Source organism: Melanostigma gelatinosum (assembly GCF_949748355.1).
Source record: "Melanostigma gelatinosum genome assembly, chromosome: 17".
NCBI lineage: Eukaryota > Metazoa > Chordata > Actinopteri > Perciformes > Zoarcidae > Melanostigma > Melanostigma gelatinosum.
In genome coordinates, this window is record NC_136650.1 from 1514445 (window position 1) to 1658623 (window position 144179).

A 144179-nucleotide genomic window follows, 5' to 3' on the forward strand; every position below is an offset into this window, starting at 1 on the left:
AGTATCCTCGTCACCAGAGTATCTACATCAACAGAGTATCCTCACCACAAGAGTATCCTCATCACCAGAGTATCCTCATCACGAGAGTATCTTCATCACCAGAGTATCCTTATCACCAGAGTATCTTCATCAACAGAGTATCCTCATCACCAGATGATCCTCATCACCAGAGTATCCTCATCACCAGAGTATCCTCATCACCAGAGAATCTTCATCAACAGAGTATCCTCATCAACAGAGTATCCTCTTCACCAGAGTATCCCCATCACCAGAGTATCCTCTTCACCAGAGTATCTTCATCACCAGATTATCCTCATCACCAGATTATCATCATCACCAGAGTATCCTCATCACCAGAGTATCTTCATCACCAGAGTATCCTCATCAACAGAGTATCTTCATCACCAGAGTATCCTCGTCACCAGAGTATCCTCACCACCAGAGTATCCTCTTCAGCAGAGTATCTTCATCACCAGAGTATCCTCGTCACCAGAGTATCCTCACCACCAGAGTATCCTCTTCAGCAGAGTATCCTCATCACCAGAGTATCCTCACCACCAGAGTATCCTCGCCACCAGAGTATCCTCACCACCAGAGTATCCTCACCACCAGAGTATCCTCTTCACCAGAGTATCCTCGCCACCAGAGTATCCTCTTCAGCAGAGTATCCTCTTCATCAGAGTATCCTCATCAACAGAATATCTTCATCACCAGAGTATCCTCGTCACCAGAGTATCCTCACCACCAGAGTATCCTCATCACCAGAGTATCTTCATCACCAGAGTATCCTCATCACCAGAGTATCTTCATCAACAGAGTATCTTCATCACCAGAGTATCCTCATCACCAGAGTATCTTCATCACCAGAGTATCCTCATCACCAGAGTATCTTCATCAACAGAGTATCTTCATCACCAGAGTATCCTCACCACCAGAGTATCCTCATCAACAGAGTATCTTCATCACCAGAGTATCCTCTTCACCAGAGTATCTTCACCAGCAGAGCATCCTCATCACCAGAGTATCTTCATCACTAGAGTATCCTCGTCACCAGAGTATCTTCATCACCAGAGTATCCTCACCACCAGAGTATCCTCATCACCAGAGTATCCTCATCACCAGAGTATCCTCATCACCAGAGTATCTTCATCAACAGAGTATCCTCATCAACAGAGTATCCTCTTCACCAGAGTATCCCCATCACCAGAGTATCTTCATCAACAGAGTATCCTCATCAACAGAGTATCCTCTTCACCAGAGTATCCCCATCACGAGAGTATCCTCTTCACCACAGTATCTTCATCACCAGAGTATCCTCGCCACCAGAGTATCCTCTTCAGCAGAGTATCCTCTTCACCAGAGTATCCTCATCAACAGAGTATCTTCATCACCAGAGTATCCTCATCACCAGAGTATCGTCATCACCAGAGTATCCTCATCAACAGAGTATCTTCATCACCAGAGTATCCTCTTCACCAGAGTATCTTCATCACCAGATTATCCTCATCACCAGATTATCATCTTCACCAGAGTATCCTCATCAACAGAGTATCCTCATCAACAGATTATCATCATCACCAGAGTATCCTCATCAACAGAGTATCTTCATCACCAGAGTATCCTCATCAACAGAGTATCTTCATCACCAGAGTATCGCCGTCACCAGAGTATCCTCACCACCAGAGTATCCTCTTCAGCAGAGTATCTTCATCACCAGAGTATCCTCGTCACCAGAGTATCCTCACCACCAGAGTATCCTCTTCAGCAGAGTATCCTCTTCAGCAGAGTATCCTCTTCACCAGAGTATCTTCATCACCAGAGTATCCTCATCAACAGAGTATCTTCAGCACCAGAGTATCCTCGTCACCAGAGTATCCTTACACCAGAGTATCCTCTTCAGCAGAGTATCCTCTTCACCAGAGTATCTTCATCACCAGAGTATCCTCATCACCAGAGTATCTTCATCAACAGAGTATCTTCATCACCAGAGTATCCTCACCACCAGAGTATCCTCATCACCAGAGTATCGTCATCACCAGAGTATCCTCATCAACAGAGTATCTTCATCACCAGACTATCCTCATCAACAGAGTATCTTCATCACCAGAGTATCGTCGTCACCAGAGTATCCTCACCACCAGAGTATCCTCTTCAGCAGAGTATCTTCATCACCAGAGTATCCTCGTCACCAGAGTATCCTCACCACCAGAGTATCCTCTTCAGCAGAGTATCCTCTTCACCAGAGTATCTTCATCACCAGAGTATCCTCATCAACAGAGTATCTTCAGCACCAGAGTATCCTCGTCACCAGAGTATCCTTACCACCAGAGTATCCTCATCACGAGAGTATCTTCATCACCAGAGTATCCTCGTCACCAGAGTATCCTCACCACCAGAGTATCCTCATCACCAGAGTATCCTCATCACCAGAGTATCTTCATCACCAGAGTATCTTCATCACCAGAGTATCCTCATCACCAGAGTATCTTCATCACCAGAGTATCCTCATCACCAGAGTATCTACATCACCAGAGTATCCTCATCAACAGAGTATCTTCATCAACAGAGTATCCTCACCACCAGAGTATCCTCTTCAGCAGAGTATCCTCTTCAGCAGAGTATCCTCTTCACCAGAGTATCCTCACCACCAGAGTATCCTCATCATCAGAGTATCCTCACCACCAGAGTATCCTCATCACCAGAGTATCCTCACCACCAGAGTATCCTCATCACCAGAGTATCCTCACCACCAGAGTATCCTCGCCACCAGAGTATCCTCAACACCAGAGTATCCTCGCCACCAGAGTATCATCATCACCAGAGTATCCTCATCACCAGAGTATCCTCATCAACAGAGTATCTTCAGCACCAGAGTATCCTGGTCACCAGTGTATCCTTACCACCAGAGTATCCTGGTCACCAGTGTATCCTTACCACCAGAGTATCCTCATCACGAGAGTATCTTCATCACCAGAGTATCCTCTTCAGCAGAGTATCCTCTTCACCAGAGTATCTTCATCACCAGAGTATCCTCATCAACAGAGTATCTTCAGCACCAGAGTATCCTCGTCACCAGAGTATCCTTACACCAGAGTATCCTCTTCAGCAGAGTATCCTCTTCACCAGAGTATCTTCATCACCAGAGTATCCTCATCACCAGAGTATCTTCATCAACAGAGTATCTTCATCACCAGAGTATCCTCACCACCAGAGTATCCTCATCACCAGAGTATCGTCATCACCAGAGTATCCTCATCAACAGAGTATCTTCATCACCAGACTATCCTCATCAACAGAGTATCTTCATCACCAGAGTATCGTCGTCACCAGAGTATCCTCACCACCAGAGTATCCTCTTCAGCAGAGTATCTTCATCACCAGAGTATCCTCGTCACCAGAGTATCCTCACCACCAGAGTATCCTCTTCAGCAGAGTATCCTCTTCACCAGAGTATCTTCATCACCAGAGTATCCTCATCAACAGAGTATCTTCAGCACCAGAGTATCCTCGTCACCAGAGTATCCTTACCACCAGAGTATCCTCATCACGAGAGTATCTTCATCACCAGAGTATCCTCGTCACCAGAGTATCCTCACCACCAGAGTATCCTCATCACCAGAGTATCCTTATCACCAGAGTATCTTCATCACCAGAGTATCTTCATCACCAGAGTATCCTCATCACCAGAGTATCTTCATCACCAGAGTATCCTCATCACCAGAGTATCTACATCACCAGAGTATCCTCATCAACAGAGTATCTTCATCAACAGAGTATCCTCACCACCAGAGTATCCTCTTTAGCAGAGTATCCTCTTCAGCAGAGTATCCTCTTCACCAGAGTATCCTCACCACCAGAGTATCCTCATCATCAGAGTATCCTCACCACCAGAGTATCCTCATCACCAGAGTATCCTCACCACCAGAGTATCCTCATCACCAGAGTATCCTCACCACCAGAGTATCCTCGCCACCAGAGTATCCTCAACACCAGAGTATCCTCGCCACCAGAGTATCCTCATCAACAGAGTATCTTCAGCACCAGAGTATCCTGGTCACCAGTGTATCCTTACCACCAGAGTATCCTGGTCACCAGTGTATCCTTACCACCAGAGTATCCTCATCACGAGAGTATCTTCATCACCAGAGTATCCTCGTCACCAGAGTATCCTCACCACCAGAGTATCCTCATCACCAGAGTATCCTCACCACCAGAGTATCCTCATCAACAGAGTATCTTCATCACCAGAGTATCGTCGTCACCAGAGTATCCTCACCACCAGAGTATCCTCTTCAGCAGAGTATCTTCATCACCAGAGTATCCTCGTCACCAGAGTATCCTCACCACCAGAGTATCCTCTTCAGCAGAGTATCCTCTTCACCAGAGTATCTTCATCACCAGAGTATCCTCATCAACAGAGTATCTTCAGCACCAGAGTATCCTCGTCACCAGAGTATCCTTACCACCAGAGTATCCTCATCACGAGAGTATCTTCATCACCAGAGTATCCTCGTCACCAGAGTATCCTCACCACCAGAGTATCCTCATCACCAGAGTATCTTTATCACCAGAGTATCCTCATCACCAGAGTATCCTCATCACCAGAGTATCTTCATCACCAGAGTATCTTCATCACCAGAGTATCCTCACCACCAGAGTATCCTCATCACCAGAGTATCTTCATCACCAGAGTATCCTCATCACCAGAGTATCTACATCACCAGAGTATCCTCATCAACAGAGTATCTTCATCAACAGAGTATCCTCACCACCAGAGTATCCTCTTCAGCAGAGTATCCTCTTCAGCAGAGTATCCTCTTCACCAGAGTATCCTCACCACCAGAGTATCCTCATCATCAGAGTATCCTCACCACCAGAGTATCCTCATCACCAGAGTATCCTCACCACCAGAGTATCCTCATCACCAGAGTACCCTCACCACCAGAGTATCCTCGCCACCAGAGTATCCTCAACACCAGAGTATCCTCGCCACCAGAGTATCATCATCACCAGAGTATCCTCATCACCAGAGTATCCTCATCAACAGAGTATCTTCAGCACCAGAGTATCCTGGTCACCAGTGTATCCTTACCACCAGAGTATCCTGGTCACCAGTGTATCCTTACCACCAGAGTATCCTCATCACGAGAGTATCTTCATCACCAGAGTATCCTCGTCACCAGAGTATCCTCACCACCAGAGTATCCTCATCACCAGAGTATCCTCACCACCAGAGTATCCTCATCACCAGAGTATCCTCACCACCAGAGTATCCTCGCCACCAGAGTATCCTCACCACCAGAGTATCCTCATCACCAGAGTATCTTCATCACCAGAGTGTCCTCATCACCAGAGTATCTTCATCATCAGAGTATCCTCACCACAAGAGTATCTTCATCACCAGAGTATCCTCATCACCAGAGTATCTTCATCACCAGAATATCCTCATCACCAGAGTATCCTCATCACCAGAGTATCTTCATCAGCAGAGTATCCTCATCACCAGAGTATCTTCACCAGCAGAGCATCCTCATCACCAGAGTATCTTCATCACCAGAGTATCCTCGTCACCAGAGTATCTACATCAACAGAGTATCCTCACCACAAGAGTATCCTCATCACCAGAGTATCCTCATCACGAGAGTATCTTCATCACCAGAGTATCCTTATCACCAGAGTATCTTCATCAACAGAGTATCCTCATCACCAGATGATCCTCATCACCAGAGTATCCTCATCACCAGAGTATCCTCATCACCAGAGAATCTTCATCAACAGAGTATCCTCATCAACAGAGTATCCTCTTCACCAGAGTATCCCCATCACCAGAGTATCCTCTTCACCAGAGTATCCTCATCACCAGAGTATCTTCATCAACAGAGTATCCTCATCAACAGAGTATCCTCTTCACCAGAGTATCCCCATCACCAGAGTATCTTCATCAACAGAGTATCCTCATCAACAGAGTATCCTCTTCACCAGAGTATCCCCATCACGAGAGTATCCTCTTCACCACAGTATCTTCATCACCAGATTATCCTCATCACCAGATTATCATCATCACCAGAGTATCCTCATCAACAGAGTATCTTCATCACCAGAGTATCCTCATCAACAGAGTATCTTCATCACCAGAGTATCCTCGTCACCAGAGTATCCTCACCACCAGAGTATCCTCTTCAGCAGAGTATCTTCATCACCAGAGTATCCTCGTCACCAGAGTATCCTCACCACCAGAGTATCCTCTTCAGCAGAGTATCCTCTTCAGCAGAGTATCCTCTTCACCAGAGTATCCTCATCAACAGAGTATCTTCATCACCAGAGTATCCTCATCAACAGAGTATCTTCAGCACCAGAGTATCCTCATCAACAGAGTATCTTCAGCACCAGAGTATCCTGGTCACCAGTGTATCCTTACCACCAGAGTATCCTCATCACGAGAGTATCTTCATCACCAGAGTATCCTCGTCACCAGAGTATCCTCACCACCAGAGTATCCTCATCACCAGAGTATCCTCACCACCAGAGTATCCTCATCACCAGAGTATCCTCACCACCAGAGTATCCTCATCACCAGAGTATCCTCACCACCAGAGTATCCTCGCCACCAGAGTAACCTCATCACCAGAGTATCCTCGCCATCAGAGTATCCTCGCCACCAGAGTATCCTCGCCACCAGAGTATCCTCACCACCAGAGTATCCTCTTCACCAGAGTATCCTCGCCACCAGAGTATCCTCTTCAGCAGAGTATCCTCTTCACCAGAGTATCCTCATCAACAGAGTATCTTCATCACCAGAGTATCCTCATCACCAGAGTATCGTCATCACCAGAGTATCCTCATCAACAGAGTATCTTCATCACCAGAGTATCCTCTTCACCAGAGTATCGTCATCACCAGAGTATCCTCATCACCAGAGTATCTTCATCAGCAGAGTATCCTCATCACCAGAGTATCTTCACCAGCAGAGCATCCTCATCACCAGAGTATCTTCATCACCAGAGTATCCTCGTCACCAGAGTATCTACATCAACAGAGTATCCTCACCACAAGAGTATCCTCATCACCAGAGTATCCTCATCACGAGAGTATCTTCATCACCAGAGTATCCTTATCACCAGAGTATCTTCATCAACAGAGTATCCTCATCACCAGATGATCCTCATCACCAGAGTATCCTCATCACCAGAGTATCCTCATCACCAGAGAATCTTCATCAACAGAGTATCCTCATCAACAGAGTATCCTCTTCACCAGAGTATCCCCATCACCAGAGTATCCTCTTCACCAGAGTATCCTCATCACCAGAGTATCTTCATCAACAGAGTATCCTCATCAACAGAGTATCCTCTTCACCAGAGTATCCCCATCACCAGAGTATCTTCATCAACAGAGTATCCTCATCAACAGAGTATCCTCTTCACCAGAGTATCCCCATCACGAGAGTATCCTCTTCACCACAGTATCTTCATCACCAGATTATCCTCATCACCAGATTATCATCATCACCAGAGTATCCTCATCAACAGAGTATCTTCATCACCAGAGTATCCTCATCAACAGAGTATCTTCATCACCAGAGTATCCTCGTCACCAGAGTATCCTCACCACCAGAGTATCCTCTTCAGCAGAGTATCTTCATCACCAGAGTATCCTCGTCACCAGAGTATCCTCACCACCAGAGTATCCTCTTCAGCAGAGTATCCTCTTCAGCAGAGTATCCTCTTCACCAGAGTATCCTCATCAACAGAGTATCTTCATCACCAGAGTATCCTCATCAACAGAGTATCTTCAGCACCAGAGTATCCTCATCAACAGAGTATCTTCAGCACCAGAGTATCCTGGTCACCAGTGTATCCTTACCACCAGAGTATCCTCATCACGAGAGTATCTTCATCACCAGAGTATCCTCGTCACCAGAGTATCCTCACCACCAGAGTATCCTCATCACCAGAGTATCCTCACCACCAGAGTATCCTCATCACCAGAGTATCCTCACCACCAGAGTATCCTCATCACCAGAGTATCCTCACCACCAGAGTATCCTCGCCACCAGAGTAACCTCATCACCAGAGTATCCTCGCCATCAGAGTATCCTCGCCACCAGAGTATCCTCGCCACCAGAGTATCCTCACCACCAGAGTATCCTCTTCACCAGAGTATCCTCGCCACCAGAGTATCCTCTTCAGCAGAGTATCCTCTTCACCAGAGTATCCTCATCAACAGAGTATCTTCATCACCAGAGTATCCTCATCACCAGAGTATCGTCATCACCAGAGTATCCTCATCAACAGAGTATCTTCATCACCAGAGTATCCTCTTCACCAGAGTATCTTCATCACCAGATTATCCTCATCACCAGATTATCATCTTCACCAGAGTATCCTCATCAACAGAGTATCCTCATCAACAGATTATCATCATCACCAGAGTATTCTCATCAACAGAGTATCTTCATCACCAGAGTATCCTCATCAACAGAGTATCTTCATCACCAGAGTATCGCCGTCACCAGAGTATCCTCACCACCAGAGTATCCTCTTCAGCAGAGTATCTTCATCACCAGAGTATCCTCGTCACCAGAGTATCCTCTTCACCAGAGTATCTTCATCACCAGAGTATCCTCATCAACAGAGTATCTTCAGCACCAGAGTATCCTCGTCACCAGAGTATCCTTACACCAGAGTATCCTCTTCAGCAGAGTATCCTCTTCACCAGAGTATCTTCATCACCAGAGTATCCTCATCACCAGAGTATCTTCATCAACAGAGTATCTTCATCACCAGAGTATCCTCACCACCAGAGTATCGTCATCACCAGAGTATCGTCATCACCAGAGTATCCTCATCAACAGAGTATCTTCATCACCAGACTATCCTCATCAACAGAGTATCTTCATCACCAGAGTATCGTCGTCACCAGAGTATCCTCACCACCAGAGTATCCTCTTCAGCAGAGTATCTTCATCACCAGAGTATCCTCGTCACCAGAGTATCCTCATCACCAGAGTATCCTCGTCACCAGAGTATCCTCACCACCAGAGTATCCTCTTCAGCAGAGTATCCTCTTCACCAGAGTATCTTCATCAGCAGAGTATCCTCATCAACAGAGTATCTTCAGCACCAGAGTATCCTCGTCACGAGAGTATCTTCATCACCAGAGTATCCTCGTCACCAGAGTATCCTCACCACCAGAGTATCCTCATCACCAGAGTATCTTTATCACCAGAGTATCCTCATCACCAGAGTATCCTCATCACCAGAGTATCTTCATCACCAGAGTATCTTCATCACCAGAGTATCCTCACCACCAGAGTATCCTCATCACCAGAGTATCTTCATCACCAGAGTATCCTCATCACCAGAGTATCTACATCACCAGAGTATCCTCATCAACAGAGTATCTTCATCAACAGAGTATCCTCACCACCAGAGTATCCTCTTCAGCAGAGTATCCTCTTCAGCAGAGTATCCTCTTCACCAGAGTATCCTCACCACCAGAGTATCCTCATCATCAGAGTATCCTCACCACCAGAGTATCCTCATCACCAGAGTATCCTCACCACCAGAGTATCCTCATCACCAGAGTATCCTCACCACCAGAGTATCCTCGCCACCAGAGTAACCTCATCACCAGAGTATCCTCGCCACCAGAGTATCCTCGCCACCAGAGTATCCTCGCCACCAGAGTATCCTCACCACCAGAGTATCCTCTTCACCAGAGTATCCTCGCCACCAGAGTATCCTCTTCAGCAGAGTATCCTCTTCACCAGAGTATCCTCATCAACAGAGTATCGTCATCACCAGAGTATCCTCATCAACAGAGTATCTTCATCACCAGAGTATCCTCTTCACCAGAGTATCTTCATCACCAGATTATCCTCATCACCAGATTATCATCTTCACCAGAGTATCCTCATCAACAGAGTATCATCATCAACAGATTATCATCATCACCAGAGTATCCTCATCAACAGAGTATCTTCATCACCAGAGTATCCTCATCAACAGAGTATCTTCATCACCAGAGTATCGCCGTCACCAGAGTATCCTCACCACCAGAGTATCCTCTTCAGCAGAGTATCTTCATCACCAGAGTATCCTCGTCACCAGAGTATCCTCACCACCAGAGTATCCTCTTCAGCAGAGTATCCTCTTCAGCAGAGTATCCTCTTCACCAGAGTATCTTCATCACCAGAGTATCCTCATCAACAGAGTATCTTCAGCACCAGAGTATCCTCGTCACCAGAGTATCCTTACACCAGAGTATCCTCTTCAGCAGAGTATCCTCTTCACCAGAGTATCTTCATCACCAGAGTATCCTCATCACCAGAGTATCTTCATCAACAGAGTATCTTCATCACCAGAGTATCCTCACCACCAGAGTATCCTCATCACCAGAGTATCGTCATCACCAGAGTATCCTCATCAACAGAGTATCTTCATCACCAGACTATCCTCATCAACAGAGTATCTTCATCACCAGAGTATCGTCGTCACCAGAGTATCCTCACCACCAGAGTATCCTCTTCAGCAGAGTATCTTCATCACCAGAGTATCCTCGTCACCAGAGTATCCTCATCACCAGAGTATCCTCATCACCAGAGTATCTTCATCACCACAGTATCTTCATCACCAGAGTATCCTCACCACCAGAGTATCCTCATCACCAGAGTATCTTCATCACCAGAGTATCCTCATCACCAGAGTATCCTCACCACCAGAGTATCCTCGCCACCAGAGTATCCTCACCACCAGAGTATCCTCATCACCAGAGTATCTTCATCACCAGAGTGTCCTCATCACCAGAGTATCTTCATCATCAGAGTATCCTCACCACAAGAGTATCTTCATCACCAGAGTATCCTCATCACCAGAGTATCTTCATCACCAGAATATCCTCATCACCAGAGTATCCTCATCACCAGAGTATCTTCATCAGCAGAGTATCCTCATCACCAGAGTATCTTCACCAGCAGAGCATCCTCATCACCAGAGTATCTTCATCACCAGAGTATCCTCGTCACCAGAGTATCTACATCAACAGAGTATCCTCACCACAAGAGTATCCTCATCACCAGAGTATCCTCATCACGAGAGTATCTTCATCACCAGAGTATCCTTATCACCAGAGTATCTTCATCAACAGAGTATCCTCATCACCAGATGATCCTCATCACCAGAGTATCCTCATCACCAGAGTATCCTCATCACCAGAGAATCTTCATCAACAGAGTATCCTCATCAACAGAGTATCCTCTTCACCAGAGTATCCCCATCACCAGAGTATCCTCTTCACCAGAGTATCCTCATCACCAGAGTATCTTCATCAACAGAGTATCCTCATCAACAGAGTATCCTCTTCACCAGAGTATCCCCATCACCAGAGTATCTTCATCAACAGAGTATCCTCATCAACAGAGTATCCTCTTCACCAGAGTATCCCCATCACGAGAGTATCCTCTTCACCACAGTATCTTCATCACCAGATTATCCTCATCACCAGATTATCATCATCACCAGAGTATCCTCATCAACAGAGTATCTTCATCACCAGAGTATCCTCATCAACAGAGTATCTTCATCACCAGAGTATCCTCGTCACCAGAGTATCCTCACCACCAGAGTATCCTCTTCAGCAGAGTATCTTCATCACCAGAGTATCCTCGTCACCAGAGTATCCTCACCACCAGAGTATCCTCTTCAGCAGAGTATCCTCTTCAGCAGAGTATCCTCTTCACCAGAGTATCCTCATCAACAGAGTATCTTCATCACCAGAGTATCCTCATCAACAGAGTATCTTCAGCACCAGAGTATCCTCATCAACAGAGTATCTTCAGCACCAGAGTATCCTGGTCACCAGTGTATCCTTACCACCAGAGTATCCTCATCACGAGAGTATCTTCATCACCAGAGTATCCTCGTCACCAGAGTATCCTCACCACCAGAGTATCCTCATCACCAGAGTATCCTCACCACCAGAGTATCCTCATCACCAGAGTATCCTCACCACCAGAGTATCCTCATCACCAGAGTATCCTCACCACCAGAGTATCCTCGCCACCAGAGTAACCTCATCACCAGAGTATCCTCGCCATCAGAGTATCCTCGCCACCAGAGTATCCTCGCCACCAGAGTATCCTCACCACCAGAGTATCCTCTTCACCAGAGTATCCTCGCCACCAGAGTATCCTCTTCAGCAGAGTATCCTCTTCACCAGAGTATCCTCATCAACAGAGTATCTTCATCACCAGAGTATCCTCATCACCAGAGTATCGTCATCACCAGAGTATCCTCATCAACAGAGTATCTTCATCACCAGAGTATCCTCTTCACCAGAGTATCGTCATCACCAGAGTATCCTCATCACCAGAGTATCTTCATCAGCAGAGTATCCTCATCACCAGAGTATCTTCACCAGCAGAGCATCCTCATCACCAGAGTATCTTCATCACCAGAGTATCCTCGTCACCAGAGTATCTACATCAACAGAGTATCCTCACCACAAGAGTATCCTCATCACCAGAGTATCCTCATCACGAGAGTATCTTCATCACCAGAGTATCCTTATCACCAGAGTATCTTCATCAACAGAGTATCCTCATCACCAGATGATCCTCATCACCAGAGTATCCTCATCACCAGAGTATCCTCATCACCAGAGAATCTTCATCAACAGAGTATCCTCATCAACAGAGTATCCTCTTCACCAGAGTATCCCCATCACCAGAGTATCCTCTTCACCAGAGTATCCTCATCACCAGAGTATCTTCATCAACAGAGTATCCTCATCAACAGAGTATCCTCTTCACCAGAGTATCCCCATCACCAGAGTATCTTCATCAACAGAGTATCCTCATCAACAGAGTATCCTCTTCACCAGAGTATCCCCATCACGAGAGTATCCTCTTCACCACAGTATCTTCATCACCAGATTATCCTCATCACCAGATTATCATCATCACCAGAGTATCCTCATCAACAGAGTATCTTCATCACCAGAGTATCCTCATCAACAGAGTATCTTCATCACCAGAGTATCCTCGTCACCAGAGTATCCTCACCACCAGAGTATCCTCTTCAGCAGAGTATCTTCATCACCAGAGTATCCTCGTCACCAGAGTATCCTCACCACCAGAGTATCCTCTTCAGCAGAGTATCCTCTTCAGCAGAGTATCCTCTTCACCAGAGTATCCTCATCAACAGAGTATCTTCATCACCAGAGTATCCTCATCAACAGAGTATCTTCAGCACCAGAGTATCCTCATCAACAGAGTATCTTCAGCACCAGAGTATCCTGGTCACCAGTGTATCCTTACCACCAGAGTATCCTCATCACGAGAGTATCTTCATCACCAGAGTATCCTCGTCACCAGAGTATCCTCACCACCAGAGTATCCTCATCACCAGAGTATCCTCACCACCAGAGTATCCTCATCACCAGAGTATCCTCACCACCAGAGTATCCTCATCACCAGAGTATCCTCACCACCAGAGTATCCTCGCCACCAGAGTAACCTCATCACCAGAGTATCCTCGCCATCAGAGTATCCTCGCCACCAGAGTATCCTCGCCACCAGAGTATCCTCACCACCAGAGTATCCTCTTCACCAGAGTATCCTCGCCACCAGAGTATCCTCTTCAGCAGAGTATCCTCTTCACCAGAGTATCCTCATCAACAGAGTATCTTCATCACCAGAGTATCCTCATCACCAGAGTATCGTCATCACCAGAGTATCCTCATCAACAGAGTATCTTCATCACCAGAGTATCCTCTTCACCAGAGTATCTTCATCACCAGATTATCCTCATCACCAGATTATCATCTTCACCAGAGTATCCTCATCAACAGAGTATCCTCATCAACAGATTATCATCATCACCAGAGTATCCTCATCAACAGAGTATCTTCATCACCAGAGTATCCTCATCAACAGAGTATCTTCATCACCAGAGTATCGCCGTCACCAGAGTATCCTCACCACCAGAGTATCCTCTTCAGCAGAGTATCTTCATCACCAGAGTATCCTCGTCACCAGAGTATCCTCTTCACCAGAGTATCTTCATCACCAGAGTATCCTCATCAACAGAGTATCTTCAGCACCAGAGTATCCTCGTCACCAGAGTATCCTTACACCAGAGTATCCTCTTCAGCAGAGTATCCTCTTCACCAGAGTATCTTCATCACCAGAGTATCCTCATCACCAGAGTATCTTCATCAACAGAGTATCTTCATCACCAGAGTATCCTCACCACCAGAGTATCGTCATCACCAGAGTATCGTCATCACCAGAGTATCCTCATCAACAGAGTATCTTCATCACCAGACTATCCTCATCAACAGAGTATCTTCATCACCAGAGTATCGTCGTCACCAGAGTATCCTCACCACCAGAGTATCCTCTTCAGCAGAGTATCTTCATCACCAGAGTATCCTCGTCACCAGAGTATCCTCATCACCAGAGTATCCTCGTCACCAGAGTATCCTCACCACCAGAGTATCCTCTTCAGCAGAGTATCCTCTTCACCAGAGTATCTTCATCAGCAGAGTATCCTCATCAACAGAGTATCTTCAGCACCAGAGTATCCTCGTCACGAGAGTATCTTCATCACCAGAGTATCCTCGTCACCAGAGTATCCTCACCACCAGAGTATCCTCATCACCAGAGTATCTTTATCACCAGAGTATCCTCATCACCAGAGTATCCTCATCACCAGAGTATCTTCATCACCAGAGTATCTTCATCACCAGAGTATCCTCACCACCAGAGTATCCTCATCACCAGAGTATCTTCATCACCAGAGTATCCTCATCACCAGAGTATCTACATCACCAGAGTATCCTCATCAACAGAGTATCTTCATCAACAGAGTATCCTCACCACCAGAGTATCCTCTTCAGCAGAGTATCCTCTTCAGCAGAGTATCCTCTTCACCAGAGTATCCTCACCACCAGAGTATCCTCATCATCAGAGTATCCTCACCACCAGAGTATCCTCATCACCAGAGTATCCTCACCACCAGAGTATCCTCATCACCAGAGTATCCTCACCACCAGAGTATCCTCGCCACCAGAGTAACCTCATCACCAGAGTATCCTCGCCACCAGAGTATCCTCGCCACCAGAGTATCCTCGCCACCAGAGTATCCTCACCACCAGAGTATCCTCTTCACCAGAGTATCCTCGCCACCAGAGTATCCTCTTCAGCAGAGTATCCTCTTCACCAGAGTATCCTCATCAACAGAGTATCGTCATCACCAGAGTATCCTCATCAACAGAGTATCTTCATCACCAGAGTATCCTCTTCACCAGAGTATCTTCATCACCAGATTATCCTCATCACCAGATTATCATCTTCACCAGAGTATCCTTATCAACAGAGTATCATCATCAACAGATTATCATCATCACCAGAGTATCCTCATCAACAGAGTATCTTCATCACCAGAGTATCCTCATCAACAGAGTATCTTCATCACCAGAGTATCGCCGTCACCAGAGTATCCTCACCACCAGAGTATCCTCTTCAGCAGAGTATCTTCATCACCAGAGTATCCTCGTCACCAGAGTATCCTCACCACCAGAGTATCCTCTTCAGCAGAGTATCCTCTTCAGCAGAGTATCCTCTTCACCAGAGTATCTTCATCACCAGAGTATCCTCATCAACAGAGTATCTTCAGCACCAGAGTATCCTCGTCACCAGAGTATCCTTACACCAGAGTATCCTCTTCAGCAGAGTATCCTCTTCACCAGAGTATCTTCATCACCAGAGTATCCTCATCACCAGAGTATCTTCATCAACAGAGTATCTTCATCACCAGAGTATCCTCACCACCAGAGTATCCTCATCACCAGAGTATCGTCATCACCAGAGTATCCTCATCAACAGAGTATCTTCATCACCAGACTATCCTCATCAACAGAGTATCTTCATCACCAGAGTATCGTCGTCACCAGAGTATCCTCACCACCAGAGTATCCTCTTCAGCAGAGTATCTTCATCACCAGAGTATCCTCGTCACCAGAGTATCCTCATCACCAGAGTATCCTCATCACCAGAGTATCTTCATCACCAGAGTATCTTCATCACCAGAGTATCCTCACCACCAGAGTATCCTCATCACCAGAGTATCTTCATCACCAGAGTATCCTCATCACCAGAGTATCTACATCACCAGAGTATCCTCATCAACAGAGTATCTTCATCAACAGAGTATCCTCACCACCAGAGTATCCTCTTCAGCAGAGTATCCTCTTCAGCAGAGTATCCTCTTCACCAGAGTATCCTCACCACCAGAGTATCCTCATCATCAGAGTATCCTCACCACCAGAGTATCCTCATCACCAGAGTATCCTCACCACCAGAGTATCCTCATCACCAGAGTATCCTCACCACCAGAGTATCCTCGCCACCAGAGTAACCTCATCACCAGAGTATCCTCGCCACCAGAGTATCCTCGCCACCAGAGTATCCTCGCCACCAGAGTATCCTCACCACCAGAGTATCCTCTTCACCAGAGTATCCTCGCCACCAGAGTATCCTCTTCAGCAGAGTATCCTCTTCACCAGAGTATCCTCATCAACAGAGTATCGTCATCACCAGAGTATCCTCATCAACAGAGTATCTTCATCACCAGAGTATCCTCTTCACCAGAGTATCTTCATCACCAGATTATCCTCATCACCAGATTATCATCTTCACCAGAGTATCCTCATCAACAGAGTATCCTCATCAACAGATTATCATCATCACCAGAGTATCCTCATCAACAGAGTATCTTCATCACCAGAGTATCTTCATCACCAGAGTATCCTCGTCACCAGAGTATCCTCACCACCAGAGTATCCTCTTCAGCAGAGTATCCTCTTCAGCAGAGTATCCTCTTCACCAGAGTATCTTCATCACCAGAGTATCCTCATCAACAGAGTATCTTCAGCACCAGAGTATCCTCGTCACCAGAGTATCCTTACACCAGAGTATCCTCTTCAGCAGAGTATCCTCTTCACCAGAGTATCTTCATCACCAGAGTATCCTCATCACCAGAGTATCTTCATCAACAGAGTATCTTCATCACCAGAGTATCCTCACCACCAGAGTATCCTCATCACCAGAGTATCGTCATCACCAGAGTATCCTCATCAACAGAGTATCTTCATCACCAGACTATCCTCATCAACAGAGTATCTTCATCACCAGAGTATCGTCGTCACCAGAGTATCCTCACCACCAGAGTATCCTCTTCAGCAGAGTATCTTCATCACCAGAGTATCCTCATCACCAGAGTATCTTCATCACCAGAGTATCCTCGTCACCAGAGTATCCTCACCACCAGAGTATCCTCACCACCAGAGTATCTTCATCACCAGAGTATCCTCATCACCAGAGTATCTTCATCACCAGAGTATCCTCATTACCAGAGTATCTACATCACCAGAGTATCTACATCACCAGAGTATCTTCATCACCAGAGTATCTTCATCACCACAGTATCCTCACCACCAGAGTATCCTCATCACCAGAGTATCTTCATCACCAGAGTATCCTCATCACCATAATACTTTTATCACCAGATTATCCTCGTCACCAGAGTATCTTCATCAACAGAGTATCCTCACCACAAGAGTATCTTCATCACCAGAGTATCCTCACCACCAGAGTATCCTCATCACCATAGTATCTTCACCAGCAGAGTATCCTCATCACCAGAGTATTCTCGTCACCAGAGTATCCTCATCACCAGAGTATCCTCATCACCAGAGTATCTTCATCAACAGAGTATCCTCATCACCAGAGTATCCTCATCACCAGAGTATCTTCATCAACAGAGTATCCTCATCAACAGAGTATCCTCATCACCAGAGTATCCTCATCAACAGAGTATCCTCTTCACCAGAGTATCCTCATCAACAGAGTATCTTCAGCACCAGAGTATCCTCGTCACCAGAGTATCCTCACCACCAGAGTATCCTCACCACCATAGTATCTTCATCACCAGAGTATCCTCGTCACCAGAGTATCTTCATCACCAGAGTATCCTCATCACCAGAGTATCTTCATCACCAGAGTATCCTCATCACCATAATATTTGTATGACCAGATTATCCTAATCACCAGAGTATCTTCATCAACAGAGTATCCTCATCAACAGAATATCCTCATCACCAGAGTATCTTCATCACCAGAGTATCCTCGTCACCAGAGTATCTTCATCAACAGAGTATCCTCACCACAAGAGTATCTTCATCACCAGAGTATCCTCATCAACAGAGTATCTTCATCACCAGATTATCCTCATCACCAGAGTATCTTCATCACCAGAGTATCTTCATCACCAGAGTATCTTCATCACCAGAGTATCTTCATCACCACAGTATCCTCACCACCAGAGGATCCTCATCACCAGAGTATCTTCATCACCAGATTATCCTCATCACCATAATACTTTTATCACCAGATTATCCTAATCACCAGCGTATCTTCATCAACAGAGTATCCTCATCACCAGAGTATCTTCATCACCAGAGTATCCTCATCACCAGAGTATCTTCATCAACAGTGTATCCTCACCACAAGAGTATCTTCATCACCAGAGTATCCTCATCACCAGAGTATCTTCATCACCAGAGTATCCTCATCACCAGAGTATCTTCATCACCAGAGTATCCTCATCACCATAATAATTTTATCACCAGATTATCCTCGTCACCAGAGTATCTTCATCAACAGAGTATCCTCACCACAAGAGTATCTTCATCACCAGAGTATCCTCACCACCAGAGTATCCTCATCACCATAGTATCTTCACCAGCAGAGTATCCTCATCACCAGAGTATTCTCGTCACCAGAGTATCCTCATCACCAGAGTATCCTCATCACCAGAGTATCTTCATCAACAGAGTATCCTCATCACCAGAGTATCCTCATCACCAGAGTATCTTCATCAACAGAGTATCCTCATCAACAGAGTATCCTCATCACCAGAGTATCCTCATCAACAGAGTATCCTCTTCACCAGAGTATCCTCATCAACAGAGTATCTTCAGCACCAGAGTATCCTCGTCACCAGAGTATCCTCACCACCAGAGTATCCTCACCACCATAGTATCTTCATCACCAGAGTATCCTCGTCACCAGAGTATCTTCATCACCAGAGTATCCTCATCACCAGAGTATCTTCATCACCAGAGTATCCTCATCACCATAATATTTGTATGACCAGATTATCCTAATCACCAGAGTATCTTCATCAACAGAGTATCCTTATCAACAGAATATCCTCATCACCAGAGTATCTTCATCACCAGAGTATCCTCGTCACCAGAGTATCTTCATCAACAGAGTATCCTCTTCACCAGAGTATCCTCTTCAGCAGAGTATCCTCTTCACCAGATTATCCTCTTCAGCAGAGTATCCTCTTCACCAGAGTATCCTCATCATCAGAGTATCCGCATCACCAGAGTATCCTCATCACCAGAGTATCTTCATCAACAGAGTATCCTCATCACCAGAGTATCTTCATCACCAGAGTATCCTCGTCACCAGAGTATCCTCACCACCAGAGTATCCTCACCACCAGAGTATCTTCATCACCAGAGTATCCTCATCACCAGTGTATCTTCATCACCAGAGTATCCTCATTACCAGAGTATCTACATCACCAGAGTATCTACATCACCAGAGTATCTACATCACCAGAGTATCTTCATCAACAGAGTATCCTCACCACAAGAGTATCTTCATCACCAGAGTATCCTCATCAACAGAGTATCTTCATCACCAGATTATCCTCATCACCAGAGTATCTTCATCACCAGAGTATCCTCATCACCAGAGTATCTTCATCACCAGAGTATCCTCATCACCAGAGTATCTACATCACCAGAGTATCTACATCACCAGAGTATCTTCATCACCAGAGTATCTTCATCACCAGAGTATCTTCATCACCACAGTATCCTCACCACCAGAGGATCCTCATCACCAGAGTATCTTCATCACCAGATTATCCTCATCACCATAATACTTTTATCACCAGATTATCCTAATCACCAGCGTATCTTCATCAACAGAGTATCCTCATCACCAGAGTATCTTCATCACCAGAGTATCCTCATCACCAGAGTATCTTCATCAACAGTGTATCCTCACCACAAGAGTATCTTCATCACCAGAGTATCCTCATCACCAGAGTATCTTCATCACCAGAGTATCCTCATCACCAGAGTATCTTCATCACCAGAGTATCCTCATCACCATAATAATTTTATCACCAGATTATCCTCGTCACCAGAGTATCTTCATCAACAGAGTATCCTCACCACAAGAGTATCTTCATCACCAGAGTATCCTCACCACCAGAGTATCCTCATCACCATAGTATCTTCACCAGCAGAGTATCCTCATCACCAGAGTATTCTCGTCACCAGAGTATCCTCATCACCAGAGTATCCTCATCACCAGAGTATCTTCATCAACAGAGTATCCTCATCACCAGAGTATCCTCATCACCAGAGTATCTTCATCAACAGAGTATCCTCATCAACAGAGTATCCTCATCACCAGAGTATCCTCATCAACAGAGTATCCTCTTCACCAGAGTATCCTCATCAACAGAGTATCTTCAGCACCAGAGTATCCTCGTCACCAGAGTATCCTCACCACCAGAGTATCCTCACCACCATAGTATCTTCATCACCAGAGTATCCTCATCACCAGAGTATCTTCATCACCAGAGTATCCTCATCACCATAATATTTGTATGACCAGATTATCCTAATCACCAGAGTATCTTCATCAACAGAGTATCCTTATCAACAGAATATCCTCATCACCAGAGTATCTTCATCACCAGAGTATCCTCATCACCAGAGTATCTTCATCAACAGAGTATCCTCTTCACCAGAGTATCCTCTTCAGCAGAGTATCCTCTTCACCAGAGTATCCTCTTCAGCAGAGTATCCTCTTCACCAGAGTATCCTCATCATCAGAGTATCCGCATCACCAGAGTATCCTCATCACCAGAGTATCTTCATCAACAGAGTATCCTCATCACCAGAGTATCTTCATCACCAGAGTATCCTCGTCACCAGAGTATCCTCACCACCAGAGTATCCTCACCACCAGAGTATCTTCATCACCAGAGTATCCTCATCACCAGTGTATCTTCATCACCAGAGTATCCTCATTACCAGAGTATCTACATCACCAGAGTATCTACATCACCAGAGTATCCTCATCAACAGAGTATCTTCATCACCAGAGTATCCTCGTCACCAGAGTATCCTCACCACCAGAGTATCTTCATCACCAGATTATCCTCATCACCAGAGTATCCTCACCGCCAGAGTATCCTCATCACCAGAGTATCTTCATCACCAGAGTATCCTCGTCACCAGAGTATCCTCACCACCAGAGTATCTTCATCACCAGATTATCCTCATCACCAGAGTATCCTCACCGCCAGAGTATCCTCACCACCAGAGTATCCTCATCACCAGAGTATCTTCATCACCAGAGTATCCTCGTCACCAGAGTATCTTCATCACCAGATGATCTTCATCACCAGAGTATCCACATCATCAGAGTATCCTCATCACCAGAGGATCCTCATCAACAGAGTATCCTCTTCACCAGAGTATCCTCACCACCAGAGTATCCTCACCACCAGAGTATCTTCATCACCAGAGTATCCTCATCACCAGAGTATCTTCATCACCAGAGTATCCTCATTACCAGAGTATCTTCATCACCAGAGTATCCTCGTCACCAGAGTATCCTCACCACCAGAGTATCCTCACCACCAGAGTATCTTCATCACCAGAGTATCCTCATCACCAGAGTATCTTCATCACCAGAGTATCCTCATTACCAGAGTATCTACATCACCAGAGTATCTACATCACCAGAGTATCTTCATCACCAGAGTATCTTCATCACCACAGTATCCACACCACCAGAGTATCCTCATCACCAGAGTATCTTCATCACCAGAGTATCCTCATCACCATAATAATTTTATCACCAGATTATCCTCGTCACCAGAGTATCTTCATCAACAGAGTATCCTCACCACAAGAGTATCTTCATCACCAGAGTATCCTCACCACCAGAGTATCCTCATCACCATAGTATCTTCACCAGCAGAGTATCCTCATCGCCAGAGTATTCTCGTCACCAGAGTATCCTCATCACCAGAGTATCCTCATCACCAGAGTATCTTCATCAACAGAGTATCCTCATCACCAGAGTATCCTCATCACCAGAGTATCTTCATCAACAGAGTATCCTCATCAACAGAGTATCCTCATCACCAGAGTATCCTCATCAACAGAGTATCCTCTTCACCAGAGTATCCTCATCAACAGAGTATCTTCAGCACCAGAGTATCCTCGTCACCAGAGTATCCTCACCACCAGAGTATCCTCACCACCATAGTATCTTCATCACCAGAGTATCCTCGTCACCAGAGTATCTTCATCACCAGAGTATCCTCATCACGAGAGTATCTTCATCACCAGAGTATCCTCATCACCATAATATTTGTATGACCAGATTATCCTAATCACCAGAGTATCTTCATCAACAGAGTATCCTCATCAACAGAATATCCTCATCACCAGAGTATCTTCATCACCAGAGTATCCTCGTCACCAGAGTATCTTCATCAACAGAGTATCCTCACCACAAGAGTATCTTCATCACCAGAGTATCCTCATCAACAGAGTATCTTCATCACCAGATTATCCTCATCACCAGAGTATCTTCATCACCAGAGTATCCTCATCACCAGAGTATCTTCATCACCAGAGTATCCTCATCACCAGAGTATCTACATCACCAGAATATCTACATCACCAGAGTATCTACATCACCAGAGTATCTTCATCACCAGAGTATCTTCATCACCAGAGTATCTTCATCACCACAGTATCCTCACCACCAGAGGATCCTCATCACCAGAGTATCTTCATCACCAGATTATCCTCATCACCATAATACTTTTATCACCAGATTATCCTAATCACCAGCGTATCTTCATCAACAGAGTATCCTCATCACCAGAGTATCTTCATCACCAGAGTATCCTCATCACCAGAGTATCTTCATCAACAGTGTATCCTCACCACAAGAGTATCTTCATCACCAGAGTATCCTCATCACCAGAGTATCTTCATCACCAGAGTATCCTCATCACCAGAGTATCTTCATCACCAGAGTATCCTCATCACCATAATAATTTTATCACCAGATTATCCTCGTCACCAGAGTATCTTCATCAACAGAGTATCCTCACCACAAGAGTATCTTCATCACCAGAGTATCCTCACCACCAGAGTATCCTCATCACCATAGTATCTTCACCAGCAGAGTATCCTCATCACCAGAGTATTCTCGTCACCAGAGTATCCTCATCACCAGAGTATCCTCATCACCAGAGTATCTTCATCAACAGAGTATCCTCATCACCAGAGTATCCTCATCACCAGAGTATCTTCATCAACAGAGTATCCTCATCAACAGAGTATCCTCATCACCAGAGTATCCTCATCAACAGAGTATCCTCTTCACCAGAGTATCCTCATCAACAGAGTATCTTCAGCACCAGAGTATCCTCGTCACCAGAGTATCCTCACCACCAGAGTATCCTCACCACCATAGTATCTTCATCACCAGAGTATCCTCGTCACCAGAGTATCTTCATCACCAGAGTATCCTCATCACCAGAGTATCTTCATCACCAGAGTATCCTCATCACCATAATATTTGTATGACCAGATTATCCTAATCACCAGAGTATCTTCATCAACAGAGTATCCTCATCAACAGAATATCCTCATCACCAGAGTATCTTCATCACCAGAGTATCCTCGTCACCAGAGTATCTTCATCAACAGAGTATCCTCACCACAAGAGTATCTTCATCACCAGAGTATCCTCATCAACAGAGTATCTTCATCACCAGATTATCCTCATCACCAGAGTATCTTCATCACCAGAGTATCCTCATCACCAGAGTATCTTCATCACCAGAGTATCCTCATCACCAGAGTATCTACATCACCAGAGTATCTACATCACCAGAGTATCTACATCACCAGAGTATCTTCATCACCAGAGTATCTTCATCACCACAGTATCCTCACCACCAGAGGATCCTCATCACCAGAGTATCTTCATCACCAGATTATCCTCATCACCATAATACTTTTATCACCAGATTATCCTAATCACCAGCGTATCTTCATCAACAGAGTATCCTCATCACCAGAGTATCTTCATCACCAGAGTATCCTCATCACCAGAGTATCTTCATCAACAGTGTATCCTCACCACAAGAGTATCTTCATCACCAGAGTATCCTCATCACCAGAGTATCTTCATCACCAGAGTATCCTCATCACCAGAGTATCTTCATCACCAGAGTATCCTCATCACCAGAGTATCTTCACCTGCAGAGTATCCTCATCACCAGAGTATCATCATCACCACAGTATCCTCACCACCAGAGTATCCTCACCACCAGAGTATCTTCATCACCAGATTATCCTCATCACCAGAGTATCCTCACCGCCAGAGTATCCTCACCACCAGAGTATCCTCATCACCAGAGTATCTTCATCACCAGAGTATCCTCGTCACCAGAGTATCCTCATCACCAGAGTATCTTCATCACCAGAGTATCCTCGTCACCAGAGTATCCTCACCACCAGACTATCTTCATCACCAGATTATCCTCATCACCAGAGTATCCTCACCGCCAGAGTATCCTCACCACCAGAGTATCCTCATCACCAGAGTATCTTCATCACCAGAGTATCCTCGTCACCAGAGTATCTTCATCACCAGATGATCCTCATCACCAGAGTATCCACATCATCAGAGTATCCTCATCACCAGAGGATCCTCATCAACAGAGTATCCTCTTCACCAGAGTATCCTCATCAACAGAGTATCTTCAGCACCAGAGTATCCTCATCACCAGAGTATCTTCATCACCAGAGTATCCTCGTCACCAGAGTATCCTCACCACCAGAGTATCCTCACCACCAGAGTATCTTCATCACCAGAGTATCCTCATCACCAGTGTATCTTCATCACCAGAGTATCCTCATTACCAGAGTATCTACATCACCAGAGTATCTACATCACCAGAGTATCCTCATCAACAGAGTATCTTCATCACCAGAGTATCCTCGTCACCAGAGTATCCTCACCACCAGAGTATCTTCATCACCAGATTATCCTCATCACAAGAGTATCCTCACCGCCAGAGTATCCTCATCACCAGAGTATCTTCATCACCAGAGTATCCTCGTCACCAGAGTATCCTCACCACCGAGTATCTTCATCACCAGATTATCCTCATCACCAGAGTATCCTCACCGCCAGAGTATCCTCACCACCAGAGTATCCTCATCACCAAAGTATCTTCATCACCAGAGTATCCTCATCACCAGAGTATCTTCACCAGCAGAGTATCCTCATCACCAGAGTATCATCATCACCAGAGTATCCTCACCACCAGAGTATCCTCGCCACCAGAGTATCCTCACCACCAGAGTATCCTCACCACCAGATTATCCTCTTCACCAGAGTATCCTCGCCACCAGAGTATCCTCTTCAGCAGAGTATCCTCTTCATCAGAGTATCCTCATCAACAGAGTATCTTCATCACCAGAGTATCCTCGTCACCAGAGTATCCTCACCACTAGAGTATCCTCATCACCAGAGTATCTTCATCACCAGAGTATCCTCATCACCAGAGTATCCTCATCAACAGAGTATATTCATCACCTGAGTATCCTCTTCACCAGAGTATCTTCATCACCAGATTATCTTCATCACCAGAGTATCCTCGTCACCAGAGTATCTTCATCACCAGATGATCCTCATCACCAGAGTATCCACATCATCAGAGTATCCTCATCACCAGAGGATCCTCATCAACAGAGTATCCTCTTCACCAGAGTATCCTCATCAACAGAGTATCTTCAGCACCAGAGTATCCTCATCACCAGAGTATCTTCATCACCAGAGTATCCTCGTCACCAGAGTATCCTCACCACCAGAGTATCCTCACCACCAGAGTATCTTCATCACCAGAGTATCCTCATCACCAGAGTATCTTCATCACCAGAGTATCCTCATTACCAGAGTATCTACATCACCAGAGTATCTACATCACCAGAGTATCTTCATCACCAGAGTATCTTCATCACCACAGTATCCTCACCACCAGAGTATCCTCATCACCAGAGTATCCTCATCACCAGAGTATCTACATCACCAGAGTATCCTCATCAACAGAGTATCTTCATCAACAGAGTATCCTCACCACCAGAGTATCCTCTTCAGCAGAGTATCCTCTTCAGCAGAGTATCCTCTTCACCAGAGTATCCTCACCACCAGAGTATCCTCATCATCAGAGTATCCTCACCACCAGAGTATCCTCATCACCAGAGTATCCTCACCACCAGAGTATCCTCATCACCAGAGTATCCTCACCACCAGAGTATCCTCGCCACCAGAGTAACCTCATCACCAGAGTATCCTCGCCACCAGAGTATCCTCGCCACCAGAGTATCCTCGCCACCAGAGTATCCTCACCACCAGAGTATCCTCTTCACCAGAGTATCCTCGCCACCAGAGTATCCTCTTCAGCAGAGTATCCTCTTCACCAGAGTATCCTCATCAACAGAGTATCGTCATCACCAGAGTATCCTCATCAACAGAGTATCTTCATCACCAGAGTATCCTCTTCACCAGAGTATCTTCATCACCAGATTATCCTCATCACCAGATTATCATCTTCACCAGAGTATCCTCATCAACAGAGTATCCTCATCAACAGATTATCATCATCACCAGAGTATCCTCATCAACAGAGTATCTTCATCACCAGAGTATCTTCATCACCAGAGTATCCTCGTCACCAGAGTATCCTCACCACCAGAGTATCCTCTTCAGCAGAGTATCCTCTTCAGCAGAGTATCCTCTTCACCAGAGTATCTTCATCACCAGAGTATCCTCATCAACAGAGTATCTTCAGCACCAGAGTATCCTCGTCACCAGAGTATCCTTACACCAGAGTATCCTCTTCAGCAGAGTATCCTCTTCACCAGAGTATCTTCATCACCAGAGTATCCTCATCACCAGAGTATCTTCATCAACAGAGTATCTTCATCACCAGAGTATCCTCACCACCAGAGTATCCTCATCACCAGAGTATCGTCATCACCAGAGTATCCTCATCAACAGAGTATCTTCATCACCAGACTATCCTCATCAACAGAGTATCTTCATCACCAGAGTATCGTCGTCACCAGAGTATCCTCACCACCAGAGTATCCTCTTCAGCAGAGTATCTTCATCACCAGAGTATCCTCATCACCAGAGTATCTTCATCACCAGAGTATCCTCGTCACCAGAGTATCCTCACCACCAGAGTATCCTCACCACCAGAGTATCTTCATCACCAGAGTATCCTCATCACCAGAGTATCTTCATCACCAGAGTATCCTCATTACCAGAGTATCTACATCACCAGAGTATCTACATCACCAGAGTATCTTCATCACCAGAGTATCTTCATCACCACAGTATCCTCACCACCAGAGTATCCTCATCACCAGAGTATCTTCATCACCAGAGTATCCTCATCACCATAATACTTTTATCACCAGATTATCCTCGTCACCAGAGTATCTTCATCAACAGAGTATCCTCACCACAAGAGTATCTTCATCACCAGAGTATCCTCACCACCAGAGTATCCTCATCACCATAGTATCTTCACCAGCAGAGTATCCTCATCACCAGAGTATTCTCGTCACCAGAGTATCCTCATCACCAGAGTATCCTCATCACCAGAGTATCTTCATCAACAGAGTATCCTCATCACCAGAGTATCCTCATCACCAGAGTATCTTCATCAACAGAGTATCCTCATCAACAGAGTATCCTCATCACCAGAGTATCCTCATCAACAGAGTATCCTCTTCACCAGAGTATCCTCATCAACAGAGTATCTTCAGCACCAGAGTATCCTCGTCACCAGAGTATCCTCACCACCAGAGTATCCTCACCACCATAGTATCTTCATCACCAGAGTATCCTCGTCACCAGAGTATCTTCATCACCAGAGTATCCTCATCACCAGAGTATCTTCATCACCAGAGTATCCTCATCACCATAATATTTGTATGACCAGATTATCCTAATCACCAGAGTATCTTCATCAACAGAGTATCCTCATCAACAGAATATCCTCATCACCAGAGTATCTTCATCACCAGAGTATCCTCGTCACCAGAGTATCTTCATCAACAGAGTATCCTCACCACAAGAGTATCTTCATCACCAGAGTATCCTCATCAACAGAGTATCTTCATCACCAGATTATCCTCATCACCAGAGTATCTTCATCACCAGAGTATCTTCATCACCAGAGTATCTTCATCACCAGAGTATCTTCATCACCACAGTATCCTCACCACCAGAGGATCCTCATCACCAGAGTATCTTCATCACCAGATTATCCTCATCACCATAATACTTTTATCACCAGATTATCCTAATCACCAGCGTATCTTCATCAACAGAGTATCCTCATCACCAGAGTATCTTCATCACCAGAGTATCCTCATCACCAGAGTATCTTCATCAACAGTGTATCCTCACCACAAGAGTATCTTCATCACCAGAGTATCCTCATCACCAGAGTATCTTCATCACCAGAGTATCCTCATCACCAGAGTATCTTCATCACCAGAGTATCCTCATCACCATAATAATTTTATCACCAGATTATCCTCGTCACCAGAGTATCTTCATCAACAGAGTATCCTCACCACAAGAGTATCTTCATCACCAGAGTATCCTCACCACCAGAGTATCCTCATCACCATAGTATCTTCACCAGCAGAGTATCCTCATCACCAGAGTATTCTCGTCACCAGAGTATCCTCATCACCAGAGTATCCTCATCACCAGAGTATCTTCATCAACAGAGTATCCTCATCACCAGAGTATCCTCATCACCAGAGTATCTTCATCAACAGAGTATCCTCATCAACAGAGTATCCTCATCACCAGAGTATCCTCATCAACAGAGTATCCTCTTCACCAGAGTATCCTCATCAACAGAGTATCTTCAGCACCAGAGTATCCTCGTCACCAGAGTATCCTCACCACCAGAGTATCCTCACCACCATAGTATCTTCATCACCAGAGTATCCTCGTCACCAGAGTATCTTCATCACCAGAGTATCCTCATCACCAGAGTATCTTCATCACCAGAGTATCCTCATCACCATAATATTTGTATGACCAGATTATCCTAATCACCAGAGTATCTTCATCAACAGAGTATCCTTATCAACAGAATATCCTCATCACCAGAGTATCTTCATCACCAGAGTATCCTCGTCACCAGAGTATCTTCATCAACAGAGTATCCTCTTCACCAGAGTATCCTCTTCAGCAGAGTATCCTCTTCACCAGATTATCCTCTTCAGCAGAGTATCCTCTTCACCAGAGTATCCTCATCATCAGAGTATCCGCATCACCAGAGTATCCTCATCACCAGAGTATCTTCATCAACAGAGTATCCTCATCACCAGAGTATCTTCATCACCAGAGTATCCTCGTCACCAGAGTATCCTCACCACCAGAGTATCCTCACCACCAGAGTATCTTCATCACCAGAGTATCCTCATCACCAGTGTATCTTCATCACCAGAGTATCCTCATTACCAGAGTATCTACATCACCAGAGTATCTACATCACCAGAGTATCCTCATCAACAGAGTATCTTCATCACCAGAGTATCCTCGTCACCAGAGTATCCTCACCACCAGAGTATCTTCATCACCAGATTATCCTCATCACCAGAGTATCCTCACCGCCAGAGTATCCTCATCACCAGAGTATCTTCATCACCAGAGTATCCTCATCACCATAATAATTTTATCACCAGATTATCCTCGTCACCAGAGTATCTTCATCAACAGAGTATCCTCACCACAAGAGTATCTTCATCACCAGAGTATCCTCACCACCAGAGTATCCTCATCACCATAGTATCTTCACCAGCAGAGTATCCTCATCACCAGAGTATTCTCGTCACCAGAGTATCCTCATCACCAGAGTATCCTCATCACCAGAGTATCTTCATCAACAGAGTATCCTCATCACCAGAGTATCCTCATCACCAGAGTATCTTCATCAACAGAGTATCCTCATCAACAGAGTATCCTCATCACCAGAGTATCCTCATCAACAGAGTATCCTCTTCACCAGAGTATCCTCATCAACAGAGTATCTTCAGCACCAGAGTATCCTCGTCACCAGAGTATCCTCACCACCAGAGTATCCTCACCACCATAGTATCTTCATCACCAGAGTATCCTCGTCACCAGAGTATCTTCATCACCAGAGTATCCTCATCACCAGAGTATCTTCATCACCAGAGTATCCTCATCACCATAATATTTGTATGACCAGATTATCCTAATCACCAGAGTATCTTCATCAACAGAGTATCCTCATCAACAGAATATCCTCATCACCAGAGTATCTTCATCACCAGAGTATCCTCGTCACCAGAGTATCTTCATCAACAGAGTATCCTCACCACAAGAGTATCTTCATCACCAGAGTATCCTCATCAACAGAGTATCTTCATCACCAGATTATCCTCATCACCAGAGTATCTTCATCACCAGAGTATCCTCATCACCAGAGTATCTTCATCACCAGAGTATCCTCATCACCAGAGTATCTACATCACCAGAGTATCTACATCACCAGAGTATCTTCATCACCAGAGTATCTTCATCACCAGAGTATCTTCATCACCACAGTATCCTCACCACCAGAGGATCCTCATCACCAGAGTATCTTCATCACCAGATTATCCTCATCACCATAATACTTTTATCACCAGATTATCCTAATCACCAGCGTATCTTCATCAACAGAGTATCCTCATCACCAGAGTATCTTCATCACCAGAGTATCCTCATCACCAGAGTATCTTCATCAACAGTGTATCCTCACCACAAGAGTATCTTCATCACCAGAGTATCCTCATCACCAGAGTATCTTCATCACCAGAGTATCCTCATCACCAGAGTATCTTCATCACCAGAGTATCCTCATCACCATAATAATTTTATCACCAGATTATCCTCGTCACCAGAGTATCTTCATCAACAGAGTATCCTCACCACAAGAGTATCTTCATCACCAGAGTATCCTCACCACCAGAGTATCCTCATCACCATAGTATCTTCACCAGCAGAGTATCCTCATCACCAGAGTATTCTCGTCACCAGAGTATCCTCATCACCAGAGTATCCTCATCACCAGAGTATCTTCATCAACAGAGTATCCTCATCACCAGAGTATCCTCATCACCAGAGTATCTTCATCAACAGAGTATCCTCATCAACAGAGTATCCTCATCACCAGAGTATCCTCATCAACAGAGTATCCTCTTCACCAGAGTATCCTCATCAACAGAGTATCTTCAGCACCAGAGTATCCTCGTCACCAGAGTATCCTCACCACCAGAGTATCCTCACCACCATAGTATCTTCATCACCAGAGTATCCTCATCACCAGAGTATCTTCATCACCAGAGTATCCTCATCACCATAATATTTGTATGACCAGATTATCCTAATCACCAGAGTATCTTCATCAACAGAGTATCCTTATCAACAGAATATCCTCATCACCAGAGTATCTTCATCACCAGAGTATCCTCGTCACCAGAGTATCTTCATCAACAGAGTATCCTCTTCACCAGAGTATCCTCTTCAGCAGAGTATCCTCTTCACCAGAGTATCCTCTTCAGCAGAGTATCCTCTTCACCAGAGTATCCTCATCATCAGAGTATCCGCATCACCAGAGTATCCTCATCACCAGAGTATCTTCATCAACAGAGTATCCTCATCACCAGAGTATCTTCATCACCAGAGTATCCTCGTCACCAGAGTATCCTCACCACCAGAGTATCCTCACCACCAGAGTATCTTCATCACCAGAGTATCCTCATCACCAGTGTATCTTCATCACCAGAGTATCCTCATTACCAGAGTATCTACATCACCAGAGTATCTACATCACCAGAGTATCCTCATCAACAGAGTATCTTCATCACCAGAGTATCCTCGTCACCAGAGTATCCTCACCACCAGAGTATCTTCATCACCAGATTATCCTCATCACCAGAGTATCCTCACCGCCAGAGTATCCTCATCACCAGAGTATCTTCATCACCAGAGTATCCTCGTCACCAGAGTATCCTCACCACCAGAGTATCTTCATCACCAGATTATCCTCATCACCAGAGTATCCTCACCGCCAGAGTATCCTCACCACCAGAGTATCCTCATCACCAGAGTATCTTCATCACCAGAGTATCCTCGTCACCAGAGTATCTTCATCACCAGATGATCCTCATCACCAGAGTATCCACATCATCAGAGTATCCTCATCACCAGAGGATCCTCATCAACAGAGTATCCTCTTCACCAGAGTATCCTCACCACCAGAGTATCCTCACCACCAGAGTATCTTCATCACCAGAGTATCCTCATCACCAGAGTATCTTCATCACCAGAGTATCCTCATTACCAGAGTATCTTCATCACCAGAGTATCCTCGTCACCAGAGTATCCTCACCACCAGAGTATCCTCATCAACAGAGTATCTTCATCACCAGAGTATCCTCATCACCAGAGTATCTTCATCACCAGAGTATCCTCATTACCAGAGTATCTACATCACCAGAGTATCTACATCACCAGAGTATCTTCATCACCAGAGTATCTTCATCACCACAGTATCCACACCACCAGAGTATCCTCATCACCAGAGTATCTTCATCACCAGAGTATCCTCATCACCATAATAATTTTATCACCAGATTATCCTCGTCACCAGAGTATCTTCATCAACAGAGTATCCTCACCACAAGAGTATCTTCATCACCAGAGTATCCTCACCACCAGAGTATCCTCATCACCATAGTATCTTCACCAGCAGAGTATCCTCATCGCCAGAGTATTCTCGTCACCAGAGTATCCTCATCACCAGAGTATCCTCATCACCAGAGTATCTTCATCAACAGAGTATCCTCATCACCAGAGTATCCTCATCACCAGAGTATCTTCATCAACAGAGTATCCTCATCAACAGAGTATCCTCATCACCAGAGTATCCTCATCAACAGAGTATCCTCTTCACCAGAGTATCCTCATCAACAGAGTATCTTCAGCACCAGAGTATCCTCGTCACCAGAGTATCCTCACCACCAGAGTATCCTCACCACCATAGTATCTTCATCACCAGAGTATCCTCGTCACCAGAGTATCTTCATCACCAGAGTATCCTCATCACCAGAGTATCTTCATCACCAGAGTATCCTCATCACCATAATATTTGTATGACCAGATTATCCTAATCACCAGAGTATCTTCATCAACAGAGTATCCTCATCAACAGAATATCCTCATCACCAGAGTATCTTCATCACCAGAGTATCCTCGTCACCAGAGTATCTTCATCAACAGAGTATCCTCACCACAAGAGTATCTTCATCACCAGAGTATCCTCATCAACAGAGTATCTTCATCACCAGATTATCCTCATCACCAGAGTATCTTCATCACCAGAGTATCCTCATCACCAGAGTATCTTCATCACCAGAGTATCCTCATCACCAGAGTATCTACATCACCAGAATATCTACATCACCAGAGTATCTACATCACCAGAGTATCTTCATCACCAGAGTATCTTCATCACCAGAGTATCTTCATCACCACAGTATCCTCACCACCAGAGGATCCTCATCACCAGAGTATCTTCATCACCAGATTATCCTCATCACCATAATACTTTTATCACCAGATTATCCTAATCACCAGCGTATCTTCATCAACAGAGTATCCTCATCACCAGAGTATCTTCATCACCAGAGTATCCTCATCACCAGAGTATCTTCATCAACAGTGTATCCTCACCACAAGAGTATCTTCATCACCAGAGTATCCTCATCACCAGAGTATCTTCATCACCAGAGTATCCTCATCACCAGAGTATCTTCATCACCAGAGTATCCTCATCACCATAATAATTTTATCACCAGATTATCCTCGTCACCAGAGTATCTTCATCAACAGAGTATCCTCACCACAAGAGTATCTTCATCACCAGAGTATCCTCACCACCAGAGTATCCTCATCACCATAGTATCTTCACCAGCAGAGTATCCTCATCACCAGAGTATTCTCGTCACCAGAGTATCCTCATCACCAGAGTATCCTCATCACCAGAGTATCTTCATCAACAGAGTATCCTCATCACCAGAGTATCCTCATCACCAGAGTATCTTCATCAACAGAGTATCCTCATCAACAGAGTATCCTCATCACCAGAGTATCCTCATCAACAGAGTATCCTCTTCACCAGAGTATCCTCATCAACAGAGTATCTTCAGCACCAGAGTATCCTCGTCACCAGAGTATCCTCACCACCAGAGTATCCTCACCACCATAGTATCTTCATCACCAGAGTATCCTCGTCACCAGAGTATCTTCATCACCAGAGTATCCTCATCACCAGAGTATCTTCATCACCAGAGTATCCTCATCACCATAATATTTGTATGACCAGATTATCCTAATCACCAGAGTATCTTCATCAACAGAGTATCCTCATCAACAGAATATCCTCATCACCAGAGTATCTTCATCACCAGAGTATCCTCGTCACCAGAGTATCTTCATCAACAGAGTATCCTCACCACAAGAGTATCTTCATCACCAGAGTATCCTCATCAACAGAGTATCTTCATCACCAGATTATCCTCATCACCAGAGTATCTTCATCACCAGAGTATCCTCATCACCAGAGTATCTTCATCACCAGAGTATCCTCATCACCAGAGTATCTACATCACCAGAGTATCTACATCACCAGAGTATCTACATCACCAGAGTATCTTCATCACCAGAGTATCTTCATCACCACAGTATCCTCACCACCAGAGGATCCTCATCACCAGAGTATCTTCATCACCAGATTATCCTCATCACCATAATACTTTTATCACCAGATTATCCTAATCACCAGCGTATCTTCATCAACAGAGTATCCTCATCACCAGAGTATCTTCATCACCAGAGTATCCTCATCACCAGAGTATCTTCATCAACAGTGTATCCTCACCACAAGAGTATCTTCATCACCAGAGTATCCTCATCACCAGAGTATCTTCATCACCAGAGTATCCTCATCACCAGAGTATCTTCATCACCAGAGTATCCTCATCACCAGAGTATCTTCACCTGCAGAGTATCCTCATCACCAGAGTATCATCATCACCACAGTATCCTCACCACCAGAGTATCCTCACCACCAGAGTATCTTCATCACCAGATTATCCTCATCACCAGAGTATCCTCACCGCCAGAGTATCCTCACCACCAGAGTATCCTCATCACCAGAGTATCTTCATCACCAGAGTATCCTCGTCACCAGAGTATCCTCATCACCAGAGTATCTTCATCACCAGAGTATCCTCGTCACCAGAGTATCCTCACCACCAGACTATCTTCATCACCAGATTATCCTCATCACCAGAGTATCCTCACCGCCAGAGTATCCTCACCACCAGAGTATCCTCATCACCAGAGTATCTTCATCACCAGAGTATCCTCGTCACCAGAGTATCTTCATCACCAGATGATCCTCATCACCAGAGTATCCACATCATCAGAGTATCCTCATCACCAGAGGATCCTCATCAACAGAGTATCCTCTTCACCAGAGTATCCTCATCAACAGAGTATCTTCAGCACCAGAGTATCCTCATCACCAGAGTATCTTCATCACCAGAGTATCCTCGTCACCAGAGTATCCTCACCACCAGAGTATCCTCACCACCAGAGTATCTTCATCACCAGAGTATCCTCATCACCAGTGTATCTTCATCACCAGAGTATCCTCATTACCAGAGTATCTACATCACCAGAGTATCTACATCACCAGAGTATCCTCATCAACAGAGTATCTTCATCACCAGAGTATCCTCGTCACCAGAGTATCCTCACCACCAGAGTATCTTCATCACCAGATTATCCTCATCACAAGAGTATCCTCACCGCCAGAGTATCCTCATCACCAGAGTATCTTCATCACCAGAGTATCCTCGTCACCAGAGTATCCTCACCACCGAGTATCTTCATCACCAGATTATCCTCATCACCAGAGTATCCTCACCGCCAGAGTATCCTCACCACCAGAGTATCCTCATCACCAAAGTATCTTCATCACCAGAGTATCCTCATCACCAGAGTATCTTCACCAGCAGAGTATCCTCATCACCAGAGTATCATCATCACCAGAGTATCCTCACCACCAGAGTATCCTCGCCACCAGAGTATCCTCACCACCAGAGTATCCTCACCACCAGATTATCCTCTTCACCAGAGTATCCTCGCCACCAGAGTATCCTCTTCAGCAGAGTATCCTCTTCATCAGAGTATCCTCATCAACAGAGTATCTTCATCACCAGAGTATCCTCGTCACCAGAGTATCCTCACCACTAGAGTATCCTCATCACCAGAGTATCTTCATCACCAGAGTATCCTCATCACCAGAGTATCCTCATCAACAGAGTATATTCATCACCTGAGTATCCTCTTCACCAGAGTATCTTCATCACCAGATTATCTTCATCACCAGAGTATCCTCGTCACCAGAGTATCTTCATCACCAGATGATCCTCATCACCAGAGTATCCACATCATCAGAGTATCCTCATCACCAGAGGATCCTCATCAACAGAGTATCCTCTTCACCAGAGTATCCTCATCAACAGAGTATCTTCAGCACCAGAGTATCCTCATCACCAGAGTATCTTCATCACCAGAGTATCCTCGTCACCAGAGTATCCTCACCACCAGAGTATCCTCACCACCAGAGTATCTTCATCACCAGAGTATCCTCATCACCAGAGTATCTTCATCACCAGAGTATCCTCATTACCAGAGTATCTACATCACCAGAGTATCTACATCACCAGAGTATCTTCATCACCAGAGTATCTTCATCACCACAGTATCCTCACCACCAGAGTATCCTCATCACCAGAGTATCTTCATCACCAGAGTATCCTCATCACCATAATAATTTTATCACCAGATTATCCTCGTCACCAGAGTATCTTCATCAACAGAGTATCCTCACCACAAGAGTATCTTCATCACCAGAGTATCCTCACCACCAGAGTATCCTCATCACCATAGTATCTTCACCAGCAGAGTATCCTCATCACCAGAGTATTCTCGTCACCAGAGTATCCTCATCACCAGAGTATCTTCATCAACAGAGTATCCTCATCACCAGAGTATCCTCATCACCAGAGTATCTTCATCAACAGAGTAACCTCATCACCAGAGTATCCTCATCAACAGAGTATCCTCTTCACCAGAGTATCCTCATCAACAGAGTATCTTCAGCACCAGAGTATCCTCGTCACCAGAGTATCCTCACCACCAGAGTATCCTCACCACCATAGTATCTTCATCACCAGAGTATCCTCGTCACCAGAGTATCTTCATCACCAGAGTATCCTCATCACCAGAGTATCTTCATCACCAGAGTATCCTCATCACCATAATATTTGTATGACCAGATTATCCTAATCACCAGAGTATTTTCATCAACAGAGTATCCTCATCAACAGAGTATCTTCATCACCAGATTATCCTCATCACCAGAGTATCCTCGTCACCAGAGTATCTTCATCACCAGATGATCCTCATCACCAGATTATCCTCATCACCAGAGTATCCTCACCGCCAGAGTATCCTCATCACCAGAGTATCTTCATCACCAGAGTATCCTCGTCACCAGAGTATCCTCACCACCAGAGTATCTTCATCACCAGATTATCCTCATCACCAGAGTATCCTCACCGCCAGAGTATCCTCACCACCAGAGTATCCTCATCACCAGAGTATCTTCATCACCAGAGTATCCTCGTCACCAGAGTATCCTCATCACCAGAGTATCTTCATCACCAGAGTATCCTCGTCACCAGAGCATCCTCACCACCAGAGTATCTTCATAACCAGATTATCCTCATCACCAGAGTATCCTCACCGCCAGAGTATCCTCACCACCAGAGTATCCTCATCACCAGAGTATCTTCATCACCAGAGTATCCTCGTCACCAGAGTATCTTCATCACCAGATGATCCTCATCACCAGAGTATCCACATCATCAGAGTATCGTCATCACCAGAGGATCCTCATCACCAGAGTATCCTCTTCACCAGAGTATCCTCATCAACAGAGTATCTTCAGCACCAGAGTATCCTCGTCACCAGAGTATCCTCACCACCAGAGTATCCTCACCGCCATAGTATCTTCATCACCAGAGTATCCTCGTCACCAGAGTATCTTCATCACCAGAGTATCCTCATCACCAGAGTATCTTCATCACCAGAGTATCCTCATCACCATAATATTTGTATGACCAGATTATCCTAATCACCAGAGTATTTTCATCAACAGAGTATCCTCATCAACAGAGTATCTTCATCACCAGATTATCCTCATCACCAGAGTATCCTCGTCACCAGAGTATCTTCATCACCAGATGATCCTCATCACCAGATTATCCTCATCACCAGAGTATCCTCACCGCCAGAGTATCCTCATCACCAGAGTATCTTCATCACCAGAGTATCCTCGTCACCAGAGTATCCTCACCACCAGAGTATCTTCATCACCAGATTATCCTCATCACCAGAGTATCCTCACCGCCAGAGTATCCTCACCACCAGAGTATCCTCATCACCAGAGTATCTTCATCACCAGAGTATCCTCGTCACCAGAGTATCCTCATCACCAGAGTATCTTCATCACCAGAGTATCCTCGTCACCAGAGCATCCTCACCACCAGAGTATCTTCATAACCAGATTATCCTCATCACCAGAGTATCCTCGCCGCCAGAGTATCCTCACCACCAGAGTATCCTCATCACCAGAGTATCTTCATCACCAGAGTATCCTCGTCACCAGAGTATCTTCATCACCAGATGATCCTCATCACCAGAGTATCCACATCATCAGAGTATCGTCATCACCAGAGGATCCTCATCACCAGAGTATCCACATCAACAGAGTATCCTCTTCACCAGAGTATCCTCATCAACAGAGTATCTTCAGCACCAGAGTATCCTCATCACCAGAGTATCTTCATCACCAGAGTATCCTCGTCACCAGAGTATCCTCACCACCAGAGTATCCTCACCACCAGAGTATCTTCATCACCAGAGTATCCTCATCACCAGTGTATCTTCATCACCAGAGTATCCTCATTACCAGAGTATCTACATCACCAGAGTATCTACATCACCAGAGTATCCTCATCAACAGAGTATCTTCATCACCAGAGTATCCTCGTCACCAGAGTATCCTCACCACCAGAGTATCTTCATCACCAGATTATCCTCATCACCAGAGTATCCTCACCGCCAGAGTATCCTCATCAACAGAGTATCTTCATCACCAGAGTATCCTCGTCACCAGAGTATCCTCACCACCAGAGTATCTTCATCACCAGATTATCCTCATCACCAGAGTATCCTCACCGCCAGAGTATCCTCACCACCAGAGTATCCTCATCACCAGAGTATCTTCATCACCAGAGTATCCTCGTCACCAGAGTATCTTCATCACCAGATGATCCTCATCACCAGAGTATCCACATCATCAGAGTATCCTCATCACCAGAGGATCCTCATCAACAGACTATCCTCTTCACCAGAGTATCCTCATCAACAGAGTATCTTCAGCACCAGAGTATCCTCATCACCAGAGTATCTTCATCACCAGAGTATCCTCGTCACCAGAGTATCCTCACCACCAGAGTATCTTCATCACCAGATTATCCTCATCACCAGAGTATACTCACCGCCAGAGTATCCTCATCACCAGAGTATCTTCATCACCAGAGTATCCTCGTCACCAGAGAATCCTCACCACCAGAGTATCTTCATCACCAGATTATCCTCATCACCAGAGTATCCTCACCGCCAGAGTATCCTCACCACCAGAGTATCCTCATCACCAGAGTATCTTCATCACCAGAGTATCCTCGTCACCAGAGTATCTTCATCACCAGATGATCCTCATCACCAGAGTATCCACATCATCAGAGTATCCTCATCACCAGAGGATCCTCATCAACAGAGTATCCTCTTCACCAGAGTATCCTCATCACCAGAGTATCCTCGTCACCAGAGTATCCTCACCACCAGAGTATCCTCACCACCAGAGTATCTTCATCACCAGAGTATCCTCATCACCAGAGTATCTTCATCACCAGAGTATCCTCATTACCAGAGTATCTACATCACCAGAGTATTTACATCACCAGAGTATCTTCATCACCAGAGTATCTTCATCACCACAGTATCCTCACCACCAGAGTATCCTCATCACCAGAGTATCTTCATCACCAGAGTATCCTCATCACCATAATAATTTTATCACCAGATTATCCTCGTCACCAGAGTATCTTCATCAACAGAGTATCCTCACCACAAGAGTATCTTCATCACCAGAGTATCCTCACCACCAGAGTATCCTCATCACCATAGTATCTTCACCACCAGAGTATCCTCATCACCATAGTATCTTCACCAGCAGAGTATCCTCATCACCAGAGTATTCTCGTCACCAGAGTATCCTCATCACCAGAGTATCCTCATCACCAGAGTATCTTCATCAACAGAGTATCCTCATCACCAGAGTATCCTCATCACCAGAGTATCTTCATCAATAGAGTATCCTCATCAACAGAGTATCCTCATCACCAGAGTATCCTCATCAACAGAGTATCCTCTTCACCAGAGTATCCTCATCAACAGAGTATCTTCAGCACCAGAGTATCCTCGTCACCAGAGTATCCTCACCACCAGAGTATCCTCACCACCATAGTATCTTCATCACCAGAGTATCCTCGTCACCAGAGTATCTTCATCACCAGAGTATCCTCATCACCAGAGTATCTTCATCACCAGAGTATCCTCATCACCATAATATTTGTATGACCAGATTATCCTAATCACCAGAGTATCTTCATCAACAGAGTATCCTCATCAACAGAGTATCCTCATCACCAGAGTATCTTCATCACCAGAGTATCCTCGTCACCAGAGTATCTTCATCAACAGAGTATCCTCACCACAAGAGTATCTTCATCACCAGAGTATCCTCATCAACAGAGTATCTTCATCACCAGAGTATCCTCATCACCAGAGTATCTTCATCACCAGAGTATCCTCATCACCAGAGTATCTTCATCACCAGAGTATCCTCATCACCAGAGTATCTACATCACCAGAGTATCTACATCACCAGAGTATCTTCATCACCAGAGTATCTTCATCACCAGAGTATCTTCATCACCACAGTATCCTCACCACCAGAGGATCCTCATCACCAGAGTATCTTCATCACCAGATTATCCTCATCACCATAATACTTTTATCACCAGATTATCCTAATCACCAGAGTATCTTCATCAACAGAGTATCCTCATCACCAGAGTATCTTCATCACCAGAGTATCCTCGTCACCAGAGTATCTTCATCAACAGTGTATCCTCACCACAAGAGTATCTTCATCACCAGAGTATCCTCATCACCAGAGTATCTTCATCACCAGAGTATCCTCATCACCAGAGTATCTTCATCACCAGAGTATCCTCATCACCAGAGTATCTTCACCAGCAGAGTATCCTCATCACCAGAGTATCATCATCACCAGAGTATCCTCACCACCAGAGTATCCTCACCACCAGAGTATCCTCACCACCAGAGTATCCTCTTCACCAGAGTATCCTCGCCACCAGAGTATCCTCTTCATCAGAGTATCCTCATCAACAGAGTATCTTCATCACCAGAGTATCCTCGTCACCAGAGTATCCTCACCACCAGAGTATCCTCATCACCAGAGTATCTTCATCACCAGAGTATCCTCATCACCAGAGTATCCTCATCAACAGAGTATATTCATCACCTGAGTATCCTCTTCACCAGAGTATCTTCATCACCAGATTATCCTCATCACCAGATTATCATCATCACCAGAGTATCCTCATCAACAGAGTATCTTCACCAGCAGAGCATCCTCATCACCAGAGTATCTTCATCACCAGAGTATCCTCGTCACCAGAGTATCTTCATCACCAGCGTATCCTCACCACCAGAGTATCCTCATCACCAGAGTATCCTCACCACCAGAGTATCCTCATCACCAGAGTATCTTCATCACCAGAGTATCCTTATCACCAGAGTATCTTCATCAACAGAGTATCCTCATCACCAGATGATCCTCATCACCAGAGTATCCTCATCACCAGAGTATCCTCATCACCAGAGTATCTTCATCAACAGAGTATCCTCATCAACAGAGTATCCTCTTCACCAGAGTATCCCCATCACCAGAGTATCCTCTTCAGCAGAGTATCTTCATCACCAGATTATCCTCATCACCAGATTATCATCATCACCAGAGTATCCTCATCAACAGAGTAGCTTCATCACCAGAGTATCCTCATCAACAGAGTATCCTCATCACCAGAGTATCCTCATCACCAGAGTATCTTCATCAACAGAGTATCCTCATCACCAGAGTATCCTCATCACCAGAGTATCTTCATCAACAGAGTATCCTCATCAACAGAGTATCCTCATCACCAGAGTATCCTCATCAACAGAGTATCCTCTTCACCAGAGTATCCTCATCAACAGAGTATCTTCAGCACCAGAGTATCCTCGTCACCAGAGTATCCTCACCACCAGAGTATCCTCACCACCATAGTATCTTCATCACCAGAGTATCCTCGTCACCAGAGTATCTTCATCACCAGAGTATCCTCATCACCAGAGTATCTTCATCACCAGAGTATCCTCATCACCATAATATTTGTATGACCAGATTATCCTAATCACCAGAGTATCTTCATCAACAGAGTATCCTCATCAACAGAGTATCCTCATCACCAGAGTATCTTCATCACCAGAGTATCCTCGTCACCAGAGTATCTTCATCAACAGAGTATCCTCACCACAAGAGTATCTTCATCACCAGAGTATCTTCATCACCAGAGTATCCTCATCACCAGAGTATCTTCATCACCAGAGTATCCTCATCACCAGAGTATCTACATCACCAGAGTATCTTCATCACCAGAGTATCTTCATCACCAGAGTATCTTCATCACCACAGTATCCTCACCACAAGAGGATCCTCATCACCAGAGTATCTTCATCACCAGAGTATCCTCATCACCAGAGTATCTTCACCAGCAGAGTATCCTCATCACCAGAGTATCCTCATCAACAGAGTATATTCATCACCTGAGTATCCTCTTCACCAGAGTATCTTCATCACCAGATTATCCTCATCACCAGATTATCATCATCTCCAGAGTATCCTCATCAACAGAGTATCTTCACCAGCAGAGCATCCTCATCACCAGAGTATCTTCATCACCAGAGTATCCTCGTCACCAGAGTATCTTCATCACCAGAGTATCCTCACCACCAGAGTATCCTCATCACCAGAGTATCCTCACCACCAGAGTATCCTCATCACCAGAGTATCCTCATCACCAGAGTATCTTCATCACCAGAGTATCCTTATCACCAGAGTATCTTCATCAACAGAGTATCCTCATCACCAGATGATCCTCATCACCAGAGTATCCTCATCACCAGAGTATCCTCATCACCAGAGTATCTTCATCAACAGAGTATCCTCATCAACAGAGTATCCTCTTCACCAGAGTATCCCCATCACCAGAGTATCCTCTTCACCAGAGTATCTTCATCACCAGATTATCCTCATCACCAGATTATCATCATCACCAGAGTATCCTCATCAACAGAGTAGCTTCATCACCAGAGTATCCTCATCAACAGAGTATCTTCATCACCAGAGTATCCTCGTCACCAGAGTATCCTCACCACCAGAGTATCCTCTTCAGCAGAGTATCCTCTTCAGCAGAGTATCCTCTTCACCAGAGTATCCTCATCAACAGAGTATCTTCAGCACCAGAGTATCCTGGTCACCAGTGTATCCTTACCACCAGAGTATCCTCATCACGAGAGTATCTTCATCACCAGAGTATCCTCGTCACCAGAGTATCCTCACCACCAGAGTATCCTCATCACCAGAGTATCCTCACCACCAGAGTATCCTCATCACCAGAGTATCCTCACCACCAGAGTATCCTCGCCACCAGAGTATCCTCATCACCAGAGTATCCTCACCACCAGAGTATCCTCATCAACAGAGTATCCTCACCACCAGAGTATCCTCATCACCAGAGTATCCTCACCACCAGAGTATCCTCGCCACCAGAGTATCCTCAACACCAGAGTATCCTCGCCACCAGAGTATCATCATCACCAGAGTATCCTCATCACCAGAGTATCCTCATCAACAGAGTATCTTCAGCACCAGAGTATCCTGGTCACCAGTGTATCCTTACCACCAGAGTATCCTGGTCACCAGTGTATCCTTACCACCAGAGTATCCTCATCACGAGAGTATCTTCATCACCAGAGTATCCTCGTCACCAGAGTATCCTCACCACCAGAGTATCCTCATCACCAGAGTATCCTCACCACCAGAGTATCCTCATCACCAGAGTATCCTCACCACCAGAGTATCCTCGCCACCAGAGTATCCTCACCACCAGAGTATCCTCGCCACCAGAGTATCCTCACCACCAGAGTATCCTCGCCACCAGAGTATCCTCATCACCAGAGTATCCTCATCACCAGAGTATCTACATCACCAGAGTATCCTCATCAACATAGTATCTTCATCACCAGAGTATCCTCATCCACAGAGTATCTTCATCACCAGCGTATCCTCGTCACCAGAGTATCTTCATCAACAGAGTATCCTCGTCACCAGAGTATCCTCACCACCAGAGTATCCTCATCACCAGAGTATCTTCATCACCAGAGTATCCTCATCACCAGAGTATCTTCATCATCAGAGTATCCTCACCACAAGAGTATCTTCATCACCAGAGTATCCTCATCACCAGAGTATCTTCATCACCAGAATATCCTCATCACCAGAGTATCCTCATCACCAGAGTATCTTCATCAGCAGAGTATCCTCATCACCAGAGTATCTTCACCAGCAGAGCATCCTCATCACCAGAGTATCTTCATCACCAGAGTATCCTCGTCACCAGAGTATCTACATCAACAGAGTATCCTCACCACAAGAGTATCCTCATCACCAGAGTATCCTCATCACGAGAGTATCTTCATCACCAGAGTATCCTTATCACCAGAATATCTTCATCAACAGAGTATCCTCATCACCAGATGATCCTCATCACCAGAGTATCCTCATCACCAGAGTATCCTCATCACCAGAGAATCTTCATCAACAGAGTATCCTCATCAACAGAGTATCCTCTTCACCAGAGTATCCCCATCACCAGAGTATCCTCTTCACCAGAGTATCTTCATCACCAGATTATCCTCATCACCAGTTTATCATCATCACCAGAGTATCCTCATCACCAGAGTATCTTCATCACCAGAGTATCCTCATCAACAGAGTATCTTCATCACCAGAGTATCCACGTCACCAGAGTATCCTCACCACCAGAGTATCCTCTTCAGCAGAGTATCTTCATCACCAGAGTATCCTCGTCACCAGAGTATCCTCACCACCAGAGTATCCTCTTCAGCAGAGTATCCTCATCACCAGAGTATCCTCACCACCAGAGTATCCTCGCCACCAGAGTATCCTCACCACCAGAGTATCCTCACCACCAGAGTATCCTCTTCACCAGAGTATCCTCGCCACCAGAGTATCCTCTTCAGCAGAGTATCCTCTTCATCAGAGTATCCTCATCAACAGAATATCTTCATCACCAGAGTATCCTCGTCACCAGAGTATCCTCACCACCAGAGTATCCTCATCACCAGAGTATCTTCATCACCAGAGTATCCTCATCACCAGAGTATCTTCATCAACAGAGTATCTTCATCACCAGAGTATCCTCATCACCAGAGTATCTTCATCACCAGAGTATCCTCATCACCAGAGTATCTTCATCAACAGAGTATCTTCATCACCAGAGTATCCTCACCACCAGAGTATCCTCATCAACAGAGTATCTTCATCACCAGAGTATCCTCTTCACCAGAGTATCTTCACCAGCAGAGCATCCTCATCACCAGAGTATCTTCATCACTAGAGTATCCTCGTCACCAGAGTATCTTCATCACCAGAGTATCCTCACCACCAGAGTATCCTCATCACCAGAGTATCCTCATCACCAGAGTATCCTCATCACCAGAGTATCTTCATCAACAGAGTATCCTCATCAACAGAGTATCCTCTTCACCAGAGTATCCCCATCACCAGAGTATCTTCATCAACAGAGTATCCTCATCAACAGAGTATCCTCTTCACCAGAGTATCCCCATCACGAGAGTATCCTCTTCACCACAGTATCTTCATCACCAGAGTATCCTCGCCACCAGAGTATCCTCTTCAGCAGAGTATCCTCTTCACCAGAGTATCCTCATCAACAGAGTATCTTCATCACCAGAGTATCCTCATCACCAGAGTATCGTCATCACCAGAGTATCCTCATCAACAGAGTATCTTCATCACCAGAGTATCCTCTTCACCAGAGTATCTTCATCACCAGATTATCCTCATCACCAGATTATCATCTTCACCAGAGTATCCTCATCAACAGAGTATCCTCATCAACAGATTATCATCATCACCAGAGTATCCTCATCAACAGAGTATCTTCATCACCAGAGTATCCTCATCAACAGAGTATCTTCATCACCAGAGTATCGCCGTCACCAGAGTATCCTCACCACCAGAGTATCCTCTTCAGCAGAGTATCTTCATCACCAGAGTATCCTCGTCACCAGAGTATCCTCACCACCAGAGTATCCTCTTCAGCAGAGTATCCTCTTCAGCAGAGTATCCTCTTCACCAGAGTATCTTCATCACCAGAGTATCCTCATCAACAGAGTATCTTCAGCACCAGAGTATCCTCGTCACCAGAGTATCCTTACACCAGAGTATCCTCTTCAGCAGAGTATCCTCTTCACCAGAGTATCTTCATCACCAGAGTATCCTCATCACCAGAGTATCTTCATCAACAGAGTATCTTCATCACCAGAGTATCCTCACCACCAGAGTATCCTCATCACCAGAGTATCGTCATCACCAGAGTATCCTCATCAACAGAGTATCTTCATCACCAGACTATCCTCATCAACAGAGTATCTTCATCACCAGAGTATCGTCGTCACCAGAGTATCCTCACCACCAGAGTATCCTCTTCAGCAGAGTATCTTCATCACCAGAGTATCCTCGTCACCAGAGTATCCTCACCACCAGAGTATCCTCTTCAGCAGAGTATCCTCTTCACCAGAGTATCTTCATCACCAGAGTATCCTCATCAACAGAGTATCTTCAGCACCAGAGTATCCTCGTCACCAGAGTATCCTTACCACCAGAGTATCCTCATCACGAGAGTATCTTCATCACCAGAGTATCCTCGTCACCAGAGTATCCTCACCACCAGAGTATCCTCATCACCAGAGTATCCTCATCACCAGAGTATCTTCATCACCAGAGTATCTTCATCACCAGAGTATCCTCATCACCAGAGTATCTTCATCACCAGAGTATCCTCATCACCAGAGTATCTACATCACCAGAGTATCCTCATCAACAGAGTATCTTCATCAACAGAGTATCCTCACCACCAGAGTATCCTCTTCAGCAGAGTATCCTCTTCAGCAGAGTATCCTCTTCACCAGAGTATCCTCACCACCAGAGTATCCTCATCATCAGAGTATCCTCACCACCAGAGTATCCTCATCACCAGAGTATCCTCACCACCAGAGTATCCTCATCACCAGAGTATCCTCACCACCAGAGTATCCTCGCCACCAGAGTATCCTCAACACCAGAGTATCCTCGCCACCAGAGTATCATCATCACCAGAGTATCCTCATCACCAGAGTATCCTCATCAACAGAGTATCTTCAGCACCAGAGTATCCTGGTCACCAGTGTATCCTTACCACCAGAGTATCCTGGTCACCAGTGTATCCTTACCACCAGAGTATCCTCATCACGAGAGTATCTTCATCACCAGAGTATCCTCTTCAGCAGAGTATCCTCTTCACCAGAGTATCTTCATCACCAGAGTATCCTCATCAACAGAGTATCTTCAGCACCAGAGTATCCTCGTCACCAGAGTATCCTTACACCAGAGTATCCTCTTCAGCAGAGTATCCTCTTCACCAGAGTATCTTCATCACCAGAGTATCCTCATCACCAGAGTATCTTCATCAACAGAGTATCTTCATCACCAGAGTATCCTCACCACCAGAGTATCCTCATCACCAGAGTATCGTCATCACCAGAGTATCCTCATCAACAGAGTATCTTCATCACCAGACTATCCTCATCAACAGAGTATCTTCATCACCAGAGTATCGTCGTCACCAGAGTATCCTCACCACCAGAGTATCCTCTTCAGCAGAGTATCTTCATCACCAGAGTATCCTCGTCACCAGAGTATCCTCACCACCAGAGTATCCTCTTCAGCAGAGTATCCTCTTCACCAGAGTATCTTCATCACCAGAGTATCCTCATCAACAGAGTATCTTCAGCACCAGAGTATCCTCGTCACCAGAGTATCCTTACCACCAGAGTATCCTCATCACGAGAGTATCTTCATCACCAGAGTATCCTCGTCACCAGAGTATCCTCACCACCAGAGTATCCTCATCACCAGAGTATCCTTATCACCAGAGTATCTTCATCACCAGAGTATCTTCATCACCAGAGTATCCTCATCACCAGAGTATCTTCATCACCAGAGTATCCTCATCACCAGAGTATCTACATCACCAGAGTATCCTCATCAACAGAGTATCTTCATCAACAGAGTATCCTCACCACCAGAGTATCCTCTTTAGCAGAGTATCCTCTTCAGCAGAGTATCCTCTTCACCAGAGTATCCTCACCACCAGAGTATCCTCATCATCAGAGTATCCTCACCACCAGAGTATCCTCATCACCAGAGTATCCTCACCACCAGAGTATCCTCATCACCAGAGTATCCTCACCACCAGAGTATCCTCGCCACCAGAGTATCCTCAACACCAGAGTATCCTCGCCACCAGAGTATCATCATCACCAGAGTATCCTCATCACCAGAGTATCCTCATCAACAGAGTATCTTCAGCACCAGAGTATCCTGGTCACCAGTGTATCCTTACCACCAGAGTATCCTGGTCACCAGTGTATCCTTACCACCAGAGTATCCTCATCACGAGAGTATCTTCATCACCAGAGTATCCTCGTCACCAGAGTATCCTCACCACCAGAGTATCCTCATCACCAGAGTATCCTCACCACCAGAGTATCCTCATCAACAGAGTATCTTCATCACCAGAGTATCGTCGTCACCAGAGTATCCTCACCACCAGAGTATCCTCTTCAGCAGAGTATCTTCATCACCAGAGTATCCTCGTCACCAGAGTATCCTCACCACCAGAGTATCCTCTTCAGCAGAGTATCCTCTTCACCAGAGTATCTTCATCACCAGAGTATCCTCATCAACAGAGTATCTTCAGCACCAGAGTATCCTCGTCACCAGAGTATCCTTACCACCAGAGTATCCTCATCACGAGAGTATCTTCATCACCAGAGTATCCTCGTCACCAGAGTATCCTCACCACCAGAGTATCCTCATCACCAGAGTATCTTTATCACCAGAGTATCCTCATCACCAGAGTATCCTCATCACCAGAGTATCTTCATCACCAGAGTATCTTCATCACCAGAGTATCCTCACCACCAGAGTATCCTCATCACCAGAGTATCTTCATCACCAGAGTATCCTCATCACCAGAGTATCTACATCACCAGAGTATCCTCATCAACAGAGTATCTTCATCAACAGAGTATCCTCACCACCAGAGTATCCTCTTCAGCAGAGTATCCTCTTCAGCAGAGTATCCTCTTCACCAGAGTATCCTCACCACCAGAGTATCCTCATCATCAGAGTATCCTCACCACCAGAGTATCCTCATCACCAGAGTATCCTCACCACCAGAGTATCCTCATCACCAGAGTACCCTCACCACCAGAGTATCCTCGCCACCAGAGTATCCTCAACACCAGAGTATCCTCGCCACCAGAGTATCATCATCACCAGAGTATCCTCATCACCAGAGTATCCTCATCAACAGAGTATCTTCAGCACCAGAGTATCCTGGTCACCAGTGTATCCTTACCACCAGAGTATCCTGGTCACCAGTGTATCCTTACCACCAGAGTATCCTCATCACGAGAGTATCTTCATCACCAGAGTATCCTCGTCACCAGAGTATCCTCACCACCAGAGTATCCTCATCACCAGAGTATCCTCACCACCAGAGTATCCTCATCACCAGAGTATCCTCACCACCAGAGTATCCTCGCCACCAGAGTATCCTCACCACCAGAGTATCCTCATCACCAGAGTATCTTCATCACCAGAGTATCCTCATCACCAGAGTATCTTCATCATCAGAGTATCCTCACCACAAGAGTATCTTCATCACCAGAGTATCCTCATCACCAGAGTATCTTCATCACCAGAATATCCTCATCACCAGAGTATCCTCATCACCAGAGTATCTTCATCAGCAGAGTATCCTCATCACCAGAGTATCTTCACCAGCAGAGCATCCTCATCACCAGAGTATCTTCATCACCAGAGTATCCTCGTCACCAGAGTATCTACATCAACAGAGTATCCTCACCACAAGAGTATCCTCATCACCAGAGTATCCTCATCACGAGAGTATCTTCATCACCAGAGTATCCTTATCACCAGAGTATCTTCATCAACAGAGTATCCTCATCACCAGATGATCCTCATCACCAGAGTATCCTCATCACCAGAGTATCCTCATCACCAGAGAATCTTCATCAACAGAGTATCCTCATCAACAGAGTATCCTCTTCACCAGAGTATCCCCATCACCAGAGTATCCTCTTCACCAGAGTATCCTCATCACCAGAGTATCTTCATCAACAGAGTATCCTCATCAACAGAGTATCCTCTTCACCAGAGTATCCCCATCACCAGAGTATCTTCATCAACAGAGTATCCTCATCAACAGAGTATCCTCTTCACCAGAGTATCCCCATCACGAGAGTATCCTCTTCACCACAGTATCTTCATCACCAGATTATCCTCATCACCAGATTATCATCATCACCAGAGTATCCTCATCAACAGAGTATCTTCATCACCAGAGTATCCTCATCAACAGAGTATCTTCATCACCAGAGTATCCTCGTCACCAGAGTATCCTCACCACCAGAGTATCCTCTTCAGCAGAGTATCTTCATCACCAGAGTATCCTCGTCACCAGAGTATCCTCACCACCAGAGTATCCTCTTCAGCAGAGTATCCTCTTCAGCAGAGTATCCTCTTCACCAGAGTATCCTCATCAACAGAGTATCTTCATCACCAGAGTATCCTCATCAACAGAGTATCTTCAGCACCAGAGTATCCTCATCAACAGAGTATCTTCAGCACCAGAGTATCCTGGTCACCAGTGTATCCTTACCACCAGAGTATCCTCATCACGAGAGTATCTTCATCACCAGAGTATCCTCGTCACCAGAGTATCCTCACCACCAGAGTATCCTCATCACCAGAGTATCCTCACCACCAGAGTATCCTCATCACCAGAGTATCCTCACCACCAGAGTATCCTCATCACCAGAGTATCCTCACCACCAGAGTATCCTCGCCACCAGAGTAACCTCATCACCAGAGTATCCTCGCCATCAGAGTATCCTCGCCACCAGAGTATCCTCGCCACCAGAGTATCCTCACCACCAGAGTATCCTCTTCACCAGAGTATCCTCGCCACCAGAGTATCCTCTTCAGCAGAGTATCCTCTTCACCAGAGTATCCTCATCAACAGAGTATCTTCATCACCAGAGTATCCTCATCACCAGAGTATCGTCATCACCAGAGTATCCTCATCAACAGAGTATCTTCATCACCAGAGTATCCTCTTCACCAGAGTATCGTCATCACCAGAGTATCCTCATCACCAGAGTATCTTCATCAGCAGAGTATCCTCATCACCAGAGTATCTTCACCAGCAGAGCATCCTCATCACCAGAGTATCTTCATCACCAGAGTATCCTCGTCACCAGAGTATCTACATCAACAGAGTATCCTCACCACAAGAGTATCCTCATCACCAGAGTATCCTCATCACGAGAGTATCTTCATCACCAGAGTATCCTTATCACCAGAGTATCTTCATCAACAGAGTATCCTCATCACCAGATGATCCTCATCACCAGAGTATCCTCATCACCAGAGTATCCTCATCACCAGAGAATCTTCATCAACAGAGTATCCTCATCAACAGAGTATCCTCTTCACCAGAGTATCCCCATCACCAGAGTATCCTCTTCACCAGAGTATCCTCATCACCAGAGTATCTTCATCAACAGAGTATCCTCATCAACAGAGTATCCTCTTCACCAGAGTATCCCCATCACCAGAGTATCTTCATCAACAGAGTATCCTCATCAACAGAGTATCCTCTTCACCAGAGTATCCCCATCACGAGAGTATCCTCTTCACCACAGTATCTTCATCACCAGATTATCCTCATCACCAGATTATCATCATCACCAGAGTATCCTCATCAACAGAGTATCTTCATCACCAGAGTATCCTCATCAACAGAGTATCTTCATCACCAGAGTATCCTCGTCACCAGAGTATCCTCACCACCAGAGTATCCTCTTCAGCAGAGTATCTTCATCACCAGAGTATCCTCGTCACCAGAGTATCCTCACCACCAGAGTATCCTCTTCAGCAGAGTATCCTCTTCAGCAGAGTATCCTCTTCACCAGAGTATCCTCATCAACAGAGTATCTTCATCACCAGAGTATCCTCATCAACAGAGTATCTTCAGCACCAGAGTATCCTCATCAACAGAGTATCTTCAGCACCAGAGTATCCTGGTCACCAGTGTATCCTTACCACCAGAGTATCCTCATCACGAGAGTATCTTCATCACCAGAGTATCCTCGTCACCAGAGTATCCTCACCACCAGAGTATCCTCATCACCAGAGTATCCTCTCCACCAGAGTATCCTCATCACCAGAGTATCCTCACCACCAGAGTATCCTCATCACCAGAGTATCCTCACCACCAGAGTATCCTCGCCACCAGAGTAACCTCATCACCAGAGTATCCTCGCCATCAGAGTATCCTCGCCACCAGAGTATCCTCGCCACCAGAGTATCCTCACCACCAGAGTATCCTCTTCACCAGAGTATCCTCGCCACCAGAGTATCCTCTTCAGCAGAGTATCCTCTTCACCAGAGTATCCTCATCAACAGAGTATCTTCATCACCAGAGTATCCTCATCACCAGAGTATCGTCATCACCAGAGTATCCTCATCAACAGAGTATCTTCATCACCAGAGTATCCTCTTCACCAGAGTATCTTCATCACCAGATTATCCTCATCACCAGATTATCATCTTCACCAGAGTATCCTCATCAACAGAGTATCCTCATCAACAGATTATCATCATCACCAGAGTATCCTCATCAACAGAGTATCTTCATCACCAGAGTATCCTCATCAACAGAGTATCTTCATCACCAGAGTATCGCCGTCACCAGAGTATCCTCACCACCAGAGTATCCTCTTCAGCAGAGTATCTTCATCACCAGAGTATCCTCGTCACCAGAGTATCCTCACCACCAGAGTATCCTCTTCAGCAGAGTATCCTCTTCAGCAGAGTATCCTCTTCACCAGAGTATCTTCATCACCAGAGTATCCTCATCAACAGAGTATCTTCAGCACCAGAGTATCCTCGTCACCAGAGTATCCTTACACCAGAGTATCCTCTTCAGCAGAGTATCCTCTTCACCAGAGTATCTTCATCACCAGAGTATCCTCATCACCAGAGTATCTTCATCAACAGAGTATCTTCATCACCAGAGTATCCTCACCACCAGAGTATCGTCATCACCAGAGTATCGTCATCACCAGAGTATCCTCATCAACAGAGTATCTTCATCACCAGACTATCCTCATCAACAGAGTATCTTCATCACCAGAGTATCGTCGTCACCAGAGTATCCTCACCACCAGAGTATCCTCTTCAGCAGAGTATCTTCATCACCAGAGTATCCTCGTCACCAGAGTATCCTCACCACCAGAGTATCCTCTTCAGCAGAGTATCCTCTTCACCAGAGTATCTTCATCAGCAGAGTATCCTCATCAACAGAGTATCTTCAGCACCAGAGTATCCTCGTCACGAGAGTATCTTCATCACCAGAGTATCCTCGTCACCAGAGTATCCTCACCACCAGAGTATCCTCATCACCAGAGTATCTTTATCACCAGAGTATCCTCATCACCAGAGTATCCTCATCACCAGAGTATCTTCATCACCAGAGTATCTTCATCACCAGAGTATCCTCACCACCAGAGTATCCTCATCACCAGAGTATCTTCATCACCAGAGTATCCTCATCACCAGAGTATCTACATCACCAGAGTATCCTCATCAACAGAGTATCTTCATCAACAGAGTATCCTCACCACCAGAGTATCCTCTTCAGCAGAGTATCCTCTTCAGCAGAGTATCCTCTTCACCAGAGTATCCTCACCACCAGAGTATCCTCATCATCAGAGTATCCTCACCACCAGAGTATCCTCATCACCAGAGTATCCTCACCACCAGAGTATCCTCATCACCAGAGTATCCTCACCACCAGAGTATCCTCGCCACCAGAGTAACCTCATCACCAGAGTATCCTCGCCACCAGAGTATCCTCGCCACCAGAGTATCCTCACCACCAGAGTATCCTCTTCACCAGAGTATCCTCGCCACCAGAGTATCCTCTTCAGCAGAGTATCCTCTTCACCAGAGTATCCTCATCAACAGAGTATCGTCATCACCAGAGTATCCTCATCAACAGAGTATCTTCATCACCAGAGTATCCTCTTCACCAGAGTATCTTCATCACCAGATTATCCTCATCACCAGATTATCATCTTCACCAGAGTATCCTCATCAACAGAGTATCATCATCAACAGATTATCATCATCACCAGAGTATCCTCATCAACAGAGTATCTTCATCACCAGAGTATCCTCATCAACAGAGTATCTTCATCACCAGAGTATCGCCGTCACCAGAGTATCCTCACCACCAGAGTATCCTCTTCAGCAGAGTATCTTCATCACCAGAGTATCCTCGTCACCAGAGTATCCTCACCACCAGAGTATCCTCTTCAGCAGAGTATCCTCTTCAGCAGAGTATCCTCTTCACCAGAGTATCTTCATCACCAGAGTATCCTCATCAACAGAGTATCTTCAGCACCAGAGTATCCTCGTCACCAGAGTATCCTTACACCAGAGTATCCTCTTCAGCAGAGTATCCTCTTCACCAGAGTATCTTCATCACCAGAGTATCCTCATCACCAGAGTATCTTCATCAACAGAGTATCTTCATCACCAGAGTATCCTCACCACCAGAGTATCCTCATCACCAGAGTATCGTCATCACCAGAGTATCCTCATCAACAGAGTATCTTCATCACCAGACTATCCTCATCAACAGAGTATCTTCATCACCAGAGTATCGTCGTCACCAGAGTATCCTCACCACCAGAGTATCCTCTTCAGCAGAGTATCTTCATCACCAGAGTATCCTCGTCACCAGAGTATCCTCATCACCAGAGTATCCTCATCACCAGAGTATCTTCATCACCAGAGTATCTTCATCACCAGAGTATCCTCACCACCAGAGTATCCTCATCACCAGAGTATCTTCATCACCAGAGTATCCTCATCACCAGAGTATCTACATCACCAGAGTATCCTCATCAACAGAGTATCTTCATCAACAGAGTATCCTCACCACCAGAGTATCCTCTTCAGCAGAGTATCCTCTTCAGCAGAGTATCCTCTTCACCAGAGTATCCTCACCACCAGAGTATCCTCATCATCAGAGTATCCTCACCACCAGAGTATCCTCATCACCAGAGTATCCTCACCACCAGAGTATCCTCATCACCAGAGTATCCTCACCACCAGAGTATCCTCGCCACCAGAGTAACCTCATCACCAGAGTATCCTCGCCACGAGAGTATCCTCGCCACCAGAGTATCCTCGCCACCAGAGTATCCTCACCACCAGAGTATCCTCTTCACCAGAGTATCCTCGCCACCAGAGTATCCTCTTCAGCAGAGTATCCTCTTCACCAGAGTATCCTCATCAACAGAGTATCGTCATCACCAGAGTATCCTCATCAACAGAGTATCTTCATCACCAGAGTATCCTCTTCACCAGAGTATCTTCATCACCAGATTATCCTCATCACCAGATTATCATCTTCACCAGAGTATCCTCATCAACAGAGTATCCTCATCAACAGATTATCATCATCACCAGAGTATCCTCATCAACAGAGTATCTTCATCACCAGAGTATCTTCATCACCAGAGTATCCTCGTCACCAGAGTATCCTCACCACCAGAGTATCCTCTTCAGCAGAGTATCCTCTTCAGCAGAGTATCCTCTTCACCAGAGTATCTTCATCACCAGAGTATCCTCATCAACAGAGTATCTTCAGCACCAGAGTATCCTCGTCACCAGAGTATCCTTACACCAGAGTATCCTCTTCAGCAGAGTATCTTCTTCACCAGAGTATCTTCATCACCAGAGTATCCTCATCACCAGAGTATCTTCATCAACAGAGTATCTTCATCACCATAGTATCCTCACCACCAGAGTATCCTCATCACCAGAGTATCGTCATCACCAGAGTATCCTCATCAACAGAGTATCTTCATCACCAGACTATCCTCATCAACAGAGTATCTTCATCACCAGAGTATCGTCGTCACCAGAGTATCCTCACCACCAGAGTATCCTCTTCAGCAGAGTATCTTCATCACCAGAGTATCCTCGTCACCAGAGTATCCTCTTCAGCAGAGTATCCTCTTCACCAGAGTATCTTCATCACCAGAGTATCCTCATCAACAGAGTATCTTCAGCACCAGAGTATCCTCGTCACCAGAGTATCCTTACCACCAGAGTATCCTCATCACGAGAGTATCTTCATCACCAGAGTATCCTCGTCACCAGAGTATCCTCACCACCAGAGTATCCTCATCACCAGACTATCTTTATCACCAGAGTATCCTCATCACCAGAGTATCCTCATCACCAGAGTATCTTCATCACCAGAGTATCTTCATCACCAGAGTATCCTCACCACCAGAGTATCCTCATCACCAGAGTATCTTCATCACCAGAGTATCCTCATCACCAGAGTATCTACATCACCAGAGTATCCTCATCAACAGAGTATCTTCATCAACAGAGTATCCTCACCACCAGAGTATCCTCTTCAGCAGAGTATCCTCTTCAGCAGAGTATCCTCTTCACCAGAGTATCCTCATCAACAGAGTATCTTCATCACCAGAGTATCGCCGTCACCAGAGTATCCTCACCACCAGAGTATCCTCTTCAGCAGAGTATCTTCATCACCAGAGTATCCTCGTCACCAGAGTATCCTCACCACCAGAGTATCCTCTTCAGCAGAGTATCCTCTTCAGCAGAGTATCCTCTTCACCAGAGTATCTTCATCACCAGAGTATCCTCATCAACAGAGTATCTTCAGCACCAGAGTATCCTCGTCACCAGAGTATCCTTACACCAGAGTATCCTCTTCAGCAGAGTATCCTCTTCACCAGAGTATCTTCATCACCAGATTATCCTCATCACCAGATTATCATCATCACCAGAGTATCCTCATCAACAGAGTATCTTCATCACCAGAGTATCCTCATCAACAGAGTATCTTCATCACCAGAGTATCCTCGTCACCAGAGTATCCTCACCACCAGAGTATCCTCTTCAGCAGAGTATCTTCATCACCAGAGTATCCTCGTCACCAGAGTATCCTCACCACCAGAGTATCCTCTTCAGCAGAGTATCCTCTTCACCAGAGTATCCTCATCAACAGAGTATCTTCATCACCAGAGTATCCTCATCAACAGAGTATCTTCAGCACCAGAGTATCCTCGTCACCAGAGTATCCTCATCACGAGAGTATCTTCATCACCAGAGTATCCTCACCACCAGAGTATCCTCATCACCAGAGTATCCTCACCACCAGAGTATCCTCGCCACCAGAGTATCCTCATCACCAGAGTATCCTCAACACCAGAGTATCCTCGCCACCAGAGTATCCTCGCCACCAGAGTATCCTCACCACCAGAGTATCCTCTTCACCAGAGTATCCTCGCCACCAGAGTATCCTCTTCAGCAGAGTATCCTCTTCACCAGAGTATCCTCATCAACAGAGTATCTTCATCACCAGAGTATCCTCACCACCAGAGTATCCTCATCACCAGAGTATCGTCATCACCAGAGTATCCTCATCAACAGAGTATCTTCATCACCAGAGTATCCTCATCAACAGAGTATCTTCATCACCAGAGTATCCTCTTCACCAGAGTATCTTCATCACCAGATTATCCTCATCACCAGATTATCATCATCACCAGAGTATCCTCATCAACAGAGTATCTTCATCACCAGAGTATCCTCATCAACAGAGTATCTTCATCACCAGAGTATCGCCGTCACCAGAGTATCCTCACCACCAGAGTATCCTCTTCAGCAGAGTATCTTCATCACCAGAGTATCCTCGTCACCAAGTATCCTCACCACCAGAGTATCCTCTTCAGCAGAGTATCCTCGTCAGCAGAGTATCCTCTTCACCAGAGTATCCTCATCAACAGAGTATCTTCATCACCAGAGTATCCTCATCAACAGAGTATCTTCAGCACCAGAGTATCCTCGTCACCAGAGTATCCTTACACCAGAGTATCCTCTTCAGCAGAGTATCCTCTTCACCAGAGTATCTTCATCACCAGAGTATCCTCATCACCAGAGTATCTTCATCAACAGAGTATCTTCATCACCAGAGTATCCTCACCACCAGAGTATCCTCATCACCAGAGTATCGTCATCACCAGAGTATCTTCATCAACAGAGTATCTTCATCACCAGAGTATCCTCATCAACAGAGTATCTTCATCACCAGAGTATCCTCATCAACAGAGTATCTTCATCACCAGAGTATCGTCGTCACCAGAGTATCCTCACCACCAGAGTATCCTCTTCAGCAGAGTATCTTCATCACCACAGTATCCTCGTCACCAGAGTATCCTCACCACCAGAGTATCCTCTTCAGCAGAGTATCCTCTTCAGCAGAGTATCCTCTTCACCAGAGTATCTTCATCACCAGAGTATCCTCATCAACAGAGTATCTTCAGCACCAGAGTATCCTCGTCACCAGAGTATCCTTACCACCAGAGTAAACTCATCACGAGAGTATCTTCATCACCAGAGTATCCTCGTCACCAGAGTATCCTCACCACCAGAGTATCCTCATCACCAGAGTATCTTTATCACCAGTGTATCCTCATCACCAGAGTATCCTCATCACCAGAGTATCTTCATCACCAGAGTATCTTCATCACCAGAGTATCCTCACCACCAGAGTATCCTCATCAACAGAGTATCTTCATCACCAGAGTATCCTCATCAACAGAGTATCTTCATCACCAGAGTATCCTCGTCACCAGAGTATCTTCATCACCAGAGTATCCTCATCACCAGAGTATCTTCATCAACAGAGTATCTTCATCACCAGAGTATACTCACCACCAGAGTATCCTCATCACCAGAGTATCGTCATCACCAGAGTATCCTCATCAACAGAGTATCTTCATCACCAGAGTATCCTCATCAACAGAGTATCTTCATCACCAGAGTATCCTCATCAACAGAGTATCTTCGTCACCAGAGTATCGTCGTCACCAGAGTATCCTCACCACCAGAGTATCCTCTTCAGCAGAGTATCTTCATCACCAGAGTATCCTCGTCACCAGAGTATCCTCACCACCAGAGTATCCTCTTCAGCAGAGTATCCTCTTCAGCAGAGTATCCTCTTCACCAGAGTATCTTCATCACCAGAGTATCCTCATGAACAGAGTATCTTCAGCACCAGAGTATCCTCGTCACCAGAGTATCCTTACCACCAGAGTATCCTCATCACGAGAGTATCTTCATCACCAGAGTATCCTCGTCACCAGAGTATCCTCACCACCAGAGTATCCTCATCACCAGAGTATCTTCATCACCAGAGTATCCTCATCAACAGAGTATCTTCATCAACAGAGTATCCTCATCACCAGATGATCCTCATCACCAGAGTATCCTCATCACCAGAGTATCCTCATCACCAGAGTATCTTCATCAACAGAGTATCCTCATCAACAGAGTATCCTCTTCACCAGAGTATCCCCATCACCAGAGTATCCTCTTCACCAGAGTATCTTCATCACCAGATTATCCTCATCACCAGATTATCATCATCACCAGAGTATCCTCATCAACAGAGTATCTTCATCACCAGAGTATCCTCATCAACAGAGTATCTTCATCACCAGAGTATCCTCATCAACAGAGTATCTTCATCACCAGAGTATCCTCATCAAGAGAGTATCTTCATCACCAGAGTATCCTCGTCACCAGAGTATCCTCACCACCAGAGTATCCTCTTCAGCAGAGTATCTTCATCACCAGAGTATCCTCGTCACCAGAGTATCCTCACCACCAGAGTATCCTCTTCAGCAGAGTATCCTCTTCACCAGAGTATCCTCATCAACAGAGTATCTTCATCACCAGAGTATCCTCATCAACAGAGTATCTTCAGCACCAGAGTATCCTCGTCACCAGAGTATCCTTACACCAGAGTATCCTCTTCAGCAGAGTATCCTCTTCACCAGAGTATCTTCATCACCAGAGTATCCTCATCACCAGATTATCATCATCACCAGAGTATCCTCATCAACAGAGTATCTTCATCACCAGAGTATCCTCATCAACAGAGTATCTTCATCACCAGAGTATCCTCGTCACCAGAGTATCCTCACCACCAGAGTATCCTCTTCAGCAGAGTATCTTCATCACCAGAGTATCCTCGTCACCAGAGTATCCTCACCACCAGAGTATCCTCTTCAGCAGAGTATCCTCTTCACCAGAGTATCCTCATCAACAGAGTATCTTCATCACCAGAGTATCCTCATCAACAGAGTATCTTCATTACCAGAGTATCCTCTTCACCAGAGTATCTTCATCACCAGATTATCCTCATCACCAGATTATCATCTTCACCAGAGTATCCTCATCAACAGAGTATCCTCATCAACAGATTATCATCATCACCAGAGTATCCTCATCAACAGAGTATCTTCATCACCAGAGTATCTTCATCACCAGAGTATCCTCGTCACCAGAGTATCCTCACCACCAGAGTATCCTCTTCAGCAGAGTATCCTCTTCAGCAGAGTATCCTCTTCACCAGAGTATCTTCATCACCAGAGTATCCTCATCAACAGAGTATCTTCAGCACCAGAGTATCCTCGTCACCAGAGTATCCTTACACCAGAGTATCCTCTTCAGCAGAGTATCCTCTTCACCAGAGTATCTTCATCACCAGAGTATCCTCATCACCAGAGTATCTTCATCAACAGAGTATCTTCATCACCAGAGTATCCTCACCACCAGAGTATCCTCATCACCAGAGTATCGTCATCACCAGAGTATCCTCATCAACAGAGTATCTTCATCACCAGACTATCCTCATCAACAGAGTATCTTCATCACCAGAGTATCGTCGTCACCAGAGTATCCTCACCACCAGAGTATCCTCTTCAGCAGAGTATCTTCATCACCAGAGTATCCTCGTCACCAGAGTATCCTCACCACCAGAGTATCCTCTTCAGCAGAGTATCCTCTTCACCAGAGTATCTTCATCACCAGAGTATCCTCATCAACAGAGTATCTTCAGCACCAGAGTATCCTCGTCACCAGAGTATCCTTACCACCAGAGTATCCTCATCACGAGAGTATCTTCATCACCAGAGTATCCTCGTCACCAGAGTATCCTCACCACCAGAGTATCCTCATCACCAGAGTATCTTTATCACCAGAGTATCCTCATCACCAGAGTATCCTCATCACCAGAGTATCTTCATCACCAGAGTATCTTCATCACCAGAGTATCCTCACCACCAGAGTATCCTCATCACCAGAGTATCTTCATCACCAGAGTATCCTCATCACCAGAGTATCTACATCACCAGAGTATCCTCATCAACAGAGTATCTTCATCAACAGAGTATCCTCACCACCAGAGTATCCTCTTCAGCAGAGTATCCTCTTCAGCAGAGTATCCTCTTCACCAGAGTATCCTCATCAACAGAGTATCTTCATCACCAGAGTATCGCCGTCACCAGAGTATCCTCACCACCAGAGTATCCTCTTCAGCAGAGTATCTTCATCACCAGAGTATCCTCGTCACCAGAGTATCCTCACCACCAGAGTATCCTCTTCAGCAGAGTATCCTCTTCAGCAGAGTATCCTCTTCACCAGAGTATCTTCATCACCAGAGTATCCTCATCAACAGAGTATCTTCAGCACCAGAGTATCCTCGTCACCAGAGTATCCTTACACCAGAGTATCCTCTTCAGCAGAGTATCCTCTTCACCAGAGTATCTTCATCACCAGATTATCCTCATCACCAGATTATCATCATCACCAGAGTATCCTCATCAACAGAGTATCTTCATCACCAGAGTATCCTCATCAACAGAGTATCTTCATCACCAGAGTATCCTCGTCACCAGAGTATCCTCACCACCAGAGTATCCTCTTCAGCAGAGTATCTTCATCACCAGAGTATCCTCGTCACCAGAGTATCCTCACCACCAGAGTATCCTCTTCAGCAGAGTATCCTCTTCACCAGAGTATCCTCATCAACAGAGTATCTTCATCACCAGAGTATCCTCATCAACAGAGTATCTTCAGCACCAGAGTATCCTCGTCACCAGAGTATCCTCATCACGAGAGTATCTTCATCACCAGAGTATCCTCACCACCAGAGTATCCTCATCACCAGAGTATCCTCACCACCAGAGTATCCTCACCACCAGAGTATCCTCATCACCAGAGTATCCTCAACACCAGAGTATCCTCGCCACCAGAGTATCCTCGCCACCAGAGTATCCTCACCACCAGAGTATCCTCTTCACCAGAGTATCCTCGCCACCAGAGTATCCTCTTCAGCAGAGTATCCTCTTCACCAGAGTATCCTCATCAACAGAGTATCTTCATCACCAGAGTATCCTCACCACCAGAGTATCCTCATCACCAGAGTATCGTCATCACCAGAGTATCCTCATCAACAGAGTATCTTCATCACCAGAGTATCCTCATCAACAGAGTATCTTCATCACCAGAGTATCCTCTTCACCAGAGTATCTTCATCACCAGATTATCCTCATCACCAGATTATCATCATCACCAGAGTATCCTCATCAACAGAGTATCTTCATCACCAGAGTATCCTCATCAACAGAGTATCTTCATCACCAGAGTATCGCCGTCACCAGAGTATCCTCACCACCAGAGTATCCTCTTCAGCAGAGTATCTTCATCACCAGAGTATCCTCGTCACCAAGTATCCTCACCACCAGAGTATCCTCTTCAGCAGAGTATCCTCTTCAGCAGAGTATCCTCTTCACCAGAGTATCCTCATCAACAGAGTATCTTCATCACCAGAGTATCCTCATCAACAGAGTATCTTCAGCACCAGAGTATCCTCGTCACCAGAGTATCCTTACACCAGAGTATCCTCTTCAGCAGAGTATCCTCTTCACCAGAGTATCTTCATCACCAGAGTATCCTCATCACCAGAGTATCTTCATCAACAGAGTATCTTCATCACCAGAGTATCCTCACCACCAGAGTATCCTCATCACCAGAGTATCGTCATCACCAGAGTATCTTCATCAACAGAGTATCTTCATCACCAGAGTATCCTCATCAACAGATTATCTTCATCACCAGAGTATCCTCATCAACAGAGTATCTTCACCACCAGAGTATCGTCGTCACCAGAGTATCCTCACCACCAGAGTATCCTCTTCAGCAGAGTATCTTCATCACCACAGTATCCTCGTCACCAGAGTATCCTCACCACCAGAGTATCCTCTTCAGCAGAGTATCCTCTTCAGCAGAGTATCCTCTTCACCAGAGTATCTTCATCACCAGAGTATCCTCATCAACAGAGTATCTTCAGCACCAGAGTATCCTCGTCACCAGAGTATCCTTACCACCAGAGTAAACTCATCACGAGAGTATCTTCATCACCAGAGTATCCTCGTCACCAGAGTATCCTCACCACCAGAGTATCCTCATCACCAGAGTATCTTTATCACCAGTGTATCCTCATCACCAGAGTATCCTCATCACCAGAGTATCTTCATCACCAGAGTATCTTCATCACCAGAGTATCCTCATCACCAGAGTATCCTCATCACCAGAGTATCTTCATCACCAGAGTATCTTCATCACCAGAGTATCCTCACCACCAGAGTATCCTCATCAACAGAGTATCTTCATCACCAGAGTATCCTCATCAACAGAGTATCTTCATCACCAGAGTATCCTCGTCACCAGAGTATCTTCATCACCAGAGTATCCTCATCACCAGAGTATCTTCATCAACAGAGTATCTTCATCACCAGAGTATCCTCACCACCAGAGTATCCTCATCACCAGAGTATCGTCATCACCAGAGTATCCTCATCAACAGAGTATCTTCATCACCAGAGTATCCTCATCAACAGAGTATCTTCATCACCAGAGTATCCTCATCAACAGAGTATCTTCGTCACCAGAGTATCGTCGTCACCAGAGTATCCTCACCACCAGAGTATCCTCTTCAGCAGAGTATCTTCATCACCAGAGTATCCTCGTCACCAGAGTATCCTCACCACCAGAGTATCCTCTTCAGCAGAGTATCCTCTTCAGCAGAGTATCCTCTTCACCAGAGTATCTTCATCACCAGAGTATCCTCATGAACAGAGTATCTTCAGCACCAGAGTATCCTCGTCACCAGAGTATCCTTACCACCAGAGTATCCTCATCACGAGAGTATCTTCATCACCAGAGTATCCTCGTCACCAGAGTATCCTCACCACCAGAGTATCCTCATCACCAGAGTATCTTCATCACCAGAGTATCCTCATCAACAGAGTATCTTCATCAACAGAGTATCCTCATCACCAGATGATCCTCATCACCAGAGTATCCTCATCACCAGAGTATCCTCATCACCAGAGTATCTTCATCAACAGAGTATCCTCATCAACAGAGTATCCTCTTCACCAGAGTATCCCCATCACCAGAGTATCCTCTTCACCAGAGTATCTTCATCACCAGATTATCCTCATCACCAGATTATCATCATCACCAGAGTATCCTCATCAACAGAGTATCTTCATCACCAGAGTATCCTCATCAACAGAGTATCTTCATCACCAGAGTATCCTCATCAACAGAGTATCTTCATCACCAGAGTATCCTCATCAAGAGAGTATCTTCATCACCAGAGTATCCTCGTCACCAGAGTATCCTCACCACCAGAGTATCCTCTTCAGCAGAGTATCTTCATCACCAGAGTATCCTCGTCACCAGAGTATCCTCACCACCAGAGTATCCTCTTCAGCAGAGTATCCTCTTCACCAGAGTATCCTCATCAACAGAGTATCTTCATCACCAGAGTATCCTCATCAACAGAGTATCTTCAGCACCAGAGTATCCTCGTCACCAGAGTATCCTTACACCAGAGTATCCTCTTCAGCAGAGTATCCTCTTCACCAGAGTATCTTCATCACCAGAGTATCCTCATCACCAGATTATCATCATCACCAGAGTATCCTCATCAACAGAGTATCTTCATCACCAGAGTATCCTCATCAACAGAGTATCTTCATCACCAGAGTATCCTCGTCACCAGAGTATCCTCACCACCAGAGTATCCTCTTCAGCAGAGTATCTTCATCACCAGAGTATCCTCGTCACCAGAGTATCCTCACCACCAGAGTATCCTCTTCAGCAGAGTATCCTCTTCACCAGAGTATCCTCATCAACAGAGTATCTTCATCACCAGAGTATCCTCATCAACAGAGTATCTTCAGCACCAGAGTATCCTCGTCACCAGAGTATCCTCATCACGAGAGTATCTTCATCACCAGAGTATCCTCGTCACCAGAGTATCCTCACCACCAGAGTATCCTCATCACCAGAGTATCCTCACCACCAGAGTATCCTCATCACCAGAGTATCCTCACCACCAGAGTATCCTCGCCACCAGAGTATCCTCATCACCAGAGTATCCTCACCACCAGAGTATCCTCATCACCAGAGTATCCTCAACACCAGAGTATCCTCGCCACCAGAGTATCCTTGCCACCAGAGTATCCTCACCACCAGAGTATCCTCTTCACCAGAGTATCCTCGCCACCAGAGTATCCTCTTCAGCAGAGTATCCTCTTCACCAGAGTATCCTCATCAACAGAGTATCTTCATCACCAGAGTATCCTCACCACCAGAGTATCCTCATCACCAGAGTATCGTCATCACCAGAGTAGCCTCATCAACAGAGTATCTTCATCACCAGAGTATCCTCATCAACAGAGTATCCTCTTCAGCAGAGTATCCTCTTCACCAGAGTATCCTCATCAACAGAGTATCTTCATCACCAGATTATCATCATCACCAGAGTATCCTCATCAACAGAGTATCTTCATCACCAGAGTATCCTCATCAACAGAGTATCTTCATCACCAGAGTATCGCCGTCACCAGAGTATCCTCACCACCAGAGTATCCTCTTCAGCAGAGTATCTTCATCACCAGAGTATCCTCGTCACCAGAGTATCCTCACCACCAGAGTATCCTCTTCAGCAGAGTATCCTCTTCAGCAGAGTATCCTCTTCACCAGAGTATCCTCATCAACAGAGTATCTTCATCACCAGAGTATCCTCATCAACAGAGTATCTTCAGCACCAGAGTATCCTCGTCACCAGAGTATCCTTACACCAGAGTATCTTCATCACCAGAGTATCCTCACCACCAGAGTATCCTCATCACCAGAGTATCCTCACCACCAGAGTATCCTCTTCACCAGAGTATCCTCGCCACCAGAGTATCCTCTTCAGCAGAGTATCCTCTTCACCAGAGTATCCTCTTCACCAGAGTATCTTCATCAGCAGAGTATCCTCATCAACAGAGTATCTTCAGCACCAGAGTATCCTCGTCACCAGAGTATCCTTACCACCAGAGTATCCTCATCACGAGAGTATCTTCATCACCAGAGTATCCTCGTCACCAGAGTATCCTCACCACCAGAGTATCCTCATCACCAGAGTATCTTTATCACCAGAGTATCCTCATCACCAGAGTATCCTCATCACCAGAGTATCTTCATCACCAGAGTATCTTCATCACCAGAGTATCCCCACCACCAGAGTATCCTCATCACCAGAGTATCTTCATCACCAGAGTATCCTCATCACCAGAGTATCTACATCACCAGAGTATCCTCATCAACAGAGTATCTTCATCAACAGAGTATCCTCACCACCAGAGTATCCTCTTCAGCAGAGTATCCTCTTCAGCAGAGTATCCTCTTCACCAGAGTATCCTCACCACCAGAGTATCCTCATCATCAGAGTATCCTCACCACCAGAGTATCCTCATCACCAGAGTATCCTCACCACCAGAGTATCCTCATCACCAGCGTATCCTCACCACCAGAGTATCCTCGCCACCAGAGTAACCTCATCACCAGAGTATCCTCGCCACCAGAGTATCCTCGCCACCAGAGTATCCTCGCCACCAGAGTATCCTCACCACCAGAGTATCCTCTTCACCAGAGTATCCTCGCCACCAGAGTATCCTCTTCAGCAGAGTATCCTCTTCACCAGAGTATCCTCATCAACAGAGTATCGTCATCACCAGAGTATCCTCATCAACAGAGTATCTTCATCACCAGAGTATCCTCTTCACCAGAGTATCTTCATCACCAGATTATCCTCATCACCAGATTATCATCTTCACCAGAGTATCCTCATCAACAGAGTATCATCATCAACAGATTATCATCATCACCAGAGTATCCTCATCAACAGAGTATCTTCATCACCAGAGTATCCTCATCAACAGAGTATCTTCATCACCAGAGTATCGCCGTCACCAGAGTATCCTCACCACCAGAGTATCCTCTTCAGCAGAGTATCTTCATCACCAGAGTATCCTCGTCACCAGAGTATCCTCACCACCAGAGTATCCTCTTCAGCAGAGTATCCTCTTCAGCAGAGTATCCTCTTCACCAGAGTATCTTCATCACCAGAGTATCCTCATCAACAGAGTATCTTCAGCACCAGAGTATCCTCGTCACCAGAGTATCCTTACACCAGAGTATCCTCTTCAGCAGAGTATCCTCTTCACCAGAGTATCTTCATCACCAGAGTATCTTCATCAACAGAGTATCTTCATCACCAGAGTATCCTCACCACCAGAGTATCCTCATCACCAGAGTATCGTCATCACCAGAGTATCCTCATCAACAGAGTATCTTCATCACCAGACTATCCTCATCAACAGAGTATCTTCATCACCAGAGTATCGTCGTCACCAGAGTATCCTCACCACCAGAGTATCCTCTTCAGCAGAGTATCTTCATCACCAGAGTATCCTCGTCACCAGAGTATCCTCATCACCAGAGTATCCTCATCACCAGAGTATCTTCATCACCAGAGTATCTTCATCACCAGAGTATCCTCACCACCAGAGTATCCTCATCACCAGAGTATCTTCATCACCAGAGTATCCTCATCACCAGAGTATCTACATCACCAGAGTATCCTCATCAACAGAGTATCTTCATCAACAGAGTATCCTCACCACCAGAGTATCCTCTTCAGCAGAGTATCCTCTTCAGCAGAGTATCCTCTTCACCAGAGTATCCTCACCACCAGAGTATCCTCATCATCAGAGTATCCTCACCACCAGAGTATCCTCATCACCAGAGTATCCTCACCACCAGAGTATCCTCATCACCAGAGTATCCTCACCACCAGAGTATCCTCGCCACCAGAGTAACCTCATCACCAGAGTATCCTCGCCACCAGAGTATCCTCGCCACCAGAGTATCCTCGCCACCAGAGTATCCTCACCACCAGAGTATCCTCGTCACCAGAGTATCCTCACCACCAGAGTATCCTCTTCAGCAGAGTATCCTCTTCAGCAGAGTATCCTCTTCACCAGAGTATCTTCATCACCAGAGTATCCTCATCAACAGAGTATCTTCAGCACCAGAGTATCCTCTTCACCAGAGTATCCTTACACCAGAGTATCCTCTTCAGCAGAGTATCCTCTTCACCAGAGTATCTTCATCACCAGAGTATCCTCATCACCAGAGTATCTTCATCAACAGAGTATCTTCATCACCAGAGTATCCTCACCACCAGAGTATCCTCATCACCAGAGTATCGTCATCACCAGAGTATCCTCATCAACAGAGTATCTTCATCACCAGACTATCCTCATCAACAGAGTATCTTCATCACCAGAGTATCGTCGTCACCAGAGTATCCTCACCACCAGAGTATCCTCTTCAGCAGAGTATCTTCATCACCAGAGTATCCTCGTCACCAGAGTATCCTCACCACCAGAGTATCCTCTTCAGCAGAGTATCCTCTTCACCAGAGTATCTTCATCACCAGAGTATCCTCATCAACAGAGTATCCTCTTCACCAGAGTATCCTCATCAACAGAGTATCTTCATCACCAGAGTATCCTCATCAACAGAGTATCTTCAGCACCAGAGTATCCTCGTCACCAGAGTATCCTTACACCAGAGTATCCTCTTCAGCAGAGTATCCTCTTCACCAGAGTATCTTCATCACCAGAGTATCCTCATCACCAGAGTATCTTCATCAACAGAGTATCTTCATCACCAGAGTATCCTCACCACCAGAGTATCCTCATCACCAGAGTATCGTCATCACCAGAGTATCTTCATCAACAGAGTATCTTCATCACCAGAGTATCCTCATCAACAGATTATCTTCATCACCAGAGTATCCTCATCAACAGAGTATCTTCACCACCAGAGTATCGTCGTCACCAGAGTATCCTCACCACCAGAGTATCCTCTTCAGCAGAGTATCTTCATCACCACAGTATCCTCGTCACCAGAGTATCCTCACCACCAGAGTATCCTCTTCAGCAGAGTATCCTCTTCAGCAGAGTATCCTCTTCACCAGAGTATCTTCATCACCAGAGTATCCTCATCAACAGAGTATCTTCAGCACCAGAGTATCCTCGTCACCAGAGTATCCTTACCACCAGAGTAAACTCATCACGAGAGTATCTTCATCACCAGAGTATCCTCGTCACCAGAGTATCCTCACCACCAGAGTATCCTCATCACCAGAGTATCTTTATCACCAGTGTATCCTCATCACCAGAGTATCCTCATCACCAGAGTATCTTCATCACCAGAGTATCTTCATCACCAGAGTATCCTCATCACCAGAGTATCCTCATCACCAGAGTATCTTCATCACCAGAGTATCTTCATCACCAGAGTATCCTCACCACCAGAGTATCCTCATCAACAGAGTATCTTCATCACCAGAGTATCCTCATCAACAGAGTATCTTCATCACCAGAGTATCCTCGTCACCAGAGTATCTTCATCACCAGAGTATCCTCATCACCAGAGTATATTCATCAACAGAGTATCTTCATCACCAGAGTATCCTCACCACCAGAGTATCCTCATCACCAGAGTATCGTCATCACCAGAGTATCCTCATCAACAGAGTATCTTCATCACCAGAGTATCCTCATCAACAGAGTATCTTCATCACCAGAGTATCCTCATCAACAGAGTATCTTCGTCACCAGAGTATCGTCGTCACCAGAGTATCCTCACCACCAGAGTATCCTCTTCAGCAGAGTATCTTCATCACCAGAGTATCCTCGTCACCAGAGTATCCTCACCACCAGAGTATCCTCTTCAGCAGAGTATCCTCTTCAGCAGAGTATCCTCTTCACCAGAGTATCTTCATCACCAGAGTATCCTCATGAACAGAGTATCTTCAGCACCAGAGTATCCTCGTCACCAGAGTATCCTTACCACCAGAGTATCCTCATCACGAGAGTATCTTCATCACCAGAGTATCCTCGTCACCAGAGTATCCTCACCACCAGAGTATCCTCATCACCAGAGTATCTTCATCACCAGAGTATCCTCATCAACAGAGTATCTTCATCAACAGAGTATCCTCATCACCAGATGATCCTCATCACCAGAGTATCCTCATCACCAGAGTATCCTCATCACCAGAGTATCTTCATCAACAGAGTATCCTCATCAACAGAGTATCCTCTTCACCAGAGTATCCCCATCACCAGAGTATCCTCTTCACCAGAGTATCTTCATCACCAGATTATCCTCATCACCAGATTATCATCATCACCAGAGTATCCTCATCAACAGAGTATCTTCATCACCAGAGTATCCTCATCAACAGAGTATCTTCATCACCAGAGTATCCTCATCAACAGAGTATCTTCATCACCAGAGTATCCTCATCAAGAGAGTATCTTCATCACCAGAGTATCCTCGTCACCAGAGTATCCTCACCACCAGAGTATCCTCTTCAGCAGAGTATCTTCATCACCAGAGTATCCTCGTCACCAGAGTATCCTCACCACCAGAGTATCCTCTTCAGCAGAGTATCCTCTTCACCAGAGTATCCTCATCAACAGAGTATCTTCATCACCAGAGTATCCTCATCAACAGAGTATCTTCAGCACCAGAGTATCCTCGTCACCAGAGTATCCTTACACCAGAGTATCCTCTTCAGCAGAGTATCCTCTTCACCAGAGTATCTTCATCACCAGAGTATCCTCATCACCAGATTATCATCATCACCAGAGTATCCTCATCAACAGAGTATCTTCATCACCAGAGTATCCTCATCAACAGAGTATCTTCATCACCAGAGTATCCTCGTCACCAGAGTATCCTCACCACCAGAGTATCCTCTTCAGCAGAGTATCTTCATCACCAGAGTATCCTCGTCACCAGAGTATCCTCACCACCAGAGTATCCTCTTCAGCAGAGTATCCTCTTCACCAGAGTATCCTCATCAACAGAGTATCTTCATCACCAGAGTATCCTCATCAACAGAGTATCTTCAGCACCAGAGTATCCTCGTCACCAGAGTATCCTCATCACGAGAGTATCTTCATCACCAGAGTATCCTCGTCACCAGAGTATCCTCACCACCAGAGTATCCTCATCACCAGAGTATCCTCACCACCAGAGTATCCTCATCACCAGAGTATCCTCACCACCAGAGTATCCTCGCCACCAGAGTATCCTCATCACCAGAGTATCCTCACCACCAGAGTATCCTCATCACCAGAGTATCCTCAACACCAGAGTATCCTCGCCACCAGAGTATCCTTGCCACCAGAGTATCCTCACCACCAGAGTATCCTCTTCACCAGAGTATCCTCGCCACCAGAGTATCCTCTTCAGCAGAGTATCCTCTTCACCAGAGTATCCTCATCAACAGAGTATCTTCATCACCAGAGTATCCTCACCACCAGAGTATCCTCATCACCAGAGTATCGTCATCACCAGAGTAGCCTCATCAACAGAGTATCTTCATCACCAGAGTATCCTCATCAACAGAGTATCCTCTTCAGCAGAGTATCCTCTTCACCAGAGTATCCTCATCAACAGAGTATCTTCATCACCAGATTATCATCATCACCAGAGTATCCTCATCAACAGAGTATCTTCATCACCAGAGTATCCTCATCAACAGAGTATCTTCATCACCAGAGTATCGCCGTCACCAGAGTATCCTCACCACCAGAGTATCCTCTTCAGCAGAGTATCTTCATCACCAGAGTATCCTCGTCACCAGAGTATCCTCACCACCAGAGTATCCTCTTCAGCAGAGTATCCTCTTCAGCAGAGTATCCTCTTCACCAGAGTATCCTCATCAACAGAGTATCTTCATCACCAGAGTATCCTCATCAACAGAGTATCTTCAGCACCAGAGTATCCTCGTCACCAGAGTATCCTTACACCAGAGTATCTTCATCACCAGAGTATCCTCACCACCAGAGTATCCTCATCACCAGAGTATCCTCACCACCAGAGTATCCTCTTCACCAGAGTATCCTCGCCACCAGAGTATCCTCTTCAGCAGAGTATCCTCTTCACCAGAGTATCCTCTTCACCAGAGTATCTTCATCAGCAGAGTATCCTCATCAACAGAGTATCTTCAGCACCAGAGTATCCTCGTCACCAGAGTATCCTTACCACCAGAGTATCCTCATCACGAGAGTATCTTCATCACCAGAGTATCCTCGTCACCAGAGTATCCTCACCACCAGAGTATCCTCATCACCAGAGTATCTTTATCACCAGAGTATCCTCATCACCAGAGTATCCTCATCACCAGAGTATCTTCATCACCAGAGTATCTTCATCACCAGAGTATCCTCACCACCAGAGTATCCTCATCACCAGAGTATCTTCATCACCAGAGTATCCTCATCACCAGAGTATCTACATCACCAGAGTATCCTCATCAACAGAGTATCTTCATCAACAGAGTATCCTCACCACCAGAGTATCCTCTTCAGCAGAGTATCCTCTTCAGCAGAGTATCCTCTTCACCAGAGTATCCTCACCACCAGAGTATCCTCATCATCAGAGTATCCTCACCACCAGAGTATCCTCATCACCAGAGTATCCTCACCACCAGAGTATCCTCATCACCAGCGTATCCTCACCACCAGAGTATCCTCGCCACCAGAGTAACCTCATCACCAGAGTATCCTCGCCACCAGAGTATCCTCGCCACCAGAGTATCCTCGCCACCAGAGTATCCTCACCACCAGAGTATCCTCTTCACCAGAGTATCCTCGCCACCAGAGTATCCTCTTCAGCAGAGTATCCTCTTCACCAGAGTATCCTCATCAACAGAGTATCGTCATCACCAGAGTATCCTCATCAACAGAGTATCTTCATCACCAGAGTATCCTCTTCACCAGAGTATCTTCATCACCAGATTATCCTCATCACCAGATTATCATCTTCACCAGAGTATCCTCATCAACAGAGTATCATCATCAACAGATTATCATCATCACCAGAGTATCCTCATCAACAGAGTATCTTCATCACCAGAGTATCCTCATCAACAGAGTATCTTCATCACCAGAGTATCGCCGTCACCAGAGTATCCTCACCACCAGAGTATCCTCTTCAGCAGAGTATCTTCATCACCAGAGTATCCTCGTCACCAGAGTATCCTCACCACCAGAGTATCCTCTTCAGCAGAGTATCCTCTTCAGCAGAGTATCCTCTTCACCAGAGTATCTTCATCACCAGAGTATCCTCATCAACAGAGTATCTTCAGCACCAGAGTATCCTCGTCACCAGAGTATCCTTACACCAGAGTATCCTCTTCAGCAGAGTATCCTCTTCACCAGAGTATCTTCATCACCAGAGTATCTTCATCAACAGAGTATCTTCATCACCAGAGTATCCTCACCACCAGAGTATCCTCATCACCAGAGTATCGTCATCACCAGAGTATCCTCATCAACAGAGTATCTTCATCACCAGACTATCCTCATCAACAGAGTATCTTCATCACCAGAGTATCGTCGTCACCAGAGTATCCTCACCACCAGAGTATCCTCTTCAGCAGAGTATCTTCATCACCAGAGTATCCTCGTCACCAGAGTATCCTCATCACCAGAGTATCCTCATCACCAGAGTATCTTCATCACCAGAGTATCTTCATCACCAGAGTATCCTCACCACCAGAGTATCCTCATCACCAGAGTATCTTCATCACCAGAGTATCCTCATCACCAGAGTATCTACATCACCAGAGTATCCTCATCAACAGAGTATCTTCATCAACAGAGTATCCTCACCACCAGAGTATCCTCTTCAGCAGAGTATCCTCTTCAGCAGAGTATCCTCTTCACCAGAGTATCCTCACCACCAGAGTATCCTCATCATCAGAGTATCCTCACCACCAGAGTATCCTCATCACCAGAGTATCCTCACCACCAGAGTATCCTCATCACCAGAGTATCCTCACCACCAGAGTATCCTCGCCACCAGAGTAACCTCATCACCAGAGTATCCTCGCCACCAGAGTATCCTCGCCACCAGAGTATCCTCGCCACCAGAGTATCCTCACCACCAGAGTATCCTCGTCACCAGAGTATCCTCACCACCAGAGTATCCTCTTCAGCAGAGTATCCTCTTCAGCAGAGTATCCTCTTCACCAGAGTATCTTCATCACCAGAGTATCCTCATCAACAGAGTATCTTCAGCACCAGAGTATCCTCTTCACCAGAGTATCCTTACACCAGAGTATCCTCTTCAGCAGAGTATCCTCTTCACCAGAGTATCTTCATCACCAGAGTATCCTCATCACCAGAGTATCTTCATCAACAGAGTATCTTCATCACCAGAGTATCCTCACCACCAGAGTATCCTCATCACCAGAGTATCGTCATCACCAGAGTATCCTCATCAACAGAGTATCTTCATCACCAGACTATCCTCATCAACAGAGTATCTTCATCACCAGAGTATCGTCGTCACCAGAGTATCCTCACCACCAGAGTATCCTCTTCAGCAGAGTATCTTCATCACCAGAGTATCCTCGTCACCAGAGTATCCTCACCACCAGAGTATCCTCTTCAGCAGAGTATCCTCTTCACCAGAGTATCTTCATCACCAGAGTATCCTCATCAACAGAGTATCTTCAGCACCAGAGTATCCTCGTCACCAGAGTATCCTTACCACCAGAGTATCCTCATCACGAGAGTATCTTCATCACCAGAGTATCCTCGTCACCAGAGTATCCTCACCACCAGAGTATCCTCATCACCAGAGTATCTTTATCACCAGAGTATCCTCATCACCAGAGTATCCTCATCACCAGAGTATCTTCATCACCAGAGTATCTTCATCACCAGAGTATCCTCACCACCAGAGTATCCTCATCACCAGAGTATCTTCATCACCAGAGTATCCTCATCACCAGAGTATCTACATCACCAGAGTATCCTCATCAACAGAGTATCTTCATCAACAGAGTATCCTCACCACCAGAGTATCCTCTTCAGCAGAGTATCCTCTTCAGCAGAGTATCCTCTTCACCAGAGTATCTTCATCACCAGAGTATCCTCATCAACAGAGTATCTTCAGCACCAGAGTATCCTCGTCACCAGAGTATCCTTACACCAGAGTATCCTCTTCAGCAGAGTATCCTCTTCACCAGAGTATCTTCATCACCAGATTATCCTCATCACCAGATTATCATCATCACCAGAGTATCCTCATCAACAGAGTATCTTCATCACCAGAGTATCCTCGTCACCAGAGTATCCTCACCACCAGAGTATCCTCTTCAGCAGAGTATCTTCATCACCAGAGTATCCTCGTCACCAGAGTATCCTCACCACCAGAGTATCCTCTTCAGCAGAGTATCCTCTTCACCAGAGTATCCTCATCAACAGAGTATCTTCATCACCAGAGTATCCTCATCAACAGAGTATCTTCAGCACCAGAGTATCCTCGTCACCAGAGTATCCTCATCACGAGAGTGTCAAGAAGAGTTGACCTCTCAGAGCTGCCTCGGTAACATGTCGACACATTTAAGGGAGAGAAGTCAGGCTATAAGCACACAAAGCATATATTCAACGTTGAAGTGTAATCAAACAGATAAAATGTATGAATAATATAACGAAATGTTCTAATCAAATATGTAACAAATGTTTAACTGCATAGAAGTGATTTAAACAAATGTAATGAGTGTTTAACAAATGTCTGTAAGACTGGAGCTGAGATAGAAATGTATTAGTCAGAATGACTTGCAGTAATCAAGACCAGATGTTGGGTGTAGTCGAGAGAAGAATCTAGAAACTGATGAAATAAATGAGTCATACAGGCAATGTTCGGCTTAACGCCCTTTCCAGAGGGAGGGGGGATGAGTCATGGACCAAACAGGTGGGGGCTGATCACAGCCCATATGAGGAATATAAGGACATGCTTGCGGACAGCAAGCTGGGATTTCATCGCGGATGCCGTACCAAGTGCATCGGAGGAAGATACAGACGCCTGCAACTGATGTATTGAGGGCTTCGTCTCTGTTCACGGAAAGGAGACCTCTGTTCGTGGACATTGAGATTAAAAGACGAAGTTTCTAACTCTCCCCACTGCTTGACTTTTAACATCTGGACGACGGAGAAGCCGCGGCAGCCTAGAAAGACTTTGTACTGAGTTTTGAGGAACTGTTGAACGGGCTCCGTTGCAGAGCAGGAGGACCGAGGGTCCGGCCGGACCTTCGCTCCTAACAACTCCAAAAGAACCATCATCGCACCATTGAAATCCAGCTCCGACCGAGCCGTCTCTGCAACTAAAACTAATGAGTATAATCGAAGAAGATAATTAAATTGACTAATCATGTGTAGTGACATTTTATGTGAGCTGTAGCTGTAACCCTTGCAAACTAACTAAATATAACCTGCAATAAATATCTAATCTGCATTTAAAGTGAAATTCTCAAGTGCATTCATTTGCTGAAAGTAGTAAAAGAGTTCCTCGTGACAGTAAAAAGTTAAAGCTACTGTATGTCTAACAACTGAGTTCTGAAAGGTTATCCTAATGACAGAATCCACTTAACAATCCCTTACGGTTTTAGCAAGAATTAATCCTAGCCGTTAAAACCTAACCTGGCATTTACCAAGAGCACGGATCCATAAGAGGGAAGCTGCCATAACCGACGCGACTGGTGGGAGCGCCCGGGGCCAGGACTGGTCTCTCGGCCGAGTGCGCTCAGACCGGAGGAAGCAGGGTAGACGTTGGGAGTAACGGCAGTTAGCGGAGCCAGGCGAGTTCCCTCGCCAGAACACCAGCTCGAGAATCTTTTAATAGAGAGCTGAGTCAGTAATTAGCCCCGTATCGGGCCAGAAGTACCCAGGATCTAACACGTGGCGCCCAACGTGGGGCTCGACGGAAAAGGAGTACGTTGAGTCTAAAAGAAGAACCCCGGCAGCTAAGAGAGGCTGTCGTTCGTGTACGAAAAGACCTGAGGTGAGGCGTTGGGGTAGAAAGCAAAGCTGCCCAAGCCTCGAAGAGTCCGATTGCGAAGACATCCACGAATCGAAGCTGTGTGTGGTATTTACAGGCCAACACAGGAGAATCCGCAGGCGACGGGGAGCATCGACCAGACTCGCCCGACCTGTAGAGGGACCAGAGCCTGATCCCATCCCTTCCTCAACGCGCGACGAGAGGCTTTGGGAGGAAGGCGACTCGAGACAACAAAGACAAAGACAAAGTCCAAGATGGACATATCGCCCGGAGGATCCGATAGCGGCGGAGGCGACCCAGCGGGACGAGCCAACGGCCCTGATGGAGGAATCGCCAACGGACAGCAGAGCGGACCCGACGGCGACGGAGGCAGCCCGCAGACGGCGACGGCTCAGCAGGACGCGCCAGCGACATCGACCCCGGACCAGGCAGCAGACGACAGCAGGGACCGGGACGCGGACGCCGCTGGACTACAAGGAGCGACATCGGGAGAACCGACACCAGAACCGAGACCGGGGCCACAACGCAGAAGCGAGGTCCAACATCAGATCATCCTGAATGGAAGAGGATGGGACACCTGGGACAAATCTGTTCAACAACACCTGATCGTGCTGCATGAAGAAGCAGATAAGGCGAAGGTGGGAGAAAAAGTAAAAGAGTGTTGCGAAAAGAAGGGGGGTTATCTTGCTCCCCTTGCCCTTGATTCAGGACTGGTGGCGGCAGTAGTAGGGTGTGAAGGACCCCCGAAAAGCAAACTGAAGGTGGCAGAATGGCTACGTTGGTGGCTGGAGGTAATGAAAGTCATTAAAGGAAAAATAGTCACCGTAATCAGCCCGTCAAAAGAATACGACTCAGTCGTGAAGATGCTGGCTGCAGAAATTGTAGCGGGGGCAGTGACTATACAGAAGAATGTAAAAGCCACCCCCCGCCACAAAGAAAGTCAAAATGAGCGAGAAGCCATAGCGGCATACATAGCCGTACAACCAAGTTACAACGCGCTTCCCCTCGAAGATCAGCTCAGCACCAACGGGACCGAGGTGCACACGGACTCCTCCGCGGAGGCGTCCTCGGAAGCCGAAGCGGGAGACGAACAGGACAGCAGCAGCAAAGACGAGGAAAACTCGGAGGAGGATGAAGTATTGTTCAACTCATCACTGAACAAAAGCGACGGGTACCAACCGCTCCCGGCTTCCATGGGATCCACGACGCCCGCTGCAGTAAGACAGGTCCTGCAGGACTACAACGGCCCAGTGCCGGGGAGGCACAAGAAGGCTCGGGGTAAGACCAGACACGTTCACTCCCCGAACCCAGAAGAGCATCTTCAAAAATTGAAAAAGATGCCCGAGGGGACCAAAAAATATGCAAACCAGACAGGGTTAACCGCATATAACCACTTCGGAGAGCCTTGGGACATAGACAGCCACGGATTGGTTGTCTTAACCAACTCACATCTAAAGCCGCATATCTCCCGGTTCAGAAAGAGTCTGGTAAGAGAGGCAGGCAGCCCCTACAAAGAAGAACTTGAGGTGCGCCTCCAGGGATATAGACAGAACCAGGAGGAAGTGGTGGTTACGAGCGGCGGAGCATCAAGCCATTATGCGGTGCTACACGTACCGATCGAAAGATATGAGGATGGCGAAGATCAAGACGCCTATCGGGACAGCATAGAGGAGGCATTAGAAAAAGGTGTCACCCGAGCGAGCGAGTTGGCCTTCAAAAGAGTCGTTATATGCAATGACGGGGCCAGATCCGGCAACCTACCCTGGGAGGTAGCAGAAGAAGCGGCAATGAGGATTCTGCACCTCCTGATGAAAGCTTCCCACGGGTGGAGCAACATCCGCGAGTTGGTAATAGTCACCTCGGTGGCCCAATACCACGAGAGAAAAGAGAGAATACTGAGACCCCTCTTCAAAACTGAGGGGCCAAACAACTGGAGGGCAGGACAGCCGAAATATGAGGACGAGAGAGCCCCAGTGGTGAAAGCAGTTCTGCCACGGCTTCCGTCATCAGCAAGATTGAAGAAAGAAACCAGGACGGAGCAGAGGAGCTACCAGGAATCAACACCCGGTCCCTCAGGTCGGGAGGAGCGACGTCCACAGGTCAGCTCAAGCCAGGAAAAACCTCCAATGGAAAGAAGAACTCCAATCCCCTCTCCCCGGGCAGTAGCGGTACAGACAGAAGTGGAAACCCCCGCGCCAACCAGACCACCACGGGGGATCACCAGCCCAGCAGAGTCCGTCGGCCTGCAGACAATGCGCTACTCCGGAGGAGGAGAAGCGCCCATGATAAGGTTCGAAAGTCCCGGCGGGAGCAGGGAAAGTCCCAGGACTCCACAGAGAACGCCAGAACCAGTTCAGCCGGCCTCACTGTCCGCAGAACCAGAGAGGGAAGAGCAAGAAGGCGCTGCAGATGTAAGTTCAGATGAAGAAGAAACGGCACCAAGCCTGACCTCCATCGAATACGAGGCTCCGGGAGGAATAACCGACCTGAAGATGGGAAGCAGAAAAGGCAAGAAGAACGCGCTGCCCCTTGTTTCAGTGTACACGGCTTCGCAGAAATTCCCCCGAGACGAACGTTACGGGCCCATGACCACCAAAGACGGAAGAAAAGCCTATGCTCCAGAGGTCGGTCAAACAGGTTATGACGTTCCAGAAATATGGATGCACGACCTCGAGGGAATGAAAGGAACAATGGTCTACGCGAAAAAAGGAGAATGGGCGAATTTTCTAATGACCCCGACCTACGGCTCCCTCGCAACAGCCACGGAGCTAACGGGTAACTTTCGCACAGGCTTTGTGACAATCGTGTACGACGTCATGTTGAGACGCCTGAAGAAAGCAGCCTACAAGCTGGCTGCGGAGGAAGAAAAAGCGCTGCGGCACGACATCTCGGACAGCGAAGACGAACAGCCACCTCAAGGGCAGAGCCTCACACGAAGCAGCTGCCTCGCCACCGCTGAAGAAAATGACTGCATAACAAAGATGCAGGCTTCCACCCAGAGCTTTGGTGAGTTCAAAAAGATCAAGGCGATGGTGACGAACCGAGACCCAAAAGAATCAGTGCAAGAATACCTGACACAGAAATGGCTTATGGTAAAAGCCAGTTCCACGAACGATGAGGCGAAAAGATTGTGGCTGGCTCATGTGACGGACCAACCGATGGGTCCCGAAGAAACCGCAGGAACAGCACTACCGAAGATTAGTGTTGGAAGACTGCGAAGACGAGGAGTCACACATCGACAAGGCAAGAAAAAGCTTAGACAAAGGGCAAACTCTCACCCAGGCGTGGTACGCCTTGCGACAGGCGATTCCGCCGGACAGAAGTGTGCAAGTCCTTAGGAAGCTGACAAAGGGCCTAATGAATGACATCGATTTTGTGACCCTAAACATCAACAAAAGTACCACAGAGCAAATCCAAGAAACAGTAAGAAAGTGGGATTTGAAGAAAAAACACTTGGAAGACAAAAGAGAAAAAGGAAACCAGCCGAAGCCGCCGGCTCCCAGGCCCTCGTATGACAACGCAAGGCCCACAGAGGGACCCGGTCCTTCACAGACACAGAGAAGGCAGTCGGGAGGATTCCAGAGGAGTCCACAAAACTACGAGCGTGAGCCAGGATTCCGGAGGGGTTCTCAAGGCTACCAAGGCTACCCGCGAGAGCAAGGACCTCAGAGGGGTCCACAAGGCAACCAGAGGGAGCAGGGAGCTCCAAGGCAAGAAGGCTTCCAGAGGCAGGGCGTTTACCACAGGGCCCAGCCGGATCAACAACAGGAGGGGCCACGGCCCCCACCAGCCAACAATAGCGGTTTTCTCTCTACCGAGGATTACAACAAGCTGACAACAGAACAGAAACAGGCCCTTCGTGCCTCCCGCATGGAAGCTGGGAGCGAAGGGCAGAGAAAGTAATGGCTAAGCGGGCGCGGGTCACAGTGGATCATGCCTATTGGGTGGGGGACGACATATACACCGACGTGGATGGAATCCCCTATCAGGTAGATACTGGAGCCGAAGTGTCGATGACCCGCAAATGCCTTGAAACAAAAGGACACCACTGTTCAACTAGCCGACGGAACCATCAAAAAGATTCCGTTTGGCGTCTGGAAAGGAGTTGTATGGGCTCTAGGACCCTACAATTTAATGACAATAACAGACCTAAAAGAGCTGCATAGCAGCTCAGGAAATCGTACCCCAATACAACAGCGACTCAGAGTCCTCGGGGCAAAACTAATCCAGATGGGATCGTTATCGCCGGAGTGGTACAAACCAGTGAACATTCCAGAGGTAACCAAGCAACAAATCGAAGACAGCGACCTTTCTCCGGAGGGAAAAGAAACGCTAGAAGACATACTTTCCAAAGCCGGAGTGGCTAGGTTCAAAAATGACTGTGGAGACATGGGTGCGAAATACACCCACACCATAGAAGGGGGTGTACACCCGCCTGTCCGCCAATACCCCCTGAATCCAGGGGCCGTTGCAGAAATGGACCTAATAGTCACGGAACTCAGCGAACTAGGAGTGGTGCGCGAGGAGCCAAATCCCATCACAAACAGCCCAATACAGGCAGTTAAGAAGCCTGAGTCATCGGGAGGAGGATGGAGACCTGTTATCAACTTCAAGGCCCTCAACCGCAGGACTGTCGCCAACCGCGCCAGCCTGATCAACCCCCAAGGGACGCTGAAAACACTAAGACTAAAGAGGTACAAATCCTGCATAGATCTGGCAAACGGATTTTTCTCGTTGAGGCTAGCCAAAGCCTCCCAAAGCAAGACAGCGTTCACCCACAAAGGTAAAGCGTACGTCTGGGAACGGCTACCGCGAGGCTACAAAAACTCTCCGAATGTTTTCCAGTCGGCAGTAATGGACATACTTGACGGCCTAGAGACAACAATCTACATCGATGATGTGTTCATTGCGGACGACACCGAAGAAGAACATCTGAAAAAATTGAGAAAAGTCACAGAACGACTAACAGCGGCAGGCTTGAAATTAAATCTGAAAAAATGCCAATTTGGACGATTCCAAGTGAACTACCTGGGCTTCCAGGTCTCCAACGACCTGGGACTCTCAGACGGATTCCGGGAAAAAGTGGAGCAGATCGACCCGCCAACCTCGCTGAACGAACTACAGAGAGTGCTGGGGCTCTGCAACTATGTCAGGGACCATGTCCCTAGCTACCAGAAGCATGCAAGACCACTGTATGTAAAACTACGAAAAGAAAAGCCAGAAGATGCCCACAAGAAGTGGGAATGGACCGCAACGGATCAAAACAGTTTGGAAAACCTGCGGACAGCCATTAAAGAAGCTTTGCGGCTGGAGCCACGAAGCCTTACAACAAAGCTGGTGGCAGAGGTCAGTTGCAACGACGATGACGCAGTGGTAAAAGTGTGCAACGAGGGCGGGGGAATAGTCACTTTGTGGAGCTACACCCTGTCCTCAGTGGAAAAGAAATATCCAGCAGAAGAGAAGGAGTTGGCAGTACTGGCAAGATATTGGAGCACTCTGAAAGACCTTGCCCAAGGACAGGGCATCAGGGTCCTCACGCAAAGCCAGGTCCATCGATTCCTGAGAAAAGCCACGGTAGAAAGCACGAAGGCGACGAACGCGAGGTGGGGACGTTGGGAAGACATCCTGCTGGACCCAGACCTCGAAATCGGCCCTGCACAACCCGTGAGTAAGAAAAAGACGACGCAGGACGAGAAGCCAGCCGAACCGATAGAGTGGACTCTATACACCGACGGCTCGCGAAAAGGACAAGACGACAAAGCCTACTGGGGCTTCATTCTCAAACACAAGGAGAAGGAGCGCTTCAGACAAAGAGGCCAAATCCCCGGCAGTGCCCAGACCGGGGAGGTAACAGCGATACTGGAAGGTTTGCTCGAGTTGGAGAGAAGAAAGGTGAAAAGAGCTAGAGTCATAACTGATAGTTATTACTGTGCTCAGGCCCTTGATGAAGACCTGTCCATATGGGAAGAAAATGGTTTTGAGAGTGCTAAAAACAAGAAAGTAGCTCACGAAAACCTATGGAGAAAAATAGCCGAATTGCGGCTAACAATGGAGCTCGAAGTGGTGCACCAGAGGGCCCACACGCGAGCAGGAACTCATTGGCAAGGAAACGAAGAAGTGGATAGTTTCGTCCAGATGAGACAAATTGTCTTTGTTGGGATCGAGAAGTGGGAAGATTTGCCCAAAGGACGGGTAGTCCCAGAAGAGAATGTGAAGGAAGTGGTGCAAGCAGTGCATGGAGCACTTGGACATGCAGGCACCGTTCCAACACGAAGGGAACTGGAAAAGCAGCGACTCTGGATTCCTGAAAAAGAAGTCCGCAGAATCCTTCAAGACTGTGAGTTGTGTGGTCGATACAACGCAGGAAGGAGAGGACAAAGAGTGGGAGGACTCACCATTAAAAGTACCGTACCCTGGGGTTCTATCTGCATGGATGTGGCAGGACCCTTAGGGGTACCGGGTAAATGTGGAGAAAAGTACCTGTTGGTGCTAGTGGACTCCATGTCAGGGTATGTAACCACAAAAGCAGTAAGAAAAGCTAATGGCAACAGTGTTGTTAGCATGCTGGACCAAGTCTGTGGCTACTTAGGATTGCCTAAAGAGCTCAGGACTGACAACGGAACGCATTTTCGCAACGCAAAAGTGGACCAGTGGTGCCAACAGCATGGGGTAATGAGGATCTACTCTCCCCCATACACCCCCCAGGCTAACGGGGTGGTGGAAAGGACCATTGGCTTGGTGAAAAGTTGGATTGGGAAAAATGCCAACACGAGAGAATGGAGCACTAAGACCCTGGAAATCGCCAAAACCCTGAACGACCGCTACCGAAGTGACAGGCCCTCCCCTGCGGAGGAGCTGATGCGCCGCCCCTTCACATCACAGGAAGTGGGGCGGGGCTCAGAAGACAAAGAGCCCAAGCTTGAGCAAAAGGTGCCACTTCGAGTAGGACAGCGCGTCTGGATCAAGGCTCAGGTCGGTGCTTCTAACTCTGCAGTCAAAGCCAAGTACGATAAATCAGACATAATTGTCAAGATTTTGGACAGTAATACTGTTCAACTCAAGAAGAAAGGAATCCAAGGAGTAGGGCAGCTGAAGCCAGTTCCGTACTAGGAGAAAACCAGGAACTCAAGAATGGCCACCAACATACAAGCTTTACCACCCTTTGTCAGAGTGGCCAATGTCAAAGGGGTGGTTAACATGAGAAGGAGTACTACGGGGCTCTGGGCAGGAAGAGCCCTGAAGAAGTTAGAATATGCGAAGAAAGGCTTTCTCTCGGAAGAGAAAGAAGTTTTAACATGGAGAGAAGTCAAGAATAACTGTGTGGTCTGCATGGAGCCGACCACCCTGGACCTGATATGGCAGGGACCCGGAAACCAGAAACCACTCCGGGTCACAGGCCGAAGAAAAGAATTTAACCATATGACCCACAAACCAGTGAAGGTTTTGGATGCATATGTATGCGGTTTCTGTCGTATAGGCATGTTACCAAGGTTGCACTTCGTCGTCCAGTGGGACCTGCGTGGGACGAAGCTGAACCTTAAGGACTGTGTCTGCCAATGGGATGGACACAGGCTGCACCTCTGTGCGTATTGTTCCGTACTCCAGCAAAATGGAATGCTGGTGCGTGCTGGAACAGCCGACGGATGGCAGGTGAGAAAGTTTCTTCAGCCAATACAAACCCTGGCGCCCGCCTCATGGGAAGGTGAGGGTGCTGCCGCTCCTGTTGACACACCTCTCGACTCGGAGACTGGGGAACCCTCGGCACCATCTATGCGCCCACTCGACGGGGGTCCACACGAAGCAAGTGGCTACCGTAGTGCTGTCCCCATGAGATCCTGGTGGGAGTCAGTGCAAAGGAACTGGCCATACAGCCCAGATCAGGCTGAAGTTACCAACCCACCGCTGGCTTCTGTACAGATCCCAGCGGCCTTCAGGGTCTTTCGCAACCCTGATGACCCAGGCTACGCAGCCACCGCAGCAGCCTTACCCGATTGCCGCTTAGAAATGGCAACGCGAGAGGGGTGGCTGGGGCCCTGGGAACTCACAACCTGGCGTCTGTTAATCGAAGATGTGTTTTGTGATCCTGATGTGCCTATACATGAGCTTGCCCCGGTGCCAACAGAAGCTGGTGCTCGCGGCACAAATCTCCAGTATACCATCACGGATCTGGACGCCTTCCACCATACCGGTGCCAGGACCAAGGAAAAGAGTAAGATTTTCACGGTCACCCCAGAAGGGTGGCGCAGAGACGGTGTTATGCAACTACCGGGCTCCTGGGCGGCCAGAGCGGCAACGCCTACATGGGAGGCCAGCACAATGCGCGTCATGGTGACGCTGAAAACCGTGATGGTTCCATTCGACGGTGTGTACTCCGTCGGGGTGGAACTGACCAGAGCGGATGAGGCGGTGCCTCCTCCAAACCCACGCGCAGACGCAAAAGGTTTGACCGCTTGGGCACGGAAGTCATTTCGCAAACTGCAGCGGGGTGGAAAGCCTCGCAGTAGCAGCACTTAGAAAAGTATAGCTGCTGGAAAAAACGGAACTTGATTGTCAACATGTCGCTGCCAAACCCACCAAACAAGGATTGCAGGGAACTAAAAAGTGTCTCTCTGTCTCTCCTCAAACAAAAAAGGCCATATCTGCAATTGCCTAACGAAAGTGTCTATTTGGACAGACCCCAACGCGATTTTGCATACCGAAAAGGCCTCTGTGGATCCGGCGCCTATTTCTGCAGCAATGGCGAATATAGGCGCTCGTTTGACCTGTCAATACCCGGGAAGGCGGAATTGCTGACTGCTTTTCGCACAGGATGGCAACTCCAATATGACAGAGCCATGGTCCATTGGACCCATCCGTGGCTGCTGCAGCCAGTCCTCCCTTGTCCTGACCAGTCCCCCTGGATCCTGAATACCGTTTTCATCACAGTTATGGGTCTACGGTTGAAGTTGCGATGGGGTCCTAACTATGCTGATTATTTGCAAGACGACTATGTTGATCTTTGGCTCGGTGAGAACTTAATCTGGACCACCAGCCCGGTCATGCAGCGTCTCATAGCGCTCCACGTGAAAAACAGAGCGCGCTGTGTAATTGAGAACCAAGACATGCCGTTGCGTACGGTGCATTACCGCCTGCCAGGCCTTGGCCCACCGAACCCGGACCCATGCCTGAGCATGAGGGCATTGCCTCCTTCCAGATTGCGGACTTGGGGGCTTGCCCTTCACGAACCCTCTGCAGCGTGGGCTAAAGTGACGGAGCTCCAGACGGACAACGGCCAGCCGTTATACGCAACTCTTGCCAAAGTCCGGAACCTTATCGCCCCGGTGGACAGGCAGGTGTACGCATGGCTGCGGCTCCAAAAAAATGCTGGGAACGAGGGTTGCTTTGGACCCCCCCCATGCCCCCCCTCGTTAATCGTCACCTATTACCAATGGGTGTGGAGGGGGCTGGACTTAGCCATTGGCAGATACCCATCGGTGCTATATCACCAGCTCCTGAAGGGCAGGATTAGTCAGTGCGATCCTGACTCTCCCCCGCGCCTCAGCTCCGGCTGCCTCGCTCCTCTTCCAGAAGTGATACCGACCGGGGCACTGCAGAATCCGAGACCATGGACCTCCCGCTACTTCACGGGAGAGTTCATGAATTTAGGCGATCCTCATCCTTTACCCCCGTCTCATTAAGACGCCCCGGCAAGCGACTGGACCAATCAAGTGAACGACCACGGAATAGAAAACGACTATGGCTTTGCTTAATGGCTAAAGTAGTAGCAGTACTAACAGGACTGTGCCTTGTCCTGGCTATACTGTACTACTATGGTAGTATCCCATGGGCCCTCACTCATGTGAGGGTGTCCTACACTACCACAAAGACGTTCGACCAGACATGCTGGACGGTCGACTCTGGAACGATCGTTCTCTCCCAACTCGCTGGACGGAAGAGCCCCTCGCCCCGGTTGGACCTTGACGTTGGGTCTAATGCAACCAGTCAAGTCCAAGAAGGGGGTGGGACGGCACCGAACCTGACAGCTACTATCATCGCGTGGATGACTATCTGGGAACAGAAAATCAACGATTCGAGAATCAACGACACGGGTGAAGAAACAGACTGGGCAGGCGAATTCCAGAAGATAATAGAGAATTCGACATGGAGGATAGATGAAGTATCTACGCTGGGAGCGGAGATGAAGATTACGGTAATGATGAAGAAAGCACAAGAAGAAAAACGGGCACAGTGTAATTGGATCTACCCCGAAAACGGTGTCCCAGGCTGGTACTGTTCATGGGCATGTGTCTCATGGGCAGAGCAAGGGAACGAGGGATACTGGAAACCCGAGGTAACCTATGCAGCGAGCCACCGCAATGATACGTGTTTGGTGATTTTACCGGCAGAAGGAATGTTCTGGGGACACTACAATCTCACCTGTGAGGCCACACAACCGCGACGTAAACCACGGCGGATTAAAGTTAAGGTGAGGCCACTAGGTAACACCACACTAGGAAACTCCACCGACTGCCAGCGGAACAACCTCACCAGCCGAGCCGTGAATGACACGCAGGAGAAGGAAGAAGAAGAAGAGGAAGTACAACCTACGGCTTCAGAGACGGCTTCAGAGGAAAAAGAAGAGCAGCCGCAGCCGCCGCCACTCTTCAAGTCAAGTGACAGTCTTCGGAGAAATAGGAGCAGGAAATGGACGCAGCATTGTAAAACAAAAAAGCTCCCTCTCCTAGACAAGTGCTTCTGGAATGTGTTCTTTTATTGCGAAGGTCAGAATTACTTCGTAATAACTCCGGTAAACAAACCACAGTATCAGGCTCATAAGTTCATCTATCTACCCGAACCTAATGCCCGGCACGAGGCCTGGCTTAACAACACCCTGCCGTGGATATGGATAACCGAGCTAAAGCATTTTAAAGGGGCCTTCACGGAGGGATACTCCAGAGCCAGCTACGGCCTTTTGGGACCAAGGACGACCGACATGTATGTACAAAAGCTGCCGAAACCCGAGGAGTTAATGACAGCCCCAAGAGGGGATTTCCAAAAAATTGACACTTGTGTGACCAACAAAATGTTCATCGCTCTGAACGGAACAGAGTATCTAGCCGACGGCGCCTCCCCGAGATGCACACTCTGGCAAGAGTGGTATCGGGCTTGGGGAACGTGGCTATATGACTGCACAGGCCTGAAGACGAACCAGACGATCAAAGGAACCCTGCAGGCATGGAAAGAGGCCCACACTCGGGACGACAGCTCAACCTGGTGGGGCCTACAGAAGGATGAAGTGTTAGAATGGGTGGTGCCATGTCTAACTCAAACCAACAACTACTGGGTGAAGTATCAGTACCTGGCCACAGTATACTCGAAAGAAAGAGACATCTGGCCTGGGGTTTGGAGCCGACCAGAACCATATATAGGCCCACGGCCCTGGAAGATGGAATGCAACCGAGGAAACACGACCTGCAACATCAGCCTGGCCGGGGGACATTGTGAGACTGTGCCAGGATGGGAAGACCATTGCCAGACCCACTATGGAACAGAATATGAAACCCACGTGCAAGAAGTAACCTGGGTGAAGGCTAAAGATGGGAAATGGAGACGGTCAGGGCCTCTGACTAGCAGCTGTACCAACTTAATCCTGGGCCATCGCATGAAAGACAGAGTGAACGTGAACGGCCAAATCATTCCCCCAGTAACCGACCCTACAGTCTTTTTAGCTGAGGGCCACGCCTTCAGGAAAAGCCTCTGCGAGGGTAAAGAAGACAAAGGATTTGAATGGGTAGGAGCTAACCGCCTCTACGGGAACGGAACATGCTACGAGCCAGAAGAACACTGGCTGAGTTGCGGGAGCGGCCGACGAGAACACGAGTGCAGTTGGATCGAACTAACGGGCGCCTCCATAGTCGGGACCGCAACCATCGTAGTGGAAGAAGTGGCAGGGAAGATTGGAGAAGGATTCACGGTCATAAAGGGCTGGATGGGGAGTTTGTTCTCCTGGCTTTGGCCTTATTTGTTGATGATAATTGGAATTGTCATCGTGGGCCTGATAATCTGTGCCGCCATTAAGGGCGGGGTAGCAGCCACTGTTGCCTCGTGCTTTAAGGGGAAGTTGAAGGAAAAAGGAGAAGTGAAGAAGGGACTCCTCCCACGAAGGAAGGAGGAGTCCACCCACCTATAAAGGGTGAACAACTGGAGCACCATAGCCATTGCAGACCCGGAACCTCAACCAAGAGCCTCATACTGAAATAAGAGCGAATAAAAAGCCAAGATGACCAACATGACCAACACCACAACCATTGCACCTCCAGGCATGAACACCACTTATCCCCCAGGCATGACCACCTTCGGAGTGAGTATGACCAACACCACAACTATTGTACCTCCAGGCATGACCACCTTCGGAATCAGTGTAACTGAAGCATTACAGAACTCCTCCGACACAGCACGCAGATGCAGGCCATTTATTCGCTTAACCGACCTGGACTTTTGGGTCCTTGAGATCATATGGTTCTTCTACTGTTGCCTGGGCGAATGGTCCATGAATCAGCCGCTAAGAATACTAGCCCTGGCTGTAGGGTGTCTGAAAACAGCGATTGAAAACATCTATCGAGGATCGCTGTGGCTTACCCTGACATGGTTCGCTACATACCTCCTGGGGAGAATCCACATCGACTCTACTCGCTGCGGTCTAGTAAAGGGTGGAATGCTGATCATCTGGATGGGAATCGACGTCGCTGCAGTTTTCTACAACCCCCTGAAGATGGTCTCGGCAATCGTCGAGGCCTTTCTGGCGTTTGCGGCCCTGACGTATCTCGTGGTCATGACCATGGCTATCAAAGAAAGAGGAAGAGGGCGTTGGCTCCACAAGATCGGCGCCATTGCTCTTTGGGGCATAGGTTGGGGCATAACTGTCGCCATCTACTGGTCAGGTTCTGAATCATCAATCGGGATAGCAGCCTGGCTCATGCTGTATGAGCCTTTGTTTCCAAGAAGGGTTAGGCCTACAAGCCCAGGCCTAACACCTCCTCCAATGGTGTTGGCATCTCCATGGCTGCATTCTCTGGCTCTGCGGCGCTCTGCAAAGCGCTCCAATACTGAGAGGGGGCCTTAAAAAAGAATGAAAATAAGACCACCCCCTGCTTGCTAAAGCTTGGCTTGTAAAAATTGCGCTGAAAATGTAATGATTAATGAAGTCTTTGTGTTCAACAACATTCAGGAGGAGGTCTGCTGTGTCCGCTGTGGGATTCCTCCGGAGCTAATGTTGCACCTGTGGGAGGTAAACCAAGCCCTATGGTGCACCCAATGCTACCTGGGGCAATTCCCGGTAGGAGCAGCCAGCGGCCTCTTCTGCAAAGGAAGTACCCCTTATATGCCTGCGATGAATGTAGTCGACTGTATGGAATTAGAGGCTAAAGCAAAACCAGTGTGGACTTCCGCTGGAAGAACCCCACCGGAGGTCCTGCTCTATGCTGATGGTGTATACTGCCCAGTATACACAAAAATATGGGCGTATCCTGATGGCATCCGGGTGTCCAGCACCCACCTCACCGATGGCCGCTTCGTCGTCATTGGACCACGCCTGCCCGCCCTGCAGTATCCAGTACCAACTCCAGAAGAAGACAACGACACGGCAAGCATCACGGGTGTGGAACACCGAGACGTGGGTAGCCAGACGATGCTCGCAGGGGTAGTACCAAATCTAATGGGGATGTGGGGATACGACGAGGACTGCGGCGAGCTGGTGGAGGTAATCCCTGAAGGATTGATAGTTCCAAGCGAGGAGGAGGACAAAGCAGCAACCAGCCCCGTCCCTACTCCGGCCTCCCTCTCCCCAGACAGCATTCTGAACCAGAATGTGTTGGCCCTGGTCCTGAGCCTGGACGAGCAGATGAAGGATGCCATAGATGACGAAGAAGATGACAACGCCCTCCTGGATCTCCAGCCACCAGGCCTGGAGGGCCTGATAGTGCTCGACAGCTGGCAACACGAATCCGAGCCGGAGGACGACGTTCTCATCATCACCGCCGAGGACGACGATGAGTTCCTAGAAGATTACTTGGGGCACAATACGGCAGCTTGAGACCTCAAGAAGGGGGTGTCAAGAAGAGTTGACCTCTCAGAGCTGCCTCGGTAACATGTCGACACATTTAAGGGAGAGAAGTCAGGCTATAAGCACACAAAGCATATATTCAACGTTGAAGTGTAATCAAACAGATAAAATGTATGAATAATATAACGAAATGTTCTAATCAAATATGTAACAAATGTTTAACTGCATAGAAGTGATTTAAACAAATGTAATGAGTGTTTAACAAATGTCTGTAAGACTGGAGCTGAGATAGAAATGTATTAGTCAGAATGACTTGCAGTAATCAAGACCAGATGTTGGGTGTAGTCGAGAGAAGAATCTAGAAACTGATGAAATAAATGAGTCATACAGGCAATGTTCGACTTAACGCCCTTTCCAGAGGGAGGGGGGATGAGTCATGGACCAAACAGGTGGGGGCTGATCACAGCCCATATGAGGAATATAAGGACATGCTTGCGGACAGCAAGCTGGGATTTCATCGCGGATGCCGTACCAAGTGCATCGGAGGAAGATACAGACGCCTGCAACTGATGTATTGAGGGCTTCGTCTCTGTTCACGGAAAGGAGACCTCTGTTCGTGGACATTGAGATTAAAAGACGAAGTTTCTAACTCTCCCCACTGCTTGACTTTTAACATCTGGACGACGGAGAAGCCGCGGCAGCCTAGAAAGACTTTGTGAGTATCTTCATCACCAGAGTATCCTCATCAACAGAGTATCTTCAGCACCAGAGTATCCTCGTCACCAGAGTATCCTTACACCAGAGTATCCTCTTCAGCACAGTATCCTCTTCACCAGAGTATCTTCATCACCAGAGTATCCTCATCACCAGAGTATCTTCATCAACAGAGTATCTTCATCACCAGAGTATCCTCACCACCAGAGTATCCTCATCACCAGAGTATCGTCATCACCAGAGTATCTTCATCAACAGAGTATCTTCATCACCAGAGTATCCTCATCAACAGAGTATCTTCATCACCAGAGTATCCTCATCAACAGAGTATCTTCATCACCAGAGTATCGTCGTCACCAGAGTATCCTCACCACCAGAGTATCCTCTTCAGCAGAGTATCTTCATCACCACAGTATCCTCGTCACCAGAGTATCCTCACCACCAGAGTATCCTCTTCAGCAGAGTATCCTCTTCAGCAGAGTATCCTCTTCACCAGAGTATCTTCATCACCAGAGTATCCTCATCAACAGAGTATCTTCAGCACCAGAGTATCCTCGTCACCAGAGTATCCTTACCACCAGAGTAAACTCATCACGAGAGTATCTTCATCACCAGAGTATCCTCGTCACCAGAGTATCCTCACCACCAGAGTATCCTCATCACCAGAGTATCTTTATCACCAGTGTATCCTCATCACCAGAGTATCCTCATCACCAGAGTATCTTCATCACCAGAGTATCTTCATCACCAGAGTATCCTCACCACCAGAGTATCCTCATCAACAGAGTATCTTCATCACCAGAGTATCCTCATCAACAGAGTATCTTCATCACCAGAGTATCCTCGTCACCAGAGTATCTTCATCACCAGAGTATCCTCATCACCAGAGTATCTTCATCAACAGAGTATCTTCATCACCAGAGTATCCTCACCACCAGAGTATCCTCATCACCAGAGTATCGTCATCACCAGAGTATCCTCATCAACAGAGTATCTTCATCACCAGAGTATCCTCATCAACAGAGTATCTTCATCACCAGAGTATCCTCATCAACAGAGTATCTTCGTCACCAGAGTATCGTCGTCACCAGAGTATCCTCACCACCAGAGTATCCTCTTCAGCAGAGTATCTTCATCACCAGAGTATCCTCGTCACCAGAGTATCCTCACCACCAGAGTATCCTCTTCAGCAGAGTATCCTCTTCACCAGAGTATCTTCATCACCAGAGTATCCTCATGAACAGAGTATCTTCAGCACCAGAGTATCCTCGTCACCAGAGTATCCTTACCACCAGAGTATCCTCATCACGAGAGTATCTTCATCACCAGAGTATCCTCGTCACCAGAGTATCCTCACCACCAGAGTATCCTCATCACCAGAGTATCTTCATCACCAGAGTATCCTCATCAACAGAGTATCTTCATCAACAGAGTATCCTCATCACCAGATGATCCTCATCACCAGAGTATCCTCATCACCAGAGTATCCTCATCACCAGAGTATCTTCATCAACAGAGTATCCTCATCAACAGAGTATCCTCTTCACCAGAGTATCCCCATCACCAGAGTATCCTCTTCACCAGAGTATCTTCATCACCAGATTATCCTCATCACCAGATTATCATCATCACCAGAGTATCCTCATCAACAGAGTATCTTCATCACCAGAGTATCCTCATCAACAGAGTATCTTCATCACCAGAGTATCCTCATCAACAGAGTATCTTCATCACCAGAGTATCCTCATCAAGAGAGTATCTTCATCACCAGAGTATCCTCGTCACCAGAGTATCCTCACCACCAGAGTATCCTCTTCAGCAGAGTATCTTCATCACCAGAGTATCCTCGTCACCAGAGTATCCTCACCACCAGAGTATCCTCTTCAGCAGAGTATCCTCTTCACCAGAGTATCCTCATCAACAGAGTATCTTCATCACCAGAGTATCCTCATCAACAGAGTATCTTCAGCACCAGAGTATCCTCGTCACCAGAGTATCCTTACACCAGAGTATCCTCTTCAGCAGAGTATCCTCTTCACCAGAGTATCTTCATCACCAGAGTATCCTCATCACCAGATTATCATCATCACCAGAGTATCCTCATCAACAGAGTATCTTCATCACCAGAGTATCCTAATCAACAGAGTATCTTCATCACCAGAGTATCCTCGTCACCAGAGTATCCTCACCACCAGAGTATCCTCTTCAGCAGAGTATCTTCATCACCAGAGTATCCTCGTCACCAGAGTATCCTCACCACCAGAGTATCCTCGTCACCAGAGTATCCTCATCAACAGAGTATCTTCAGCACCAGAGTATCCTCGTCACCAGAGTATCCTCATCACGAGAGTATCTTCATCACCAGAGTATCCTCGTCACCAGAGTATCCTCACCACCAGAGTATCCTCATCACCAGAGTATCCTCACCACCAGAGTATCCTCATCACCAGAGTATCCTCACCACCAGAGTATCCTCGCCACCAGAGTATCCTCATCACCAGAGTATCCTCACCACCAGAGTATCCTCATCACCAGAGTATCCTCAACACCAGAGTATCCTCGCCACCAGAGTATCCTTGCCACCAGAGTATCCTCACCACCAGAGTATCCTCTTCACCAGAGTATCCTCGCCACCAGAGTATCCTCTTCAGCAGAGTATCCTCTTCACCAGAGTATCCTCATCAACAGAGTATCTTCATCACCAGAGTATCCTCACCACCAGAGTATCCTCATCACCAGAGTATCGTCATCACCAGAGTAGCCTCATCAACAGAGTATCTTCATCACCAGAGTATCCTCATCAACAGAGTATCCTCTTCAGCAGAGTATCCTCTTCACCAGAGTATCCTCATCAACAGAGTATCTTCATCACCAGATTATCATCATCACCAGAGTATCCTCATCAACAGAGTATCTTCATCACCAGAGTATCCTCATCAACAGAGTATCTTCATCACCAGAGTATCGCCGTCACCAGAGTATCCTCATCAACAGAGTATCCTCTTCAGCAGAGTATCCTCTTCACCAGAGTATCCTCATCAACAGAGTATCTTCATCACCAGAGTATCCTCGTCACCAGAGTATCCTCACCACCAGAGTATCCTCTTCAGCAGAGTATCTTCATCACCAGAGTATCCTCGTCACCAGAGTATCCTCACCACCAGAGTATCCTCTTCAGCAGAGTATCCTCTTCACCAGAGTATCCTCATCAACAGAGTATCTTCATCACCAGAGTATCCTCATCAACAGAGTATCTTCAGCACCAGAGTATCCTCGTCACCAGAGTATCCTCATCACGAGAGTATCTTCATCACCAGAGTATCCTCGTCACCAGAGTATCCTCACCACCAGAGTATCCTCATCACCAGAGTATCCTCACCACCAGAGTATCCTCATCACCAGAGTATCCTCACCACCAGAGTATCCTCGCCACCAGAGTATCCTCATCACCAGAGTATCCTCACCACCAGAGTATCCTCATCACCAGAGTATCCTCAACACCAGAGTATCCTCGCCACCAGAGTATCCTTGCCACCAGAGTATCCTCACCACCAGAGTATCCTCTTCACCAGAGTATCCTCGCCACCAGAGTATCCTCTTCAGCAGAGTATCCTCTTCACCAGAGTATCCTCATCAACAGAGTATCTTCATCACCAGAGTATCCTCACCACCAGAGTATCCTCATCACCAGAGTATCGTCATCACCAGAGTAGCCTCATCAACAGAGTATCTTCATCACCAGAGTATCCTCATCAACAGAGTATCCTCTTCAGCAGAGTATCCTCTTCACCAGAGTATCCTCATCAACAGAGTATCTTCATCACCAGATTATCATCATCACCAGAGTATCCTCATCAACAGAGTATCTTCATCACCAGAGTATCCTCATCAACAGAGTATCTTCATCACCAGAGTATCGCCGTCACCAGAGTATCCTCACCACCAGAGTATCCTCTTCAGCAGAGTATCTTCATCACCAGAGTATCCTCGTCACCAGAGTATCCTCACCACCAGAGTATCCTCTTCAGCAGAGTATCCTCTTCAGCAGAGTATCCTCTTCACCAGAGTATCCTCATCAACAGAGTATCTTCATCACCAGAGTATCCTCATCAACAGAGTATCTTCAGCACCAGAGTATCCTCGTCACCAGAGTATCCTTACACCAGAGTATCCTCTTCAGCAGAGTATCCTCTTCACCAGAGTATCTTCATCACCAGAGTATCCTCATCACCAGAGTATCTTCATCAACAGAGTATCTTCATCACCAGAGTATCCTCACCACCAGAGTATCCTCATCACCAGAGTATCGTCATCACCAGAGTATCTTCATCAACAGAGTATCTTCATCACCAGAGTATCCTCATCAACAGAGTATCTTCATCACCAGAGTATCCTCATCAACAGAGTATCTTCATCACCAGAGTATCGTCGTCACCAGAGTATCCTCACCACCAGAGTATCCTCTTCAGCAGAGTATCTTCATCACCACAGTATCCTCGTCACCAGAGTATCCTCTTCACCAGAGTATCTTCATCACCAGAGTATCCTCATCAACAGAGTATCTTCAGCACCAGAGTATCCTCGTCACCAGAGTATCCTTACCACCAGAGTAAACTCATCACGAGAGTATCTTCATCACCAGAGTATCCTCGTCACCAGAGTATCCTCACCACCAGAGTATCCTCACCACCAGAGTATCCTCATCACCAGAGTATCTTTATCACCAGTGTATCCTCATCACCAGAGTATCCTCATCACCAGAGTATCCTCACCACCAGAGTATCCTCATCACCAGAGTATCTACATCACCAGAGTATCTTCATCACCAGAGTATCCTCACCACCAGAGTATCCTCATCACCAGAGTATCTACATCACCAGAGTGTCCTCATCAACAGAGTATCTTCATCACCAGAGTATCCTCATCAACAGAGTATCCTCATCAACAGAGTATCTTCATCACCAGAGTATCGTCGTCACCAGAGTATCCTCACCACCAGAGTATCCTCTTCAGCAGAGTATCTTCATCACCACAGTATCCTCGTCACCAGAGTATCCTCTTCACCAGAGTATCTTCATCACCAGAGTATCCTCATCAACAGAGTATCTTCAGCACCAGAGTATCCTCGTCACCAGAGTATCCTTACCACCAGAGTAAACTCATCACGAGAGTATCTTCATCACCAGAGTATCCTCGTCACCAGAGTATCCTCACCACCAGAGTATCCTCACCACCAGAGTATCCTCATCACCAGAGTATCTTTATCACCAGTGTATCCTCATCACCAGAGTATCTTCATCACCAGAGTATCCTCATCACCAGAGTATCTTCATCAACAGAGTATCTTCATCACCAGAGTATCCTCACCACCAGAGTATCCTCATCACCAGAGTATCGTCATCACCAGAGTATCTTCATCAACAGAGTATCTTCATCACCAGAGTATCCTCATCAACAGAGTATCTTCATCACCAGAGTATCCTCGTCACCAGAGTATCTTCATCACCAGAGTATCCTCATCACCAGAGTATCTTCATCAACAGAGTATCTTCATCACCAGAGTCTCCTCACCACCAGAGTATCCTCATCACCAGAGTATCATCATCACCAGAGTATCCTCATCAACAGAGTATCTTCATCACCAGAGTATCCTCATCAACAGAGTATCTTCATCACCAGAGTATCCTCATCAACAGAGTATCTTCATCACCAGAGTATCGTCGTCACCAGAGTATCCTCTTCAGCAGAGTATCTTCATCACCAGAGTATCCTCGTCACCAGAGTATCCTCACCACCAGAGTATCCTCTTCAGCAGAGTATCCTCTTCAGCAGAGTATCCTCTTCACCAGAGTATCTTCATCACCAGAGTATCCTCATGAACAGAGTATCTTCAGCACCAGAGTATCCTCGTCACCAGAGTATCCTTACCACCAGAGTATCCTCATCACGAGAGTATCTTCATCACCAGAGTATCCTCGTCACCAGAGTATCCTCACCACCAGAGTATCCTCATCACCAGAGTATCTTCATCACCAGAGTATCCTCATCAACAGAGTATCTTCATCAACAGAGTATCCTCATCACCAGATGATCCTCATCACCAGAGTATCCTCATCACCAGAGTATCTTCATCAACAGAGTATCCTCATCAACAGAGTATCCTCTTCACCAGAGTATCCCCATCACCAGAGTATCCTCACCACCAGAGTATCCTCTTCAGCAGAGTATCTTCATCACCAGAGTATCCTCGTCACCAGAGTATCCTCACCACCAGAGTATCCTCTTCAGCAGAGTATCCTCTTCACCAGAGTATCCTCATCAACAGAGTATCTTCATCACCAGAGTATCCTGATCAACAGAGTATCTTCAGCACCAGAGTATCCTCGTCACCAGAGTATCCTTACACCAGAGTATCCTCTTCAGCAGAGTATCCTCTTCACCAGAGTATCTTCATCACCAGAGTATCCTCATCACCAGATTATCATCATCACCAGAGTATCCTCATCAACAGAGTATCTTCATCACCAGAGTATCCTCATCACCAGAGTATCTTCATCAACAGAGTATCTTCATCACCAGAGTATCCTCACCACCAGAGTATCCTCATCACCAGAGTATCGTCATCACCAGAGTATCTTCATCAACAGAGTATCTTCATCACCAGAGTATCCTCATCAACAGAGTATCTTCATCACCAGAGTATCCTCATCAACAGAGTATCTTCATCACCAGAGTATCGTCGTCACCAGAGTATCCTCACCACCAGAGTATCCTCTTCAGCAGAGTATCTTCATCACCACAGTATCCTCGTCACCAGAGTATCCTCTTCACCAGAGTATCTTCATCACCAGAGTATCCTCATCAACAGAGTATCTTCAGCACCAGAGTATCCTCGTCACCAGAGTATCCTTACCACCAGAGTAAACTCATCACGAGAGTATCTTCATCACCAGAGTATCCTCGTCACCAGAGTATCCTCACCACCAGAGTATCCTCACCACCAGAGTATCCTCATCACCAGAGTATCTTTATCACCAGTGTATCCTCATCACCAGAGTATCCTCATCACCAGAGTATCTTCATCACCAGAGTATCTTCATCACCAGAGTATCCTCACCACCAGAGTATCCTCATCACCAGAGTATCTACATCACCAGAGTGTCCTCATCAACAGAGTATCTTCATCACCAGAGTATCCTCATCAACAGAGTATCTTCATCACCAGAGTATCCTCGTCACCAGAGTATCTTCATCACCAGAGTATCCTCATCACCAGAGTATCTTCATCAACAGAGTATCTTCATCACCAGAGTCTCCTCACCACCAGAGTATCCTCATCACCAGAGTATCGTCATCACCAGAGTATCCTCATCAACAGAGTATCTTCATCACCAGAGTATCCTCATCAACAGAGTATCTTCATCACCAGAGTATCCTCATCAACAGAGTATCTTCATCACCAGAGTATCGTCGTCACCAGAGTATCCTCTTCAGCAGAGTATCTTCATCACCAGAGTATCCTCGTCACCAGAGTATCCTCACCACCAGAGTATCCTCTTCAGCAGAGTATCCTCTTCAGCAGAGTATCCTCTTCACCAGAGTATCCTCACCACCAGAGTATCCTCATCACCAGAGTATCTACATCACCAGAGTATCTTCATCACCAGAGTATCCTCACCACCAGAGTATCCTCATCACCAGAGTATCTACATCACCAGAGTGTCCTCATCAACAGAGTATCTTCATCACCAGAGTATCCTCATCAACAGAGTATCCTCATCAACAGAGTATCTTCATCACCAGAGTATCGTCGTCACCAGAGTATCCTCACCACCAGAGTATCCTCTTCAGCAGAGTATCTTCATCACCACAGTATCCTCGTCACCAGAGTATCCTCTTCACCAGAGTATCTTCATCACCAGAGTATCCTCATCAACAGAGTATCTTCAGCACCAGAGTATCCTCGTCACCAGAGTATCCTTACCACCAGAGTAAACTCATCACGAGAGTATCTTCATCACCAGAGTATCCTCGTCACCAGAGTATCCTCACCACCAGAGTATCCTCACCACCAGAGTATCCTCATCACCAGAGTATCTTTATCACCAGTGTATCCTCATCACCAGAGTATCTTCATCACCAGAGTATCCTCATCACCAGAGTATCTTCATCAACAGAGTATCTTCATCACCAGAGTATCCTCACCACCAGAGTATCCTCATCACCAGAGTATCGTCATCACCAGAGTATCTTCATCAACAGAGTATCTTCATCACCAGAGTATCCTCATCAACAGAGTATCTTCATCACCAGAGTATCCTCGTCACCAGAGTATCTTCATCACCAGAGTATCCTCATCACCAGAGTATCTTCATCAACAGAGTATCTTCATCACCAGAGTCTCCTCACCACCAGAGTATCCTCATCACCAGAGTATCGTCATCACCAGAGTATCCTCATCAACAGAGTATCTTCATCACCAGAGTATCCTCATCAACAGAGTATCTTCATCACCAGAGTATCCTCATCAACAGAGTATCTTCATCACCAGAGTATCGTCGTCACCAGAGTATCCTCTTCAGCAGAGTATCTTCATCACCAGAGTATCCTCGTCACCAGAGTATCCTCACCACCAGAGTATCCTCTTCAGCAGAGTATCCTCTTCAGCAGAGTATCCTCTTCACCAGAGTATCTTCATCACCAGAGTATCCTCATGAACAGAGTATCTTCAGCACCAGAGTATCCTCGTCACCAGAGTATCCTTACCACCAGAGTATCCTCATCACGAGAGTATCTTCATCACCAGAGTATCCTCGTCACCAGAGTATCCTCACCACCAGAGTATCCTCATCACCAGAGTATCTTCATCACCAGAGTATCCTCATCAACAGAGTATCTTCATCAACAGAGTATCCTCATCACCAGATGATCCTCATCACCAGAGTATCCTCATCACCAGAGTATCTTCATCAACAGAGTATCCTCATCAACAGAGTATCCTCTTAACCAGAGTATCCCCATCACCAGAGTATCCTCACCACCAGAGTATCCTCTTCAGCAGAGTATCTTCATCACCAGAGTATCCTCGTCACCAGAGTATCCTCACCACCAGAGTATCCTCTTCAGCAGAGTATCCTCTTCACCAGAGTATCCTCATCAACAGAGTATCTTCATCACCAGAGTATCCTGATCAACAGAGTATCTTCAGCACCAGAGTATCCTCGTCACCAGAGTATCCTTACACCAGAGTATCCTCTTCAGCAGAGTATCCTCTTCACCAGAGTATCTTCATCACCAGAGTATCCTCATCACCAGATTATCATCATCACCAGAGTATCCTCATCAACAGAGTATCTTCATCACCAGAGTATCCTCATCACCAGAGTATCTTCATCAACAGAGTATCTTCATCACCAGAGTATCCTCACCACCAGAGTATCCTCATCACCAGAGTATCGTCATCACCAGAGTATCTTCATCAACAGAGTATCTTCATCACCAGAGTATCCTCATCAACAGAGTATCTTCATCACCAGAGTATCCTCATCAACAGAGTATCTTCATCACCAGAGTATCGTCGTCACCAGAGTATCCTCACCACCAGAGTATCCTCTTCAGCAGAGTATCTTCATCACCACAGTATCCTCGTCACCAGAGTATCCTCTTCACCAGAGTATCTTCATCACCAGAGTATCCTCATCAACAGAGTATCTTCAGCACCAGAGTATCCTCGTCACCAGAGTATCCTTACCACCAGAGTAAACTCATCACGAGAGTATCTTCATCACCAGAGTATCCTCGTCACCAGAGTATCCTCACCACCAGAGTATCCTCACCACCAGAGTATCCTCATCACCAGAGTATCTTTATCACCAGTGTATCCTCATCACCAGAGTATCCTCATCACCAGAGTATCTTCATCACCAGAGTATCTTCATCACCAGAGTATCCTCACCACCAGAGTATCCTCATCACCAGAGTATCTACATCACCAGAGTGTCCTCATCAACAGAGTATCTTCATCACCAGAGTATCCTCATCAACAGAGTATCTTCATCACCAGAGTATCCTCGTCACCAGAGTATCTTCATCACCAGAGTATCCTCATCACCAGAGTATCTTCATCAACAGAGTATCTTCATCACCAGAGTCTCCTCACCACCAGAGTATCCTCATCACCAGAGTATCGTCATCACCAGAGTATCCTCATCAACAGAGTATCTTCATCACCAGAGTATCCTCATCAACAGAGTATCTTCATCACCAGAGTATCCTCATCAACAGAGTATCTTCATCACCAGAGTATCGTCGTCACCAGAGTATCCTCTTCAGCAGAGTATCTTCATCACCAGAGTATCCTCGTCACCAGAGTATCCTCACCACCAGAGTATCCTCTTCAGCAGAGTATCCTCTTCAGCAGAGTATCCTCTTCACCAGAGTATCTTCATCACCAGAGTATCCTCATGAACAGAGTATCTTCAGCACCAGAGTATCCTCGTCACCAGAGTATCCTTACCACCAGAGTATCCTCATCACGAGAGTATCTTCATCACCAGAGTATCCTCGTCACCAGAGTATCCTCACCACCAGAGTATCCTCATCACCAGAGTATCTTCATCACCAGAGTATCCTCATCAACAGAGTATCTTCATCAACAGAGTATCCTCATCACCAGATGATCCTCATCACCAGAGTATCCTCATCACCAGAGTATCTTCATCAACAGAGTATCCTCATCAACAGAGTATCCTCTTCACCAGAGTATCCCCATCACCAGAGTATCCTCTTCACCAGAGTATCTTCATCAGCAGATTATCCTCATCACCAGATTATCATCATCACCAGAGTATCCTCATCAACAGAGTATCTTCATCACCAGAGTATCCTCATCAACAGAGTATCTTCATCACCAGAGTATCCTCATCAAGAGAGTATCTTCATCACCAGAGTATCCTCGTCACCAGAGTATCCTCACCACCAGAGTATCCTCTTCAGGAGAGTATCTTCATCACCAGAGTATCCTCGTCACCAGAGTATCCTCACCACCATAGTATCCTCTTCAGCAGAGTATCCTCTTCACCAGAGTATCCTCATCAACAGAGTATCTTCATCACCAGAGTATCCTCATCAACAGAGTATCTTCAGCACCAGAGTATCCTCGTCACCAGAGTATCCTCATCACGAGAGTATCTTCATCACCAGAGTATCCTCGTCACCAGAGTATCCTCACCACCAGAGTATCCTCATCACCAGAGTATCCTCACCACCAGAGTATCCTCATCACCAGAGTATCCTCACCACCAGAGTATCCTCGCCACCAGAGTATCCTCATCACCAGAGTATCCTCACCACCAGAGTATCCTCTTCACCAGAGTATCCTCGCCACCAGAGTATCCTCTTCAGCAGAGTATCCTCTTCACCAGAGTATCCTCATCAACAGAGTATCTTCATCACCAGAGTATCCTCACCACCAGAGTATCCTCATCACCAGAGTATCGTCATCACCAGAGTATCCTCATCAACAGAATATCTTCATCACCAGAGTATCCTCATCAACAGAGTATCTTCATCACCAGAGTATCCTCTTCACCAGAGTATCTTCATCACCAGATTATCCTCATCACCAGATTATCATCATCACCAGAGTATCCTCATCAACAGAGTATCTTCATCACCAGAGTATCCTCATCAACAGAGTATCTTCATCACCAGAGTATCGCCGTCACCAGAGTATCCTCACCACCAGAGTATCCTCTTCAGCAGAGTATCCTCGTCACCAGAGTATCCTCACCACCAGAGTATCCTCTTCAGCAGAGTATCCTCTTCAGCAGAGTATCCTCTTCACCAGAGTATCCTCATCAACAGAGTATCTTCATCACCAGAGTATCCTCATCAACAGAGTATCTTCAGCACCAGAGTATCCTCGTCACCAGAGTATCCTTACACCAGAGTATCCTCTTCAGCAGAGTATCCTCTTCACCAGAGTATCTTCATCACCAGAGTATCCTCATCACCAGAGTATCTTCATCAACAGAGTATCTTCATCACCAGAGTATCCTCAACACCAGAGTATCCTCGCCACCAGAGTATCCTCGCCACCAGAGTATCCTCACCACCAGAGTATCCTCTTCACCAGAGTATCCTCGCCACCAGAGTATCCTCTTCAGCAGAGTATCCTCTTCACCAGAGTATCCTCATCAACAGAGTATCTTCATCACCAGAGTATCCTCACCACCAGAGTATCCTCATCACCAGAGTATCGTCATCACCAGAGTATCCTCATCAACAGAGTATCTTCATCACCAGAGTATCCTCATCAACAGAGTATCTTCATCACCAGAGTATCCTCTTCACCAGATTATCTTCATCACCAGATTATCCTCATCACCAGATTATCATCATCACCAGAGTATCCTCATCAACAGAGTATCTTCATCACCAGAGTATCCTCATCAACAGAGTATCTTCATCACCAGAGTATCGCCGTCACCAGAGTATCCTCACCACCAGAGTATCCTCTTCAGCAGAGTATCATCATCACCAGAGTATCCTCGTCACCAGAGTATCCTCACCACCAGAGTATCTTCATCACCAGAGTATCCTCGTCACCAGAGTATCCTCACCACCAGAGTATCCTCTTCAGCAGAGTATCCTCTTCAGCAGAGTATCCTCTTCACCAGAGTATCCTCATCAACAGAGTATCTTCATCACCAGAGTATCCTCATCAACAGAGTATCTTCAGCACCAGAGTATCCTCGTCACCAGAGTATCCTTACACCAGAGTATCCTCTTCAGCAGGGTATCCTCTTCACCAGAGTATCTTCATCACCAGAGTATCCTCATCACCAGAGTATCTTCATCAACAGAGTATCTTCATCACCAGAGTATCCTCACCACCAGAGTATCTTCATCACCAGAGTATCCTCTTCACCAGAGTATCTTCATCACCAGATTATCCTCATCACCAGATTATCATCATCACCAGAGTATCCTCATCAACAGAGTATCTTCATCACCAGAGTATCCTCATCAACAGAGTATCTTCATCACCAGAGTATCGCCGTCACCAGAGTATCCTCACCACCAGAGTATCCTCTTCAGCAGAGTATCTTCATCACCAGAGTATCCTCGTCACCAGAGTATCCTCACCACCAGAGTATCCTCTTCAGCAGAGTATCCTCTTCAGCAGAGTATCCTCTTCACCAGAGTATCCTCATCAACAGAGTATCTTCATCACCAGAGTATCCTCATCAACAGAGTATCTTCAGCACCAGAGTATCCTCGTCACCAGAGTATCCTTACACCAGAGTATCCTCTTCAGCAGAGTATCCTCTTCACCAGAGTATCTTCATCACCAGAGTATCCTCATCACCAGAGTATCTTCATCAACAGAGTATCTTCATCACCAGAGTATCCTCACCACCAGAGTATCCTCATCACCAGAGTATCGTCATCACCAGAGTATCTTCATCAACAGAGTATCTTCATCACCAGAGTATCCTCATCAACAGAGTATCTTCATCACCAGAGTATCCTCATCAACAGAGTATCTTCATCACCAGAGTATCGTCGTCACCAGAGTATCCTCACCACCAGAGTATCCTCTTCAGCAGAGTATCTTCATCACCACAGTATCCTCGTCACCAGAGTATCCTCACCACCAGAGTATCCTCTTCAGCAGAGTATCCTCTTCAGCAGAGTATCCTCTTCACCAGAGTATCTTCATCACCAGAGTATCCTCATCAACAGAGTATCTTCAGCACCAGAGTATCCTCGTCACCAGAGTATCCTTACCACCACAGTAAACTCATCACGAGAGTATCTTCATCACCAGAGTATCCTCGTCACCAGAGTATCCTCACCACCAGAGTATCCTCATCACCAGAGTATCTTTATCACCAGTGTATCCTCATCACCAGAGTATCCTCATCACCAGAGTATCTTCATCACCAGAGTATCTTCATCACCAGAGTATCCTCACCACCAGAGTATCCTCATCACCAGAGTATCTACATCACCAGAGTGTCCTCATCAACAGAGTATCTTCATCACCAGAGTATCCTCATCAACAGAGTATCTTCATCACCAGAGTATCCTCGTCACCAGAGTATCTTCATCACCAGAGTATCCTCATCACCAGAGTATCTTCATCAACAGAGTATCTTCATCACCAGAGTATCCTCACCACCAGAGTATCCTCATCACCAGAGTATCGTCATCACCAGAGTATCCTCATCAACAGAGTATCTTCATCACCAGAGTATCCTCATCAACAGAGTATCTTCATCACCAGAGTATCCTCATCAACAGAGTATCTTCATCACCAGAGTATCGTCGTCACCAGAGTATCCTCACCACCAGAGTATCCTCTTCAGCAGAGTATCTTCATCACCAGAGTATCCTCGTCACCAGAGTATCCTCACCACCAGAGTATCCTCTTCAGCAGAGTATCCTCTTCAGCAGAGTATCCTCTTCACCAGAGTATCTTCATCACCAGAGTATCCTCATGAACAGAGTATCTTCAGCACCAGAGTATCCTCGTCACCAGAGTATCCTTACCACCAGAGTATCCTCATCACGAGAGTATCTTCATCACCAGAGTATCCTCGTCACCAGAGTATCCTCACCACCAGAGTATCCTCATCACCAGAGTATCTTCATTACCAGAGTATCCTCATCAACAGAGTATCTTCATCAACAGAGTATCCTCATCACCAGATGATCCTCACCACCAGAGTATCCTCATCAACAGAGTATCCTCACCACCAGAGTATCCTCGCCACCAGAGTATCCTCATCACCAGAGTATCCTCACCACCAGAGTATCCTCATCACCAGAGTATCCTCAACACCAGAGTATCCTCACCACCAGAGTATCCTCGCCACCAGAGTATCCTCACCACCAGAGTATCCTCTTCACCAGAGTATCCTCGCCACCAGAGTATCCTCTTCAGCAGAGTATCCTCTTCACCAGAGTATCCTCATCAACAGAGTATCTTCATCACCAGAGTATCCTCACCACCAGAGTATCCTCATCACCAGAGTATCCTCACCACCAGAGTATCCTCTTCAGCAGAGTATCTTCATCACCAGAGTATCCTCGTCACCAGAGTATCCTCACCACCAGAGTATCCTCTTCAGCAGAGTATCCTCTTCAGCAGAGTATCCTCTTCACCAGAGTATCCTCATCAACAGAGTATCTTCATCACCAGAGTATCCTCATCAACAGAGTATCTTCAGCACCAGAGTATCCTCGTCACCAGAGTATCCTTACAACAGAGTATCCTCTTCAGCAGAGTATCCTCTTCACCAGAGTATCTTCATCACCAGAGTATCCTCATCACCAGAGTATCTTCATCAACAGAGTATCTTCATCACCAGAGTATCCTCACCACCAGAGTATCCTCATCACCAGAGTATCGTCATCACCAGAGTATCTTCATCAACAGAGTATCTTCATCACCAGAGTATCCTCATCAACAGAGTATCTTCATCACCAGAGTATCCTCATCAACAGAGTATCTTCATCACCAGAGTATCGTCGTCACCAGAGTATCCTCACCACCAGAGTATCCTCTTCAGCAGAGTATCTTCATCACCACAGTATCCTCGTCACCAGAGTATCCTCACCACCAGAGTATCCTCTTCAGCAGAGTATCCTCTTCAGCAGAGTATCCTCTTCACCAGAGTATCTTCATCACCAGAGTATCCTCATCAACAGAGTATCTTCAGCACCAGAGTATCCTCGTCACCAGAGTATCCTTACCACCAGAGTAAACTCATCACGAGAGTATCTTCATCACCAGAGTATCCTCGTCACCAGAGTATCCTCACCACCAGAGTATCCTCATCACCAGAGTATCTTTATCACCAGTGTATCCTCATCACCAGAGTATCCTCATCACCAGAGTATCTTCATCACCAGAGTATCTTCATCACCAGAGTATCTTCATCACCAGAGTATCCTCATCAACAGAGTATCTTCATCACCAGAGTATCCTCGTCACCAGAGTATCTTCATCACCAGAGTATCCTCATCAACAGAGTATCTTCATCACCAGAGTATCCTCGTCACCAGAGTATCTTCATCACCAGAGTATCCTCATCACCAGAGTATCTTCATCAACAGATTATCTTCATCACCAGAGTATCCTCACCACCAGAGTATCCTCATCACCAGAGTATCGTCATCACCAGAGTATCGTCATCAACAGAGTATCTTCATCACCAGAGTATCCTCATCAACAGAGTATCTTCATCACCAGAGTATCCTCATCAACAGAGTATCTTCATCACCAGAGTATCGTCGTCACCAGAGTATCCTCACCACCAGAGTATCCTCTTCAGCAGAGTATCTTCATCACCAGAGTATCCTCGTCACCAGAGTATCCTCACCACCAGAGTATCCTCTTCAGCAGAGTATCCTCTTCACCAGAGTATCTTCATCACCAGAGTATCCTCATGAACAGAGTATCTTCAGCACCAGAGTATCCTCGTCACCAGAGTATCCTTACCACCAGAGTATCCTCATCACGAGAGTATCTTCATCACCAGAGTATCCTCGTCACCAGAGTATCCTCACCACCAGAGTATCCTCATCACCAGAGTATCTTCATCACCAGAGTATCCTCATCAACAGAGTATCTTCATCAACAGAGTATCCTCATCACCAGATGATCCTCACCACCAGAGTATCCTCATCAACAGAGTATCCTCACCACCAGAGTATCCTCGCCACCAGAGTATCCTCATCACCAGAGTATCCTCACCACCAGAGTATCTTTATCACCAGTGTATCCTCATCACCAGAGTATCCTCATGAACAGAGTATCTTCAGCACCAGAGTATCCTCGTCACCAGAGTATCCTTACCACCAGAGTATCCTCATCACGAGAGTATCTTCATCACCAGAGTATCCTCGTCACCAGAGTATCCTCACCACCAGAGTATCCTCATCACCAGAGTATCTTCATCACCAGAGTATCCTCATCAACAGAGTATCTTCATCAACAGAGTATCCTCATCACCAGATGATCCTCACCACCAGAGTATCCTCATCAACAGAGTATCCTCACCACCAGAGTATCCTCGCCACCAGAGTATCCTCTTCAGCAGAGTATCCTCTTCACCAGAGTATCCTCATCAACAGAGTATCTTCATCACCAGAGTATCCTCATCAACAGAGTATCTTCAGCACCAGAGTATCCTCGTCACCAGAGTATCCTTACACCAGAGTATCCTCTTCAGCAGAGTATCCTCTTCACCAGAGTATCTTCATCACCAGAGTATCCTCATCACCAGAGTATCTTCATCAACAGAGTATCTTCATCACCAGAGTATCCTCACCACCAGAGTATCCTCATCACCAGAGTATCGTCATCACCAGAGTATCTTCATCAACAGAGTATCTTCATCACCAGAGTATCCTCATCAACAGAGTATCTTCATCACCAGAGTATCCTCATCAACAGAGTATCTTCATCACCAGAGTATCGTCGTCACCAGAGTATCCTCACCACCAGAGTATCCTCTTCAGCAGAGTATCTTCATCACCACAGTATCCTCGTCACCAGAGTATCCTCACCACCAGAGTATCCTCTTCAGCAGAGTATCCTCTTCACCAGAGTATCTTCATCACCAGAGTATCCTCATCAACAGAGTATCTTCAGCACCAGAGTATCCTCGTCACCAGAGTATCCTTACCACCAGAGTAAACTCATCACGAGAGTATCTTCATCACCAGAGTATCCTCGTCACCAGAGTATCCTCACCACCAGAGTATCCTCATCACCAGAGTATCTTTATCACCAGTGTATCCTCATCACCAGAGTATCCTCATCACCAGAGTATCTTCATCACCAGAGTATCTTCATCACCAGAGTATCCTCACCACCAGAGTATCCTCAACACCAGAGTATCTACATCACCAGAGTGTCCTCATCAACAGAGTATCTTCATCACCAGAGTATCAACAGAGTATCTTCATCACCAGAGTATCCTCGTCACCAGAGTATCTTCATCACCAGAGTATCCTCATCACCAGAGTATCTTCATCAACAGAGTATCTTCATCACCAGAGTATCCTCACCACCAGAGTATCCTCATCACCAGAGTATCGTCATCACCAGAGTATCGTCATCAACAGAGTATCTTCATCACCAGAGTATCCTCATCAACAGAGTATCTTCATCACCAGAGTATCCTCATCAACAGAGTATCTTCATCACCAGAGTATCGTCGTCACCAGAGTATCCTCACCACCAGAGTATCCTCTTCAGCAGAGTATCTTCATCACCAGAGTATCCTCGTCACCAGAGTATCCTCACCACCAGAGTATCCTCTTCAGCAGAGTATCCTCTTCACCAGAGTATCTTCATCACCAGAGTATCCTCATGAACAGAGTATCTTCAGCACCAGAGTATCCTCGTCACCAGAGTATCCTTACCACCAGAGTATCCTCATCACGAGAGTATCTTCATCACCAGAGTATCCTCGTCACCAGAGTATCCTCACCACCAGAGTATCCTCATCACCAGAGTATCTTCATCACCAGAGTATCCTCATCAACAGAGTATCTTCATCAACAGAGTATCCTCATCACCAGATGATCCTCACCACCAGAGTATCCTCATCAACAGAGTATCCTCACCACCAGAGTATCCTCGCCACCAGAGTATCCTCATCACCAGAGTATCCTCACCACCAGAGTATCCTCATCACCAGAGTATCCTCAACACCAGAGTATCCTCGCCACCAGAGTATCCTCGCCACCAGAGTATCCTCACCACCAGAGTATCCTCTTCACCAGAGTATCCTCGCCACCAGAGTATCCTCTTCAGCAGAGTATCCTCTTCACCAGAGTATCCTCATCAACAGAGTATCTTCATCACCAGAGTATCCTCACCACCAGAGTATCCTCATCACCAGAGTATCGTCATCACCAGAGTATCCTCATCAACAGAGTATCTTCATCACCAGAGTATCCTCATCAACAGAGTATCTTCATCACCAGAGTATCCTCTTCACCAGAGTATCTTCATCACCAGATTATCCTCATCACCAGATTATCATCATCACCAGAGTATCCTCATCAACAGAGTATCTTCATCACCAGAGTATCCTCATCAACAGAGTATCTTCATCACCAGAGTATCGCCGTCACCAGAGTATCCTCACCACCAGAGTATCCTCTTCAGCAGAGTATCTTCATCACCAGAGTATCCTCGTCACCAGAGTATCCTCACCACCAGAGTATCCTCTTCAGCAGAGTATCCTCTTCAGCAGAGTATCCTCTTCACCAGAGTATCTTCATCACCAGAGTATCCTCATCAACAGAGTATCTTCAGCACCAGAGTATCCTCGTCACCAGAGTATCCTTACCACCAGAGTATCCTCATCACGAGAGTATCTTTATCACCAGTGTATCCTCATCACCAGAGTATCCTCATCACCAGAGTATCTTCATCACCAGAGTATCCTCACCACCAGAGTATCCTCATCACCAGAGTATCTTCATCACCAGAGTATCTACATCACCAGAGTGTCCTCATCAACAGAGTATCTTCATCACCAGAGTATCCTCATCAACAGAGTATCTTCATCACCAGAGTATCCTCGTCACCAGAGTATCTTCATCACCAGAGTATCGTCGTCACCAGAGTATCCTCACCACCAGAGTATCCTCTTCAGCAGAGTATCGTCATCACCAGAGTATCCTCGTCACCAGAGTATCCTCACCACCAGAGTATCCTCTTCAGCAGAGTATCCTCTTCAGCAGAGTATCCTCATCACCAGAGTATCTTCATCACCAGAGTATCGTCGTCACCAGAGTATCCTCACCACCAGAGTATCCTCATCAACAGAGTATCTTCATCACCAGAGTATCCTCATCAACAGAGTATCTTCAGCACCAGATTATCCTCGTCACCAGAGTATCCTTACCACCAGAGTATCCTCATCACGAGAGTATCTTCATCACCAGAGTATCCTCGTCACCAGAGTATCCTCACCACCAGAGTATCTTCATCACCAGAGTATCCTCATCAACAGAGTATCTTCATCAACAGAGTATCCTCATCACCAGATGATCCTCATCACCAGAGTATCCTCATCACCAGAGTATCCACATCACCAGAGTATCTTCATCAACAGAGTATCCTCATCAAAAGAGTATCCTCTTCACCAGAGTATCCCCATCACCAGAGTATCCTCTTCACCAGAGTATCTTCATCACCAGATTATCCTCATCACCAGATTATCATGATCACCAGAGTATCCTCATCAACAGAGTATCTTCATCACCAGAGTATCCTCATCAACAGAGTATCTTCATCACCAGAGTATCCTCGTCACCAGAGTATCCTCACCACCAGAGTATCCTCTTCAGCAGAGTATCTTCATCACCAGAGTATCCTCGTCACCAGAGTATCCTCACCACCAGAGTATCCTCTTCAGCAGCGTATCCTCTTCACCAGAGTATCCTCATCACGAGAGTATCTTCAACACCAGAGTATCCTCGTCACCAGAGTATCCTCACCACCAGAGTATCCTCATCACCAGAGTATCCTCACCACCAGAGTATCCTCGCCACCAGAGTATCCTGGTCACCAGAGTATCCTCACCACCAGAGTATCCTCATCACCAGAGTATCTTCATCACCAGAGTATCCTCATCAACAGAGTATCTTCATCAACAGAGTATCCTCATCACCAGATGATCCTCATCACCAGAGTATCCTCATCACCAGAGTATCCTCATCACCAGAGTATCTTCATCAACAGAGTATCCTCATCAACAGAGTATCCTCTTCACCAGAGTATGCCCATCACCAGAGTATCTTCTTCACCAGAGTATCTTCATCACCAGATTATCCTCATCACCAGATTATCATCATCACCAGAGTATCCTCATCAACAGAGTATCTTCAGCACCAGAGTATCCTCGTCACCAGAGTATCCTTACACCAGAGTATCCTCTTCAGCAGAGTATCCTCTTCACCAGAGTATCTTCATCACCAGAGTATCCTCATCACCAGAGTATCTTCATCAACAGAGTATCTTCATCACCAGAGTATCCTCACCACCAGAGTATCCTCATCACCAGAGTATCGTCATCACCAGAGTATCTTCATCAACAGAGTATCTTCATCACCAGAGTATCCTCATCAACAGAGTATCTTCATCACCAGAGTATCCTCATCAACAGAGTATCTTCATCACCAGAGTATCGTCGTCACCAGAGTATCCTCACCACCAGAGTATCCTCTTCAGCAGAGTATCTTCATCACCACAGTATCCTCGTCACCAGAGTATCCTCACCACCAGAGTATCCTCTTCAGCAGAGTATCCTCTTCACCAGAGTATCTTCATCACCAGAGTATCCTCATCAACAGAGTATCTTCAGCACCAGAGTATCCTCGTCACCAGAGTATCCTTACCACCAGAGTAAACTCATCACGAGAGTATCTTCATCACCAGAGTATCCTCGTCACCAGAGTATCCTCACCACCAGAGTATCCTCATCACCAGAGTATCTTTATCACCAGTGTATCCTCATCACCAGAGTATCCTCATCACCAGAGTATCTTCATCACCAGAGTATCTTCATCACCAGAGTATCCTCACCACCAGAGTATCCTCAACACCAGAGTATCTACATCACCAGAGTGTCCTCATCAACAGAGTATCTTCATCACCAGAGTATCAACAGAGTATCTTCATCACCAGAGTATCCTCGTCACCAGAGTATCTTCATCACCAGAGTATCCTCATCACCAGAGTATCTTCATCAACAGAGTATCTTCATCACCAGAGTATCCTCACCACCAGAGTATCCTCATCACCAGAGTATCGTCATCACCAGAGTATCGTCATCAACAGAGTATCTTCATCACCAGAGTATCCTCATCAACAGAGTATCTTCATCACCAGAGTATCCTCATCAACAGAGTATCTTCATCACCAGAGTATCGTCGTCACCAGAGTATCCTCACCACCAGAGTATCCTCTTCAGCAGAGTATCTTCATCACCAGAGTATCCTCGTCACCAGAGTATCCTCACCACCAGAGTATCCTCTTCAGCAGAGTATCCTCTTCACCAGAGTATCTTCATCACCAGAGTATCCTCATGAACAGAGTATCTTCAGCACCAGAGTATCCTCGTCACCAGAGTATCCTTACCACCAGAGTATCCTCATCACGAGAGTATCTTCATCACCAGAGTATCCTCGTCACCAGAGTATCCTCACCACCAGAGTATCCTCATCACCAGAGTATCTTCATCACCAGAGTATCCTCATCAACAGAGTATCTTCATCAACAGAGTATCCTCATCACCAGATGATCCTCACCACCAGAGTATCCTCATCAACAGAGTATCCTCACCACCAGAGTATCCTCGCCACCAGAGTATCCTCATCACCAGAGTATCCTCACCACCAGAGTATCCTCATCACCAGAGTATCCTCAACACCAGAGTATCCTCGCCACCAGAGTATCCTCGCCACCAGAGTATCCTCACCACCAGAGTATCCTCTTCACCAGAGTATCCTCGCCACCAGAGTATCCTCTTCAGCAGAGTATCCTCTTCACCAGAGTATCCTCATCAACAGAGTATCTTCATCACCAGAGTATCCTCACCACCAGAGTATCCTCATCACCAGAGTATCGTCATCACCAGAGTATCCTCATCAACAGAGTATCTTCATCACCAGAGTATCCTCATCAACAGAGTATCTTCATCACCAGAGTATCCTCTTCACCAGAGTATCTTCATCACCAGATTATCCTCATCACCAGATTATCATCATCACCAGAGTATCCTCATCAACAGAGTATCTTCATCACCAGAGTATCCTCATCAACAGAGTATCTTCATCACCAGAGTATCGCCGTCACCAGAGTATCCTCACCACCAGAGTATCCTCTTCAGCAGAGTATCTTCATCACCAGAGTATCCTCGTCACCAGAGTATCCTCACCACCAGAGTATCCTCTTCAGCAGAGTATCCTCTTCAGCAGAGTATCCTCTTCACCAGAGTATCTTCATCACCAGAGTATCCTCATCAACAGAGTATCTTCAGCACCAGAGTATCCTCGTCACCAGAGTATCCTTACCACCAGAGTATCCTCATCACGAGAGTATCTTTATCACCAGTGTATCCTCATCACCAGAGTATCCTCATCACCAGAGTATCTTCATCACCAGAGTATCCTCACCACCAGAGTATCCTCATCACCAGAGTATCTTCATCACCAGAGTATCTACATCACCAGAGTGTCCTCATCAACAGAGTATCTTCATCACCAGAGTATCCTCATCAACAGAGTATCTTCATCACCAGAGTATCCTCGTCACCAGAGTATCTTCATCACCAGAGTATCGTCGTCACCAGAGTATCCTCACCACCAGAGTATCCTCTTCAGCAGAGTATCGTCATCACCAGAGTATCCTCGTCACCAGAGTATCCTCACCACCAGAGTATCCTCTTCAGCAGAGTATCCTCTTCAGCAGAGTATCCTCATCACCAGAGTATCTTCATCACCAGAGTATCGTCGTCACCAGAGTATCCTCACCACCAGAGTATCCTCATCAACAGAGTATCTTCATCACCAGAGTATCCTCATCAACAGAGTATCTTCAGCACCAGATTATCCTCGTCACCAGAGTATCCTTACCACCAGAGTATCCTCATCACGAGAGTATCTTCATCACCAGAGTATCCTCGTCACCAGAGTATCCTCACCACCAGAGTATCTTCATCACCAGAGTATCCTCATCAACAGAGTATCTTCATCAACAGAGTATCCTCATCACCAGATGATCCTCATCACCAGAGTATCCTCATCACCAGAGTATCCACATCACCAGAGTATCTTCATCAACAGAGTATCCTCATCAAAAGAGTATCCTCTTCACCAGAGTATCCCCATCACCAGAGTATCCTCTTCACCAGAGTATCTTCATCACCAGATTATCCTCATCACCAGATTATCATGATCACCAGAGTATCCTCATCAACAGAGTATCTTCATCACCAGAGTATCCTCATCAACAGAGTATCTTCATCACCAGAGTATCCTCGTCACCAGAGTATCCTCACCACCAGAGTATCCTCTTCAGCAGAGTATCTTCATCACCAGAGTATCCTCGTCACCAGAGTATCCTCACCACCAGAGTATCCTCTTCAGCAGCGTATCCTCTTCACCAGAGTATCCTCATCACGAGAGTATCTTCAACACCAGAGTATCCTCGTCACCAGAGTATCCTCACCACCAGAGTATCCTCATCACCAGAGTATCCTCACCACCAGAGTATCCTCGCCACCAGAGTATCCTGGTCACCAGAGTATCCTCACCACCAGAGTATCCTCATCACCAGAGTATCTTCATCACCAGAGTATCCTCATCAACAGAGTATCTTCATCAACAGAGTATCCTCATCACCAGATGATCCTCATCACCAGAGTATCCTCATCACCAGAGTATCCTCATCACCAGAGTATCTTCATCAACAGAGTATCCTCATCAACAGAGTATCCTCTTCACCAGAGTATGCCCATCACCAGAGTATCTTCTTCACCAGAGTATCTTCATCACCAGATTATCCTCATCACCAGATTATCATCATCACCAGAGTATCCTCATCAACAGAGTATCTTCATCACCAGAGTATCCTCATCAACAGAGTATCTTCATCACCAGAGTATCTTCGTCACCAGAGTATTCTCACCACCAGAGTATCCTCTTCAGCAGAGTATCTTCATCACCAGAGTATCCTCATCACCAGAGTATCCTCACCACCAGAGTATCCTCATCACGAGAGTATCTTCATCACCAGAGTATCCTGGTCACCAGAGTATCCTCACCACCAGAGTATCCTCATCACCAGAGTATCTTCATCACCAGAGTATCCTCATCAACAGAGTATCTTCATCAACAGAGTATCCTCATCACCAGATGATCCTCATCACCAGAGTATCCTCATCACCAGAGTATCTTCATCACCAGAGTATCCTCATCACGAGAGTATCTTCATCACCAGAGTATCCTCGTCACCAGAGTATCCTCACCACCAGAGTATCCTCATCACCAGAGTATCTTTATCACCAGTGTATCCTCATCACCAGAGTATCCTCATCACCAGAGTATCTTCATCACCAGAGTATCTTCATCACCAGAGTATCCTCACCACCAGAGTATCCTCATCACCAGAGTATCTTCATCACCAGAGTATCTACATCACCAGAGTGTCCTCATCAACAGAGTATCTTCATCACCAGAGTATCCTCATCAACAGAGTATCTTCATCACCAGAGTATCCTCGTCACCAGAGTATCTTCATCACCAGAGTATCCTCATCACCAGAGTATCTTCATCAACAGAGTATCTTCATCACCAGAGTATCCTCACCACCAGAGTATCCTCATCACCAGAGTATTGTCATCACCAGAGTATCCTCATCAACAGAGTATCTTCATCACCAGAGTATCCTCATCAACAGAGTATCTTCATCACCAGAGTATCCTCATCAACAGAGTATCTTCATCACCAGAGTATCGTCGTCACCAGAGTATCCTCACCACCAGAGTATCCTCTTCAGCAGAGTATCTTCATCACCAGAGTATCCTCGTCACCAGAGTATCCTCACCACCAGAGTATCCTCTTCAGCAGAGTATCCTCTTCAGCAGAGTATCCTCTTCACCAGAGTATCTTCATCACCAGAGTATCCTCATCAACAGAGTATCTTCAGCACCAGATTATCCTCGTCACCAGAGTATCCTTACCACCAGAGTATCCTCATCACGAGAGTATCTTCATCACCAGAGTATCCTCGTCACCAGAGTATCCTCACCACCAGAGTATCTTCATCACCAGAGTATCCTCATCAACAGAGTATCTTCATCAACAGAGTATCCTCATCACCAGATGATCCTCATCACCAGAGTATCCTCATCACCAGAGTATCCACATCACCAGAGTATCTTCATCAACAGAGTATCCTCATCAAAAGAGTATCCTCTTCACCAGAGTATCCCCATCACCAGAGTATCCTCTTCACCAGAGTATCTTCATCACCAGATTATCCTCATCACCAGATTATCATCATCACCAGAGTATCCTCATCAACAGAGTATCTTCATCACCAGAGTATCCTCATCAACAGAGTATCTTCATCACCAGAGTATCCTCGTCACCAGAGTATCCTCAGCACCAGAGTATCCTCTTCAGCAGAGTATCTTCATCACCAGAGTATCCTCGTCACCAGAGTATCCTCACCACCAGAGTATCCTCTTCAGCAGCGTATCCTCTTCACCAGAGTATCCTCATCAACAGAGTATCTTCATCACCAGAGTATCCTCATCAACAGAGTATCTTCAGCACCAGAGTATCCTCGTCACCAGAGTATCCTTACCACCAGAGTATCCTCATCACGAGAGTATCTTCAACACCAGAGTATCCTCGTCACCAGAGTATCCTCACCACCAGAGTATCCTCATCACCAGAGTATCCTCACCACCAGAGTATCCTCGCCACCAGAGTATCCTGGTCACCAGAGTATCCTCACCACCAGAGTATCCTCATCACCAGAGTATCTTCATCACCAGAGTATCCTCACCACCAGAGTATCCTCACCACCAGAGTATCCTCTTCAGCAGAGTATCCTCTTCAGCAGAGTATCCTCTTCACCAGAGTATCTTCATCACCAGAGTATCCTCATCAACAGAGTATCTTCAGCACCAGATTATCCTCGTCACCAGAGTATCCTTACCACCAGAGTATCCTCATCACGAGAGTATCTTCAACACCAGAGTATCCTCGTCACCAGAGTATCCTCACCACCAGAGTATCCTCATCACCAGAGTATCCTCACCACCAGAGTATCCTCGCCACCAGAGTATCCTGGTCACCAGAGTATCCTCACCACCAGAGTATCCTCATCACCAGAGTATCTTCATCACCAGAGTATCCTCACCACCAGAGTATCCTCACCACCAGAGTATCCTCTTCAGCAGAGTATCCTCTTCAGCAGAGTATCCTCTTCACCAGAGTATCTTCATCACCAGAGTATCCTCATCAACAGAGTATCTTCAGCACCAGATTATCCTCGTCACCAGAGTATCCTTACCACCAGAGTATCCTCATCACGAGAGTATCTTCATCACCAGAGTATCCTCATCACCAGAGTATCCTCACCACCAGAGTATCTTCATCACCAGAGTATCCTCATCAACAGAGTATCTTCATCAACAGAGTATCCTCATCAAAAGAGTATCCTCTTCACCAGAGTATCCTCATCAAAAGAGTATCCTCTTCACCAGAGTATCCCCATCACCAGAGTATCCTCTTCACCAGAGTATCTTCATCACCAGATTATCCTCATCACCAGATTATCATCATCACCAGAGTATCCTCATCAACAGAGTATCTTCATCACCAGAGTATCCTCATCAACAGAGTATCTTCATCACCAGAGTATCCTCGTCACCAGAGTATCCTCACCACCAGAGTATCCTCTTCAGCAGAGTATCTTCATCACCAGAGTATCCTCGTCACCAGAGTATCCTCACCACCAGAGTATCCTCTTCAGCAGCGTATCCTCTTCACCAGAGTATCCTCATCACGAGAGTATCTTCAACACCAGAGTATCCTCGTCACCAGAGTATCCTCACCACCAGAGTATCCTCATCACCAGAGTATCCTCACCACCAGAGTATCCTCGCCACCAGAGTATCCTGGTCACCAGAGTATCCTCACCACCAGAGTATCCTCATCACCAGAGTATCTTCATCACCAGAGTATCCTCATCAACAGAGTATCTTCATCAACAGAGTATCCTCATCACCAGATGATCCTCATCACCAGAGTATCCTCATCACCAGAGTATCCTCATCACCAGAGTATCTTCATCAACAGAGTATCCTCATCAACAGAGTATCCTCTTCACCAGAGTATGCCCATCACCAGAGTATCTTCTTCACCAGAGTATCTTCATCACCAGATTATCCTCATCACCAGATTATCATCATCACCAGAGTATCCTCGTCACCAGAATATTCTCACCACCAGAGTATCCTCTTCAGCAGAGTATCTTCATCACCAGAGTATCCTCATCACCAGAGTATCCTCACCACCAGAGTATCCTCATCACGAGAGTATCTTCATCACCAGAGTATCCTGGTCACCAGAGTATCCTCACCACCAGAGTATCCTCATCACCAGAGTATCTTCATCACCAGAGTATCCTCATCAACAGAGTATCTTCATCAACAGAGTATCCTCATCACCAGATGATCCTCATCACCAGAGTATCCTCATCACCAGAGTATCTTCATCACCAGAGTATCCTCATCACGAGAGTATCTTCATCACCAGAGTATCCTCGTCACCAGAGTATCCTCACCACCAGAGTATCCTCATCACCAGAGTATCTTTATCACCAGTGTATCCTCATCACCAGAGTATCCTCATCACCAGAGTATCTTCATCACCAGAGTATCTTCATCACCAGAGTATCCTCACCACCAGAGTATCCTCATCACCAGAGTATCTTCATCACCAGAGTATCTACATCACCAGAGTGTCCTCATCAACAGAGTATCTTCATCACCAGAGTATCCTCGTCACCAGAGTATCTTCATCACCAGAGTATCCTCATCACCAGAGTATCTTCATCAACAGAGTATCTTCATCACCAGAGTATCCTCACCACCAGAGTATCCTCATCACCAGAGTATTGTCATCACCAGAGTATCCTCATCAACAGAGTATCTTCATCACCAGAGTATCCTCATCAACAGAGTATCTTCATCACCAGAGTATCCTCATCAACAGAGTATCTTCATCACCAGAGTATCGTCGTCACCAGAGTATCCTCACCACCAGAGTATCCTCTTCAGCAGAGTATCTTCATCACCAGAGTATCCTCGTCACCAGAGTATCCTCACCACCAGAGTATCCTCTTCAGCAGAGTATCCTCTTCAGCAGAGTATCCTCTTCACCAGAGTATCTTCATCACCAGAGTATCCTCATCAACAGAGTATCTTCAGCACCAGATTATCCTCGTCACCAGAGTATCCTTACCACCAGAGTATCCTCATCACGAGAGTATCTTCATCACCAGAGTATCCTCGTCACCAGAGTATCCTCACCACCAGAGTATCTTCATCACCAGAGTATCCTCATCAACAGAGTATCTTCATCAACAGAGTATCCTCATCACCAGATGATCCTCATCACCAGAGTATCCTCATCACCAGAGTATCCACATCACCAGAGTATCTTCATCAACAGAGTATCCTCATCAAAAGAGTATCCTCTTCACCAGAGTATCCCCATCACCAGAGTATCCTCTTCACCAGAGTATCTTCATCACCAGATTATCCTCATCACCAGATTATCATCATCACCAGAGTATCCTCATCAACAGAGTATCTTCATCACCAGAGTATCCTCATCAACAGAGTATCTTCATCACCAGAGTATCGTCGTCACCAGAGTATCCTCACCACCAGAGTATCCTTTTCAGCAGAGTATCTTCATCACCAGAGTATCCTCGTCACCAGAGTATCCTCACCACCAGAGTATCCTCTTCAGCAGCGTATCCTCTTTACCAGAGTATCCTCATCAACAGAGTATCTTCATCACCAGAGTATCCTCATCAACAGAGTATCTTCAGCACCAGAGTATCCTCGTCACCAGAGTATCCTTACCACCAGAGTATCCTCATCACGAGAGTATCTTCAACACCAGAGTATCCTCGTCACCAGAGTATCCTCACCACCAGAGTATCCTCATCACCAGAGTATCCTCACCACCAGAGTATCCTCGCCACCAGAGTATCCTGGTCACCAGAGTATCCTCACCACCAGAGTATCCTCATCACCAGAGTATCTTCATCACCAGAGTATCCTCATCAACAGAGTATCTTCATCAACAGAGTATCCTCATCACCAGATGATCCTCATCACCAGAGTATCCTCATCACCAGAGTATCCTCATCACCAGAGTATGTTCATCAACAGAGTATCCTCATCAACAGAGTATCCTCTTCACCAGAGTATCCCCATCACCAGAGTATCTTCTTCACCAGAGTATCTTCATCACCAGATTATCCTCATCACCAGATTATCATCATCACCAGAGTATCCTCATCAACAGAGTATCTTCATCACCAGAGTATCCTCATCAACAGAGTATCTTCATCACCAGAGTATCCTCGTCACCAGAGTATTCTCACCACCAGAGTATCCTCTTCAGCAGAGTATCTTCATCACCAGAGTATCCTCATCACCAGAGTATCCTCACCACCAGAGTATCCTCATCACGAGAGTATCTTCATCACCAGAGTATCCTGGTCACCAGAGTATCCTCACCACCAGAGTATCCTCATCACCAGAGTATCTTCATCACCAGAGTATCCTCATCAACAGAGTATCTTCATCAACAGAGTATCCTCATCACCAGATGATCCTCATCACCAGAGTATCCTCATCACCAGAGTATCTTCATCACCAGAGTATCCTCATCAACAGAGTATCTTCATCACCAGAGTATCCTCGTCACCAGAGTATCCTCACCACCAGAGTATCCTCTTCAGCAGAGTATCTTCATCACCAGAGTATCCTCGTCACCAGAGTATCCTCACCACCAGAGTATCCTCTTCAGCAGAGTATCCTCTTCACCAGAGTATCCTCATCAACAGAGTATCTTCATCACCAGAGTATCCTCATCAACAGAGTATCTTCAGCACCAGAGTATCCTCGTCACCAGAGTATCCTTACCACCAGAGTATCCTCATCACGAGAGTATCTTCATCACCAGAGTATCCTCGTCACCAGAGTATCCTCACCACGAGAGTATCCTCATCACCAGAGTATCCTCACCACCAGAGTATCCTCTTCAGCAGAGTATCTTCATCACCAGAGTATCCTCGTCACCAGAGTATCCTCACCACCAGAGTATCCTCTTCAGCAGAGTATCCTCTTCAGCAGAGTATCCTCTTCACCAGAGTATCTTCATCACCAGAGTATCCTCATCAACAGAGTATCTTCATTACCAGAGTATCGTCGTCACCAGAGTATCCTCACCACCAGAGTATCCTCTTCAGCAGAGTATCTTCATCACCAGAGTATCCTCACCACCAGAGTATCCTCTTCAGCAGAGTATCTTCATCACCAGAGTATCCTCGTCACCAGAGTATCCTCACCACCAGAGTATCCTCTTCAGCAGAGTATCCTCTTCACCAGAGTATCTTCATCACCAGAGTATCCTCATCAACAGAGTATCTTCATTACCAGAGTATCGTCGTCACCAGAGTATCCTCACCACCAGAGTATCCTCTTCAGCAGAGTATCTTCATCACCAGAGTATCCTCGTCACCAGAGTATCCTCACCACCAGAGTATCCTCTTCAGCAGAGTATCCTCTTCAGCAGAGTATCCTCTTCACCAGAGTATCTTCATCACCAGAGTATCCTCATCAACAGAGTATCTTCAGCACCAGAGTATCCTCGTCACCAGAGTATCCTTACCACCAGAGTATCCTCATCACCAGAGTATCTTTATCACCAGTGTATCCTCATCACCAGAGTATCCTCATCACCAGAGTATCTTCATCACCAGAGTATCTTCATCACCAGAGTATCCTCACCACCAGAGTATCCTCATCACCAGAGTATCTTCATCACCAGAGTATCTACATCACCAGAGTGTCCTCATCAACAGAGTATCTTCATCACCAGAGTATCCTCATCAACAGAGTATCTTCATCACCAGAGTATCCTCGTCACCAGAGTATCTTCATCACCAGAGTATCCTCATCACCAGAGTATCTTCATCAACAGAGTATCTTCATCACCAGAGTATCCTCAACACCAGAGTATCCTCATTACCAGAGTATCGTCATCACCAGAGTATCCTCATCAACAGAGTATCTTCATCACCAGAGTATCCTCATCAACAGAGTATCTTCATCACCAGAGTATCCTCATCAACAGAGTATCTTCATCACCAGAGTATCGTCGTCACCAGAGTATCCTCACCACCAGAGTATCCTCTTCAGCAGAGTATCTTCATCACCAGAGTATCCTCGTCACCAGAGTATCCTCACCACCAGAGTATCCTCTTCAGCAGAGTATCCTCTTCAGCAGAGTATCCTCTTCACCAGAGTATCTTCATCACCAGAGTATCCTCATCAACAGAGTATCTTCATCACCAGAGTATCCTCGTCACCAGAGTATCTTCATCACCAGAGTATCCTCATCACCAGAGTATCTTCATCACCAGAGTATCGTCGTCACCAGAGTATCCTCACCACCAGAGTATCCTCTTCAGCAGAGTATCGTCATCACCAGAGTATCCTCGTCACCAGAGTATCCTCACCACCAGAGTATCCTCTTCAGCAGAGTATCCTCTTCAGCAGAGTATCCTCTTCACCAGAGTATCTTCATCACCAGAGTATCCTCATCAACAGAGTATCTTCAGCACCAGATTATCCTCGTCACCAGAGTATCCTTACCACCAGAGTATCCTCATCACGAGAGTATCTTCATCACCAGAGTATCCTCGTCACCAGAGTATCCTCACCACCAGAGTATCTTCATCACCAGAGTATCCTCATCAACAGAGTATCTTCATCAACAGAGTATCCTCATCACCAGATGATCCTCATCACCAGAGTATCCTCATCACCAGAGTATCCACATCACCAGAGTATCTTCATCAACAGAGTATCCTCATCAAAAGAGTATCCTCTTCACCAGAGTATCCCCATCACCAGAGTATCCTCTTCACCAGAGTATCTTCATCACCAGATTATCCTCATCACCAGATTATCATGATCACCAGAGTATCCTCATCAACAGAGTATCTTCATCACCAGAGTATCCTCATCAACAGAGTATCTTCATCACCAGAGTATCCTCGTCACCAGAGTATCCTCACCACCAGAGTATCCTCACCACCAGAGTATCCTCGTCACCAGAGTATCCTCACCACCAGAGTATCCTCTTCAGCAGCGTATCCTCTTCACCAGAGTATCCTCATCACGAGAGTATCTTCAACACCAGAGTATCCTCGTCACCAGAGTATCCTCACCACCAGAGTATCCTCATCACCAGAGTATCCTCACCACCAGAGTATCCTCGCCACCAGAGTATCCTGGTCACCAGAGTATCCTCACCACCAGAGTATCCTCATCACCAGAGTATCTTCATCACCAGAGTATCCTCATCAACAGAGTATCTTCATCAACAGAGTATCCTCATCACCAGATGATCCTCATCACCAGAGTATCCTCATCACCAGAGTATCCTCATCACCAGAGTATCTTCATCAACAGAGTATCCTCATCAACAGAGTATCCTCTTCACCAGAGTATGCCCATCACCAGAGTATCTTCTTCACCAGAGTATCTTCATCACCAGATTATCCTCATCACCAGATTATCATCATCACCAGAGTATCCTCATCAACAGAGTATCTTCATCACCAGAGTATCCTCATCAACAGAGTATCTTCATCACCAGAGTATCTTCGTCACCAGAGTATTCTCACCACCAGAGTATCCTCTTCAGCAGAGTATCTTCATCACCAGAGTATCCTCATCACCAGAGTATCCTCACCACCAGAGTATCCTCATCACGAGAGTATCTTCATCACCAGAGTATCCTGGTCACCAGAGTATCCTCACCACCAGAGTATCCTCATCACCAGAGTATCTTCATCACCAGAGTATCCTCATCAACAGAGTATCTTCATCAACAGAGTATCCTCATCACCAGATGATCCTCATCACCAGAGTATCCTCATCACCAGAGTATCTTCATCACCAGAGTATCCTCATCACGAGAGTATCTTCATCACCAGAGTATCCTCGTCACCAGAGTATCCTCACCACCAGAGTATCCTCATCACCAGAGTATCTTTATCACCAGTGTATCCTCATCACCAGAGTATCCTCATCACCAGAGTATCTTCATCACCAGAGTATCTTCATCACCAGAGTATCCTCACCACCAGAGTATCCTCATCACCAGAGTATCTTCATCACCAGAGTATCTACATCACCAGAGTGTCCTCATCAACAGAGTATCTTCATCACCAGAGTATCCTCATCAACAGAGTATCTTCATCACCAGAGTATCCTCGTCACCAGAGTATCTTCATCACCAGAGTATCCTCATCACCAGAGTATCTTCATCAACAGAGTATCTTCATCACCAGAGTATCCTCACCACCAGAGTATCCTCATCACCAGAGTATTGTCATCACCAGAGTATCCTCATCAACAGAGTATCTTCATCACCAGAGTATCCTCATCAACAGAGTATCTTCATCACCAGAGTATCCTCATCAACAGAGTATCTTCATCACCAGAGTATCGTCGTCACCAGAGTATCCTCACCACCAGAGTATCCTCTTCAGCAGAGTATCTTCATCACCAGAGTATCCTCGTCACCAGAGTATCCTCACCACCAGAGTATCCTCTTCAGCAGAGTATCCTCTTCAGCAGAGTATCCTCTTCACCAGAGTATCTTCATCACCAGAGTATCCTCATCAACAGAGTATCTTCAGCACCAGATTATCCTCGTCACCAGAGTATCCTTACCACCAGAGTATCCTCATCACGAGAGTATCTTCATCACCAGAGTATCCTCGTCACCAGAGTATCCTCACCACCAGAGTATCTTCATCACCAGAGTATCCTCATCAACAGAGTATCTTCATCAACAGAGTATCCTCATCACCAGATGATCCTCATCACCAGAGTATCCTCATCACCAGAGTATCCACATCACCAGAGTATCTTCATCAACAGAGTATCCTCATCAAAAGAGTATCCTCTTCACCAGAGTATCCCCATCACCAGAGTATCCTCTTCACCAGAGTATCTTCATCACCAGATTATCCTCATCACCAGATTATCATCATCACCAGAGTATCCTCATCAACAGAGTATCTTCATCACCAGAGTATCCTCATCAACAGAGTATCTTCATCACCAGAGTATCCTCGTCACCAGAGTATCCTCACCACCAGAGTATCCTCTTCAGCAGAGTATCTTCATCACCAGAGTATCCTCGTCACCAGAGTATCCTCACCACCAGAGTATCCTCTTCAGCAGCGTATCCTCTTCACCAGAGTATCCTCATCAACAGAGTATCTTCATCACCAGAGTATCCTCATCAACAGAGTATCTTCAGCACCAGAGTATCCTCGTCACCAGAGTATCCTTACCACCAGAGTATCCTCATCACGAGAGTATCTTCAACACCAGAGTATCCTCGTCACCAGAGTATCCTCACCACCAGAGTATCCTCATCACCAGAGTATCCTCACCACCAGAGTATCCTCGCCACCAGAGTATCCTGGTCACCAGAGTATCCTCACCACCAGAGTATCCTCATCACCAGAGTATCTTCATCACCAGAGTATCCTCACCACCAGAGTATCCTCACCACCAGAGTATCCTCTTCAGCAGAGTATCCTCTTCACCAGAGTATCTTCATCACCAGAGTATCCTCATCAACAGAGTATCTTCAGCACCAGATTATCCTCGTCACCAGAGTATCCTTACCACCAGAGTATCCTCATCACGAGAGTATCTTCAACACCAGAGTATCCTCGTCACCAGAGTATCCTCACCACCAGAGTATCCTCATCACCAGAGTATCCTCACCACCAGAGTATCCTCGCCACCAGAGTATCCTGGTCACCAGAGTATCCTCACCACCAGAGTATCCTCATCACCAGAGTATCTTCATCACCAGAGTATCCTCACCACCAGAGTATCCTCACCACCAGAGTATCCTCTTCAGCAGAGTATCCTCTTCAGCAGAGTATCCTCTTCACCAGAGTATCTTCATCACCAGAGTATCCTCATCAACAGAGTATCTTCAGCACCAGATTATCCTCGTCACCAGAGTATCCTTACCACCAGAGTATCCTCATCACGAGAGTATCTTCATCACCAGAGTATCCTCATCACCAGAGTATCCTCACCACCAGAGTATCTTCATCACCAGAGTATCCTCATCAACAGAGTATCTTCATCAACAGAGTATCCTCATCACCAGATGATCCTCATCACCAGAGTATCCTCATCACCAGAGTATCCACATCACCAGAGTATCCTCATCAACAGAGTATCCTCATCAAAAGAGTATCCTCTTCACCAGAGTATCCTCATCAAAAGAGTATCCTCTTCACCAGAGTATCCCCATCACCAGAGTATCCTCTTCACCAGAGTATCTTCATCACCAGATTATCCTCATCACCAGATTATCATCATCACCAGAGTATCCTCATCAACAGAGTATCTTCATCACCAGAGTATCCTCATCAACAGAGTATCTTCATCACCAGAGTATCCTCGTCACCAGAGTATCCTCACCACCAGAGTATCCTCTTCAGCAGAGTATCTTCATCACCAGAGTATCCTCGTCACCAGAGTATCCTCACCACCAGAGTATCCTCTTCAGCAGCGTATCCTCTTCACCAGAGTATCCTCATCACGAGAGTATCTTCAACACCAGAGTATCCTCGTCACCAGAGTATCCTCACCACCAGAGTATCCTCATCACCAGAGTATCCTCGCCACCAGAGTATCCTCGCCACCAGAGTATCCTGGTCACCAGAGTATCCTCACCACCAGAGTATCCTCATCACCAGAGTATCTTCATCACCAGAGTATCCTCATCAACAGAGTATCTTCATCAACAGAGTATCCTCATCACCAGATGATCCTCATCACCAGAGTATCCTCATCACCAGAGTATCCTCATCACCAGAGTATCTTCATCAACAGAGTATCCTCATCAACAGAGTATCCTCTTCACCAGAGTATGCCCATCACCAGAGTATCTTCTTCACCAGAGTATCTTCATCACCAGATTATCCTCATCACCAGATTATCATCATCACCAGAGTATCCTCGTCACCAGAGTATTCTCACCACCAGAGTATCCTCTTCAGCAGAGTATCTTCATCACCAGAGTATCCTCATCACCAGAGTATCCTCACCACCAGAGTATCCTCATCACGAGAGTATCTTCATCACCAGAGTATCCTGGTCACCAGAGTATCCTCACCACCAGAGTATCCTCATCACCAGAGTATCTTCATCACCAGAGTATCCTCATCAACAGAGTATCTTCATCAACAGAGTATCCTCATCACCAGATGATCCTCATCACCAGAGTATCCTCATCACCAGAGTATCTTCATCACCAGAGTATCCTCATCACGAGAGTATCTTCATCACCAGAGTATCCTCGTCACCAGAGTATCCTCACCACCAGAGTATCCTCATCACCAGAGTATCTTTATCACCAGTGTATCCTCATCACCAGAGTATCCTCATCACCAGAGTATCTTCATCACCAGAGTATCTTCATCACCAGAGTATCCTCACCACCAGAGTATCCTCATCACCAGAGTATCTTCATCACCAGAGTATCTACATCACCAGAGTGTCCTCATCAACAGAGTATCTTCATCACCAGAGTATCCTCGTCACCAGAGTATCTTCATCACCAGAGTATCCTCATCACCAGAGTATCTTCATCAACAGAGTATCTTCATCACCAGAGTATCCTCACCACCAGAGTATCCTCATCACCAGAGTATTGTCATCACCAGAGTATCCTCATCAACAGAGTATCTTCATCACCAGAGTATCCTCATCAACAGAGTATCTTCATCACCAGAGTATCCTCATCAACAGAGTATCTTCATCACCAGAGTATCGTCGTCACCAGAGTATCCTCACCACCAGAGTATCCTCTTCAGCAGAGTATCTTCATCACCAGAGTATCCTCGTCACCAGAGTATCCTCACCACCAGAGTATCCTCTTCAGCAGAGTATCCTCTTCAGCAGAGTATCCTCTTCACCAGAGTATCTTCATCACCAGAGTATCCTCATCAACAGAGTATCTTCAGCACCAGATTATCCTCGTCACCAGAGTATCCTTACCACCAGAGTATCCTCATCACGAGAGTATCTTCATCACCAGAGTATCCTCGTCACCAGAGTATCCTCACCACCAGAGTATCTTCATCACCAGAGTATCCTCATCAACAGAGTATCTTCATCAACAGAGTATCCTCATCACCAGATGATCCTCATCACCAGAGTATCCTCATCACCAGAGTATCCACATCACCAGAGTATCTTCATCAACAGAGTATCCTCATCAAAAGAGTATCCTCTTCACCAGAGTATCCCCATCACCAGAGTATCCTCTTCACCAGAGTATCTTCATCACCAGATTATCCTCATCACCAGATTATCATCATCACCAGAGTATCCTCATCAACAGAGTATCTTCATCACCAGAGTATCCTCATCAACAGAGTATCTTCATCACCAGAGTATCCTCGTCACCAGAGTATCCTCACCACCAGAGTATCCTTTTCAGCAGAGTATCTTCATCACCAGAGTATCCTCGTCACCAGAGTATCCTCACCACCAGACTATCCTCTTCACCAGCGTATCCTCTTTACCAGAGTATCCTCATCAACAGAGTATCTTCATCACCAGAGTATCCTCATCAACAGAGTATCTTCAGCACCAGAGTATCCTCGTCACCAGAGTATCCTTACCACCAGAGTATCCTCATCACGAGAGTATCTTCAACACCAGAGTATCCTCGTCACCAGAGTATCCTCACCACCAGAGTATCCTCATCACCAGAGTATCCTCACCACCAGAGTATCCTCGCCACCAGAGTATCCTGGTCACCAGAGTATCCTCACCACCAGAGTATCCTCATCACCAGAGTATCTTCATCACCAGAGTATCCTCATCAACAGAGTATCTTCATCAACAGAGTATCCTCATCACCAGATGATCCTCATCACCAGAGTATCCTCATCACCAGAGTATCCTCATCACCAGAGTATGTTCATCAACAGAGTATCCTCATCAACAGAGTATCCTCTTCACCAGAGTATCCCCATCACCAGAGTATCTTCTTCACCAGAGTATCTTCATCACCAGATTATCCTCATCACCAGATTATCATCATCACCAGAGTATCCTCATCAACAGAGTATCTTCATCACCAGAGTATCCTCTTCAGCAGAGTATCCTCTTCACCAGAGTATCTTCATCACCAGAGTATCCTCATCAACAGAGTATCTTCATTACCAGAGTATCGTCGTCACCAGAGTATCCTCACCACCAGAGTATCCTCTTCAGCAGAGTATCTTCATCACCAGAGTATCCTCGTCACCAGAGTATCCTCACCACCAGAGTATCCTCTTCAGCAGAGTATCCTCTTCAGCAGAGTATCCTCTTCACCAGAGTATCTTCATCACCAGAGTATCCTCATCAACAGAGTATCTTCAGCACCAGAGTATCCTCGTCACCAGAGTATCCTTACCACCAGAGTATCCTCATCACCAGAGTATCTTTATCACCAGTGTATCCTCATCACCAGAGTATCCTCATCACCAGAGTATCTTCATCACCAGAGTATCTTCATCACCAGAGTATCCTCACCACCAGAGTATCCTCATCACCAGAGTATCTTCATCACCAGAGTATCTACATCACCAGAGTGTCCTCATCAACAGAGTATCTTCATCACCAGAGTATCCTCATCAACAGAGTATCTTCATCACCAGAGTATCCTCGTCACCAGAGTATCTTCATCACCAGAGTATCCTCATCACCAGAGTATCTTCATCAACAGAGTATCTTCATCACCAGAGTATCCTCACCACCAGAGTATCCTCATTACCAGAGTATCGTCATCACCAGAGTATCCTCATCAACAGAGTATCTTCATCACCAGAGTATCCTCATCAACAGAGTATCTTCATCACCAGAGTATCCTCATCAACAGAGTATCTTCATCACCAGAGTATCGTCGTCACCAGAGTATCCTCACCACCAGAGTATCCTCTTCAGCAGAGTATCTTCATCACCAGAGTATCCTCGTCACCAGAGTATCCTCACCACCAGAGTATCCTCTTCAGCAGAGTATCCTCTTCAGCAGAGTATCCTCTTCACCAGAGTATCTTCATCACCAGAGTATCCTCATCAACAGAGTATCTTCAGCACCAGAGTATCCTCGTCACCAGAGTATCCTTACCACCAGAGTATCCTCATCACGAGAGTATCTTCATCACCAGAGTATCCTCGTCACCAGAGTATCCTCACCACCAGAGTATCTTCATCACCAGAGTATCCTCATCAACAGAGTATCTTCATCAACAGAGTATCCTCATCACCAGATGATCCTCATCACCAGAGTATCCTCATCACCAGAGTATCCACATCACCAGAGTATCTTCATCAACAGAGTATCCTCATCAAAAGAGTATCCTCTTCACCAGAGTATCCCCATCACCAGAGTATCCTCTTCACCAGAGTATCTTCATCACCAGATTATCCTCATCAACAGATTATCATCATCACCAGAGTATCCTCATCAACAGAGTATCTTCATCACCAGAGTATCCTCATCAACAGAGTATCTTCATCACCAGAGTATCCTCGTCACCAGAGTATCCTCACCACCAGAGTATCCTCTTCAGCAGAGTATCTTCATCACCAGAGTATCCTCGTCACCAGAGTATCCTCACCGCCAGAGTATCCTCTTCAGCAGCGTATCCTCTTCAACAGAGTATCCTCATCAACAGAGTATCTTCATCACCAGAGTATCCTCATCAACAGAGTATCTTCAGCACCAGAGTATCCTCGTCACCAGAGTATCCTTACCACCAGAGTATCCTCATCACGAGAGTATCTTCAACACCAGAGTATCCTCGTCACCAGAGTATCCTCACCACCAGAGTATCCTCATCACCAGAGTATCCTCACCACCAGAGTATCCTCGCCACCAGAGTATCCTGGTCACCAGAGTATCCTCACCACCAGAGTATCCTCATCACCAGAGTATCTTCATCACCAGAGTATCCTCATCAACAGAGTATCTTCATCAACAGAGTATCCTCATCACCAGATGATCCTCATCAACAGAGTATCCTCATCACCAGAGTATCCTCATCACCAGAGTATCTTCATCAACAGAGTATCCTCATCAACAGAGTATCCTCTTCACCAGAGTATCCCCATCACCAGAGTATCCTCTTCACCAGAGTATCTTCATCACCAGATTATCCTCATCACCAGATTATCATCATCACCAGAGTATCCTCATCAACAGAGTATCTTCATCACCAGAGTATCCTCATCAACAGAGTATCTTCATCACCAGAGTATCCTCGTCACCAGAGTATTCTCACCACCAGAGTATCCTCTTCAGCAGAGTATCTTCATCACCAGAGTATCCTCATCACCAGAGTATCCTCACCACCAGAGTATCCTCATCACGAGAGTATCTTCATCACCAGAGTATCCTCATCAACAGAGTATCTTCATCAACAGAGTATCCTCATCACCAGATGATCCTCATCACCAGAGTATCCTCATCACCAGAGTATCTTCATCACCAGAGTATCCTCACCACCAGAGTATCCTCATCACCAGAGTATCTTCATCACCAGAGTATCCTCATCAACAGAGTATCTTCATCAACAGAGTATCCTCATCACCAGATGATCCTCATCACCAGAGTATCCTCATCACCAGAGTATCTTCATCACCAGAGTATCCTCATCACCAGAGTATCCTCACCACTAGAGTATCCTCTTCAGCAGAGTATCTTCATCACCAGAGTATCCTCGTCACCAGAGTATCCTCACCACCAGAGTATCCTCTTCAGCAGAGTATCCTCTTCACCAGAGTATCCTCATCAATAGAGTATCTTCATCACCAGAGTATCCTCATCAACAGAGTATCTTCAGCACCAGAGTATCCTCGTCACCAGAGTATCCTTACCACCAGAGTATCCTCATCACGAGAGTATCTTCATCACCAGAGTATCCTCGTCACCAGAGTATCCTCACCACCAGAGTATCCTCATCACCAGAGTATCCTCACCACCAGAGTATCCTCTTCAGCAGAGTATCTTCATCACCAGAGTATCCTCGTCACCAGAGTATCCTCACCACCAGAGTATCCTCGCCACCAGAGTATCCTGGTCACCAGAGTATCCTCACCACCAGAGTATCCTCATCACCAGAGTATCTTCATCACCAGAGTATCCTCATCAACAGAGTATCTTCATCAACAGAGTATCCTCATCACCAGATGATCCTCATCACCAGAGTATCCTCATCACCAGAGTATCCTCATCACCAGAGTATGTTCATCAACAGAGTATCCTCAGCAACAGAGTATCCTCTTCACCAGAGTAGCCCCATCACCAGAGTATCTTCTTCACCAGAGTATCTTCATCACCAGATTATCCTCATCACCAGATTATCATCATCACCAGAGTATCCTCATCAACAGAGTATCTTCATCACCAGAGTATCCTCATCAACAGAGTATCTTCATCACCAGAGTATCCTCGTCACCAGAGTATTCTCACCACCAGAGTATCCTCTTCAGCAGAGTATCTTCATCACCAGAGTATCCTCATCACCAGAGTATCCTCACCACCAGAGTATCCTCATCACGAGAGTATCTTCATCACCAGAGTATCCTGGTCACCAGAGTATCCTCACCACCAGAGTATCCTCATCACCAGAGTATCTTCATCACCAGAGTATCCTCATCAACAGAGTATCTTCATCAACAGAGTATCCTCATCACCAGATGATCCTCATCACCAGAGTATCCTCATCACCAGAGTATCTTCATCACCAGAGTATCCTCTTCAGCAGAGTATCTTCATCACCAGAGTATCCTCGTCACCAGACTATCCTCACCACCAGAGTATCCTCTTCAGCAGAGTATCCTCTTCACCAGAGTATCCTCATCAACAGAGTATCTTCATCACCAGAGTATCCTCATCAACAGAGTATCTTCATCACCAGAGTATCCTCGTCACCAGAGTATCCTCACCACCAGAGTATCCTCTTCAGCAGAGTATCCTCTTCACCAGAGTATCCTCATCAACAGAGTATCTTCATCACCAGAGTATCCTCATCAACAGAGTATCTTCAGCACCAGAGTATCCTCGTCACCAGAGTATCCTTACCACCAGAGTATCCTCATCACGAGAGTATCTTCATCACCAGAGTATCCTCGTCACCAGAGTATCCTCACCACCAGAATATCCTCATCACCAGAGTATCCTCACCACCAGAGTATCCTCTTCAGCAGAGTATCTTCATCACCAGAGTATCCTCGTCACCAGAGTATCCTCACCACCAGAGTATCCTCTTCAGCAGAGTATCCTCTTCAGCAGAGTATCCTCTTCACCAGAGTATCTTCATCACCAGAGTATCCTCATCAACAGAGTATCTTCATTACCAGAGTATCGTCGTCACCAGAGTATCCTCACCACCAGAGTATCCTCTTCAGCAGAGTATCCTCTTCACCAGAGTATCCTCATCAACAGAGTATCTTCAGCACCAGAGTATCCTCGTCACCAGAGTATCCTTACCACCAGAGTATCCTCATCACCAGAGTATCTTTATCACCAGTGTATCCTCATCACCAGAGTATCCTCATCACCAGAGTATCTTCATCACCAGAGTATCTTCATCACCAGAGTATCCTCACCAGCAGAGTATCCTCATCACCAGAGTATCTTCATCACCAGAGTATCTACATCACCAGAGTGTCCTCATCAACAGAGTATCTTCATCACCAGAGTATCCTCATCAACAGAGTATCTTCATCACCAGAGTATCCTCGTCACCAGAGTATCTTCATCACCAGAGTATCCTCATCACCAGAGTATCTTCATCAACAGAGTATCTTCATCACCAGAGTATCCTCACCACCAGAGTATCCTCATCACCAGAGTATCGTCATCACCAGAGTATCCTCATCAACAGAGTATCTTCATCACCAGAGTATCCTCATCAACAGAGTATCTTCATCAACAGAGTATCCTCATCACCAGATGATCCTCGTCACCAGAGTATTCTCACCACCAGAGTATCCTCTTCAGCAGAGTATCTTCATCACCAGAGTATCCTCATCACCAGAGTATCCTCACCACCAGAGTATCCTCATCACGAGAGTATCTTCATCACCAGAGTATCCTCACCACCAGAGTATCCTCACCACCAGAGTATCCTCTTCAGCAGAGTATCCTCTTCAGCAGAGTATCCTCTTCACCAGAGTATCTTCATCACCAGAGTATCCTCATCAACAGAGTATCTTCAGCACCAGATTATCCTCGTCACCAGAGTATCCTTACCACCAGAGTATCCTCATCACGAGAGTATCTTCATCACCAGAGTATCCTCATCACCAGAGTATCCTCACCACCAGAGTATCTTCATCACCAGAGTATCCTCATCAACAGAGTATCTTCATCAACAGAGTATCCTCATCACCAGATGATCCTCATCACCAGAGTATCCTCATCACCAGAGTATCCACATCACCAGAGTATCCTCATCAACAGAGTATCCTCATCAAAAGAGTATCCTCTTCACCAGAGTATCCTCATCAAAAGAGTATCCTCTTCACCAGAGTATCCCCATCACCAGAGTATCCTCTTCACCAGAGTATCTTCATCACCAGATTATCCTCATCACCAGATTATCATCATCACCAGAGTATCCTCATCAACAGAGTATCTTCATCACCAGAGTATCCTCATCAACAGAGTATCTTCATCACCAGAGTATCCTCGTCACCAGAGTATCCTCACCACCAGAGTATCCTCTTCAGCAGAGTATCTTCATCACCAGAGTATCCTCGTCACCAGAGTATCCTCACCACCAGAGTATCCTCTTCAGCAGCGTATCCTCTTCACCAGAGTATCCTCATCACGAGAGTATCTTCAACACCAGAGTATCCTCGTCACCAGAGTATCCTCACCACCAGAGTATCCTCATCACCAGAGTATCCTCGCCACCAGAGTATCCTCGCCACCAGAGTATCCTGGTCACCAGAGTATCCTCACCACCAGAGTATCCTCATCACCAGAGTATCTTCATCACCAGAGTATCCTCATCAACAGAGTATCTTCATCAACAGAGTATCCTCATCACCAGATGATCCTCATCACCAGAGTATCCTCATCACCAGAGTATCCTCATCACCAGAGTATCTTCATCAACAGAGTATCCTCATCAACAGAGTATCCTCTTCACCAGAGTATGCCCATCACCAGAGTATCTTCTTCACCAGAGTATCTTCATCACCAGATTATCCTCATCACCAGATTATCATCATCACCAGAGTATCCTCGTCACCAGAGTATTCTCACCACCAGAGTATCCTCTTCAGCAGAGTATCTTCATCACCAGAGTATCCTCATCACCAGAGTATCCTCACCACCAGAGTATCCTCATCACGAGAGTATCTTCATCACCAGAGTATCCTGGTCACCAGAGTATCCTCACCACCAGAGTATCCTCATCACCAGAGTATCTTCATCACCAGAGTATCCTCATCAACAGAGTATCTTCATCAACAGAGTATCCTCATCACCAGATGATCCTCATCACCAGAGTATCCTCATCACCAGAGTATCTTCATCACCAGAGTATCCTCATCACGAGAGTATCTTCATCACCAGAGTATCCTCGTCACCAGAGTATCCTCACCACCAGAGTATCCTCATCACCAGAGTATCTTTATCACCAGTGTATCCTCATCACCAGAGTATCCTCATCACCAGAGTATCTTCATCACCAGAGTATCTTCATCACCAGAGTATCCTCACCACCAGAGTATCCTCATCACCAGAGTATCTTCATCACCAGAGTATCTACATCACCAGAGTGTCCTCATCAACAGAGTATCTTCATCACCAGAGTATCCTCGTCACCAGAGTATCTTCATCACCAGAGTATCCTCATCACCAGAGTATCTTCATCAACAGAGTATCTTCATCACCAGAGTATCCTCACCACCAGAGTATCCTCATCACCAGAGTATTGTCATCACCAGAGTATCCTCATCAACAGAGTATCTTCATCACCAGAGTATCCTCATCAACAGAGTATCTTCATCACCAGAGTATCCTCATCAACAGAGTATCTTCATCACCAGAGTATCGTCGTCACCAGAGTATCCTCACCACCAGAGTATCCTCTTCAGCAGAGTATCTTCATCACCAGAGTATCCTCGTCACCAGAGTATCCTCACCACCAGAGTATCCTCTTCAGCAGAGTATCCTCTTCAGCAGAGTATCCTCTTCACCAGAGTATCTTCATCACCAGAGTATCCTCATCAACAGAGTATCTTCAGCACCAGATTATCCTCGTCACCAGAGTATCCTTACCACCAGAGTATCCTCATCACGAGAGTATCTTCATCACCAGAGTATCCTCGTCACCAGAGTATCCTCACCACCAGAGTATCTTCATCACCAGAGTATCCTCATCAACAGAGTATCTTCATCAACAGAGTATCCTCATCACCAGATGATCCTCATCACCAGAGTATCCTCATCACCAGAGTATCCACATCACCAGAGTATCTTCATCAACAGAGTATCCTCATCAAAAGAGTATCCTCTTCACCAGAGTATCCCCATCACCAGAGTATCCTCTTCACCAGAGTATCTTCATCACCAGATTATCCTCATCACCAGATTATCATCATCACCAGAGTATCCTCATCAACAGAGTATCTTCATCACCAGAGTATCCTCATCAACAGAGTATCTTCATCACCAGAGTATCGTCGTCACCAGAGTATCCTCACCACCAGAGTATCCTCTTCAGCAGAGTATCTTCATCACCAGAGTATCCTCGTCACCAGAGTATCCTCACCACCAGAGTATCCTGGTCACCAGAGTATCCTCACCACCAGAGTATCCTCATCACCAGAGTATCTTCATCACCAGAGTATCCTCATCAACAGAGTATCTTCATCAACAGAGTATCCTCATCACCAGATGATCCTCATCACCAGAGTATCCTCGTCACCAGAGTATCCTCACCACCAGACTATCCTCTTCACCAGCGTATCCTCTTTACCAGAGTATCCTCATCAACAGAGTATCTTCATCACCAGAGTATCCTCATCAACAGAGTATCTTCAGCACCAGAGTATCCTCGTCACCAGAGTATCCTTACCACCAGAGTATCCTCATCACGAGAGTATCTTCAACACCAGAGTATCCTCGTCACCAGAGTATCCTCACCACCAGAGTATCCTCATCACCAGAGTATCCTCACCACCAGAGTATCCTCGCCACCAGAGTATCCTGGTCACCAGAGTATCCTCACCACCAGAGTATCCTCATCACCAGAGTATCTTCATCACCAGAGTATCCTCATCAACAGAGTATCTTCATCAACAGAGTATCCTCATCACCAGATGATCCTCATCACCAGAGTATCCTCATCACCAGAGTATCCTCATCACCAGAGTATGTTCATCAACAGAGTATCCTCATCAACAGAGTATCCTCTTCACCAGAGTATCCCCATCACCAGAGTATCTTCTTCACCAGAGTATCTTCATCACCAGATTATCCTCATCACCAGATTATCATCATCACCAGAGTATCCTCATCAACAGAGTATCTTCATCACCAGAGTATCCTCTTCAGCAGAGTATCCTCTTCACCAGAGTATCTTCATCACCAGAGTATCCTCATCAACAGAGTATCTTCATTACCAGAGTATCGTCGTCACCAGAGTATCCTCACCACCAGAGTATCCTCTTCAGCAGAGTATCTTCATCACCAGAGTATCCTCGTCACCAGAGTATCCTCACCACCAGAGTATCCTCTTCAGCAGAGTATCCTCTTCAGCAGAGTATCCTCTTCACCAGAGTATCTTCATCACCAGAGTATCCTCATCAACAGAGTATCTTCAGCACCAGAGTATCCTCGTCACCAGAGTATCCTTACCACCAGAGTATCCTCATCACCAGAGTATCTTTATCACCAGTGTATCCTCATCACCAGAGTATCCTCATCACCAGAGTATCTTCATCACCAGAGTATCTTCATCACCAGAGTATCCTCACCACCAGAGTATCCTCATCACCAGAGTATCTTCATCACCAGAGTATCTACATCACCAGAGTGTCCTCATCAACAGAGTATCTTCATCACCAGAGTATCCTCATCAACAGAGTATCTTCATCACCAGAGTATCCTCGTCACCAGAGTATCTTCATCACCAGAGTATCCTCATCACCAGAGTATCTTCATCAACAGAGTATCTTCATCACCAGAGTATCCTCACCACCAGAGTATCCTCATTACCAGAGTATCGTCATCACCAGAGTATCCTCATCAACAGAGTATCTTCATCACCAGAGTATCCTCATCAACAGAGTATCTTCATCACCAGAGTATCCTCATCAACAGAGTATCTTCATCACCAGAGTATCGTCGTCACCAGAGTATCCTCACCACCAGAGTATCCTCTTCAGCAGAGTATCTTCATCACCAGAGTATCCTCGTCACCAGAGTATCCTCACCACCAGAGTATCCTCTTCAGCAGAGTATCCTCTTCAGCAGAGTATCCTCTTCACCAGAGTATCTTCATCACCAGAGTATCCTCATCAACAGAGTATCTTCAGCACCAGAGTATCCTCGTCACCAGAGTATCCTTACCACCAGAGTATCCTCATCACGAGAGTATCTTCATCACCAGAGTATCCTCGTCACCAGAGTATCCTCACCACCAGAGTATCTTCATCACCAGAGTATCCTCATCAACAGAGTATCTTCATCAACAGAGTATCCTCATCACCAGATGATCCTCATCACCAGAGTATCCTCATCACCAGAGTATCCACATCACCAGAGTATCTTCATCAACAGAGTATCCTCATCAAAAGAGTATCCTCTTCACCAGAGTATCCCCATCACCAGAGTATCCTCTTCACCAGAGTATCTTCATCACCAGATTATCCTCATCAACAGATTATCATCATCACCAGAGTATCCTCATCAACAGAGTATCTTCATCACCAGAGTATCCTCATCAACAGAGTATCTTCATCACCAGAGTATCCTCGTCACCAGAGTATCCTCACCACCAGAGTATCCTCTTCAGCAGAGTATCTTCATCACCAGAGTATCCTCGTCACCAGAGTATCCTCACCGCCAGAGTATCCTCTTCAGCAGCGTATCCTCTTCAACAGAGTATCCTCATCAACAGAGTATCTTCATCACCAGAGTATCCTCATCAACAGAGTATCTTCAGCACCAGAGTATCCTCGTCACCAGAGTATCCTTACCACCAGAGTATCCTCATCACGAGAGTATCTTCAACACCAGAGTATCCTCGTCACCAGAGTATCCTCACCACCAGAGTATCCTCATCACCAGAGTATCCTCACCACCAGAGTATCCTCGCCACCAGAGTATCCTGGTCACCAGAGTATCCTCACCACCAGAGTATCCTCATCACCAGAGTATCTTCATCACCAGAGTATCCTCATCAACAGAGTATCTTCATCAACAGAGTATCCTCATCACCAGATGATCCTCATCAACAGAGTATCCTCATCACCAGAGTATCCTCATCACCAGAGTATCTTCATCAACAGAGTATCCTCATCAACAGAGTATCCTCTTCACCAGAGTATCCCCATCACCAGAGTATCCTCTTCACCAGAGTATCTTCATCACCAGATTATCCTCATCACCAGATTATCATCATCACCAGAGTATCCTCATCAACAGAGTATCTTCATCACCAGAGTATCCTCATCAACAGAGTATCTTCATCACCAGAGTATCCTCGTCACCAGAGTATTCTCACCACCAGAGTATCCTCTTCAGCAGAGTATCTTCATCACCAGAGTATCCTCATCACCAGAGTATCCTCACCACCAGAGTATCCTCATCACGAGAGTATCTTCATCACCAGAGTATCCTCATCAACAGAGTATCTTCATCAACAGAGTATCCTCATCACCAGATGATCCTCATCACCAGAGTATCCTCATCACCAGAGTATCTTCATCACCAGAGTATCCTCACCACCAGAGTATCCTCATCACCAGAGTATCTTCATCACCAGAGTATCCTCATCAACAGAGTATCTTCATCAACAGAGTATCCTCATCACCAGATGATCCTCATCACCAGAGTATCCTCATCACCAGAGTATCTTCATCACCAGAGTATCCTCATCACCAGAGTATCCTCACCACTAGAGTATCCTCTTCAGCAGAGTATCTTCATCACCAGAGTATCCTCGTCACCAGAGTATCCTCACCACCAGAGTATCCTCTTCAGCAGAGTATCCTCTTCACCAGAGTATCCTCATCAATAGAGTATCTTCATCACCAGAGTATCCTCATCAACAGAGTATCTTCAGCACCAGAGTATCCTCGTCACCAGAGTATCCTTACCACCAGAGTATCCTCATCACGAGAGTATCTTCATCACCAGAGTATCCTCGTCACCAGAGTATCCTCACCACCAGAGTATCCTCATCACCAGAGTATCCTCACCACCAGAGTATCCTCTTCAGCAGAGTATCTTCATCACCAGAGTATCCTCGTCACCAGAGTATCCTCACCACCAGAGTATCCTCGCCACCAGAGTATCCTGGTCACCAGAGTATCCTCACCACCAGAGTATCCTCATCACCAGAGTATCTTCATCACCAGAGTATCCTCATCAACAGAGTATCTTCATCAACAGAGTATCCTCATCACCAGATGATCCTCATCACCAGAGTATCCTCATCACCAGAGTATCCTCATCACCAGAGTATGTTCATCAACAGAGTATCCTCAGCAACAGAGTATCCTCTTCACCAGAGTATCCCCATCACCAGAGTATCTTCTTCACCAGAGTATCTTCATCACCAGATTATCCTCATCACCAGATTATCATCATCACCAGAGTATCCTCATCAACAGAGTATCTTCATCACCAGAGTATCCTCATCAACAGAGTATCTTCATCACCAGAGTATCCTCGTCACCAGAGTATTCTCACCACCAGAGTATCCTCTTCAGCAGAGTATCTTCATCACCAGAGTATCCTCATCACCAGAGTATCCTCACCACCAGAGTATCCTCATCACGAGAGTATCTTCATCACCAGAGTATCCTGGTCACCAGAGTATCCTCACCACCAGAGTATCCTCATCACCAGAGTATCTTCATCACCAGAGTATCCTCATC